The sequence below is a fragment of the Mytilus edulis genome, chromosome 5, assembly GCF_963676685.1.
Source record: "Mytilus edulis chromosome 5, xbMytEdul2.2, whole genome shotgun sequence".
Lineage (NCBI taxonomy): Eukaryota > Metazoa > Mollusca > Bivalvia > Mytilida > Mytilidae > Mytilus > Mytilus edulis.
In genome coordinates this window covers 50,443,095-50,587,273 of record NC_092348.1, presented here as the reverse complement: position 1 = coordinate 50,587,273, position 144,179 = coordinate 50,443,095, and the positions used below count along the sequence as shown (strand labels likewise).

The 144,179-nt window shown below is 32.5% G+C and overlaps 3 protein-coding genes across 7 annotated transcripts in view; 1 reads left to right on the top strand and 2 right to left on the bottom strand.

Annotated features, from left to right (window-relative positions):
- The window catches only part of LOC139525455 (persulfide dioxygenase ETHE1, mitochondrial-like), a 17,043-nt gene extending 13,145 nt beyond the window's left edge, over positions 1-3,898 (bottom strand). The window contains exon 1 of one of the 4 annotated variants that reach the window (XM_071320801.1): positions 3,566-3,898. In XM_071320801.1, coding sequence (XP_071176902.1) covers positions 3,566-3,814 — 249 coding nt within the window. In that variant the 5' untranslated portion in view covers positions 3,815-3,898. The other 3 variants (XM_071320802.1, XM_071320803.1, XM_071320804.1) reach the window with 3 other exon arrangements.
- Positions 3,899-27,652: 23,754 nt separating this feature from the next.
- Positions 27,653-46,101, bottom strand: LOC139525454 (valacyclovir hydrolase-like). Its single transcript, XM_071320800.1, has 8 exons — positions 45,902-46,101; positions 43,087-43,143; positions 42,481-42,581; positions 41,471-41,637; positions 37,671-37,824; positions 34,045-34,176; positions 32,994-33,117; positions 27,653-31,368 (listed from the first exon to the last, which is right to left on the bottom strand). Exons 1-8 carry the CDS (start codon positions 46,030-46,032, stop codon positions 31,275-31,277), a joined length of 960 nt encoding a protein of 319 aa, XP_071176901.1. The 5' UTR covers positions 46,033-46,101; the 3' UTR covers positions 27,653-31,274.
- LOC139525453 (5-oxoprolinase-like) lies at positions 46,043-140,680 on the top strand. Of its 2 annotated transcripts, none has more exons than XM_071320797.1 (35): positions 46,043-46,123; positions 51,627-51,807; positions 53,922-54,113; positions 54,705-54,830; positions 56,159-56,265; positions 56,568-56,683; positions 57,396-57,475; positions 60,683-60,735; positions 60,995-61,098; positions 61,506-61,594; positions 62,033-62,150; positions 62,856-62,998; positions 64,062-64,190; positions 66,127-66,239; positions 66,842-66,930; positions 72,734-72,815; positions 74,373-74,504; positions 75,218-75,356; positions 82,543-82,655; positions 83,177-83,240; positions 83,619-83,719; positions 85,096-85,132; positions 85,744-85,854; positions 88,196-88,297; positions 89,681-89,855; positions 90,794-90,903; positions 93,988-94,062; positions 95,678-95,824; positions 97,140-97,274; positions 97,766-97,915; positions 104,376-104,450; positions 115,841-115,923; positions 121,866-122,026; positions 123,926-124,023; positions 140,427-140,680. In XM_071320797.1, the coding sequence occupies exons 2-35, from the start codon at positions 51,637-51,639 to the stop codon at positions 140,610-140,612; spliced, it is 3,906 nt and encodes a 1,301-aa protein (XP_071176898.1). In that variant the 5' UTR covers positions 46,043-46,123; positions 51,627-51,636; the 3' UTR covers positions 140,613-140,680. The 2 variants fall into 2 exon arrangements, with proteins under 2 accessions (XP_071176898.1, XP_071176899.1); XM_071320798.1 differs by lacking the exon at positions 46,043-46,123 and adding an exon at positions 47,754-47,818.
- The last annotated feature ends 3,499 nt before the right edge of the window (positions 140,681-144,179 follow it).

Here is a 144,179-nt window from a genome sequence, read left to right as displayed (position 1 = left end):
GTGCGTTTATTTATGGGAACAGCAAATAATGTCTTTACCTATAGCAATTTGATCCAAAACAGTTGCCGTATTTGTCCTATTAGAATCGAAATAATTCATGGGGGCTTGAATATATCGTGATTTTACCACGGCCAACCCGTTGTAAAATCACAATATATTCCAGCCCCCATGAATTATTTCTTAAGTAATTGGCTATACATGAGGGTCTGGATGGGGGGGGGGGGGTCTATTATTCTGTAAACATTTAATTTTCACCCCTTTTTTCTCTAATCTTTTAAAAAATTAACCCCTTTTTTCTCTAATCTTCAAAAAATTAACCCCTTTTTTCTCTAATCTTCATTTTTTTGGCCCGTTATTCCATGTATTCTCTAATCTTCATTTTTTTAGGGCATTATTCTTTAATCATTTAACCCCATCCAAACCCTCATACATGAGCACAGCTGGATACGTCAGCAGAGGTCCAACCCAGAACAGTTTGGGCAAAAATGTACACAATATTTGCACTTGATACAGGTCTGAATTTTGATTGTTATAAATATTTGACAAATAACAGGTTTCTGACAAAGAATAACTGTAGTAAAAGATATATGAATTGTCTACATGATTTGAAAATTTCTGAAATCTGAAATAAGAAAAAATTGCCCCCCCCCCCCCCCCCCACAAAAAAAAATCATTGTTGGATGACATTCTTTTTTACACACACATCCCCCACTCTTTTTCCCAAATTTTGTTTTCACCTCCCCCCTTTTTATCTCAAAAAAAAATAATTCTTTCTATCAAGATATGGTCATAATCTCAATGGAGTTTGCAACCATAACTACATCATAAAAGTCTTAAAATAGAAAATGACATACATAATCATGGCTAAAATTAATATTCCTTTAATAGTAACTTTGAAATATAAATTGATAGCTAATCACCTCAAGACAATACAACATTTCTGTTTACATAATTTAAAAGCAGTGTTAGGGAGGTAATCCAAACATACACAACATTATACTTTAAATGTGTTTGGATTACCTCCCTTACACTGCTTTTAAATTCTCCATTTACCAAGAATTCCTAAACGGTTTGAGCCATAACCACAAAAATCACAACCATCCCTTTGCTGTATGGAAACTTTAGGCATAATTTCAGATAAATTCATACACTGTTACACAAGTTATTGTCTGGAAACTAGAAAAATGCTTATTTGGGCCCTTTTTTTGGCCCCTTTTAATTCCTAAACTGTTAAAACCATAACCTCCAAAATCAATCCCAACCTTCCTTTTTTTGGTTATTAACCTTGTGTTTAAATTTCATAGATTTCTATTTACATATACTAGTTATTGTCCAGAAACCAAATGTCTTCGGACGACACAGACAAGGACGATGTGATACCAATGTATGACATCCAATAATTTGACAGACAGACAGACAGTTGCATGTTAAGATTCAGCATTTGAACAAAAGAAAATCTATAATTCAAGTTTTGTTGAAATCAAACTTAGTTTTAAATATTATGGACTATTTGGACCTTAATATGGACCAATTTAAAAATGGGTCACAATCTAAATTCTAAATACATGTTTATCCCTAAGAATTCAAAACTTTGAATTAAACACAGTTGAAATTGACAAAAAATAAGCAATTTATACAAAGTATTATAAAAGTATATTTTTTTGACCCCATTTCCCTAAATGGTTAGGCCAACCTCCAAAATCAATCCCAACCTTCATTTTTTTGGCAAAGAACCTTGTGGCACAATTTCATATAGATCCACAGAGACCCAAAGGTTTATACTCGAGTCATCTTTGAAACATTATTCATAGAATATTCCTATGTACATAGCATTGGTCAAAACTTTCAAGCAAGTAAATAGCCCAAGGGACACTGGGAAAACAAGTTATTGTTGATTGCAACTAGAAGTTTGAAAGCCTTCCATTTCTCAGAATTGGATTCAGGGGGTGGCAAAGGGGATCTGGATTATCTTTTGGAGATGAGACAATATCTGAAAAAGTCTAATTTCCATGTTTCATCTTTCACCAGCTATTATTTTTTTATTCAGGCATCTTTTTGGAAAATTTTAAGTTTCAGTATTAACTATATAGAGTATATAATGCACCAACTATTGCCAATTTTAAAAACACTCTTTCTTATATCTCTTCTAATAAAATATTATAATTTAAATGTTCAACCACCCCTCCCCCCAAAAAAAATCTAAGTTATGATCATCATATCAAATAAATATCAACAAAATATACAGTATATAGAATGAAAAAATAGTTTTTTTACTTTTGATAACAGCAGAGAACATTGTGCAATTCTAGTAAAGTAGATGGTAACAAAAAGGAATTTATTTTAGATTTTTTCATTACCTAGGCAGATTTTTCATCATGCAAATACAGTTTCAAGGATAAATGACATTGTTTATTGTTATTTTCCAATTGTGACCAATCTGAAATGATGTATTTTTTTTAAAAACTATGAAATAAAGCAATTTTTTGAGAAAAAAATCCTTCCTGTAACCAAAGCCCCAGCTTGTCTGGCAAAACAGCTGTTGGACATCAACCAACTCTGTCCTGTTACTGTTGTCCTGTTACTCAAGATTCTTTCATGTTACTGACATATATCTGACTATATTTTTGTATATTTCTTAACCTTTTGTAATGCAAATGCTTAAATAGATAATTGGCATTTGATAAACTATTGCAGGATATACTATTAAACCACAAATAGTATCTTAAACTTAATTATTCCTTATTCCCAGGATAAACTTTTAAAAATTGATTCACTTTGGTAACAGGAAAGAACTGGATTTTTTTTACGGCATCAATTGGGGATTTGATTGTCGCAAATACCTGTTTACTGTCGACATGTTATCTCCTAATTGTTACCACATTTAACAATTGTTTGAATTACAGACAACAGTTCCTAGATTCTCAATGTGCATTCTTCGATTTGTGCTATTAATTAAAATACAGGGTCTTAAATTAAGACATTTTTGGGGTTTTTTCTTATTGCCAAAAATTAGACTTTTTCAGATATTTTCTCAGATACATATTATATTTTTTTAAATGCATAGACTGTTTACATTTTCTGCAGCATAAGGCTGCTTATAGTTACAGCTAGCCCCCATCCCCTTTCTTTTCGAATCATTGATTTATTGTCATTTTGGCAAATTTGATGTTGGATTTTTAACACTTTGATTGATAATATTCGTCAGATTATTGGCCATCAGTTGAACCACATTTGATTTACACGTATCTGAGCAAACGTGGGTTACAGTCATGGCCAATGATCTGACGGATATAGGGACGAACGTAATATTGAGGGCGAACGGATAAGGATATTTATAGGAAACGTAGTTTTTATCGTGTATCTCTTCGTTAAATCAGCATAATACAAAAAGTACAGTATACGTAAGAGCGTGAGAGCCACAGTTTCAAAGCAATAACAAAATACACGCAAAAACGTTTACCAACAGACTTGTTTACAAATAAACAAATCGAAAGTCGCCCTTGAATCTGTTGACAGAAATTTTACCTGTGACGGCTGTGTATGTCAAGTTGAGAATTTACCTCACCTGTCTGAAAACAAAATTTTGGTCCTTTCCTGCAAAGTCAGACATGGTTCTGCGGATACAAGAACAAATCCGTTTCCTTTCAAAAACTGATGATCGTTGCCAGCATTGGTTCTTCTTCGACCACGTCTCGTGCTTCTTCCCGCTAACCAGGTCTTGTACATGAGAAATTGACCTAAGGTTGGAATAGGGTTCGTTTATAACTTTGAACAACTTGTTTACTACATATCTTGTTTGTAAGAGAAATGCCATTTAATTTATAATGTTTGTCTTTCAGTAACATTCGGTGATATTGTAGTTTATGTTATGAAGAGATACGTGATCTCTTTATAAATAAATATTTACGTTTCAGCGCATGGGCATACGTTTATATCAGTCATGTTTTAAAGTTGTTTTCGACATTTCTCATGCAATTGTTGTTAGTTATTAGGACCAAGTGGAATTGTATGTCAGCATTATGATGCGAGACATCTTTGATAATGTTTGAATGATATGGGAGTTCAGATAAATTTTCCTAAAATTTCCCGTAGGTGTGTCCATTATGAGCCAATGAAATTCTTTCTAGCACCCAACTATAAAGATAATAAAGTCTTCAATATCTGGGACTTGTACAACATGTATAATACCCAGAAATAAATTTATATATTGAGCATAAATGGATGCATGACTAAATGATATTATTAAATTTTAGGCAAAGTTTATTAAAACACGTTCATCATGTACCACAGTTCGTTAGCCTTTCTTATGAAAGACTCCAACCCCACCTTCTGGATCCGCCACTGTTTTGCTACTATATTCTACTCAGATATTCAACTTATATAACTTCAAGTATCTCATATGATATAAGAATTAATCGGCATATATGTGATATATTTAAGATATCTTATATACTTTATAAGATATCGCATATGATCACTTTATAAGATATAACAATTGGAGTGCACACGCTGAAATGTCTCGCCTTCTTTACTAATCATTGAAATTGTGTTGATAACTAGTCCTAAATATAAATCTTACTACAACTATCACGTAAACTTAACATGATCCAAGAAAATGAGGCCAAGGTCAGATGAACCATGCCAGACAGACATGAACAGCTGACAATTCTTCCATACAACAAATATAGTTGACCTCAGTATTGCAATTATAGTTTAAGAAAAACAGACCAACACAAAAACTTAACACTGAGCAATGGACCGATAAAATGAGGCCAATTCAGGTCAAATAAAACCTGCGAGACTGACATGCACATCATAATATATTTCCATACACCAAATAAAGTTGACCTTTTGCATAGTGTGGTAGAAAAAAGGACTAGATCTCAAACACTTAACTTTAATTGACCACTGAACAGTGATTATGAGGTCAAGGTCAGATGACATCTGCCAGCTAGACATATTTATACCTTACAATCATTCCATACAACAAATATAGTAAACCTATTGCATAAAGTACAAGAAAAACAGACCAAAACACAAAAACTTAACTATAACCACTGAATCATAAAAATGAGGTCAGAGTCAGATGACATCTGTCAGTTTAGTCCGAGATTACTCTGACGTCCAACGGCTGTTTTGCCAGACAAGCTGGGGCCGTGGGACGTCAGAGCTCGTCCCATATCAAAAAGTGGATATTTGCCCACCCAAAATAGATGCGCTGCTTCGTCGCTTCTGGTGCCGACTGACGGCCTTGGAATTATATAAATCGGGCATCAATCTGTTCATTTTTCATTTATCTTTTCATTTATGTAAGTTTCACCTACCTGTCAACTTTTATTTTTCCATATTTTAACAGTTTTCACAGAGACCCATCGATTTCTGCATTTTGCCTTTTTGGACGTTGGACGTTGGACGTCAGAGTAATCTCGGACTACTGTCAGTTGGACATGAACACCTTACAATCATTCTATACACCAAATATACTAGACCTATTGCTTATAATATCTGCGATATGTACTTGACCACCAAAACTTAACCTTGTTCACTGATCCATATGAAATGAGGTCGAGGTCAAGTGTCTGACTGGCATGAGGACCTTGCAAGGTACGCACATACCAAATATAGTTATCTTATTACTCATAATAAGAGAAATAACATTACAAAATCAAAGTACTGAAGTACTGAACATCAGAGGACCTCATGTTGTGTTGAATTATTGATAAATGACAGGTGTTTATATTATACCTACCAGACAGATATGTTCACCATACAATATAGTACAAATATTAGATATAATATGCTATCATATCTGAGATACTGACTTGAACTAGGAAACTTAACTTTGTGAATTATCAATGATTACTTGGTCAAATGAGAACTGTTAGATTGGCATTATGACCATATAGTTGCACACATACAAAAATCGTTAGCGTATAACTTATAATAGAGAATCAACATAGCAAACAATTCTTCAAGTAGCTATATAGTCACTCACTGAACTATGAAAAAGAGGTTTAAGACAATCATATCAAAACAGATAAATTGTAATATTGTGGCTAATTAAAAAATAAAGTGGGGAAAAATATATTGTTTTGGCGAAAGAGGTGGCGAAAAAAATAATTGACCCAGGGGAAACTTTGGGGCTAAAGATACCAGATGAACAGCAAACTCATAAATGGAAAATAAACTTACAATTCCATGACTAAAACTGAAAAAGACATGCATACAAATAAAAGTACACTAGAAACAACATAGAAAACTAAAGACTGAGCAACACGAACCCCACCAAAACAGGTGATCTCAGTGCTCCGGATGGGTAAGCAGATCCTGCTCTACAAATGGCATTAATTAACAATGTTTGTACATGTAGTATCCAGGTCTTTTTTCTGAAACATTTAGCTTTATGATCAATTGCTAATTAAATGGATGTTAACACAGCAAGATTACTATCCCTTATTCTAGATTTTTGTTGCAGTCAACACAAACTCTTTAAATGTTCATAAATAGCTTCACTGAGTTACATTTGTATCTTGGTTTTATTGTAACACAGTCAATCATTTATCCATTATATATTTTTTTTAAATTAGCAGCTATACATGTACATTGTAGGTTCTGTTTTCTAATTAGGTCTTTCCACCTTTCCGTGGAAAGACCTATTGATTTTGTTCTGATTATTATTTTTTTTTTCTTCCGCCTAATTTTTTTTCTTGCGTAATTTTGTTGTTTCAAAAGATGTCGCTTAGATATTTGGAATATGATATCGTATAGTTTATACGCTTTAAAACTGACAACCGCGCAGTAAGAGTTATCTCCCCAAACACTGTTTTTCTTGTGGCCACTACTCCTTTGCAACCGTAAAAGATTACGACAAATTTATTTTACCAAATTGCTCGTTACATCTTCAGGATTCGGAGTTTAGTTTTAACCGAAGCTATCCTGATACTCCATATGAGAGTTATTCCCCCCTTATGTATTTGATATAAGTGATTTGCATTTCTAACTGGTAAACCATAAGTGATAGAGACCTAGGGTCTTTTAATTTGAGATCCTTGGTCCAAAAAAAATGAAAATTAGGTCAAGGTCAAGGGTCAAGGTCATATTCTATATTTTTTATTTTGGCTTATTTTTACTTATTTTCAAAACCTTATAACATATCTACATCTTATTTTCACTAAATTGTTAGTTGCAACATGCCGTTACTTATAAATTTTTGTTGAAAGGGTGCGTAAACAATAAATAGGAGTTTTTGCCCATCTTATATTTAAAATTATGCGTAAAGTCATATAACTCATTAACCATACATAATAAAGACCTAGGGTCTTTTGATTTGAGATCCTTGGTTTATGACCTTGAAATTGAGGTCAAGGTCATAGGTAATTTGCACGTTCTAGATTTTGACCTTTGCTTTAAATTCATATTTATATATTATATTAAGCCATAGGAACTGACATTTTAGATTGATTTTTAATATTTTGATAATAAAATAGATCTTCACTTGTGGAAAGACCTTCAATTGTTCTTTGAACAATTGGTTTTTAATTATTAAATGGTTCATTGTAAATATTACAATGTATTATATGTAGATAGCCATTTGCTAATGATGGTATTTTTGTTAATTGAATATCACAACATTTGGATAGTTTTTCAACTGTTAGGTTTTTTTTACTTTGTTCTGGATTTAATACTTTGGATACCACTGGTTTAGCAATGAGAACATTTTGCACTATACATATAGAACACAACTACCATATGAATGTGTCGGTCCTTTGTAAGAAACCTGTAAAACAGGCCTTGTAATTTTTTGGTGTATATCTTGATTTCCCGATTGTACATTGATGTGGCCATTAGTTTTCTTGTATATATTGTTTAACATTTGACATTTCATGGCTATTTCTAACTGATTTATGTATAGTTTTTTTCTGATTGTAAAAATGTTGTATGGTTATAAGCTTTATTTCTTTTTCATCATTTTGTCTAGAGCTGGTGTCTGATTTATACCAATCATACCTCCCTTTTCTTTTTTTATGAATAATGACAACAATTTGGTTTTAATTTTCATTTATGTATGCCTATGTACATGTAACAATATAAAACAGTATATATACATGTATAATCTCATTCCATCATTAATATTGGTCATTGTCGGTATATATTTATCTTTAAGTTTAACAATGTACTGTGAAAGAGCTATCTTTTAACAGATACTTAGTATATAATGGTTATTGTGAAACCACTGATTCAAAGGACAAGTTTCACTTATTGCCCAAAATAGCCTAAACTATATAAAACTACAAAAAGTTCTCAATTTGGTTCGTAATTTGGGTCTATTTCAAAAGTCTTAACACTCAATAAATCAGTTCTTTTCATAAAAGTACATTTTATGTTCCAAATTTGTCAAAATGTGATGATTTTGGGCAATTTTCAGACCTGAAAGCTTTAAGCCTTTAGGAATAAAGATTTGGCTGCTACCTACATGTACCATCCAAAATGTTTTGTAACCAAAAGAATCCAAATCTGATATATATAATTCATCAATATAAAAACGTTTTAGATCTTGGATGGCAGCCAAGTTTAATTATGCCAAAAACAATTAAAGTTTTACCATAGTTATCTGTGGTATAATTTTCACAATTATTCAATGGTTTTGTTGTGTCTGATTTTCGAATAGAAAAATAAAGATGGCAAGACTTGAACGATGCCGCCTAATTTTATTAAGTAACATATGAACAACAGAGTCAGTGTGGGGCCACTAAGCTAAACTGCCCGCTTTGCACCAGCCAATATAAATGAATGCCTAGGGTGGGAATTGAACCCACATACACCAACTCTGTTGTCCCTATATTTTTTTTAAAAATAAACAAAAAATTGTCAAGAACAAATTTAAAAATATAGCGCTCATAGGTTTGTCTCAATAAAGATTTGCTTAGTTTGCTCATGCAGTATCCCAATATTGCTCTCAATAGTATAAATAGGCTCATGTGTGCTCAAATAACCATTTAGATTAGTCTCAATATTGATATATATCTAACTCAATTGAGTAGATCTAGCTCAAATTTTACTCAACATATAACTGATCATATTTGCTCAATTTAAGATCTCATGGGTGCTCATAGATAAAGTTAACTGATTGTATTTCTCATAGATACATTTTGTATAACTAATCATATTTGCTCAATTCAAGTTTTCATATGCACATATGCATGTACAAATGTATGTGTGAACAAATGTCTAATATAAGTTACTAAAATTTGACATGGATATGGTTACACATTTAAATTAAATAATGCTGTAGAGAATGATAAGCACACTCCAAGTATGTCATCAAATTATCATATAATTTTGGCGATACATGTCATATACATGTATGGTCAAAATAATACAATACTACAAGCTAAGGAAGACTTAAAAAACAGGACAGTTAATCTATATTTATATCTCCAAAACTGTAAGGTTTCTCCCAATATATCTATAGTAATTCAGTAAATGTGATTAACCCAAATTGTGACATTTCAGTGTAAAGTAAGACTCTTGATTTTACGAGCAAGAGTCTTTATACACTCAAAAACAGGGTTGGCAAAGTATTACCCGCCCGGGAATTCCCGGGTGGGAAAACCCGGGTTTTCCCGGGCTGGGCAATACTCTCAGAAATGGGGAATCCTGGGCAATACTGGGCAATATGATTTTTTACAAAATAGTAAAGTCTTGGTGTATTTTCATAGTATTACAGCTAAATATATACTTTTTATACAGATAACCATTGACAGTCATTTCTAAAAGAATGAAAAATTCAATTTCATTCCCTTCTATATAGACAAAATACAAGATTTGCACATTTAAGGAAACCTTGTTAATTACCAAGCATTGTTTCAATATTAATCCACACTTTGAAAGAAAAAAAAATATTGCAATGTTTTAGTGAATTGTTCATTTCAAATGTTATACATTCATATTGCTAAATAAACACCCTAAGGGGTCATGCCATTAACACATATAGAATTGAAAAGGCTGATTATTGTAACATAAACAAATCTGCATTCTAATCTGAATAATTATTTACTAATTAGTGACAGTACATTTGTACATAGACATTATGTAAATATAATTTTTCTTACATGTACATTTAATTGTTAATCCTTAATAGGAGTTATATTTATTTAAAAAACACAATTTTTGCTTTATATTTACAGTTTTACCAATCCAAACAAACAAAAAAGGTTATATATATATCTTGAATGTATAACATTTGTGTTTTATCACTGAATACTCTATAAAATTCAGACCAGTATTTTATATTACCCAGTATTGCCCAGTATTACCCACTAAAACCCAGTAAAACCCGGGTTTTCCCAGTATTTCCCACTGGGCTGGGCAATACTCATAAAACCCGGGTTTTTGCCAACCCTGCTCAAAAAGAGTCCAACTCTATAGGAAGAAGAAAAAGTCTTCTCTGAATATTATATAAACAATAAATTCAACCAATAATTATATATTAGAATTACTTACATAGACATAGTCAGAGTCATTACAAATTCCGCGTATTTTCCAGTCAAGGGGACATATTGAATGCAACAAACTAAGTCGGGGAGCGAAAATCCGAAACAGTATCTTAAAAAACAGAAAATAGTTCCGTGTGTGTGTCCAAGTGATCAATCTACTTGTTATTTACGAAGAAAAGAAATTTAACTCAAAAAATTGTTGAGATCTTTATAAAAACAAATTGTTGTTATAAAAAATACACAAATAGTAACCTTATATTTAAAGGCCTTGAAGGTTCTTGTTACTCCTACCCAATCTGCTGGTATTTTCAAAATGGCTGCGGGGGACGTGACCTGATAATTTATTTTAATATTTAATATGACAGATTAAATTTTCCTGGTTTTGCTACGTTAATATTATAGACAAATATATGCTACAAACGGTTTAAAAAGGTTACTCCAAATCAAATAATTGAAATATAATTACCTTTCTGTGTATAAATGTGTGAATTGATTTCCTCTCGATTTTCTACACACTCGCTCTTGTCCTCTTGCGCACTCGTGGTATTCATCCGCAACAACAATTTTTTAATATTGAAGATCGTTTGATTAAAATACATATATTTCTAACGACAAAACATTTTCATATTATAAATTTTGCATTAAGAAAAATTTAAAAAACTGAGTATCCATTGAAAACATGAATTTAAAAGAAGTGATACGGAATTTTATTCTGCACTATATAGGTCCGCGGGTCTATAATGTCGGTTATTATTCCAAAACTAATTATATATGCATCTGTTTGATCTTTGCGCGAATTGAAAAGTAGGCGATGGCAATACACCCGAGGCCCCTCAGGGGCCTCTGATGTAAAAATACAACTTTTTTTCAAGTATTGACTGAACCATGAAAATGAGGCCAAGGACAATGAACATGTGACTGACGGAAATTTCGTAGCATGAGGCATCTATATACAAATAAGAAGCCTCCAGGTCTCCCACCTTCTAAAATATTAAGATTTAAAGTAGTAAGCTAACGCCACCTCCGCCGCCGGATCACTATCCCAATGTTGAGCTTTCTGCGACAAATTAAGTCGCAAGCTCGACAAAAAAAAAATTTATAAGATAACTTATAAAGCAGTGGCAGATTCAGAAATATACATAAGTGGGGGTCCACTGACTGCCAAGAGAGGGCCCGCTCATGTCATGCTTCAGTAATTCCCTATATATATATTATCAACAACACTGATTTTCCCCAAAAAAAGGGGGGCGGGCCCCCTCTTAATCTGCCACTGTAAAGAAAATAATATGACATATCTTGTAAAATATAAGAGATATCCGTTATAATTTATATGAGATATCAGTCTTATTAATTAGATATAAGAAGATGTGGTACGAGTGCCAATGAGACAACTCTAAATCCAAGACACAATTTGTAAAAGTAAACTGCCATTATCGGTCAAATTACTCGCATAAAAAGGTTGGTGTTTCATCCACTTGACCCCTTGCTCAATCCTTTTCATATCTTAATGAATAAGATGTGTTTAAAATCAAATCCACTTGACCCCCCTTTTTTCTGGATCCGCTACTGCGCTATAGGATTACAAGTTCGTATTTCTCTGATACCACCATCACATTATGGTTTCTTCCTTCGATTCTGGTACTGAATCAAACAATAAAATAAGATTTAGGTTCAGATGATCATGACTGTATCGATTAATCTCATCTACACACTTCAATTGAGAATGGAAATGGGGAATATGTCAATGATACAACATCCCAACAAAATCAGAACACAGCCGAAGGCCACCAGCAAGAAAGTTCCGCACACGGAGGTGGGCTTCAGATGACACATAAACAAAATTATGTTCTAGTTCAGTGAAAAAGGACGTCACATTGAACTCCAAAACATATAAATTAACTAAAATTATAAAGCAAAAACCACACAAGGTTAACAAATGCCAGAGGCTCCTGACTTAGGAAAGACGCTAAATGCGGCGGGGTTGAACATGTTTTGTGAGATCTCAACCCTACCCCTAATACACATAGTAAAACTCAGTCTAAAAGAGGTAGTCAAGATACAGTGAACTATAATTATGCTATTAATATATCGATCTAGTGAACAAAACATGTATCTTATGTTATACATTTAGGGCATGTAGATATACCCGTTATCATTAGTATCAGTTTCGACTTTGTTACTGGATATGACAAGTTGAACTCAACTGTGCTTATCAGTGGTTTAATATATAGGGTGGATAAATATTTTGTGTCTAAACATAGTTAACAAAACTTTAGACTCGACACACAAGTTTAAATTCTGGGACTGTGTTGCTCGTGTAAAAAGAAATTAAAAAAACCGGTCAATACCCTATAAAGTTTGATGATACAAATATGTGGTTTAATCAATACAACCCAGATAATATATTGTAACCTTCCATTTTATAGGAAGAAATTTATCTGTGTTTAGCCTGAAATACTGACGCCTTCCTTAAATGCACGCATGGTCTCCTACATAAACTTGAATTTAGTAAATTGTCATAATTTAAAGAGCTACTGAAATACTTAAGTAGTATTAAGGACATCCATAAATCGAATCGAATTCATAGTATCCACAAATTATTGAAAATCTATTGAAATGATTCAAGACCTCTGAATATTTTGATTTCAGGATGTCTTTAATAATTAGAAATATCCTGAAATCGAAATCGAATTATCATGGAGGTCCTCAATGATTTGTGGATATCGTGAATTCGAATTTCGAATGTCCTGAAATATTTCAGAAGCTACATAATGTTGACTCAATCCGAGCTGCATAGTTTTGGAATACTTTGGCGAAATGGGATTTTTTCTTTAAAAAATCATAACACCCCGCCCCCTCTTTTTTGAAGTTAAATGGTTGCTCCCTAAATGATTTGTGGTATTACATTTTTTTAAAATCCTTCCAGTGCACGTTTGTTTACATTCTTTCATCGCTGTTTACCCCTCGCGCTTACGCTGTGCGTTTTGCAAAATTGTAACAAGAGGTCGTATTTAAGGTCAGTGCATACAGGAACATAAGGTCAGTGCATACAGGAACATATCGGCGAATGAGTGTACGGGAAGACAATATTTCAATAGCAGTACATTTATGAAGATTCTAATAATGAGAAAGATTTTCGTAAAAGGTCAAAAACACTTGTTTTATAGTAAACATGAGCCATACAAATCATAAAACATACTAAAAAAAATTGATTATGGAATTTGAAGTTTCATATTACTCTATGAATATATATATATATATTTTCAAAAGATCATTCAAGATAAAATGTTGTGTAAAGCAATTGGAAAAACAAAAAACGCCTATATTTTTGTCTCGACTGGTACGAAAGTGGCAGTATGCGAGATATGGGTATTACAACACGTTTACAATGTAAACTAGTTGTTTAAAGCTTCATATTTCAAAAGTTAGTAGCATCCGGGTCTACTACCTTTGGCTTGTGTTCAGTGACTTTAAAATGAAAAAAAATAAAAACTTTTTTTCTTTAATAAGCTAAATGCTCGCTTATTAGGTTTATTGAATAAATGCACATTTTTACCTATATGGGTTGAAGGCATACATAAATCAACATAATAATTTTACAATACATCATAAAAAAACCCAACAAAAGAACAAAACATTATATACATATATGTATCTATCATGCAGTTGTTGAGTCCACCCTCCTCAGAGATAGTCATAAGTTAACTAAATTTGGTACAAGGGTTCCTTTCAACGTCTATATATGTCCGTGAGACAGGGTTCGCATAACCTAGACCTTATTCATGGATCAGTGATCAAAGGTTAAAGTTATCTCAGATTCCATAAGCAATATGGCAACTTCATTTTGGTGTATGGAATGATTATCAAGTGTACATCATTGGCGAAGCTGGGTCATATTTACGTGTACGCCCGAACCTTGGCGAGGGGTCTGAGGGGGTGACAAACCGCTCAATGCCACAACCCCCCTGCTGGTAGTGGGTTCGAAGGGACGGAGCCCCCGAAAGCGATCGAGTTATCGAGAATGACATACCATTCCTGTCAGTAAAAAATCATTGATAGTAACATACTTTTGAATCTAAATGGTATTTTATTATGTTTAATTTTGAGAACTTATTCATCGTGTTAATTGGAAGCTAACGGACATTGGTTTTAGAGAAAACGTTCAAACCAATATTACTTTCAAAGTGTTTAAAGTCGTGAGCACCTTTAAAGGAACATGAAAAAAATATTTCTTAGAGATGCAATATAAAAAAATTCTGGAAAACGATTTCTTTCCACAAGAAGTGAATCAATTTACCAGTCTTTTCCAGGAATTTAAAAAAAATAAAAAATTTTCTTTATTATATTTTCTTGATCTGGAATTTAACGTGTGCCAATATATCACATTTTATGAAGGTTTATAAATTGAGCATGTAAAACAATTAATTGCGCAAAGAAAAGTCCAGCTATCAGTAAAGAACAGAAAAATGAACGAAAACAGATGCTTTCAAAATGTGGCTTTAGACATTAATCATAGAAAAAACTTCTTCCAAATTTTCATAAAATTCGATGAAGGTTCGACAAGTAGTTAATGTAAATAAGAAATAAAAAAAATAAGCCCAAACTGTGACCACTTATTAATTGCAGAAAGAAATACCCTTTATCCGTAAAATGTGGAGAAAATTAAAGAAATAATTGCATTATTATATTGCACTGGATACTCTTTTGATCATAAACAGTTTTTTTAACAGAGAGTCATTCAAAAAAACTTTGTCCACATTCGGAACCTAAATATTGACGGCGCTGACGACGCTATGTCTCGCTTTTGCGACATAAGTCACATGCTCGACAACAATGCAAACCGCATATCGAATCTCAGCAGATAATGAATTGCTTTAAATATAAGAAAAGTTCGCAGAATTCACAGTAGATTCAGACTTTTACAGAAAATTGGAACAAATATATGAAATGAACTATTTGATTTAAGTAAATTTAGTCCCTTTTTATTGAAAATTACAATCCATTGAAGAGAGAAGCACAAGGCTGATGTGCTTTCGACCAGTTTTTCTTATTATATTTAGATAAAAAAAAATAAAAATTCAAAATTCAAGTGTACGCCCGGGCGTTTTGACGTAAACGTAGCTTCGCGCATGTACATTTCCGTCTCGCAGGATTCATCTGAACTCGACCACATGTTAATGGTTCATTGGTTAATGTTTAGTTTTTGTGGTTTGGTCTACTAGTATTTCTCAGATATTAAAAGCAAATGATCAATTGAATTTAGCGCATTGAACATTTTAAAGGTGTACACGTCTGTCTGACATGGTCCATATGACCCTGACCTCATGTTCATGGTATATTGATATAGTGATTTTGTCAGTTCATCAGATAAATAATAGGCCAACTACATTTGATGTGTTAAGTACTCGTTAGGTGTACATCTCTGCCTTGCAGGTTCATTTGACCTTGGTCTCATTTTCATGAATTATTGTAAGTACTGAACAGCGGATGACCGCAAGTTCTGGTTATAAGCACTTGTCTCAGAAAAAAATCACATCTCTATACCTGAAAGTTGGGTATAGACAAGTTAGACAGAAATAAAATATTACACTGAGTCAATCATCATTGGTAACTTACTGTTGCTGATTTCATCATTGGAACTTACTGTTGCTGACTTCTTCATTTGTAATTTATTGTTTCAAACTTCACCATTAGTAACTAACAATTGCTGACTTATTCAATGGTAACTTACTTTTACAGACTTCGCCATTTGGAAACTCACTAGTCCAACTTCATCGTAGGGAACTTATGCTGTTGCTGACTTCATTGTTGGTAACTTGCCATTGCTGACTTCTTCATTGGTAACTTGCCATTGCTGACTTCTTCATTGGTAATTCACTGTTGCTGACTTCCTCATTGTTGCTGACTCTATCATTGGTAACTTACTGTTGCTGACTCTATCATTGGTAACTTACTATTGCTGACTTTAACATTGGTAACTTACTATTGCTGACTCTATCATTGGTAACTTACTATTGCTGACTTTAACATTGGTAACTTACTATTGCTGACTCTATCATTGGTAACTTACTATTGCTGACTCTATCATTGGTAACTTACTGTTGCTGACTCTAACATTGGTAACTTACTATTGCTGACTTTAACATTGGTAACTTACTGTTGCTGAATATCATTGATTACTAATTGTTGCTGACTCTATCATTGATTACTAATTGTTGCTGACTCTATCATTGATTACTTATTGTTGCTGATTTCATCATTGGTAACTTACTATTGCTGATTTCTTCATTGGTAACTTACTGTTGCTGATTTCATCATTGGTAACTTACTGTTGCTGACTCTATCATTGATTACTTATTGTTGCTGATTTCATCATTGGTAACTTACTATTGCTGATTTCTTCATTGGTAACTTACTATTGCTGACTTCATCAGTGGTAACTTACAGTTGCTGACTTTATCATTGGTACCCAAATGTTGCTGATTTCATCATTAGTAACTTACTCTTGATTTTATCATTGGTAACTCACTGTTGCTGATCTGATTTCATCATTGGTAACTTACTATTGCTGATTTCATCATTGGTAACTCACTATTTCTGACTTCATCATTGGTAACTTACTATTGCTGACTTTATCATTGATTACTTATTGTTGTTGATTTCTTTATTGGTAACGTACTGTTGCTGATATCTTCATTGGTAACTTACTATAGCTGACTTTTTCTTTCGTAACTTACTGCAGCTGACTTTAATTGGTAACTTACTGCTGCTGATTTTTTCATTGGTAACTTAACTTACTATTGCTGACTTCTTCCTGGGTAACTAACTATTGCTGATTTCATCATTGGTAACTTACTATTGCTGATTTCATTATTGGTAACTTACTGTTGCTGATTTCATCATTGGTACCTTAATGTTGCTGATTTCATCATTGGTAACTTACTGTTGCTGATTTCATCATTGGTAACTTACTATTGCTGATTTCATTATTGGTAACTTACTATTGCTGATTTCATCATTGGTAACTTACTGTTGCTGATTTCATTATTGGTAACTTACTATTGCTGATTTCATCATTGGTAACTTACTGTTGCTGATTTCATTATTGGTAACTTACTGTTGCTGATTTCATCATTGGTAACTTAATGTTGCTGATTTCATCAATGGTAACTTACTGTTGCTGACTTTATCATTGGTAACTTACTATTGCTGACTTCTTCATTTGCAACTTTCTGTTGCTGACTTCTTCATTTGTAACTTACTATTGCTGACTTCTTCCTGGGTAACTAACTATTGCTGACTTCATCATTGGTAACTTACTATTGCTGATTTCATTATTGGTAACTTACTGTTGCTGATTTCATCATTGGTACCTTAATGTTGCTGATTTCATCAATGGTAACTTACTGTTGCTGACTTTATCATTGGTAACTTACTATTGCTGACTTCTTCATTTGCAACTTTCTGTTGCTGACTTCTTCATTTGTAACTTACTATTACTGACTTTATCATTGGTAACTTACTGTTGCTGACTCTATCATTAGTAACGTACTGTTGCTGATTTGTTCATTTGTAACTTACTATTACTGACTTCTTTATTGGTAACTTACTATTGCTGACTTCATCATTGGTAACTTACTATTGCTGACTTCATCAGTGGTAACTTAGTGTTGCTGACTTTATCATTGGTACCCTAATGTTGCTGACTTCATCATTAGTAACTTACTCTTGATTTCATCATTGGTAACTCACTGTTGCTGATCCGATTTCATCATTGGTAACTTACTATTGCTGATTTCATCATTGGTAACTTACTGTTGCTGATTTCATCATTGGTAACTTACTATTGCTGATTTCATCATTGGTAACTTACTATTGCTGACTTCATCAGTGGCAACTTACTGTTGCTGACTTTATCATTGGTACCCTAATGTTGCTGACTTCATCATTAGTAACTTACTCTTGATTTCATCATTGGTAACTTACTATTGCTGATTTCATCATTGGTAACTTACTGTTGCTGATTTCATCATTGGTAACTTACTGTTGCTGATTTCATCATTGGTAACTTACTATTACTGATTTCATCATTGGTAACTTACTGTTGCTGATTTCATCATTGGTAACTTACTATGGCTGATTTCATCATTGGTAACTTACTGTTGCTGATTTCATCATTGGTAACTTACTATTGCTGACTTCTTCATTGGTAACTTACTGTTGCTGATTTCATCATTGGTAACTTACTGTTGCTGATTTCATCATTGGTAACTTACTATTGCTGATTTCATCATTGGTAACTTACTTTTGCTGACTTCATCATTGGTAACTTACTATTGCTGACTTCATCAGTGGCAACTTACTGTTGCTGACTTTATCATTGGTACCCTAATGTTGCTGACTTCATCATTAGTAACTTACTCTTGATTTCATCATTGGTAACTTACTATTGCTGATTTCATCATTTGTAACTTACTGTTGCTGATTTCATCATTGGTAACTTACTATTGCTGACTTCATCATTGGTGACTTACTGTTGCTGATTTCATCATTGGTAACTTACTGTTGCTGACTTTTTCTTTGGTAACTTACTATTGCTGACTTCATCATTGGTAACTTACTATTGCTGACTTCTTCATTGGTAACTTTCTGTTGCTGACTTCTTCATTGGTAACTTACTGTTGCTGATTTCATCATTGGTAACTTACTGTTGCTGACTCTATCATTGGTACCTTATTGTTGCTGACTTAATCATTGGTAACTTACTGTTGTTGACGTCTTCATTGGTAACTTTCTATTGCTGACTTCTTTATTGGTAACTTACTGTTGCTGACTTCTTCTTTGGTAACTTACTGTTGCTGACTTCTCTTCTTGGTAAATTCCTTTTGCTGACTTCTTTATTGGTAACTTGCCATATCTGACTTCTTCATTGGTAATTAGCCATTGCTGACTTCTTCTTTGGTAATTTACTGTTGCTGACTTCATCATAGGTACCTTACTGTTGCTGACTTCGTCATTGGTAATTTATTATCGCCAACCTCTTCACTTGTAAATTGCCATTGCTGACTTTATCATTGGTAACTTACTATTGCTGACTTCATCAGTGGTAACTTACTGTTGCTGACTTTATCATTGGTACCCTAATGTTGCTGATTTCATCATTAGTAACGTACTCTTGCTTTCATCATTGGTAACTCACTGTTGCTAATCTGATTTCATCATTGGTAACTTACTATTGCTGATTTCATCATTGGTAACTTACTGTTGCTGATTTCATCATTGGTAACTTACTGTTGCTGACTCTATCATTGGTAACTTACTGTTGCTGACTTCATCATTGGTAACTTACTGTTGCTGACTTCATCATTGGTAACTTACTGTTGCTGACTCTATCATTGGTAACTTACTGTTGCTGACTTCTTCATTGGTACCTTTCTGTTGCTGATTTCATCATTGGTAACTTACTGTTGCTGATTTCATCATTGGTAACTTACTATTGCTGACTTCATCATTGGTGACTTACTGTTGCTGATTTCATCATTGGTAACTTACTGTTGCTGACTTTTTCATTGGTACCCTAATGTTGCTGACTTCATCATTAGTAACTTACTCTTGATTTCATCATTGGTAACTTACTATTGCTGATTTCATCATTTGTAACTTACTGTTGCTGATTTCATCATTGGTAACTTACTATTGCTGACTTCATCATTGGTGACTTACTGTTGCTGATTTCATCATTGGTAACTTACTGTTGCTGATTTCATTGGTAACTTACTATTGCTGACTTCATCATTGGTAACTTACTATTGCTGACTTCTTCATTGGTAACTTTCTGTTGCTGATTTCATCATTGGTACCTTAATGTTGCTGATTTCATCATTGGTAACTTACTGTTGCTGATTTCATCATTGGTAACTTACTGTTGCTGACTCTATCATTGGTACCTTATTGTTGCTGACTTAATCATTGGTAACTTACTGTTGTTGACGTCTTCATTGGTAACTTTCTATTGCTGACTTCTTTATTGGTAACTTACTGTTGCTGACTTCTTCTTTGGTAACTTACTGTTGCTGACTTCTCTTCTTGGTAAATTCCTTTTGCTGACTTCTTTATTGGTAACTTGCCATATCTGACTTCTTCATTGGTAATTAGCCATTGCTGACTTCTTCTTTGGTAATTTACTGTTGCTGACTTCATCATAGGTACCTTACTGTTGCTGACTTCGTCATTGGTAATTTATTATCGCCAACCTCTTCACTTGTAAATTGCCATTGCTGACTTTATCATTGGTAACTTACTATTGCTGACTTCATCAGTGGTAACTTACTGTTGCTGACTTTATCATTGGTACCCTAATGTTGCTGATTTCATCATTAGTAACGTACTCTTGCTTTCATCATTGGTAACTCACTGTTGCTAATCTGATTTCATCATTGGTAACTTACTATTGCTGATTTCATCATTGGTAACTTACTGTTGCTGATTTCATCATTGGTAACTTACTGTTGCTGACTCTATCATTGGTAACTTACTGTTGCTGACTTCATCATTGGTAACTTACTGTTGCTGACTTCATCATTGGTAACTTACTGTTGCTGACTCTATCATTGGTAACTTACTGTTGCTGACTTCTTCATTGGTACCTTTCTGTTGCTGATTTCATCATTGGTAACTTACTGTTGCTGATTTCATCATTGGTGACTTACTGTTGCTGACTTTTTCATTGGTAACTTACTATTGCTGACTTCATCATTGGTAACTTACTATTGCTGACTTCTTCATTGGTAACTTTCTGTTGCTGATTTCATCATTGGTACCTTAATGTTGCTGATTTCATCATTGGTAACTTACTGTTGCTGATTTCATCATTGGTAACTTACTGTTGCTGACTCTATCATTGGTAACTTACTGTTGCTGACTTAATCATTGGTAACTTACTGTTGTTGACGTCTTCATTGGTAACTTTCTATTGCTGACTTCTTTATTGGTAACTTACTGTTGCTGACTTCTTTGGTAACTTACTGTTGCTGACTTCTCTTACTGTTGCTGATCTGATTTCATCATTGGTAACTTACTATTGCTGATTTCAACATTGGTAACTTACTGTTGCTGATTTCATCATTGGTAACTTACTGTTGCTGACTTCATCATTGGTACCTTAATGTTGCTGATTCTATCATTGGTAACTTACTATTGCTGACTTTTCATTGGTAACTTACTGTTGCTGATTTCATAATTGGTAACTTACTGTTGCTGACATTATCATTGGTAACTTACTGTTGCTGACTTCATCATTGGTAACTTACTGTTGCTGACTTTATTATTGATAACTTACTATTGCTGACTATTTCATTGGCAACTCTCTGTTGCTTTTTTATCATTGGTACCTTAATGTTGCTGATTTCATCATTGGTGACTTACTGTTGCTGACTTTTTCATTGGTAACTTAATATTGCTGACTTCATCATTGGTAATTTTCTGTTGCTGATTTCATCATTGGTAACTTACTATTGCTGACTTCTTCATTGGCAAATTTCTGTTGCTGACTTATAAGTACCCAGCCACGTCCACATTGGTAACTTACTGTTACTTCTGACTTCTACATTGGTAACTTACTGTTGCTGACTTCATCATTGGTACCTTTCTGTTGCTGATTTCATCATTGGTAACTTACTGTTGCTGATTTCATCATTGGTAACTTACTGTTGCTGATTTCATCATTGATGACTTACTGTTGCTGACTTTTTCATTGGTAACTTACTATTGCTGACTTCATCATTAATAACTTACTATTGCTGACTTCTTCATTGGTAACTTTCTGTTGACTTCTCTTCTTGGTAAATTCCTTTTGCTGACTTCTTTATTGGTAACTTGCCATATCTGACTTCTTCATTGGTAATTAGCCATTGCTGACTTCTTCTTTGGTAATTTACCATTGCTGACTTCATCATAGGTACCTTACTGTTGCTGACTTCGTCATTGGTAATTTATTATCGCCAACCTCTTCACTTGTAAATTGCCATTGCTGACTTTATCATTGGTAACTTACTATTGCTGACTTCATCAGTGGTAACTTACTGTTGCTGACTTTATCATTGGTACCCTAATGTTGCTGATTTCATCATTGTAACGTACTCTTGCTTTCATCATTGGTAACTCACTGTTGCTAATCTGATTTCATCATTGGTAACTTACTGTTGCTGATTTCATCATTGGTAACTTACTATTGCTGATTTCATCATTGGTAACTTACTGTTGCTGACTCTATCATTGGTAACTTACTGTTGCTGACTTCATCATTGGTAACTTACTATTGCTGACTTCATCAGTGGTAACTTACAGTTGCTGACTTTATCATTGGTACCCAAATGTTGCTGATTTCATCATTAGTAACTTACTCTTGATTTTATCATTGGTAACTCACTGTTGCTGATCTGATTTCATCATTGGTAACTTACTATTGCTGATTTCAACATTGGTAACTTACTGTTGCTGATTTCATCATTGGTAACGTACTATTGCTGACTTCCTCATTGGTACCTTAATGTTGCTGATTCTATCATTGGTAACTTACTATTGCTGACTTTTCATTTGTAACTTACTGTTGCTGATTTCATAATTGGTAACTTAGTGTTGCTGACATTATCATTGGTAACTTACTGTTGCTGACTTCATCATTGGTAACTTACTGTTGCTGACTTTATTATTGATAACTTACCATTGCTGACTATTTCATTGGCAACTTTCTGTTGCTGATTTCATCATTGGTACCTTAATGTTGCTGATTTCATCATTGGTGACTTACTGTTGCTGACTTTTTCATTGGTAACTTAATATTGCTGACTTCATCATTGGTAATTTTCTGTTGCTGATTTCATCATTGGTAACTTACTATTGCTGACTTCTTCATTGGCAAATTTCAGTTGCTGACTTATAAGTACCCGGCCACGTCCACATTGGTAACTTACTGTTGCTTCTGACTTCTACATTGTTAAAAAGTATCACAAAAATACTGAACTTAGAGGAAGATCACTGTTGCTGACTTCTTCATTGGTACCTTACTGTTGCTGATTTCATCATTGGTACCTACATGTTGCTTACTTTATCATTGGTACCTTACTGTTGCTGACTTCATCATTGGTAACTTACTGTTGCTGACTTCATCATTGGCAACTTTCTGTTGCTGATTTAATCAATGGTAACTTACTATTGCTGATTTCATCATTGGTAACTTACTGTTGCTGACTTTATCATTGGTAACTTACTGTTGCTGACTCTATCATTGGTAACTTACTGTTGCTGACTTCATCATTGGTAACTTACTATTGCTGACTTCATCATTGGCAACTTTCTGTTGCTGATTTAATCAATGGTAACTTACTATTGCAGATTTCATCATTGGTAACTTACTGTTGCTGACTTTATCATTGGTAACTTACTGTTGTTGACGTCTTCATTGGTAACTTACTATTGCTGACTTCTTTATTGGTAACTTACTGTTGCTGACTTCTTCTTTGGTAACTTACTGTTGCTGACTTCTCTTCTTGGTAAATTCCTTTTGCTGACTTCTTTATTGGTAACTTGCCATATCTGACTTCTTCATTGGTAATTAGCCATTGCTGACTTTTTCTTTGGTAATTTACCATTGCTGACTTCATCATAGGTACCTTACTGTTGCTGACTTCGTCATTGGTAATTTATTATCGCCAACCTCTTCACTTGTAAATTGCCATTGCTGACTTTATCATTGGTAACTTACTATTGCTGACTTCATCAGTGGTAACTTACTGTTGCTGACTTTATCATTGGTACCCTAATGTTGCTGATTTCATCATTAGTAACGTACTCTTGCTTTCATCATTGGTAACTCCCTGTTGCTAATCTGATTTCATCATTGGTAACTTACTATTGCTGATTTCATCATTGGTAACTTACTGTTGCTGATTTCATCATTGGTAACTTACTATTGCTGACTTCATCAGTGGTAACTTACTGTTGCTGATTTCATCATTGGTAACTTACTATTGCTGATTTCATCATTGGTAACTTACTGTTGCTGATTTCATCATTGGTAACTTACTGTTGCTGATTTCATCATTGGTAACTTACTATTGCTGATTTCATCATTGGTAACTTACTGTTGCTGATTTCATCATTGGTAACTTACTATTGCTGATTTCATCATTGGTAACTTACTGTTGCTGATTTCATCATTGGTAACTTACTATTGCTGACTTCATCAGTGGTAACTTACTATTGCTGACTTCATCAGTGGTAACTTACAGTTGCTGACTTTATCATTGGTACCCTAATGTTGCTGATTTCATCATTAGTAACGTACTCTTGCTTTCATCATTGGTAACTCACTGTTGCTAATCTGATTTCATCATTGGTAACTTACTATTGCTGATTTCATCATTGGTAACTTACTGTTGCTGATTTCATCATTGGTAACTTACTATTGCTGATTTCATCATTGGTAACTTACTGTTGCTGATTTCAACATTGGTAACTTACTGTTGCTGATTTCATCATTGGTAACGTACTATTGCTGACTTCATCATTGGTACCTTAATGTTGCTGATTCTATCATTGGTAACTTACTATTGCTGACTTTTCATTTGTAACTTACTGTTGCTGATTTCATAATTGGTAACTTAGTGTTGCTGACATTATCATTGGTAACTTACTGTTGTTGACTTCATCATTGGTAACTTACTGTTGCTGACTTTATTATTGATAACTTACCATTGCTGACTATTTCATTGGCAACTTTCTGTTGCTGATTTCATCATTGGTACCTTAATGTTGCTGATTTCATCATTGGTGACTTACTGTTGCTGACTTTTTCATTGGTAACTTAATATTGCGGACTTCATCATTGGTAATTTTCTGTTGCTGATTTCATCATTGGTAACTTACTATTGCTGACTTCTTCATTGGCAAATTTCAGTTGCTGACTTATAAGTACCCGGCCACGTCCACATTGGTAACTTACTGTTGCTTCTGACTTCTACATTGTTAAAAAGTAAAATCACAAAAATACTGAACTTAGAGGAAGATCACTGTTGCTGACTTCTTCATTGGTACCTTACTGTTGCTGATTTCATCATTGGTACCTACATGTTGCTTACTTTATCATTGGTACCTTACTGTTGCTGACTTCATCATTGGTAACTTACTGTTGCTGACTTCATCATTGGCAACTTTCTGTTGCTGATTTAATCAATGGTAACTTACTATTGCTGATTTCATCATTGGTAACTTACTGTTGCTGACTTTATCATTGGTAACTTACTGTTGCTGACTCTATCATTGGTAACTTACTGTTGCTGACTTCATCATTGGTAACTTACTATTGCTGACTTCATCATTGGCAACTTTCTGTTGCTGATTTAATCAATGGTAACTTACTATTGCTGATTTCATCATTGGTAACTTACTGTTGCTGACTTTATCATTGGTAACTTACTGTTGTTGACGTCTTCATTGGTAACTTACTATTGCTGACTTCTTTATTGGTAACTTACTGTTGCTGACTTCTTCTTTGGTAACTTACTGTTGCTGACTTCTCTTCTTGGTAAATTCCTTTTGCTGACTTCTTTATTGGTAACTTGCCATATCTGACTTCTTCATTGGTAATTAGCCATTGCTGACTTCTTCTTTGGTAATTTACCATTGCTGACTTCATCATAGGTACCTTACTGTTGCTGACTTCGTCATTGGTAATTTATTATCGCCAACCTCTTCACTTGTAAATTGCCATTGCTGACTTTATCATTGGTAACTTACTATTGCTGACTTCATCAGTGGTAACTTACTGTTGCTGACTTTATCATTGGTACCCTAATGTTGCTGATTTCATCATTAGTAACGTACTCTTGCTTTCATCATTGGTAACTCACTGTTGCTAATCTGATTTCATCATTGGTAACTTACTATTGCTGATTTCATCATTGGTAACTTACTGTTGCTGATTTCATCATTGGTAACTTACTATTGCTGATTTCATCATTGGTAACTTACTGTTGCTGATTTCATCATTGGTAACTTACTATTGCTGACTTCATCAGTGGTAACTTACTATTGCTGACTTCATCAGTGGTAACTTACAGTTGCTGACTTTATCATTGGTACCCTAATGTTGCTGATTTCATCATTAGTAACTTACTCTTGATTTTATCATTGGTAACTCACTGTTGCTGATCTGATTTCATCATTGGTAACTTACTATTGCTGATTTCAACATTGGTAACTTACTGTTGCTGATTTCATCATTGGTAACGTACTATTGCTGACTTCATCATTGGTACCTTAATGTTGCTGATTCTATCATTGGTAACTTACTATTGCTGACTTTTCATTTGTAACTTACTATTGCTGACTTCATCAGTGGTAACTTACTGTTGCTGATTTCATAATTGGTAACTTAGTGTTGCTGACATTATCATTGGTAACTTACTGTTGCTGACTTCATCATTGGTAACTTACTGTTGCTGACTTTATTATTGATAACTTACCATTGCTGACTATTTCATTGGCAACTTTCTGTTGCTGATTTCATCATTGGTACCTTAATGTTGCTGATTTCATCATTGGTGACTTACTGTTGCTGACTTTTTCATTGGTAACTTAATATTGCTGACTTCATCATTGGTAATTTTCTGTTGCTGATTTCATCATTGGTAACTTACTATTGCTGACTTCTTCATTGGCAAATTTCTGTTGCTGACTTATAAGTACCCGGCCACGTCCACATTGGTAACTTACTGTTGCTTCTGACTTCTACATTGTTAAAAAGTAAAATCACAAAAATACTGAACTTAGAGGAAGATCACTGTTGCTGACTTCTTCATTGGTACCTTACTGTTGCTGATTTCATCATTGGTACCTTACTGTTGCTGACTTCGTCATTGGTAATTTATTGTCGCCAACCTCTTCACTTGTAAATTGCCATTGCTGACTTTATCATTGATAACTTACCATTGCTTACTTCTTTTTTTGTTTACTTATCATTGCTGGTTTCTTCTTTGATAATTATTCAGTGGAAATAAGAGTAAATATGTTTGCATATATTTGTTACTGCATTTACAGACAATGCAAAAAAATAATACATAAGTCTTACATGGCCTTTGTCACAAACAAGACAAAAATCAAAACCAAGCATTTATTTTATTTGATATGGCATTTTAACAAATGTATATCATGTTAAATGATGTCTATACAATAACAAAAAGACAGAATCCATAGGTAATAAAAAAAAAATATTGTTTTTTTCTTGATATCATTGTTCCAAAAAATTACTATTAAATGTTTGCCGAAATTTTTAGTACAGATGTAGTCTAGGGTATTTTTTATTTTAACTGTTAACACAGTCTATACATATCTGTACTTCATATTTAAATTTTTACCTGGGGAATTATATTCAAATGAAATATCCAACATACATGACATAATAAAGGCTATCTGTTCCAAACAGTTGAATAAATATTCATAAAAATAATTAACCTGTTAAATTCAATCAATGAAAGCCATATTGGATAAGATACCAGACACTTCTGTCAAATAAGATTAAATAGTCAAAAACAAGACATTTTCCAGCTTCATGAAAAAGACTTGGCAGGCTTTAATTTTTTTGCTATAATATCTTCAGTTTTGTTTTTTCTCTTTGAAACAATATCATTGTTTCCAATTTTTCATTTTTAATGTCATTGGTACATAATGGAAAAAAAAGTTTGATTGAAACAATAATTTTCAAGGAGAACTATAATACCTCAAATGATTCTGAAAATTGATAATACAAGTACAAAAATGAAATTTAACATCTATTCAGTTATATATTGATGCCTAAATTAAAGATTACACGAAACTTTCCTAAATAAATAAATAAAACAAGGATATCTGTCCACTGGACACCATTCCTTGCCAAAAAATAAGCAAGTTTGTAATATAACCACAACTTCATTGTAAACCACAACTTTAACCACAATGGGGACTAGCGGAGTAATGTACAGATCAGGAATTATCTTAAATTCGATATTTCTGTCCATTGATTATTTTCAAGGAAATGCCCTTCATTGTTTAAAACTAATTAACACTCCAAATACTTGTTTAACTGGTTGTAGTAGCATTTAATTGTAGTATATTTTATGTCGAGTGGTTATTATTTAATTGTAGAAATTAAGTTACATGTCAAAACTTGGTAAAACAATGTAAGAAATGACTTTATTATGCTTAATAGCTAACTTCATAACATAAATGTAGACCATACAGCAAATCATATTCAAAATTTTAATTCTTTTTAAAACTATTTTAGGATTACAACAAAACCTGTCAAAATGATTAGACCACCTTGATCTATTAAATCACAAAAGATATTGCCAACAAACAAAATTTTCCAAAATTCCACTACTGTATATGGGTCATGATAAAAAAACCATGCAAAACTATGTTATTGGGTCTTTTAAAGTCACAGACATGAAAATATATCAAAATAACACTTGCATATGTTAGATATGAATGTTTTGTGATTCACAATATACAGTTTACAGTATGAAATGTTATAAAAACATCCTTAATGTTTTCTTAAACCCTTGGAGATAGCCAGAATTAACGGTTATTTTTTACTATAAATCCTTTCAGACTTGAAATAGGACTATTATTCATATGATTTGTTTTTGATTTATCACTTTTTATTGCATTTTCATACATACATACATTTTTTTTAATGATTTAGGGGGTGTATGTTGGTTTTATTATAAAAATTTTCACCAAAAGGAAATGTTACATTTTTTAAGTCAATGGTGTAACCAAAGGACAAATTAGTAGGAAAGAGTTATCTTTCGCAAGATTTGGGCATTTACAACCGTTTCTCCCTTAGCAATATTACCTGTAAGCCTGTTTTGCAAAAAAAAACCAAACAATTATGTTGAAAATTTAGTGAAAAAATCTTAAAAGTAAGTAAAGCTATATCATAATTGAAAATAGTGTCCATGGTGTACCCTTATACAAATCTTTTTTTGAAAACATTTCCTGAACTTTGAATTATGAAATATATTGATTATAGAAACATGCACCAGGAACAACATATAGAATAGGGGAATGGAGCACTTATTTCGTAACTAAATCTGAAAATACACCTTAAATCATTGGTGTTACTGTCAATGGTGAGACCATTTTGATCAAATAACACCATAGACCAGTTTAGTAACACCACTGAATATATCATGACAATCAGCATTGTTTTGTGTTTCTTTCATGCTTAACAAGCAAAACATCATATTTTTACGAAAAACAATACTTATTTAACAATGTTTTAACAATATCATGTATTAAATATACAAAGTTTTCACAAACTGATGTATGCTGGTAACACCAATGACACTATTTAGTAACACTATTGACATTTTTAGTTATTGATGTTATGTTATATAATTTGAGATATTTTAGCCTAAGAATAATTTTTTAATCTTTTTCTTTTGCTCAGTGTTCTTGGCTCTGTGTTCAGAACTTAATAAAGGTAAAATTTGAAATGTGATGTCAATGGTGATACTTTTGTGTCATTGGAGTTACTGAAGGGTCAGTGGTGTTACTATATAAAAATGTGACATTTTTTTATTTTCATTCATAAATATAAGTGATTTTAGGTCGGGTACGAAGGATTAGGTATATTTTATCATTTAATCTTACACAATTCACATATATTCATTTTAAGTGCATGTTTTAGTATTTACAACGGCCATGATTAGGACAGCCAACTTTTTTACGACAATGTATTCTGAAATTATTTTTGAATAGAATGCACAGCTATATGAATAATGTCAATAAGTCGTAATTTTAACCTAAACAACAGTTTGGAACAGTTGTTTGATGTTAAACAATAATATTTAGTAGCTAAATGTATGCTTTAAATTGGTAACACCATTGACACGATTGTACCAAAGCATGACCTAAAATTGTTAAAATTGAAGGAACTCTTCAATTTTCCTATTGCATATTCCTGAATATCGTTGCTATACTATAGAATAGCGGAACACATTTAAATATTTTAAACAATGATATCATTTTTTAAAATGTTACCTCGTAGAAATTTGCACTTTTTTTTATAATGACCCATTTATAGGCCTGTAATTGATGGAAATATCAAGTGTTTTAGGATAACAACTTAACCGCTTTGAATGACCACCTAAATATGAGAATCTTAGTTGCCCCAATTTAAGATTATCAATTTCATTCTTCTTATAAACTATGTGACCTTATCCCTTGACTAACAATTACAAAAAATAGAAAGGGGTCCTTTCTTCACTCCGTTTGGTGAAGTTTAGACATATGGTTCAAAAAGTATCATCCAGAGGCAGCCTGCTTCATTGAATTGGGCATCATAAAACAAAGTATCAATTGAACATGATGTGAAAAAAATATTAACCACTTTTAGTCTATCAATAGCATCTCACCTTCAGAAAAGTGATCTAAAAATCAATTAACATCTCCTTCATCCTATGAGGCATTATCGAACAAAAGTTCTGTTAATAGCTCATAACATTTTGTGCCAACCAGAAATCTGTACGACATTGATCATATCATAAATAGATATAGGAGTGCCAACGAGACGACTATCCAAGTCACAATTTATAAAAGTAAACCATTATAGGTCAAGATACGTTCTTTAACACGGAGCCTAGTCAAAATACTGACACTGGATAAAACTGCATATAATGTCAAGAAGATATAACTATTTAAAAGACAAAAGTGAAGTTGATGTAATTAATGGAAATATTAAGTTTCCTTAAGAAAATGTTCCACCATAAAGTTAAATTCTCTGTGGTATCTAATGTGTAGGTTGTGCTTTCCTTCTGGCATGATGTAAAGTCTGTAAAATGTAAAAAATGTTTAAATAAAAAATTAAAGGCTGCTTGTTTTGAATCTACAACAAAGGTATGACTCTTCGACTAACACACTTAAAAATTCAATTATAAACAATAGCATAAAATAAGTTATTAATTAGTTTTTCCCTATACCTGTATCTTTGCATTGCACAAGGTCATGTTTTTTCTCTGACTGTTTATGACATATTTATATTTTACACTAAATCCATTTGATGTTGGATGTGTACTTATTGATAATTAAGTATTAGATGCATGGTTTTTTTTATAGTTGTTTTTGGCTTTGAACTAGCTGTCAGTAACTGTGAGCAGTCTCAGATCTGTACTTATGATCTTTTTGTTGCTGGGATGTACAAGTACCTAGCCACACCAACTTACTTTGTGTTTTTGTTAGATGTATTTCTATTTGTATCTTTCTAATGAGTTATGCCCTTTTTAACTGACTTTTATAGTTTGTTCTTTATATGTTGTACTGTTACACCACTGTCCTAGGTTAGGGGGAGGGTTAGTTTTGAAGATAATTTTATTCAACACGGTAGAAGGTCTTCAGATTGTTACACTAGATATATTCATACATCTAATGGTCAAATGTTCATTAAGGAAGTCAAAAAACAATGTGACAGACAGAAGTTTAGCTCAAGGTTTGTACTGACAAAAAGGTTCCCCATTTCACTGGGGCCGTGTGTTGCAACAGCTGTTTTGCACCTGTATTTGGTTGAATGAATAAAAATTCTACACTTAGGCTTTTATGTCTTATCCTCCACATGTACTCCTTTCTATTATTGTGGTTTGTGTACATTTGACAATAACATGTCTATTGAGGTTCCTGTACAACTAATGAGCTGCTTATATAGCTATACATAAGAAATAACTGGTATCATAACATAACCTTGACCCTGGGATGTTGTGGTATATAACATTACCTTGACCCTGGAATTTTGTGGTATATGACATTTACTTGACCCTGGGATGTTCTGGTATATAACATTACCTTGACCCTGGGCTTTTGTGGTATATACCATTACCTTGACCCTGGAATGTTGTGGTATATAACATTACCTTGTCCCTGGGATGTAGTGGTTTATAACATTACCTTGACCCTGGGATGTTGTGGTATATAATATTACCTTTACCCTGGGATGTTGAGGTATGTAACATAAACCTTGACCCAGGGATGTTGTGGTATATAACATTACCTTGACCCTGTGATTTTGTGTTATATAACATTACCTTGACCCTGGGATATTGTGGTATATAACATTACCGTGACCCTGGGATGTTGTAGTATATAATATTACCTTGACCCTGGGATGTTGTGGTATATAGCATTATCTTGACCCTGGAATGCTGTGGTACGGTATATAACATTACATTTGTCCCTGGGATGTTGTGGTATATAACATTACCTTGATCCTAAGATGTTGTGGTATATTACATAACCTTGACCCTGGTATATTGTGGTATATTACATTACCTTGACCCTAGGATGTTGAGGTATATAACATTACCTTTGTCCCTGGGATGTTGTGGTATATAACATTACCTTTGTCCCTGGGATGGTGTGGTATATAATATTACCTTGACCCTGAGATGTTGTGGTATATAACATTACCTTGACCCTGGTATGTTGTGGTGAAGATAATCTGGATGTTCTAATCCTACCAAAGGATCCTTTAAACCATGAATAATTAATGTCTTACACTTGATATTCTTCAAATCATCTTTACAAATATCTCCTTTAAAAAACAATAACTACATTACATGTATGTTACATTATAAAATGTTATTTTGATTGGCTAACAGCAATCTCACATCATTCTGAAATGTGCCTTCATTACAAAATGAATTGTAATCTTTGATGACAAGAGCTTCAAAATACAAAATTAAAAGCACAGGTAAAAAAAAGAAAAACTTGATCGAAAGGAATGTTTGCATGGTCCTAGCAAAAAAATGTAATTATAATAATATTTATGGTACCAATTTTTCTGCATCAAATCCACATTTAAACAATAAATGTCTCTTCAGTGATGCCCGAGGCCAAAATATTTAAAAATATCTAAAAGCTTATAAGAAAATACCAAGAGTACTGAATGCTTCTTTTAGTAATTTTATAGAATTGTAAAAGCGTTGAATTTGTGCACATTTTTAGAATGAAGCACTCAGTCATAAATGGTGACCTCATCTTCTCACTCCATTTCCAAAAGAGCTTCATATTTGTACTTCAGGACAATACTTTTAGACCCCATCAAATTTACTTATTAAACTAAATATTAAATTCCTAACCTGAAAGTTCCTCAGCTTTTTTTCATGTCTTAATATTTGAGTGCATGCTGCTGCTGATATAAAGATTGGATTTATTTAAATAGAATAATATTTCCAGCAATACCTGAGGTCATTAGCTCTCTATAGGTTCAGTGAAAAGTACTTCCATTTTAGGTGAATCATTTAAAAAGTACAAAAGTAAGCAGATGAGGATATTTTAAGTTTTTCCATGTCTATAATGTTGGTTAATTTGCAGGAATAAAAAAAAAAGAATTTCAAACTAGATTCCCCTAGGGTTCATTCTGCCCTTGTTTGAAGAGACAAAAATCTAACTTGAACAAAAAATTTAATATTTTACACCATATGCAATAATGTAACTTATAAATCATTGAAAGCTTTACCATTCCTTTTTGTAAAATATTTCTCTATAGCCTCTACCCATTCTTCCCATGTCTTCTGGAAATATTCTTCGCCATACAAAGTCATAAAAGGTGACCTCATCTTCTCACTCCATTTCCAAATGTCTTTTAACCCTAAAATTACAAATGCATATAAGTAAATTAACTTATCTCCATCTTATTGTGACAGTTTATTCATTACGTGCAATAGTCTAACATTGGAAGGTGTAACTCAAAACTCCTTCTATTTTTTTTATTTCATCATAAGTATATGTTTCTTGAGAACGAATTTTCTTATACTTTGCCAAAATGAAGATTTTACTATGCTCTTTTCAAAAATATAATAAAAAGGATGGGTCACTGTGCTTTTTTTAAGCTATGAGTCGTTGAAAATTGCATAAATTTGCTTAGAATGATCATGAGAAAAGACATTTTTGTTCATAAAAAAAAATCTATGAGATAGAATTTGGTAATAAATTGTGAGGAGATAGGTTTAATAATATGTTTTAAGAAAATAAAAATAAACTAGAGGCTCTAAAGAGCCTGTGTCGCTCACCTTGGTCTATGTGAATATTAAACAAAGGACGCAGATGGATTCATGACAAATTGTGTTTTGGTGATGGTGATGTGTTTGTACTGAACATTCTTGCTGCTTACAATTATCTCTATCTATAATGAACTTGACCCAGTAGTTTCAGTGGAAAATGTTAGTAAAAATTTACAAATTTTAAGAAAATTGTTAAAAATTCACTATAAAGGACCATTACTCCTTAGAAGGGCCAACTGACCATTTTGGTCATGTTGACTTATTTTTAGGTCTTACTTTGCTGTACATTATTGCTGTTTACAGTTTATCTCTATCTATAATAATATTCAAGATAATAACAAAAAACGACAAAGTTTCCTTAAAATTACCAATTCAGGGGCAGCAACCTAACAACAGGTTGTCCAATTCATCTGAAAATTTCAGGGCAGATCTTACCTGATTGTCAATTTAACCCCAGACAGATTTGCTCTAAATGCTTTGGTTTTTGAGTTATAAGCCAAAAACTGCATTTTACCCCTATGTTCTATTTTTACCCGTGGCGGCCATCTTGGTTGGATGGCAGGGTCACCGGACACATTTTTCAAACTAGAATCCCCAAAGATGATTGTGGCCAAGTTTGGATTAATTTGGCCCAGTAGTTTCAAAGGAGAAGATTTTTGTAAAAATTTACTAAGATTTACGAAAAATGGTTAAAAATTGACTATAAAGGGCAATAACTTCTAAAGAGGTCAAAGGATAATTTCGGTTATGTTGACTTATTTGTAAATCTTACTTTGCTGACCATTATTGCTGTTTACAGTTTATCTCTATCTATAATAATATTCAAGATAATAACCCAAAACAGCAAAATTTCCTTAAAATTACCAATTCAGGGGCAGCAACCCAACAACAGGTTGTCCAATTCATCTGAAAATTTCAGGGAAGATAGATCTTGACCTGATAAACAATTTTATCTTGTCAGATTTGCTCTAAATGCTTTGGTTTCAGAGTTATGAGCCAAAATCTACATTTTACCCCTATGTTCTATTTTTAGCCATGGTGGCCATCTTGGTTGGCTGGCCAGGTCAACGGACACATTTTTCAAACTAGATACCCTAATGATGATTGTGGACAAGTTTGGTTAAATTTGTCTGCCTAGTTTCAGAGGAGAAGATTTTTGTAAACGATAACAAAAATTTAAGAAAAATTGTTAAAAATTGACTCTAAAGGGCAATAACTCCTTAAGGGGTCAACTGACAATTTTGGTCATGTTGACTTATTTGTAGATCTTACTTTGCTGAACATTATTGCTGCTTACAGTTTTTCTCTATCTATAATAATATTCAAGATAATAACCAAACTAGAGGCTCTAAAGAGCCTGTGTCGCTCACCTTGGTCTATGTGAATATTAAACAAAGGACACAGATGGTTTCGTGACAAAATTGTGTTTTGGTGATGGTGATGTGTTTGTAAATCTTACTTTACTGAACATTCTTGCAGCTTACATTTATCTCTATCTATAATAAACTTGGCCAAGTAGTTACAATGGAAAAAGTTAGTAAAAATTTACAAATTTTAAGAAAATTGTTAAAAATTGACTATAAAGGGAAATAACTCCTTAGGGGGTCAATTGACTATTTTTGTCATGTTGACTTATATTTAGGTCTTACTTTGCTGTACATTATTGCTGTTAACAGTTTATCTCTAGCTATAATAATATTCAAGATAATAACCAGAAACGGCAAATTTCCTTAAAATTACCAATTCAGGGGCAGCAACCTTACAATGGGTTGTTCGATTCATCTCAAAATATAGGCCAGATACATGTTGACCTGATTAACAATTTTATCCCATGTCAGAATTGCTCTAAATGCTTTGGTTTTTGAGATATAAGCCAAAATCTTCATTTTACCCCTATGTTCTATTTTTAGCCATGGCGGCCATCTTGGTTAGTTGGCCGGGTCACCGAACAAATTTTTGAAACTAGATAACCGAATGATGGATGTGACCAAGTTTGGTTAAATTTGGCCCAGTAGTTTCAGAGGAGAAGATTTTTGGGCCTTTGGGCCAGGTGAGCTAAAAAGTTCAAGACATAAAGTTGACAGAGATTAATAATAAAAGATGAGTGGTCTAGATCAATGAGACAGCACCCAAATGACACAAAATTAGGGAAAGGCATCTGAGATCAATGCATGATCTTTAACAATAAATAAGAAACTACACTGTTTTAATACAATATAATGCCCTTAATATGGAAAATTTGTGAAACAAACCCAGAGAGTACAAGAGATTTGACATCAACACCATACTCCTTAAAGGGTGGTCTCATTTAGGGGGGGGGATCTGATCCTGGATCCCCCTTATTGTTCTGTAAGAATCTTGTTACCAACTTATCATTGTATTATAGCGAACCTAATGAAAGTTATCCACAGTGCCATCTCTATCTGACCAGAGACATATAATACAATTGTATTAAATGTCTCTGATCTGACCAAGGTATTTAAACTTTTGTAAGTTCACCTGTCCTATTGAATAAATACAATGGCTAGTGTTCTCTGTGTAGTTTTTTCACTGGGACCTTTAAATTTCTTTGAAGAGAAATCTATCACTCATTGATTAAATTACCTGAGTAAAAAAAAATCTTCTAATTGACTTAATGTATGTGCCTATGCCAAGTCAGGAGCCTGTAATTCAGTGGTTGTCGTTTGTTTATGTGTTACATATTTGTTTTTCGTTCATTTTTTGTACATGAATAAATAAGGCTGTTAGTTTTCTCATTTAAATTGTTTTACATTGTCATTTTGGGGCCTTTTATAGCTGACTATGCGGTATGGGCTTTGCACATTGTTGAAGGCCATACGGTGACCTACAGTTGTTAATTTCTGTGTCATTTTGGTCTATTGTGGAGAGTTGTCTCATTGGCAATCATATCACATCTTCTTTTTTTTACATTAAAAGAAGGCTTATCATTTAAACATACTGGAAACAAATAATGGTTTTAATTTTGTAATCTGAATCGAGAATGGCATTAAATTTTCCAATTTCAGTGCATGCAACACTCAACATAAGTTTCAAATGAAATTACACTTTTTCTATATCAAACCTCGATAAGCTTCAATATCTTTTTCTGTAACATATGCATTACCACCCCAGATAACAAGTTTATTAACAATGTCAGGATGCCGAGCAGCCATGATCATTCCAGTTATAGCACCATCACTCCATCCCAGTATTGAAAGCTTATGAATGTTTAGTTTCTATATAAAAAAAGGAAAAACTCATTACATGTCTTCCTATTTGCAATAATTCACTCAAATGATTTTTTTTTTGCGATTCTGTTTTGCTATGACAAATAAGAGTGGAAATCAGCAAAACTCTTTCAAAAATAGTTGATCCGACTGCATTGATTTTTTAACTATTCAAGAACATTGATGATATAAACCTGTAATATCAATTTCATGAAAATCTGGCAAGAATTGTACACATTAGAGCACTCATAATTCAATATTCCATATAATTATAATTTCCAAGGGGCATACCTCTTTTTACAATTATTTTCTACATGCACTGCATTTGAAATCGTTAAAAACCTATGATTTAAGTAAATAATTAAATCAAAAATCTAAAACTTAACTCTGCGTTTATAAATAGCATTAAAAGTACAACATCTAACATTAGATAAACATTGCTAGAAAAAAATGAGCCACAGCTGGAATATGTCCTTTATTAGATATAAATCTTTTCACAACAACCACGAAAAGTGGCAAAACTAAACTTCCAACACCAAGCATTAAGATTTCTAATCGTACAATATTAATGCAATTGATTTTTTTAACTGCAATGTAAAACTTATCAATTTAGACATTTTTATCCTGAATTACTTCTGCGTTTAAACTTTGATGCACTATTCAGGGGCGGATGCAGGAATTTTCGAAAGGGGGGGTGCTAACCCAGGGCACCCAGGGCAAAGGGGGGGTGCAAAACATATGTCCCGATACAAATGCATTGATCGGCAAAAATAAAGGGGGGGTGCGCACCCCCGGAACCCCCCCCTGGATCCGCCACTGCTATTTCATGGAACACTAACCCAAGAAGTTCAATGAAATATGGTAATTGATTCATGATATATTTTGGCCGTCATGAGTGACCTTTAGCAATTGGCATTTCCTGTTGATCGCTTTTAACACACTGCACAATAACAAATTAACATATATGTTTATACATGAGCTTAAGATTAATCAAGATTGCATTATGTAATGAACAAATTTTATCACTTTTTACTGTCCCCCTTAATTAATCGATGGGCATTCCTCTCCCTTTTGAAATTTCTTAATTGAATATAAAGTCACTACACATGCACAAGAAGTTTGTCTGATGTGAAAATGTGCACTAATTCTTTAAAATATTTTTACTTTTAAAACTTTGTTTTTGAAGAAAGACCTTTATTACTATATAATAAAATAAATAAACATATCTTAAGTATGTTGACATGCATGTGCTACATTTGAAAATGCCTGTACCAAGTCAGGAATATGACAGTTCTTGCAGTGGCGGATCCAGAGGGGGGGTTCCGGGGGTCCGCACCCCCCCTTTATTTTGGCCGATCAATGCATTTGAATCGGGACATATGTTTTGCACCCCCCCTGCACCCCCCCTTTGCCCTGGGCTAGCACCCCCCCTTTCGAAAATTCCTGCATCCGCCACTGTCTTGTCCATTCGTTTTTGATGTGTTTTGTCATTTGATTTTGCCATGAAGTTCAGTATTTTTGTGTTTTTATTTTTTATATTGCACAGTGATGCTTGAAACAATGTACATTATAAAATGACATTGTCATAGTTATAGGACACTGTTGTGATCTGTATCAACATCAAAGAGTATTGTACTTTATTGTCATAGTTTTGTACTTTATTGTCATAGTTTTGTACTTTATTGTCAGAGTATTGTACTTTATTGTCATATTTTGGCCTACTGTATATAAATAATGTTGATTTGGTGTGTAAATCTTCATTTTCCTTCAGTTATAAACTTATAATCCAGTAGCAGATGTTTGTTTTCTATTGCAGCTGCAATTATCTGATTTTGAGTGTATATTCTGTGATTTGGTATGGCTCCTTTTTAAGCATTGTTGTGAAATAATGCATCCCCAAAATTGGATGTACAATTATCTGTCCTTACATAGGGGCATCCAAGAGGCCCTGGGAAAAATTTGTTTAATTAAATAGGGAATCACTGAAGCATGACTGAAATATAAGTGAAATATTTTTTTTGTATTCTGTCCTGTAATAAGGATCTAAAGATAAAGTAGGTCACTGTTTTTGATAACTGATTTTTAGCAAACCTTGACATTGTAAGATCCTGAAAATTGTTAATTTCTGCATGCTCCTTTGTTATTACAAACTGTGAGAGGACTTTATAGCCAATCAAGGTCTTTATAAAACCCCATTAGTAAGCAGTGTATTTAATTGGCATTTCTATGGAATTATGGTAATGGGTGTTGTAGATTGATTTCATGTTATGCCTAGGTCACACATTCACGGATTTGATGCCGGATTAGCTACGGATACGATCCGGCATCATTTGAAGCAATCTGTATTAGTCCATAGCTATCTGAATAGTTGCCGTAGTCATACATAGAAGTACATGTATATCCTTGACAATTTTTGAACATGTGCAAACTTTTACCAAAGATCAAACAACCGTAGTAACCCTATACTAAACTGTATAAGACCGTGTACCAGTCCGTTTTAGTCCCTATCAAAACCGCATTAATCCATACTTATTCTTAGGCCAGAATGAGTTTTACGGCTAGTTTCAGAGAACTAAGTACTACTATGGTTACACCAGGTATTGGTACGGATACAATACGATTTGTTATGAATGTGTCACGGAACGGCATGATTTTATCACATGTGCAATACAGAAAGATAGGTATCAGTCAGGATTCTGAAAGTGTATTACAGTTGACTACCTTACAACACGACAAAATACGGAATACTGTGGATTCTATTATTTTCGTTGGTACCAATTTTCGTGGATTACGGAAATCTTTCATTTTCCTGGATATTTGATTTCGTGGTTCTCCCAAAGTCTGGATACAACTTTATAGAAATTTGAATTTCGTTGAACATTTCAATTCATGGTTCATCTGTACCCACAAAACCCACGAATATTGGTATCCAACGAATAATAATGAATCAACTGTATTACGTCTTAAACAACAACAAACTGACATACCGGTAAGGCTTCTGTATATACACTCCATACTTATAGGGGCCCTACTTATTCTCTGTCTTGACGTTGAGGTATACATAATGATTATCCAACAGGAATAATCAACAACTGCTGCTTGCAATTAATTGGCTGGATTTGGATATTAATTTGGCACAAAATGACAGGACAGGGTCGAGATACTTGGCGAGAGAGACTTGGAGGTAAACGGAGGCAGAATTATAGGTGGACTAGGAACTGACTTCCTTATCCATGGCCAGTTTGAGCGCCTCATGACTGAAATGTGTGCGGAAAATTCAGCTACATTTAAGAACTTTGAAAGAATAGTCCTAAATATGTTTCAAGAACTGCTACTGTACATGTTGTTGGTCCGAGGATTACGAATAACACCACATAGTACAGACAGACAGATAAATAATTTATTTAACAACAACCAGCAATAATCTATATCAGACTACAGAAACTGTATATCCGGGATCATCCGTGAGATTTAATCCGTAGTGGATCTGGTGAGGTGATCCGTGAATGTGTGACCTAGGCATTATGAGAATAACCTAACTCTTTGACATTTTAATAATGTATCAACAAATCAAATCGGTCACGAAAATATATGGGGAAAAAATTTCTTTGTTCAATTCTAATTTTTAATCCTTATTATAAATTCTTTGATTTACCCTAATAAGTTCAAAAGCATCATCAGCATCTCTCTGCAAGAACTCTAATGGCCATGTTCTATTTGGTGGTATACTTTTTCCATATCCTCTAGGGTCAAAGGCTATTAAAGTGTAATCAGACTTATTAAAATCTGTCAACTGCTTCTCAAAATCTGTTCTGCTGGATCCTAATAAAACAAAAAATATGATTAATAAAATCTAATCAAAATGCTTGTGCTGTAGTGTAGGATGAAGATTGCATTTAATTTACAGTAGGAATTAAAAATTAAACAATTTCAACTACAAGTAAGGACAAAGGAAGAAAATTTTTAAATATCACTTCATTGGTGACATCAGTTATATCTTCAGAACAAATACTGATAGTAACTATGCACAATTTATGTAATTTTCTTGGCAAGTTTCATAACACATTATATTGAAAGTTGAATATTTAAGTACATTGTAAAAATTGAATGCTTATGGAAAGACTTTAGCAGGGGCGGATCCAGCCATTTTAAAAAGGGGGGTTTCCAACCCAGAACCCAGGATAAAGGGGGGGGGGGGGGTTCCAACCATAGGTCCCCATTCAAATGCATTGATCGTCCAAAAAAGGGGGGTTCCAACCCCCCAGATCCCCCCCTGGAACTACCACTGTATAGTGCTCAATGGAGCTATTTTTTTAATAGAAAGTAGTGAAACCTGTTAAAATGAAAATGAAAGGAAGTGAGTCCAAGTGACCAACACAATTTTAGCAAGAAGCTTATTTATCCAATTCACAGAATTAAAGGATCAATCAATATACTTTAATGCTGCTGTTAAGTTTAAATCATTTTCTCTTTAAGCTTTGTAATGGCATTAAAGATAGTAAATTCAATTAAATAGAAGAATTACAAAGACTTTAAACTATGACTTATTGAGAAATATCAATATGTGTCCTTTTTGTTTCTATTGACATTATGGGTCCTTATAATAAAGAGCCTTCATCATGGTTATAAGATATATAAACAAAATCCTATGAGAGACACAATTACCTAAAGCTCCTGGTAGAAGTAAAATAATGTTAGGCCCATCTCCTGTGGTCTCAAAATGAAGTCTGGCTCGGTTCACCTCAATCTTATGGGATAGTATGCCACTAAAACATCAATGAAAAATTATGTCACACATACATGTATGATATCATGATCAGGATATAAAACAAAATTGAAAGCGTCCTAACTCAAGGCAAAAGTGTTTCTATATCAATGTTTTCATGCATAAAGCTTTGATTAAAAAAAAATAATAAACATTTAATTTCTATTTATAATTTCAATAGTTCAGATGTGAGCTATTTGAAAAGAAAACTATATTCATTCCTAATAAAGTTATATTTGTGGTTAAAATTCTGTTTAATAGCAAAATAAGGGTCAGCCAAAATTGAATAATGAATTAAAATATAAGAAGTGAATGGCATGGCCTATGTTTGATAAATGTTGATAAGTACACAACCCCTGCACATCTACTTTCCTTTGAAGTAAAAAAAATGTCTTATATTGGACAGACAAAAAGTGCATGTTTTGTAATCTTACTTTATGAAATATGGGGAGTGCATCCAGTATTGAATATAATGTCTATCATTTCAAGGAAATTGGAATTCATACCTTCGTCTCTGTTCATCTAAAAATCTGCTCTTTGCATGTTGAACCAAAGTAAAATACCTGTATGGAAAAAAAGACAGGAAATATTAAAACTGTTTAAAGTGCATAATTTAAACCTCACTTTTCATCAAACCATGAAAATAATTGAATGAATTCACAATAATTAAATGATAATGTCCACATGTGGATATCCTCGGTAAGTAGTATTGTGTACATGTATAAGTCTCATAACATTAGGATGAGGCAAACATAAGTTTGAGAACGGAAACGAAATAAAATCATCAATTTTTCTATTCGTAAAGGGGTATAACTCTAGAACAGTAAAAGTGACACCACCAAAATTCAAAAAAACTTGATTAATAAGCATTGTGTCAAAGTTTCATAACATTTGGTTGAGGCAAACTAAAGTTAGAGAACAGAAACAAAAAATTCAGCAATTTTTTACATTTGTAAAGGGGAAAAACTCTAGAACGGTTAAAGTGACGCAACCACTCTAAAACAGTTACTTTACACCACCAAAATTCTAACTTAATCTGTTTTTTGTGATATTCAGCATTTTGTATAAGTTTCATAACATTTTGTTGTGGCAAACTAAATTTAGAGAACGGAAACCAAATTTGCAACATACCAACCATAAAAATGTCGGATTATTCATATCCGACTAGACGGATTAAGACATCCATAAAAATAAGTCTCTACCCGTACTGTATGGATAGACGGATGTATATGATTTTTTTTTACTATAATAAATGTCCAATAAAAAATATTGCATGCAAATGCTATGAAACCTGGGACTATTATATATACATTAGTCCCAGATGAAACTATGAAGTTTTGTATTCTAGGACTAGTCCCAAGCTTGGACTATTATACTAATGGGACTGGAAACCATTACACAAATCAGACTGTAATAATATCTACATCACAGTGGTTAGAACGAGACTTTACCTGCGCTATTTATCGATACGCCATATTGTTGTTGTAAAATCATATTTATAGGCAATAGACAATAGACAATATTTTATTGGCACAAACACATTTACAATAAATGGTAATGACCAAATGGATAAACAATTTGCTATACATGGTAGTAAAATACAAACAATTATATATATATATGTGAATAAAGGATTAAAGGTATAATGAAAATCTATTACAATAGATTACTTCTTGCATTTAAACAATTTGTTATAAAGGAAGATAATTTATTGCTGTATAAGGTGTATTATTAAGTATAAGATTTATTTTATTTTTATCGCACAATGTGGATATACTTTTTCCTGTAATTTTGAACATTTTTAATACAAAAGTCTCTCTAATACTGGAGTAACCTCTTCAGTGTAGCAGCATGTGCTGTTCATTTTCAATTTCGCCACTTTTACAGATTTCACAAATTCTTTGATCTCTGGGCACTTTTAAATATCTTCCTCTTTCAATGGCAAGGTTATGAGCACTTACTCTTAATTTACATAATGATGATCGATCTGATCTATTTTTTAAAGCATCAACATAACCTGCCCGTTCACTCATTTTGTAAACACTTTGGAAAAATAGGTTATAGTTTGGATTTGCCAATTTTTATTGTCACTTTTTAAAGTGAAAAGTGGAAAAATATCTCTTGCTCATTACAACCGAAACCCACGGCTCAAATAAACTTAACTGTTCCTATAAAATTGCCTACTCCTTTTTATGTGTGCAATATTTCATTATAATCAAGGTTAATGTTGCTTAGTAATGGTCTTCAGGTGGCATTAGAATATGACTTCGTGAAAATATGTACACTATGTCATGTATGTTCCACAATTAGAACTACAAATATAGGCCCAAACATGCACAGCCATATCGGAATTTTGGTGTAAACACAAAGTTCACAAAAATTCAAAACAATGTGGCTATATTTTCATGAGACATGGGTGATTTTTGTTATATGAATTAGGGAGCTACCATTTGATTTTTATGGGGGGCTAGGATGAAAAAATTTGTCCTGCATTTTTTTTTAGCTGTAATCTCTGTCCTGCCTTTTTATTTTTCACTCTGTTCGGTCCTGCCTTTTTTTTTAGTTTATCCAGACTTTTTTTTACCTAAATTGTCGTCCTGACTTTTTTTCTTTTGCAAGTGTCTCATCTTGCCTTTTTTTTTTTAACTCAAAACTCCTGAGGGGGGATAGGAGGGGTCCTGATCCTGAAATCCCAGACTTAAAAAAACGAAATCCTGAGGTCCCGAAATTAATATAAAGTAAATCCCGACGTCCCGAAATCCGAAAAAAATTATTCCCGGATCCCGAAAGGGTCAATCCCGAAATCCCGAGCTTAAAAACGCCCGATCCTGAAGTCCCGATAAAGGTCCTATCCCCCCTCACTCCTGTCCTGCCTATTTTTTTTCAAATTTAATCCTAGCCCCCCCCCCCCCCCCCCCCCCCATAAAAATCAAATGGTAGCTCCCTTAATTAAGAATGAAAAATTTTCAACATTGTTTTTATTTCACAATTATAGTTTTTTATCAGGATTATTTATACCTTTGCCACGTTGTTTTCAAAGCAGTCAAGTTAAGTGCCAGTATTTCAACTATATATCTAGTTTATTTTCAACACTTATATATTGACTACTTAGTACTAATAATAACTAAAAAAAAATATAATTAATTAAATAGTTATTCTTTAATATTTCAAATCCACCAATTTTAACAGTTTTTCAGGAAAAAAAATGTCATAAATCATGCAGTTTGTGTTATCATTTTTTTTTTTTTTTTTTCATGTTTTTGTTTACAAACAACAAACTGAACAAGACGATAACGTAAATATTTCAAATTTATTTTAAACCTCGGATCAGTGTTTGATTTTATATGTGTTCTGGACGACACAATTGATGCTGGCTTAGCCTTTGATACAAGTAGTTGTGTATTTATTCTGTCAATGCATTTTTTAAAGAAAAATCCTCCAGTTCTCTGCATAGTTCTTGATCTATGTTGACTTCCGGTTTAAAATTTAGGACGTTTATCATGTTTTTAAGATTCTGAAACGCAAATATCTCAGAAGTTCAAGGTTTGTCGTTGCTTTATATAGATCAAACCAGAAACATATATGTGTATATGTTACAGTAAATAGGTGAAATTAGGAATTACATGTAATTACTAAAATTTAGGAATTACAGGTAATTCCCGATGCACTTAGTTAATACAAGTAATTCCTTAAACGGCCCAGTTATTACCAGTAATTACTAATTTTAAAATGAATTTTTACACCTATTTACTGACTGATAAAACAATGTTGTATTATGGTTAGATGATCAAAAGTTATGGTAATACTAACTAGAAGATCAGTTAGTACTCTTAAAATTTTGAATGGTTGATTTGTATAAAAAAATCTATTGAATAAATATGGACTTTCAAATATTTGGTTAAATCAGAGTAACTTTAGTTTTAATCCAAAATGGTTAAAGTTGACCATTATACATTATGTTTTACCAATTTCAGCAGACATGGAAATCAGAAATGGAAAATTCTCCCAAAGCATTATGTTTTAACTTTTTAAAGAAAACTTTGAATTTGAAAAATATTTAGACTTATTACCTTATAAAGATAAGATAAAGTTATGTCATTAGCTTCTAGATATAAAAAAAATAAATATCTTTTTTTTGTTGTTTAATCATTAATAAAAATGATATAGTGAAATTATAATTCACTTAGCAGCCAATCTGGTTCTATTTTGTTAAATTAGCTGAGAAACAAGGTTGATGAGTTGTGCACTTGCGAGTGAATATTTGGACCTCATTGAATACCTTCAATTTAACCCCTAGCTGGAGATGGGTTATTGATGTATTAAGCTATTAAAATTGTAAGGGTTTTGCAGAACAAATAGTCTTCTTTTGCTGTTTATCGCAGGCTCAACAAAAATGAGGAAAGAATATTAAAATTTTCCTCTAGATACTATCTTTTGACTAGTACTGTAAGAAGCTTCTGTCAAAATTGGGTAAAAATACAGGATGGTTTATAAATTCTAATGTTTTAAAAACTTTAACTGCAGAGTGTATGTAATGTTAACTGGGGAAAAACTATTCTTTTTATAAGTAATATACGAAAAAAAGGATTTTTTTTCAAACTTTAATTTTGGATATTATCTTATGATCATAAGCATTAAGCTTCTGTCCAAGTTTGGTAGAAATCCAGGATATTTGGAGAAAATGATTTTAAAGTTTTAAACCACAGTGCATGATGGAGATTTTAGTTTAACAAAATTATGAAAATCAATTTTGAATTGATATCATTGTCTTGCATGCATATATTTACAGAGTTTCAAAACCTATAAAACAACCATTTTCCAGTTTCAATTCTTAAAACACTAAAGAGTATGCACTTTTGATGTGTCTTATATTCCAACATCCCTAAGTAAGCTCACTCAAAATACCCTACCCTTTACTTTTTTTATTTGGTATCTTGAACCATGTTTTGAATTTTAAAACAAAAACATCAAGTTAGTAAATACATGTAGCTGTAAAAATGACTTTAAAAATCAGTGATTACCAGTAATCACTGAAACAACAAGTAAATACATGTAATTACTAAATTGGCTAGTAATTACAGGTATTTACTGAAATGTTTAGTAATTACATGTAAATCCTAAATTCACCTATTTACTGTAACATATATATGTCTCTGATCAAACAACAATAACTGGAAAAAAAATGTTTAACTTCACTCTTCACTACACTTTCGTCATGTTTAATATCCCTAGATTATGGTATAAAAACCAGCTGCATTGGCGGATCCAGGGGGACCCAGGTTTTTTTTGACGATCAATGCATTTTAATGGGAACATTTAGCTGGAAACCCCCCCCCCCCCTTTTGTCCTGGGTTGGGAACCCCCCTTTTTTAAAATGGCTGGATCCGCCCCTGAGCTGGGGATCTACAGTGTGAATTGAAATAGGACACATTTAAAAAAAATATCATTCAGTGTTATTGAAATCCTTTGACTTTGTAAAATTAGCAAATACCCAGTATTGTATTATATAATATTTTCCTTCATTTACAATTTTAAAATTTACACTTTTTGGTATATATATACGAGTCTAAATTGAAAACTACGTTAAAATCTATTGATTGTGTTGGATAAAAACAGCAATTTTTATCATGTGTGCATGTAAAACAAATTTTGTTGTAGGGTCTAAATACAGCACAAACAACATTTTCCAAAAGACCAAAAAAGTGAAGAAGTATATTTAAACAAAACGCATTTGACTAACGGGTCGAACAACTGATGTTCTTTAACCCTGCTGACTGCCATTGGCAATTGCCAAATAAAATTGATCACAGTAAAGATGTAACAAAATGGATCTTAATATAAATTTAATACTAAACAGGAAACAATTAACTTGTGGCCACGATGTTATGCCACAAACAAAAGGTGTTAATATTTTTTTGTACACCAGATCCGGATTTCGACAATAAATGTCTCTTCAGTAATGTTAGGAATGGAAACAGTAATTGGAAGGCCATATAAAATGTACCCTCATTTTTAGATAGACTCTTGAATTTTAAGAGTCAATATAGGATGAACGGATCATATAAACCGGAGTGATAATATGATACAAGCCCAAACGAAAAAACAAAAAACGAGTCTAAATTGAAAACTACGTTCAAACCTATTGATTACGTAGGATAAAAACCGCAATTTTTATTTGTGTGCATGTAAAACAAATTTAGTTGTAGAAGGGTGTAAATACAGCACAAACAACATTTTCCAAAAGACCAAAAAAGTGAAGAAGTATATTTAAACAAAACACATTTGACTAACAGGTCGAACAACTGATGTTCTTTAACCCTGCTGACAGCCATTGGCGATTGCCAAATCAAAATGATCACAGTCAAGATGTAACAAAATGGATCTTAATATAAATAAGAGTCAATATAGGATGAACGGATCATATAAACCGGAGGGAAAATATGATACAAGCCCAAACGAAAAAATATAAACGAGTCTTAACTGAAAACTACGTTCAAACGTATATATGTAGGACTCTAAAGTGCGATGGTACTCTAAAGTGCGATGGTAACGCTAAAGTGCGATGGTCTACGCTAAAGTACGACGGTGTCTCACGCTAAAGTGTGACGTTTGTTTGTTCGCTAAAGTACGATGGTATAGCACGCTAAAGCGCAATGGAACAAACGAGAAAGGTGCAAGGGCACTAATGTCACAAACAAGTCTTTTTGCAAAATCGAGTTTGCAATGATTTAACATATAATGCGATAGGCTTTTACTTTACCGGTAGTCTTATGTGACTGTTTTCTAAATTTAGAAGACTGACCTAGTAAACATTGCTAAAAAGGTTATTTAGGTGTCACAAAATACTATATTTCATTTAAATGATTTTTTAACAATTCGGGCATATTGGATTGATTGTTGGTTGCTTAACGTCCAGTGACAAATATTAAATGCATGTTCAGGACGAGGGGCGTATTGAATAATTGGTGTAGCTTGCCGTTTATGCAGCCTATTAATGTGAACATCTCCTTGTCAGTTGCAAATACAAATTCGGTCATTGTCGGAATAAATTAAATTTATTTGTACAAGCTTTAATTTAAATACGAGAGAAGGTGGTTGTTGTTCGAGCTTTCCCCTTTTTCGTAGCGAGTATGTTATACCTTAGTACAATGTACACACTGAAGTGTTAAAAAATGGACAAGTTATGATTTACGCTTGAAAACGTGTACCTTTATTTTACCGACGACTATACTCTTAAATAAAATCGACAATATTTTAACGTAAACCAAGGATTTATCCTTTGCGTAAACGAAAACATTAATATGCATCTGTTCGCTTCCATTATTTATTTTATCTACCGGCATGTTCATTTTTGGCTTGTATAAACGACTGTTAATGTCATAATCCAACTACGTTTCGTACGTCTATATTTTCCCAGACCATCGCACTTTAGCGTATGGAAGCATCAGACTTTAGCGTAGACCATCGCACTTTAGCGTGACCATCGTACTTTAGCGTCTCCATCGCACTTTAGAGTCCTACATATATATATATATACAACTCGTCTAAACATCAACCCAACAATGTTAGATCTGTAAATTTGCTTTCGCAAATTTTTGGTTCTTCCCTCGACGGGATTCGAACCCATGCTACTGAGATATCGTGACACCAAATCGCCTGCGCTGTAGCCATCCTGCCAGACCACACGACCACCTGGGCTTAAAAAAATTAAGCTTTCGGTGGCTGGGTGTTACCTTTCCACGTCAGTTTTAATCTAGCTTCGTACTACAGTACACGATATATAAGGCGTGAAGATGTTATTCTTACAAATCAGCTAAATTATCTATAGTAAAGGATCCTACAAATTAATGTAAGATACAGTCACAGAAAATAATTATATTTATAAGTACGTCTGATATATAATTATATATATAGATACATGTATCTAGCTGAGACTAAGCCTAAGAAATGGAACTTCTCAAAATATTTACAATAATGATGAGTTTATTGACACCTGGGACATAATATATTATGAAAGAATAATACCAAGGACGTATGTTAGTTTTATGTCCTTGATAACACTAATAGTCCAAGTTTACGCCATCTGCATGTACATCATGTACATCAAATTTACATGATGAATAATGGCACATATATTTGCATCATACAAGGACAGCAAATTTCATCTCAGAGATTCTCTTCAAATAAGATAGAAGAGTAAAAATCATCATATATCTGATTATTTACTCCATTTTAGTCATTTTTGCTTTGATTTCTACCTGACTGAGATTTCAATTTTAAGTACCTCAGGACATGTACATGTAACTTCAAATTGATAATCCAACTATTTATGACCAATAAGCATTTTGAACGAATATTTTGTTCTTTCTTGAATTTTTATAATTCTACAGTTTTCTTGAAAAGTTGTTTGCATGTAGAATATGGGAACAGGTAAACTGGGATTTTAATATCAATTGATTCCAAAGTAATATTACCATACATGATAGTCTTTTAAAATACATATTTTCAATCTCAATTATTTTATTTATTTTACATAATTTGAGTATGTCAGCAATGAGAAGTTCTTAAATGAGTTATGCCCCTTTGAAATATTAATTATGTGGAAAATTGTATTGTAAGCACTTTCACTTGTTTAGATCTATCCAGATTGGTATGAAACTTTTAGCATAGGTTTGAGTCAGCAATGTCTGTGACAAAATAAAGCAGTGCCAATCAACATAATTGATCATTTTAAAAAGAATTATGCCCCTTGGAAATATCATTTATATGGAAAATTGTATTGCAAGTGCTTTCGTGTGTACAATTCTTGCTTGATTTGAATTATTATCAAAGGTTTATATCAGCAATGTTTCGTACAAGTTCTAAAATCAGTGCCTATCAAGTTTTGTTAAAAGAGATATAATACTCCTGCCTTTAAGTATTTTATGTTATTGAACTTCACAAGAATGCTCAAAACTTTTTTTTAATAGAAGCAGGTCTTCAGTCATTTGACTATCTTGTTTTATAAGAACTTTATATTAGATTTAATTTCCATTTTTTTTTTCAGAAAAAAAGCAATGTCTGTTTCTGCTGGAAAGTTTACCTTTGCTATTGATAGAGGAGGAACCTTTACAGACATCTGGGCCAAATGTCCTAGTGGGAAGGTTCAAGTTACAAAACTTTTATCAGTAGACCCAAAAAACTACCCAGATGCTCCCAGAGAGGGTATCAGAAGAATTATTGAACAGGTATGGCTATGCATTTATATAAGAACCTCAGTATGAAAAAAGGTGATTATACAGAATTAAATGAATTAAATGTATTGTAAGGAATTGCAAGTTAATGCTGCATTTATCCATATAGGACAGCAGTTTAATTTTTATAAAGCAATATGTCATTATGTAGATTAAGAATGACTCATATTTAGTGTTGTCAAATCGTACACTTTTGCCTAACCGGTTACTCGGATAATCGTTTGACCGATTAACCGGTTAACCGGTAATTTAAGTTGGTGCTTGAAAGCCTTATCAATAGAACCCTACACATAGATATAAGATGTGGTATGAGTGTCAATTTGACAACCTTTCATCAAAGTCATAAATACGCTTTTAGAATTGAAGTTTTTCCTTTAGTATTATAAGGCTTTTCTGTGAGGATTCCTGGCGAAGTTTGACTTAATAATCAAATACACCTTATCAAATTTAGCGTTTGTACTTCAGATTAAAAAATCCCCAAAAAAATCTGAATCTCATAGAATTGAATATGTCAAATGTCTGAAACATATTATATTTTCCTTTTCTCTTGTTGTCTCCGAAAATAATGGGATGTGTTTCAATTTGAAATGATTAATTATAAAAAAAAAAGAAGATGTGGTATGATTGCCAATGAGACAATTCTTCACAAGAAATGACACAGAAATTAACAACCATGGGTCATTGTACATGCTGTACGACCTGTTTCTTCACTGTGTTTGCTTTTTTCTTTAAGAATGTTACTCGTACTTTCACGTATACATTGAGTGCATTCCACAATTTTTGAATTGAAAGTTAGATTAACTACGGAGGTTGCACATTTAAATGTAGGTTTACACAATATTAGATCGAAAACGAAATAATGAAGTAATTAGTAAAATTAAATCTCATTACTGATTTAAAGTTACTGTTAAAAAAACATGTTTACTAATTATGTTTCTTAAAGATCCTGCCCCGAACTCTAATTAATTTTATGTTTTTAGGATTAACAATAGCAATCAATATACTGGACAATTGATTTCTCAAACTAATTACCACCACGACAATTTTTAAATAAAACATAACTAGTTAATGATTTGATTTTCAACACAAATTTATATCAAATCTATCGAAATTGAAAAAAGTCCGGTTAACCGGTTAGCGTTTTTGGTATTCAATATTCGGTCGTTCGACCGATTAACCGGTTAACCGTTAACAACACTACTCATATTGACTAAGCTGTTTTGTATTGAGTGCACCAATGTCAATACAGAACATTAAAAGGTGTAGAGCAATAAAAGTAAATAAGCAGTCCAATTAAATATTGAATGCTTGATAAATCAACTTCCATTGCTGTATTTCATCTTAACAATGATAAGCCTTGATATGAAAATAAGAAGATGTTGTATAATTGCCTATGAGACAACTCTCCACCAGAGACCAAATGGAATAGTTTCTTTAGCAAGTATAGGTTTAACAGCCGGATATTTGTACAAAGCATGAACCAAAAAAGATATGATATACATTTGTACAGCAACAAACAGCAACCACTGAATTACATGACCCTGATTTTTATAGACGTATACAGAATGTCATTGTTGTAGGGTTAAACTAGTTTGTTGGTGCCAAACCCTCCCCCTAAACTCGGACAGTGGTGTTGTCACCAAATAGAAAAACCTTCATAACATAAGTTCAAAATGGAAAAACATTCTGGAATATTATTTCCACTGGAACAAATATTACAGTATATGTTCCTAGCGGAAAAAATGGTATAGAATATTTGTTCCAATAGGAGATGATATTATGATATTGTTTATAATAAGTTTCCAGTTTGACTTCTTGAAGAGGGAACACATATACATTGACAGTAAAACATAAGAACAAAGTTGAAAAATAAGTTGAAAAACGCTTTATCAGATCAATAGAAAGCAGAAAAATATCTAACAAAAACATGATAATGGTGGGCGACACAGGTTCTGAAGGAGCTCTAGTTTAAAATCAATATTGGTGGGTAGATCGATATATTCTTTATTTAAAAAAAATTATCTTATAGAAAAAAACTCAACTTTATTGTACATGTATTTGTTACTTGTCACTGAGTTGTCAGTGTTGTATGAAACTTTGTTTTGTAGGAATCTAAAACAAAGTTACCACCTGGTGAACTTATAGATTCTTCAGTAATTGAATGGATCAGGATGGGAACAACCGTTGCTACCAATGCATTACTTGAAAGAAAAGGTGAAAGAATGGCACTGGCTATCACAAAAGGTTACAAGGACCTGCTTCACATAGGGAACCAAGCTAGACCCAAGATATTTGATTTGGTAAATATAGGTTCCTTGGATATTTGTGATGTACATTTAGTATCCTCTGGGTAGTATAGGATCAATAGGTAAAGGGGCAAAAGTTTTGCTTAATAATTTTATCTTCTTCAGGAGGTATTTGCATAACTATTTCTAAAAACATTTTTATGCCCTGCTGTAGCAGAGGGGGCATTAAGTTGTACCCTTGTACATCCGTCCATACGTACGTTTCAAAGTTGGTTTCCGTTCTCTAACTTTATTTTATATAAAAATGAACTGGAAAGGTTTATTTTTACTATATAACATTCTTGTTAATTTTTTCTATTGTTTTTTCCAAAACAACAATGTAATAGATGGTGCTTGAAAGCTAAGAAGATATGATATTCCATCTTGGGCATCTAATGTCATTCAGAGACATTTTGCCTTAGATTAAGTACTTTATTGTCCATGTTATTACAAACATATAGATGTGTTCTTTGTTTTGAGTTTCCCTTATCTTTTACTGTCCTCTTGATTTTATTTATGTCATTTTCCATATACCAGTAACTGTTTCCATTTTTGAAGCCTAAATTGTGCATCTATTTGTCTGAATACAATGTATTTATATTTTAGGAAATATCCAGCCCAGATCAGTTGTATGAAGATGTGATAGAGATAGAAGAGAGAGTTGTATTTCATCAAGATATATGTGAGATAAAGAAACAATGTCCTACAGTTACAGGTTCTACTGGAGAAAAGGTTCACAACTTAGTATATTCCAGAGACTTCAAACAATATATCCAATGAAAGACATTCTTATATAATATAAACAACATTTTTATATAATAAATGTTATTATCACACATTTGTTACGAATACGTCTGGTTTTGCATATGCAATAACCTCAAAATTGCCCGGGGCAAAAAAGAGCATAGTGATATTGTGCCCTGATATGAAATGACGTGACATCACTGCGTCCTTAACGACACGTTTGTGATAAAATGTTTAAGATTTTACCTTTCATCTTTCATTAAATTGTTATAATTGACCTTTTTTTCTCTTTTCTGCAGAAATTAAATATGTGATAAAAAGATTATAACATGTCTTTTCCATATTGGCCCTGGTATCATCCCGAGACTCCCATATCGGCCTCGAGGCTTTTGCCGAGGGCCGATATGGGTCGAGGGATGATACCAGGGCCAATATGGAAAAGGGCATGTTATAATCTATACTTATCACATATTTGTTGTGAATACGTCGGGTTTTGCATATGTAATAACCTCAAAATTGCTCGGGGCAAAAAAGAGGTTATTGGTTATTTCGCCCTGATTCCAAATGACGGGTTGTCATTGCATCCTTAACGACACATTTGTGATAAATTGTTTAAGATTTTATCTTTTATGTTTCATTAAATTGCTAAAATTGACCTTTTTTCTCTTTTCTGCAGAACTTATTTAGATATGTGATAAAAAGATTATAACATGTCTTTTCCATATTGGCCCGGGTATTATCCCTCGACCCATATCGGAGCTCGGCTAAAGCCTCGAGGCCGATATGGGAGTCTCTGGATGATACCATGGCCAATATGGAAAAGGGCATGTTATGATCTATACTTATTACATAGCAATATAATATTTCCAACACAAAGTAACCAAAAGTTAGTGTGCAATAAATTCCAATATTGCAATAGTGTAATAAATCGTCAGAATTAATGGCGTCATCAACGACAAAATCTTAGTTTAAACTAATTTTTACTTTCAAATATTATATTGCTATACAATAAAATGGTCATTGCATGAATATTGGGAATATTGTCCCTTGTAGAACATATATTGAACTCGCAAGCTCGTGCAATATAAAATTCTACTCGAGACAATATACCCCAATATGCATGCAATAACCCTATATTATTATCTACTGGTATATCAACAATTTTCTTATGGTACTGATTGCAATATTAGTTTTAAAGGAGATATTTGTAAATGGATTTTAGTACATCAGCAAAATAAAATTCCCTTGAAACTAAAAAAGAAAAACAATGGAACATGAAAAATAGCATAAAAATATATACAAACTTTTTATTTCAGTTAGAAATATGGAAACAAGTTAACAATACCAAGTTGAAAGAAGACCTAAAAAAACTTCTTCAGAAAGGAATTAAGAGTCTTGCAGTTGTTTTACTTCACTCATATATGTGAGATATCTTTTTATATGCAAACACTCTTTATGTTTTCTAGACAATCAGCTTATCAGCATGTTTCAACAGTTTTTGGTGCTTATAGAATATACTGATGCTAGGTCTTACTGCTACAAAATTTTGAGAAATTGATCTGAACAAAAGAAATTATGAAAGACCTTCATCATATGATCAGAAAAGCTCAAACCCAAAAACTAGAAAACTAGGTAATTTTTCTCTTCTTTTCATATATTTTGCCAATAATTTTCAATGCTTTATATTTTAACACCTCATTATTCTCTATTCTTTATGTTTTGTAGGTTCTCAGATCATGAACGCGAAGTAGGTCAGGTTGCCATGGAGATGGGATTTACACATGTGTCAACATCATCTGATGTGATGCCTATGGTCAGAGTTGTTCCCAGGGGATATACAGGTACACAAAGAACTCATAGAGAATTTGTTTCAACATAGATTTAAGAAATAATCTATTGCCCTGTCTCTGTACTTGTCTGTCTTGGAAAGAAAGTATATATTTGTTTATATCAATTCAAACTGTATGCCATTTTTCTTCAGAAAGACTGTATGTCATATGAAATTTTATTTGCCCAACCCATTATAGAATATGGTTATAACTCTTTGTGTACCAGTTACTTTGAAAATCCAAATTAATTATACATAAGAAACTAAAATTAAAAAGCATACAAGACTAACAAAGGTCAGAGGCTCCTGACTTCGGACAGGCGCAAAAATGCGGCTGGATTAAACATATTTTTTTTTATACTTCAACCTTCCCTCTATACCTCTAGCCAATGTAGAAAAAGCAAACACACAACATTTCACACAGTAAAACTCAGTTTAAAAGAAGTCAGAGTCTGATGGCAGAATAGGTAACAAAAGAAACTAAAACAAAATGTCCATTTGTAAATTCTGTATTGGTAAAAACAACATATAAAATAACCATTGACATTTGATCCAATGTATTTTTTTTCAATTTGCAGCAAAAGCAAAGCGATTCATATCTCTAGAAAAGAACTATTGTAAAAAAGTCAACACAATTATTGTTTGTCTCAAACTTCATTTAAATAAGACTTATATTTCATATTGAACTTCTTTTTTTTTACCTGACCATGATGTGTATTTTTCAGCTTGTGCTGATGCTTACCTGACACCGTGCATTAAAGAATATGTTGCTGGATTTTCTTCAGGGTTCCAAAATAATATTAAGGTATATTACTAAATATTCTGAAATTCTCAATTGTAATTTAATAGCGTTTTTATTTGACCTTAAATTATAATTTAATTTTGAAAGGGGGAAATAATATATTAGTTACTAAAAGTAAAGAATAAAAGAGAATTACCTTATTTCATTACATTATTGATACTAGTAAATACAGAATTTTTATAGTAAACGATGAATACCTTATCTGGCATTGCAAGCTTTCAACATCAAATTGGACATATGACCTATCTGTTTTATCGATCTATCATCCATACATTGTAAACAACTTTATTGTGAAACAGCCATGCACATTCACCATACACTTCCCAAAAAACATTGTTAAATGCATGCATATAAAGAAATATGTGACCTTCTGAAAAATCAAGATAATACTATTATTACTTGTACATGAACATAGAGATATATCCAATGTTATTGAAAAAAAGAAAGGTTTAATTCATTAGACACAAAATCATTCTCTAGTAAGAAGATTTAGAAAATATTGCAAAGGTCAAGTTTTTACCATACTAAAATAATTATATAGCTAATTGATCCAGAATAAATGTATTGTTAAAGTCATAAGAAACGAGTGACCGGTGAAAAATAATGTTTATCCAATTCTTGAACCAATGCATGTATATAACATAAACTTAGTCTTCTGTGCACAATTTTATCATTTTTTACGCAACCATATCGTTTAATCATCATGTTTTTTCTCTCTCTGTCTGTTCTGAAGTGAAAATGTGGCAGCTACTTATATGTCGTGTTAAGAAGCCGAAGTTTACCAATTGACACCTTATAGTAAACAATCAACAATTAAACTTGGATATTGAGCATGTGTTTAACATGTACAATCAGATAATAGTTTATTTTAAGGACAGATCCATGCGTATTGCGATCACAGGATTTTTAGGAGTGGGTCACGCTGAGGTCACTTTGCATACGAAAAATATATCGGCGAATTGCTTCCTGGAAGGTCATTAAAGATTGCATATTTTGGCATTAATATTGATTCACTTATAGGTTCTTTGCATCGGAACTAAGCACATTTATTTAAAAAACAGTTGTTAGCATGACACGGTTTATTAGATATAGGAAGATGTGGTGTGAGTGCCAATGAGACAACTCTCCATCCAAATAACAATTTAGAAAAGTAAACCATTATAGGTCAATGTACGGCCTTCAACACGGAGCCTTGGCTCACACCGAACAACAAGCTATAAAGGGTCCCAAAATTACTAGTGTAAAACCATTCAAACGGGAAAACCAACGGTCTAATCTATATAAAAAAACGAGAAACACATAATTACATAAACAAACGACAACTACTGTACATCAGATTCCTGACTTGGGACAGGTGCAAACATTTGCAGCGGGATTAAACGTTTTAATGGTACCAAACCTTCTCCCTTTTTCTGAAACAATAGCATAACATCACAACATAGAAAAACACACGATAAAATATCAATTGGCAGGCTTAACTCAATCAAAAAACGTAAATTAATACACTATGAATGAATAAATTTGATCTGCGATATCTAAATGCAAATGCACAATTAATAAAATATTAGGGACAAACATTCAAGGCCAAAAAGCAAACAAACAAGTCCAAACAAAGCCATGGCAAGACACCACTGCGAAATATTTAACCCTTCGAAAATAATCACTTTTGAAAAAAAAACGGTTTTAATAATACAGGTAAATCTTGAAGTTTATACAAATATAGTAAGAAGAAGTGAAAATTAGAAGATATTCCAAATAATCAAAGCTGGTATATAGACAAGATCCATATTAATATAAAATAACAAAAAAGCATTATAGACAGTATCAACAGGTCGAATTAACAAGAAAATACGATTTGAGAGTACTCACAGTTACTGACAGCTAGTTAAAAGCCAAAAACAATTAATAATAAAAAATCATGCATCAGCGACTAAAATCAACTAAAACACATCCCAGGGATTTAGTATTTTAACGTCATGAACAGTTAGAGAAGACATGACTTGTGCAATGCCAAAAATAAATGTATCGACAGCGACTTCTATAAAGATAAAAATTACCGTGTCTGTGTCTCTATACATCCTGCCTCAAAAGAAGATACAATTTAGTTATGTTTTAATTTGCTAATGACAAAATCGATATTAGTGCCAATGTAAAGTATATTCAGAGATCTAATTACAATATTGGTACGATAACCCTTAATTATAAGTTTGTTTAAAGGTTCGATAAGTTTACACGGATCACATAGTGATTTCCTCGCTTTAAGTACAATATATGTTCTTCTCATATACAATGTATGTTATGATGGAATGATACTAAACCCCTAAGTAAAGGGAAGGATTGTGCCTGATATTCATATGATGAAGACATAATCTTTCAATCAGTTTAATTGAAGTCTGGAGCTGGCATGTCAGTTAACTGCTAGTAGTCTGTTGTTATTTATGTATTATTGTCATTTTGTTTATTTTCTTCTGACATCAGACTCAGACTTCTCTTGAACTGAATTTTAATGTGTGTATTGTTATGTGTTTACTTTTCTACATTGGCTAGAGGTTATAGGGGAGGGTTGAGATCTCATAAACATGTTTAACCCCGCCACATTTTTGCACCTGTACCAAGTCAGGAGCCTCTAGCCTTTGTTAGTCTTGTATTATTTTTAATTTTAGTTTCTTGTGTACAATTTGGAGTTTAGTGTGGAGTTCATTATCACTGAACTAGTATAAATATTTGTTTAGGGGCTAGCTGAAGGACACCTCCGGGTGTGGGAATTTCTTGCTGCATTGAAGACCTGTTGGTGACCTTCTGCTGTTGGTCGGGTTGTTGTCTCTTTGACACATTCCCCATTTCCATTCTCAATTTTATTTTCTATTAGCAGTGAAAAAATGACATTCAAGGTAGTAATGCTATACATCCCCAATATTATAAGTATCATTATTGACAAAACTAGCCCTGTTTTTATTTGGAATGTTAAACCATCTTGTAAAGGTAGAAGCATATATGAAAAAAGGAAATTTAGTGTAAATATACCAATGTAAATGCACACCCTAACATAACAGCACAGCAAACCAGAAAAATGAAATCTAGAAGGGAAAACTATATGTATACACTGCTGTCCTATGATTTTGACTACAGCTAGCTGTACTAGATTATTTGATCAAGTTGATTATTTATAAATAAAAGGTGTTTTATTATTATAATTTTTTGTTGTAACAGGACTCAAAAGTGTTGTTTATGCAGTCTGATGGGGGTTTGACGCCTATGGAACTGTAAGTCTCTGCTGTAAAATTTGTATATTTCTTTAATTTATAGTTATCTAAAAGTACTAACTTTAGCTTATTTGTTTGATAAAAATCAAAAATTCTGTTGTAGCACTTGTACAACCATCAAAAGGTTTCCAGAAATGTCATATAGTAATTCTGTTTATAATAGAAATTACATGTTGTACGTCATTATGTTTTAATTTCAATATCAATCTTTTTTATAATTTGAAACCTTTTTTTACATATCTTTGTTTTTACATTGCAGTTTTAATGGTTCTCGTGCCATATTATCAGGTCCTGCAGGAGGTGTTGTTGGCTATGCAATGACAACTTATGAAGATCATCCTGTTATAGGCTTTGACATGGGAGGTAAACATGGTTATATATTATAGATTTCAACCTCTTCCAATCAGAGGATAGGAAAGGTAAACAAGATAGATTCCTTCATGTATCTTGATGGCATTCCATTGTTATTGGTGGCAGTGATGTCATCATTTAGGTTCAGGTTAGGATTAATATTTTTTTCAGACATCAATAACTTTGTCAAAACTTCTTTGTATTTCATGAAATTTAGACAGAAGCTTTTTTATGACCAAAAATTGTAGAGCAAAATTTGGAAATTATTTTTTTCCTTGTATTTTACTGATACATGGACTAAGGTTTTTTTTACAGTCTGATGTTCAAGTTACCAGTCTAATTTGGTCATTGTCATACCCTTGTAGTAATTACATAACTATTTTGTGTGTTTAACCCTAGAATGTACTGTAATATTGTAGGTACATCAACAGATGTGAGTAGATATGCTGGTGAATATGAGCATGTATTTGAAACAACTACAGCAGGTGTTACCATACAGGCTCCACAGGTTAGTTTCATGTTATGCTTTAATAAATGATGGAAATATATATGGTTAAGTATTAAGCATTTCCTTATTGAAATTTGAAATGTTTTCCTTTACCAACTTTGAAGGCATTACTTTTATCATATAAGCAGTATTGGATTAATACAAACAATCTCTTTCCTGGATTATTGATTGTTAATTATGATCTTGGTCATTATGATGATAAGAGTTGTTATTATACCACAAAAAAGAAAAGGTCCACTGAAGATGACTGTCATGACTTGAAGAATTTAACTGATAACTAAAAGATTTTTTGTACTTTGTATCCTGCAAGATTTTGTTGAAAGTGTTGAATATCATTTTACCAATGGAGTTGTTATAATGAGATGCTGTGGTTATTTTTATGACATATATATTCAGAACTAATAAGAGTTGTATATGACTCATTATTTCTCATTTTAGCTAGATATTAACACTGTTGCTGCTGGTGGAGGGTCCATGTTGATATTCAGGGCTGGGATGTTTGTTGTTGGTCCAGAATCTGCTGGGGCTGACCCTGGTCCCACATGTTACATGAAAGGTAAGGTCTCAGCTGTTATGCCATCAACAGGGGCTGACTCTGGTCTACCATGCTTTCTGCAATGGCTACCCTGGTCCAACTAGTTACATGAAAGGTAAGGGTTAGATTTTATGCTTTTTGCAGGGGCTGCCCTGATCCAACTAGTTGTTACATAAAAAGTAAGGTCCTATCTGTTTTGCTTTCTGCGGAAGACCTGCAACAGGGTTATCATTGCAATAATTGAAACTTGCATTTCAAATTTTTTTATATGAATCAAACAGGATTTAAATTAAAATCGCATATTATTCTAAAAATCGTAATAATAAATGCACGCAATAATTTCTGTAATGAATGTAAGCTTGGTGTACATGTCTGACCTTGATCAACTCATATACATGCAAGGATAATTTTAGTCTAAACCTCTGTTGACCTATTTATATGCAGAAACATCATAATGGGACTTGTGTTGGTGATATGATGGTACCTTTTCTAAACTATCTACCCTTCCACCATCAACAATAAAACTGGAGTGTAGCTGATAAGGCAATAGCCAAACAAAAAAGATTTATAATGTTCAGTTGTATTTAGACTTCAAGATGTAATTCATACATTTCCAGTTTGTTTTCCCTGACCATGGATAGAGATACAGCTGTTGCTTTGTATCATCAAGATATATAGTGGGTTTTTTTATACATGAAGTATAATGTGAAATAAAATTGTTTCCAGGTGGTCCTCTGACTATCACTGATGCTAACTTGTGTCTGAACAGACTTTTGCCAGATCACTTCCCTAAAATATTTGGTAAAACACAGGACCAGCCTCTAGACACTAAGACCACAATGGCTGCATTTGATAAGCTGACAAAAGAGGTATTTTCTATTACATTGTATCTTTATTATACCCCACGCAAAGAAGTTGCGGAGGGTATGATGTTTTTGACCTGTCCGTCCGTCAGTACGCCCGTCCGTCCGCCCATCCGTCCGTCCGTCAGTCCGTCCATCCGTCAGTCCTGTTTCTTGTCATCGCAACTCCTCTCAAACCACACAACAGAATTTCACGAAACCTTTTCAGATAATAAGGACATACTATGTAGTTGTGCATATCAACGGGAAATTGCGATTCAATTTTTTTTCTAGGAGTTAAGCCCCTTTGAACTTATTTACTTTAATGTACTACTGCAAAAGTTTGTCATCGCAACTCCTCTCAAACCACACAACAGAATTTCACGAAACCTTTTCAGATAATAAGGACATACTATGTAGTTGTGCATATCGAAGGGAAATTGCGATTCAATTTTTTTTCTAGGAGTTACGCCCCTTTGAACTTATTTACTTTAATGTACTACTGCAACAGTTTGTCATTGTAACTCCTCTCAAACCACACAACAGAATTTCACGAAACCTTTTCAGATAATAAGGACATACTATGTAGTTGTGCATATCGACGGGAAATTGCGATTCAATTTTTTTTCTAGGAGTTATGCCCCTTTGAACTTATTTACTTCAATGTACTTCTGCAACAGTTTGTCATCTCAACTCCTCTGAAAACACACAACAGAATTTCATGAAATTTTGTAGATAATAAGGACATACTATGTAGATGTGTATATTGACAGGAAATTATTATTCAGTATTTTTTCTTATACATTTTTTTCTTATACTTATTTAATTTCTCCAATGACAATGTGGGGACATGGGGTATGTGAGCGTGCTCACTTAGGTTCTTTAATTTAGTGTTAGTCTTTTTAATTATCTTGAGAAGAATTTACCTATTTTCAAATTTACAGAAGAACCCATTTCATCTCTTTTTAAATGTGTTGTTTTTATTATTATTAAGTGATTTGATTTTTTATTGCCTTGCTTTATAAATCTGATTTTTTGTAAATGTTGTAATTTTTGTGTCAATTATATAATTTGAATTTTATTATTGTAGGTCAACGCATTCTTAGCAAGCCAGCCTGGAACAGTTCATCAAGAACCAATGTCTAATCAAGAGGTTGCCATGGGATTTGTCAGAGTAGCCAATGAAACTATGTGTAGACCTATAAGAGCACTAACACAGGTTCGCTATATTTATGCTACCCACAAACAAAGTTTTTGGGTTATATGGAATCACTTGATGTGTATGTAATAGTTTCTTAGGAGATAGTTTTTTTTCACTGTAGTTTGTATTTCTTTTAGTGTTGTCAACGGACCGAATACCGAATACCAAAAACACTAACCGGTTAACCGGACATTTTTTCAATTTTAATAGATTTGATTAAAATTTGTATTGAAATCATTAAATAGTTATGTTTTATTTTAAAATTGTCGTCGTGGTAATTAATTTGACAGATCAATTGTCCAGTCTATTGATTGCTATTGTTAATCCCAAAAACATAAAATTAATTAGAACTTGTCGCTCAGCTTGGGGCAAGATTTTAATAAAACATAATCTGTAATACGATAAAATTTTACGATTTACTTCATTATTTTATTTTTGATCTAATAGCGTGTAGACCTACTTCTAAATGTGCAACCTCCGTCGTGTAAGGCTTTGATATACTTTAAACGAAATGTTAACTAAAATATTGTGAAATGCAAACCAATGCCAATGTACTATATGTATACGTCAGATAGTACGAGTAACATGCTTAATCATTTCAAATTGAAACACTCCACATTAATTTTGGAGACAAGAGAAAAGGAAAAAATAATCGGTTCCAGACATATTCGCTTCTACGAGATCAAGAAGTTTATTTTTTTTATTTTTTGTAATCTGAAGTTGAAACAAACACTATAGTTTATACGGTGTATCTGAATATTAAAAGTCAAACTTTGCAAGGAATCCTCACAGACAAGCCTGATAATGCTTAAGGACAAACTTCAATTCAAAAGGCGTAAATTTATGACTTGGATGGAAGGTTGTCACATGACACTCATACCACATCTTATAGCTATGTGTATGGTACTAAAGATATAAGGCTTTCAAACACCAACTTAAACTACCGGTTAACGATTATCAGAGTAACCGTTTAGGCAATAGTGTACAATTTGACAACACTAATTTCTTTCTTTCATTCTAGATTTTGAAAACTTGCAGGCTGTTTCTGTATCAATAATAGCTAAAAAAAAAAGAGTTCTTAACAAACAAGAAAAAACAAAATGTGCAGAAACAGTATATTGAATTCATATACACAAAACTTTCCTGGATTGGGGGTTGGAGCCTAAGTAATCTATGTTAAAAAAAGTTTAAATTGTGAAAAATTTGACTAAACTGACATTATAAAATAAAAATGCTAAATTAAAAAATCATGATTATTTTATTTGTAATGTGATGTGCCAAAAAGAAATTTTCTTTGTACTTATAGTTATATTACAACTACATGTACTTGCGTTAAATTTGTAGAATTATGGCCAAATTATAAAAAAATAAAATCTTCAGCCACTGCTGTAAACAGGTTATCATTCAAACCTATCCTTGAATCACTGAGAGATACAAAGAGTGATAATTGGTGCTGATGATGTGTAATCATATCATGTTTCACTAATAGCTGATGAGGGTTCTTAAGGAGGTAAACCCTCTTATAATCATCAGTATATGTAAAAATACATTCATGAACTTGACTTTTGCAAAAGCATAACTGACCAAGGTAAATCGCCTTACATGAAGTAAATTAGGCTTGTAAGCTTCAAGTTTTTATGCTCTGGCATCTATAGTAGGACGCATTATGTTTCTTGTCTGTTTTTAATTCATCCAGATTCAAGCTAAAATTTTGGTTAATGTAGTTTATTGTAAAGCTGCAATCCCATTAACTTCAAACTTAGAACACATGTTGATTTTTGTCCGAACTTTTTTTAAGAACGTGCTAAATAAGGATTCCACCTAGATTTTAAAGTTCATTGAAAAGTGAAAGAGCCAGTGAGATGTCATGTCCCATGGACACATACTTTTGTTCAAGTAATTTTCTTGCAAAATATCTTTGTCATTACATATTTTTTATATAAACATATTTCAGGCCAAAGGACATGATACAGCTCGACATGTTCTAGCATGTTTTGGTGGAGCTGGAGGACAACATGCATGTGCTATAGCCAGGTCTTTAGGGATGACACAGGTCTTTGTTCACAGGTAATCAACTTAATTAAGATTTATCTTTATTGTGGACACACATCTTTCAAGTCTGATAAAATCCAGTCCCAAGACAGTCTACTTGCACAAGAAAGGCACTTATTTGCATTGCAATCCATTAGGGCCACTTCCTTCTGAAAACAAGTTTTATATGCATCAATAAAACAGGCATGCAATTGTTCAAAATCGGCAAATTAATTATATTTTTGTGGTGATTGACTTTCCTCTTCTTTTATCCAGGTTTGGGACCAGTAGTTTAAACTAGAGGTTTTATGGTAACTTCAATCACAAATATAAGTTAATTACTTGAACCAAATCTTGATAATTATAATGTAAAAGGCCAACATATTTTTTACTGCTGCATTTCTGGTTTCAAATGTATAGCTTTGAGCTTTTTGGAAGAAGGTAAATACAAAGAGGTGTTTTATAGTTGTTTTGGTTATTTGAAAACTACAAAGTGCATGTTATTTTCATTTCCTTTTCATTTATCAATACAATTAATATAAATTTAAAAGGTCTGAAGAATTTTACCATTTTGGATCAAAGCTCTTAGGAAACTTTTCTGTATGTATTAGATTGATGGAGTGTTTTTGTTGTTGTAGGTTTGCAGGAATTCTGTCAGCATATGGAATGGCATTAGCTGATGTAGTGCATGAACAACAAGAGCCTTGTGCTAAGGTTTATAAGAATGGTATGGTTCTGTTAAAGAAAAAAATGGCTTTTTTATTTTTCTTAAAGGCAGCGTACTGTATTCATGAAATAAAAATTTTGAGAATGAAAGAACAAAGTACGAATATATTTCTGTTTTATAAATGAACTAGCCTTTTTACCAGATGTGATTTTAAGGAGGCTCGAGGGTATAAAAATTTCAGAAAAAAAATAAATATTTGTTTTTCATTTCAAATTTTATTTGTTACCTTTTGTAGTTGTTACTTATCATATGGTACAAAAATCATTCAAAACAAACAATTCGTGTTGTCCCCAGATAACTTTTTAAATGTATACATCATTGAAAAAATTCCAAATTATCTCCCTTTGGTGGAAAAATGCCATTTTTTGGCTTTAAAATTGAAATATCTTTTTTAACTCATCGGTGACCTATATTTTTTAATATAATTTCCATATAAGCTGCACTTAAACTAAATTATTGTAAAATTTGAGCGATTTCTGTAATAAATTTTTTTCTTTTTTTTCGATATTACCTTTATTTCTCCTATTACTTCAACAGAAAAAAAACACCTTTACAAAAATTCATGCTTTTTTCGAATGCAGATTGTGAGCGCAAATGAACGGTGACCCCACTTTTTTATTTTATTTTTCTGTTAACTATAAGATAAAGTTCATTTATAGAAAAATATAGAGAAATCCTATATAAATGATTTAGACCCGCGAACCCCCTTAATTGGATATGATCCTCTAGGGAAAAATATTTTTATGCCCCACCTACGATAGTAGAGGGGCATTATGTTTTCTGGTCTGTGCGTCCGTCCGTCCGTCCGTTCGTTCGTCCGTCCGTCTGTCCCGCTTCAGGTTAAAGTTTTTGGTCAAGGTAGTTTTTGATGAAGTTTAAGTCCAATCGACTTCAAACTTAGTACACATGTCCCCTATGATATGATCTTTCTAATTTTAATGCCAAATTAGAGTTTTTACCCCAATTTCACGGTCCACTGAACATGGAAAATGATAGTACGAGTGGGGCATTCGTGTACTGAGGACACATTCTTGTTCCATTCAAAATTTCCTCATTAGGTTTGTTTTTGTCATCAACCTATATTTGAAGTAGACCTTGTAAGAAATTTTATGAAAAGTGTATATGTTATCATATTTTATTGTCTTGTTTTTATACGACCGCAAAATTTTTAGCTGTTGTATATTGGTATCACGTCAGCGTCGTCCGAGACGGATGGTTTCCAGATAATAACTTTAGTATAATTTAATAGAAATCAATAAAATTTTAACACAATGTTTATAACTACAAAAGGAAGCTTGGGATTGGTTTTGGGGGTTATGGTCCCTAAGGTTTAGGAATAAGGGGCCAAAAGGGACCCAAAACAATCATTTATCTAGTGTCAGTACAAAAAGTTATGTATAAGTATTTCAATTAGACGGTTGGGATATATTTTGTGGGTTATGGGGCAAACAGTCTAGGAATAAAGGGCCAAAAAGGGGTCAAAAACAAGCATTTTTATACGACCGCAAAAATTTTAATTTTTTGGTCGTATATTGCTATCACGTTGGCGTCGTCGTCGTCGTCGTCCGAATACTTTTAGTTTTCGCACTCTAACTTTAGTAAAAGTGAATAGAAATCAATGAAATTTTAACACAAGGTTTATGACCACAAAAGGAAGGTTGGGTTTGATTTTGGGAGTTTTGGTCCCAATATTTTAGGAATTAGGGGCCAAAAAGGGCCCAAATAAGCATTTTCTTGGTTTTCGCACTATAACTTTAGTTTAAGTGAATAGAAATCTATGAAATTTTGACACAAGGTTTATGACCACAAAAGGACGGTTGGGATTGATTTTGGGAGTTTTGGTTGCAACAGTTTAGGAATTAAGGGCCAAAAAAGGGCCCAAATAAGCATTATTCTTGGTTTTCGCACAATAACTTTAGTATAAGTAAATAGAAATCAATGAAATTTAAACACAAGGTTTATGACCAGAAAAGGAAGGTTGGGATTGATTTTTGGAGTTGAGGTCACAGCAGTTTATGAATTAGGGGCCAAAAAGGGGCCCAAATAAGCATTATTTTTGCACCATAACTTTAGTATAAGTAAATAGAAATCTATGAAATTTAAACACAAGGTTTATGACCATAAAAGGAAGGTTGGGTTTGATTTTGGGAGTTTTGGTCCCAACAGTTTAGGAATAAGGGGCCCAAAGGGTCCAAAATTGAACTTTGTGAGATTTCATCAAAAATTAATAATTGGGGTTCTTTGATATGCCGAATCTAACTATGTATGTAGATTCTTAATTTTTGGTCCCGTTTTCAAATTGGTCTACATTAAGGTCCAAAGGGTCCAAAATTAAACTTAGTTTGATTTTAACAAAAATTGAATCTTTGGGGTTCTTTGATATGCTGAATTTAAAAATGAACTTAGATTTTTAATTATTGGCCTAGTTTTCAAGTTGGTCCAAATGGGGGTCCAAAATTAAACTTTGTTTGATTTCATCAAAAATTGAATAAATGGGTTCTTTGATATGCCAAATCTAACTGTGTATGTAGATTCTTAATTTTTGGTCCAGTTTTCAAATTGGTCTACATTAAGGTCCAAAGGGTCCAAAATTAAACTAAGTTTGATTTTAACAAAAATTAAATTCTTGGGCTTATTTGATATGCTTTATCTAAACATGTACTTTGATTTTTGATTATGGGCCCAGTTTTCAAGTTGGTCCAAATCAGGATTCCATATCAAGTATTGTGCAATAGCAAGAAATTTTCAATTGCACAGTATTGCACAATAGCAAGAAATATCTAATTGCACAATATTGTGCAATAGCAATTAATTTTCAATTGGAGTTATCTTTCTTTGTATAGAATAGTAGTTGATAATATATGTTGGAAATTTGCCAGAGATGACTATGATGTCATTTTCTATTTTTATTTGCCAATAACTTTATGTAAATAACTTCATTGGAAATTTGCCAATATAAAATGTTGCTGATGAAGCTTTTTTTCCTTATCTTATCTAAAATGTTTTTAGATAATGTATGTTGGACATTTGCCAGACATGACTATGATGTCATTTTCTATTTTTATTTGCCAATAACTTTATGTAAATAACTTCATTGGAAATTTGCCAATATTAAATGTTGCTGATGAAGTTTTTTTTATTGTTTTATACAATAAACAATGTATATTCACTTTTACTACCAACCAATCTTTACCATTCAGTGATAACAAGCACTTTATTTTACATTTTAATATTTTATGATGTATTTAAAAGAGTAGTTATTGTTGCAAACTCCATTAGAAATTTGAATTGATATCAGTTTTGGAAAAAGGGAAACGGGGATGTGAAAAAAAAAATGGGGGGGTGGGGGTTAAATTTTTCTCATTTCAGATTTCATGAATAAAAAGAAAATTTCTTCAAACATTTTTTTTAGAGGATTAATATTCAACAGCATAGTGAATTGCTCAAAGGCAAAAAAAAATTTTTAAGTTCATTAGACCACATTCATTCTGTGTCAGAAACCTATGCTGTGTCAACTATTTAATTTTAGATTTAAATAAGTTTGAAGAAGAAATCTTTAATTGATTTGTAAAATCTTGACATTTGTTTTGTGTAAAAAAAAACCATGTAATGTCAAAAATTTGATCACAATCCAAATTCAGAGCTGTATCACGCTTGAATGTTTTGTCCATACTTGCCCCAACTGTTCAGGGTTTGACCTCTGCGGTCGTATAAAGCTGCGCCCTGCGGAGCACCTGGTTGTAGTTTCAAGACAATAAATTGGAGTTATCTTTCTTTGTCTAGAATGGTTGTTGAATCACCTAAAACTAATGCTTTATGAAATCTTCTTTGAAAAGTAGTTGAATCAACTTAAATCAATGCTATATACTAAAGCAGTCTTTACCATTCAGTGATTATAAGCACTTTGATTACCATTCTAGGGTTATGGCTGTTTACAAGTGAAAAATTGAAGTATTTTTTTGTTTCTGTTCTCTTAACTTAAGTTTGTTTCAACTAAATTTAATGAAATGTGTATATAATGCTTATTACCTCTAAACTCAGTTTAAGTTCAATTTTTGGCAGCTTCACTTTTACAGTTCTTGGGTTATGTCCCTTTATAACGTTATATGGTAGCAGGGGCATCATCTGTGTCCCTTTGGACACATTTCCCATTTATTTTTGTCGAGCCTGCAACTTTTGTTGCAGAAAGCTCGACATAGGGATAGTGATCCGGCGGCGGCGGCGGCGGCAGCGGTGTTAGCTCACTTCTTAAAAGCTTTATATTTTAGAAGGTGGAAAACCTGGATGCTTCATACTTTGTATATAGATGCCTCATGTTACGAAGTTTCCGTCAGTCACATGTCCAATGTCCTTGACCTCATTTTCATGGTTCAGTGACCACTTGAAAAAAAAGTTCAGATTTTTTGTAATGTTGAGTTCTCTCTTATTATAAGTAATAGGATAACTATATTTGGTATGTGCGTACCTTGCAAGGTCCTCTTGCCCGTCAGACAGTTTTCACTTGACCTTGACCTCATTTCATGGCTCAGTGAACAAGGTTAAGTTTTGGTGGTCAAGTCCATATCTCAGATACTATAAGCAATAGGGCTAGTATATTCGGTGTATGGAAGGACTGTAAGGTGTACATGACCAGCTGGCAGGTGTCATCTGACCTTGACCTCATTTTCATGGTTCAGTGGTTATAGTTAAGTTTTTGTGTTTTGGTCTGTTTTTCTCATACTTTATGCAATAGGTCTACTATATTTTTATGTATGGAATGATTGTAAGGTGAACATGTCTAGCGGACAGATGTCATCTGACCTTGACCTCATTTTCATGGTTCAGTGGTCAAAGTTAAGTTTTTCAGTTTTGGTCTTTTTATCTGATACTATACGCCATAGGTCAACTATATTTAGTGTATGGAAATATTTTATGATTTATATATTAGTCGCACAGGTTTTATTTGACCTTGACCTCATTTTCACTGTTAATTGCTCAGTGTTAAGTTTTTGTGTTTTAGTCTATTTTTCTTAAACTATAAGTATTAGGTCAACTATATTTGTTTTATGGAAACATTGTTAGCTGTACATGTCAGCCTGGCATGGTTCATCTGACCTTGACCTCATTTTCATGGTTCATTGGTCTTTGTTTAGTTATCTTGGTTAATGTAACGTTTATGTGACAGTTGTAATAAAACTTTATACTTAGGACTATTAACATAATATCAATGATTAGTAAAGAAGGCGAGACATTTCAGTGTGTGCACTCTTGTTTTAGAAAAAGAAAATTTATTTTTTTATTTTTGAGAGGATTAATATTCAACAGCATAGTGAACTGCTCAAAAGCAAAAAAAAAAAATTAAGTTCATTAGACCACATTCATTCTGTGTCAGAAACCTATGCTCTGTCAACTATTTAATCACAATCCCAATTCAGAGCTGTATCCAGCTTGAATGTTGTGTCCATACTAGCCCCAACCGTTCATGGTTTGACCTCTGTGGTCGTATAAAGCTGCGTCCTGCGGAGCATCTGGTTAGATATAGAACTGATATCAGTTTGATGTATAAGGTTTGTTACAGATTTATTTTGTTTATATTTAACTTAATTGTTTTGAAATTGAAGTTTATAGACACAAAATGTTCTGTGTCACAAATGACAACTTGTGTTTGAACATAACTGTTGCAACACAAATCCTGTGATCTCGTGCACCAGAAAGAAAAGCAGATCCTGCTCCAAATGTGGCACCTGTTTTGTTATATACATGTAACTTTGATAATGTTTTGTTATAAACACCATCTTACTGCAAGAGATTTATTTATTCACAGAATCATTCAAACATTTAGAAGAAAGAATTTCAGTACTCATCTCAAAGTGCAATCAAGAACTGTTAACACAAGGATTTTCAAGGTAACATTGAATTCACAATTTTGTTTAATTTTAATGCATTATAGAAACAGTGTCAATCTGTCTTTTCTTAATAGTAAGAAATATCCCATAGATATCAGTTGTTGAAATATTTTTTTTAATTTGGTATATATGCTTGAAAAAATAAATTTAGCAGAATACTTTTGAAATGATATTGTTAATTTTTTTTATAAATAATGTGGGAAAAGGCTGACTTGGACTTTTATGTGCATTGGTTTACTATAATGGTTTACTTTTATAAATTGTTATTTGGATGGAGAGTTGTCTCATTGGCACTCACACCACATTTTCCTATATCTATTGGTATTATATTTGTCTCAAATCAAAAGAAAGGAAATCAAGAATCTGCTTAAATTTTGGTAAATGACCTTTTATGAGCTATAAGTCTTATATCAAAAGATAAATAGGTGTTATGGGGCAAAATATTTTACCTTTTATTGTATGGAAAATAAAACAAGGAGTCCAAACATCTGACACAAATTCTATAATCTCACTTAAGTACATCCTTAATTTGACTTTTCAAGATAATGTGTTCTTAAAAATATGTGATTCAAGTGGAAACAATCAGTTTGAATACAATGCAAATCAACCTCTTTTGTCTATGAATTATTATTTGTACTTCCATTTTTATTTTTTATGCATCTAATTTTATCGACAAAGAAAAGAAAAAAAAACCCTGATCATTTCTATATGTTGTTGTTTGTTTTCACTAAAGAATATCTTTTCTAAAATGGATCTATATGCAATAATGAAATTTAAAACTCACTAAATGTGATTCTTATTTTATAAAATATATGATGTCTATGTACATTAAATCACAAGAATGCTAACATACGGTACTTACATTTAAGCTCTGATATCATAAACATGATTATAAGAAAAAAAGATTCAAATATGTTTAAGTAAAATCAGACATCTTCGCAAGCCAGTCCCCTCCTCTCCACCCTTGGCAGATTAAGACTGGATTGAACTCTTGGCTAGAGAAGATGTCAATCAGCAAACACTAGATGCTTAAAAAAATAAACCTTTATGCAAATTTAACTATCAGATACATCTATTTAGCTAACCTTTTCAACCTTTAAATCACCCAGATATAGCTTTTTTATGCTGCACCTTAAAGCAATCCAATCAATCAATCAATCATAAAAAATGATTTGTTTCAACACAATCAATAGAAAATAAGGCTATATAATAGGCTAGTATTTGAACTTGTAATTAGTTTTAATTATGGAATTTGCATAATTTTTTGTGCTTGACATTTTTAATAAAGTCCATGTTTATTTGGTATTATTATGTTTTCTGAGCAGTTCATACCACTTTACATATAATGTATTTTGTATACGCGGCACAGTACATTCTATTGAAAATGTACTATCTGCTTTGTAATAGAAAGTGTTGTGAGCAGCAGTGAACATTTTAGTACAGAATAAACATGGAATTTATTAAAAGTTTCAAGCACAAGAAATTATGCAAATTCCATAATTAAAAATAATTCCAAGTTCAAATAATAGTCTGTTGATTTGTATTTTTGTTTTATAGCAATCAGATTGCGCATACAGTTTTCCTTCACATGAGATATGATAGGACTGACTGTGCACTCATGGTAACATCAAAGCCTTCTCCTACCAGTGCATTTTCTCATGGAGATTTTCTGGCAGCTTTTCAAAATAGGTAATGTATGGAGATACTTTAAGGTAAAAACATTTATATTTGTTGAATGAAAGAAAGGTTTAAAAACACAATTATACATAAAATAAAATAAAACACACACACACACACACAAATATATTTGGGCAAAAGAGATCTCAACTATTATAATAAAAATGAAGGATACAATATCTATTATCATATTGCAATATTTCAATAGAGAAAGTATGGTAATAGAAATATAAATGGGATTAAGAGCTCATAGAATAACAAAGTTCTAATGATACTAGCTCTGTGAGAAAGCAGTTCATTTCAACAAAATAGAAGTTTAATGCTGTAGCATAAATTTCTTTGATAGGGTCTCCAATAACATCTTTGAAGTTGTAAGTGGTATGGGGATCATACCGCATTGTATTTTCCATATGTATATTTCTGAAAGAAAAAGAAAATATTGGCGTCCCATGCCAAAACTGAATCAATCTGACATATATTTCATTAATGAGTGCTCAGCCCAGTAAATGAGTTTTGATTTGAATAAATGAAGTCCTTGGTCGCTTGATACTTATTTTTGGAGTTTTGTAATCAGTAATTATGCATGCATCATTGGAAATTAAATTTGGGGTTTGTCATTACACACAGAAATTAATATCACATGAATAATAATGAAAGCAACAGACAGGATGATTAAAATAAATTAATTAAAGGGATACAAAAATTATGATTAGCTTTATTTTAAGGTACAACACAGAGTTTGGATTCACTTTACCAGATCGACCAATCATTGTAGATGATATAAGAATAAGAGGTGTCGGCAAAGCTATGCATGAAACTGAACAGCTGATAGAAAAGGCTGATGGTCCTCCAAAACATGAAACAGTAAGATTTAAGCATTGGTTTAATTTTATGTATTGATTAATGTCCGAGTAATCAAGGTTTATATTTTGTAGTCAATTCCAAATCTCAGATACCATTATCTATAAGTCAACTACAATTGCAAGGTGTACAAGTCAGTCATCTGATCTTGACCTCATTTTTATTGTTCATTGGTCAATATTCAGTTTTCATATTTTTGCAATTGGGTCTGTTTCTCAGATACTACAAGCAATAGACAAGCTACTTTTTTGCATGGTGTAATTATAAGGAATACTTGTCTGTTTGGCAGGGTTCTTCTGATCTTAACCTCATTTACATGAATCATTAATTACATAAAGTTTCTTGTAGTAAAACCTTTATATTACATACTTCCATGATAACTCAATTATGATAAGTAAAGCAGGGGAAACATTTTTAAAAGCACTCTTGTATTAACTATCAGTGAAAACACAAGTTTCATACATCCTCATCAGTCAGAATTCGAAATGCTGTATTTGATTGAAAAAATTAGTTGTAGTCATACTTGCCAACCTCTGACAATGAGAAATCATGTCATGACATGACATGACATGTCAAAAAGCGTGTGAAAATGTGTGACATAGATGTGGACTTTTTGATATAAATATGCATGGAAATGTTCATAATTTCACATTAATTTATACAAATATGTTAATATAAAAAAACAATATTCTACTGTAAACTTGTATATTGTATTCAACAGTGGTCTGTTATGTTGCTTTTAAAAGAACACCACTAGACACATAAACAAAACAACTGCCAATTTCAAGTTTAGTTACATTTATTTGATAACAGCACACAATATAAATGTATCGTTGTCAAGTTCTGATCAGAATTCAGTGTAAATTTCTTTATAATTGAAAATGCTCTCTCAGAATTGATATTTGATACATTGTAGTTCTCCTCTCACATGTATTGTTTATATCATTGCAACATAGGATGAACAATGCTTTACTCGTCATTCGATCATTTAAAACCCTGAACTCCCAAATGTAATTTATAAGTCTTGAATTATCTTAGTACGTTCACATCGTTTTCGCTTAACAATCGGCACTTTCGACGACAGTACAGGCCCTGAAAATGACCTCTTTCTGTTGATATTTCACCTATAAATTGAATTTGAAAGAAAGAATGTAACAAAATCATAAAAACTAATCACAAACTACTTACTTTAAGGAGGCTCGCGGGTACAAAAATTTCAGCAAAAATTAAACTTTTATTTTTTCATTACAAATTTTATTTATTACACTGTTAGTTATTACTTAATGATATGGTACAAAAATCAACCAAAAAAATCGATTCAGTTTGGCCCCAGATGACTTTTAAAATGTTTATATCATTGAAAAAGCTCCAAATTATCTCCCTTTGGTGTAAAAATGCCAAATTTGAAATATCTTTTTATACGACCGCAAAATTTGAAAAAAATTTCGTCGTATATTGCTATCACGTTGGCGTCGTCGTCGTCGTCGTCGTCGTCGTCGTCATCGTCGTCCGAATACTTATAGTTTTCGCACTCTAACTTTAGTAAAAGTAAATGGAAATCTATGAAATTTTAACACAAGGTTTATGACCACAAAAGGAAGGTTGGTATTGATTTTGGGAGTTTTGGTCTCAACATTTTAGGAATTAGGGGCCAAAAAGGGCCCAAATAAGCATTTTCTTGGTTTTCGCACTATAACTTTAGTTTAAGTTAATAGAAATCTATGAAATTTTGACACAAGGTTTATGACCACAAAAGAACGGTTGGGATTGATTTTGGGAGTTTTGGTTTCAACAGTTTAGGAATTAAGGGCCAAAAAAGGGCCCAAATAAGCATTATTCTTGGTTTTCGCACAATAACTTTAGTTTAAGTAAATAGAAATCAATGAAATTTAAACACAATGTTAATGACTACAAAAGGAAGGTTGGTATTGATTTTGGGAGTTTAGGTCCCAACAGTTTAGGAATTAGGGGCCAAAAAGGGACCCAAATAAGCATTTTTCTTGGTTTTCGCACCATAACGTTAGTATAAGTAAATAGAAATCTATGATATTTAAACACACGGTTTATGACCATAAAAGGAAGGTTGGTATTGATTTTGGGAGTTTTGGTCCCAAGAGAATAAGGGGCCCAAAGGGTCCAAAATTAAACTTTGTTTGATTTCATCAAAATTGAATAATTGGGGTTCTTTGATATGCCGAATCTAACTGTGTATGTAGATTCTTAACTTTTGGTCCCGTTTTCAAATTGGTCTACATTAAGGTCCAAAGGGTCCAAAATTAAACTTAGTTTGATTTTGACAAAAAATGAATCAGTTAGGTTCTTTGATATGCTGAATCTAAAAATGTACTTAGATTCTTGATTATTGGCCCAGTTTTCAAGTTGGTCCAAATCGGGGTCCAAAATTAAACTTTGTTTGATTTCATAAAAAATTGAATAAATGGGGTTCTTTGATATACCAAATATAACTGTGTATGTAGATTCTTCATTTTTGGTCCTGTTTTCAAATTGGTCTACACTAAAGTCCAAAGGGTCCAAAATTAAACTTAGTCTGATTTTAACAAAAATTGAAATCTTGGGGTTCTTTGATATGCTGAATCCAAAAATGTACTTAGATTTTTTATTATGGGCCCAGTTTTCAAGTTGGTCCAAATCAGGATCTAAAATTATTATATTAAGTATTGTGCAATAGCAAGTCTTTTCAATTGCACAGTATTGCGCAATGGCAAGAAATATCTAATTGCACAATATTGTGAAATAGCAAATTTTTTTTTTAATTAGAGTTATCTTTCTTTGTCCAGAATTATTAAGCAAGAAATATCTAATTGCAAAATATTGTGCAATAGCAAGATTTTTTTTTAATTGGAGTTATCTTTCTTTGTCCAGAATCAACTTAAATCTTTGTTATATACAATATACAATGTATATTCACTTTTTACTACCAACTGATAAATTCAAATAATCTTTACCATTCAGTGATAACAAGCAGTTTTTTTACATCTTAATATTTTATGATGTATTTAAATGAGTAGTTATTGTTGCAAACTCCATTAGAAATTTTAATTGAGATTAGTTTTGGAATAAGGGAAAGGGGGATGTGATTAAAAAAATTGGGTTCAATTTTTCTCATTTGAAATTTCATAAATAAAAAAGAAAATTTCTTCAAACATTTTTTTGAGAGGATTAATATTCAACAGCATAGTGAATTTCTCTAAGAGAAAACAAAAATTTTAAGTTCATTAGAACACATTCATTCTGTGTCAGAAACCTATGCTGTGTCAACTATTTAATCACAATCCAAATTTAGAGCTGAATCCAGCTTGAATGTTGTGTCCATACTTGCCCCAACCGTTCAGGGTTCAACCTCTGCGGTCGTATAAAGCTACGCCCTACGGAGCATCTGGTTTAACTCATCGGTGACCTATATTTTTTATTACTGTTTTCAAAAAAGCTGTAAATAAACTAAATAATTGTAAAATTTATGCGATTTCTGTAATTAGGTTATTTTTTAATTTCGATATTACCTCTATTTCTCCTATTAGTTCAACAGAAAAAAAGGGCCTTAACAAAAATGTATGCTTTTTTACGGAGGCAGATTGTGAGCTTAAATGAACGGTGACCCCATTTTTAGCTCACCTGGCCCGAAGGGCCAAGTGAGCTTTTCTCATCACTTGGCGTCCGTCGTCCGTCGTCGTCCGTCGTCGTCCGTCGTCGTCGTCCGTCGTCGTTAACTTTTACAAAAATCTTCTCCTCTGAAACTACTGGGCCAAATCAAACCAAACTTGGCCACAATCATCATTGGGGTATCTAGTTTAAAAAATGTGTGGCGTGACCCGGTCAACCAACCAAGATGGCCGCCACGGCTAAAAATAGAACATAGGGGTAAAATGCAGTTTTTGGCTTATAACTCAAAAACCAAAGCATTTAGAGCAAATCTGACATGGGGTAAAAATGTTTATCAGGTCAAGATCTATCTGCCCTGAAATTTTCAGATGAATCGGTCAATCGGTTGTTGGGTTGCTGCCCCTGAATTGGTAATTTTGAAGAAATTTTGCTGTTTTTGGTTATTATCTTGAATATTATTATAGTTAGAGATAAATTGTAAACAGCAATAATGTTCAGCAAAGTAAGATCTACAAATAAGTTAACATGACCAAAATGGTCAGTTGACCCGTTTAGGAGTTATTGCCCTTTATAGTCAATTTTTAACCATTTTTCGTTAATTAAAGTAATCTTTTACAAAAATCTTCTCCTCTGAAACTACTTGGCCAAATTAATCCAAACTTGGCCACAATCATCTTTGGGGTATCTAGTTTAAAAAATGTGTGGCGTGACCTGGTCAACCAACCAAGATGGCCGCCACGGCTAAAAATAGAACAAAGGGGTAAAATGCAGTTTTTGCCTAATAACTCAAAAACCAAAGCATTTTGAGGAAATCTGACATGGGATAAAAATGTTTATCAGGTCAAGATCTATCTGCCCTAAAATTTTCAGATGAATCGGTCAATCGGTTGTTGGGTTGCTGCCCCTGAATTGGTAATTTTGAGGAAATTTTGCTGTTTTTGGTTATTATCTTGAATATTATTATAGATAGAGATAAACTGTAAACAGCAATAATGTTCAGCAAAGTAAGATCTACAAATAAGTCAACATGACCAAAATGGTCAGTTGACCCGTTTAGGAGTTATTGCCCTTTATAGTCAATTTTTAACCATTTTTCGTAAATTAAAGTAATCTTTTACAAAAATCTTCTCCTCTGAAACTACTTGGCCAAATTAATCCAAACTTGGCCACAATCATCTTTGGGGTATCTAGTTTAAAAAATGTGTGGCGTGACCTGGTCAACCAACCAAGATGGCCGCCACCGCTAAAAATAGAACATAGGGGTAAAATGCAGTTTTTGGCTTATAACTCAAAAACCAAAGCATTTTGAGGAAATCTGACTGGGATAAAAATGTTTATCAGGTCAAAAACTATCTGCCCTGAAATTTTCAGATGAATCGGTCAATCGGTTGTTGGGTTGCTGCCCCTGAATTGGTAATTTTGAGGAAATTTTGCTGTTTTTGGTTATTATCTTGAATATTATTATAGATAGAGATAAATTGTAAACAGCAATAATGTTCAGCAAAGTAAGATCTACAAATAAGTCAACATGACCAAAATGGTCAGTTGACCCCTTTAGGAGTTATTGCCCCTTATAGTCAATCTTTAACCATTTTTCATAAATCTAAGTAATCTTTTACAAAATCTCCACTGAAACTACTAGGCCACAATCATCTTTGGGGTATCTAGTTTGAAAAATGTGTCCGATGACCTGGCCATTCAACCAAGATGGCCGCCACGGCTAAAAATAGAACATAGGGGTAAAATGCAGTTTTTTGCTTATAACTATGAAACCAAAGCATCTAGAGCAAATCTGACAAGAAGTTAAATTGTTAATCAAGTCAATATCTATCTGCCCTGAATTTTTCAGATGAATTGGACAACTGGTTGTTGGGTTGCTGCCCTCCAATTGGTAATTTTTAAAGAAATTTTGCCGTTTTTGGTTATCTTGAATACTATTATAGATAGCGATAAACTGTAAACAGCAATAATGTTCAGCAAAGTAAGATCTACAAATAAGTCAACATGACCTAAATGGTCAATTGACCCCTTAAGGAGTTATTGCCCTTTATAGTCAATTTTTAACAATTTTCATTAATTTGGTAAATTTATGTAAATTTTTACCAAATATAGTTCTCTGTTACTAATGGGCAAAGTTCATGATAGATATAATTGTAAGAAGCAAAATCGTTCAGTAAAGTAAGAACTTCAAACACATCACCATCACCAAAATACAATTTTGTCATGAATCCATATGTGTCCTTTGTTTAATATGCACATAGACCAAGGTGAGCGACACAGGCTCTTTAGAGCCTCTAGTTTTATTTCATTTTTCTATTTAGTATATGATAAAGTGCATTTATAAAAAAATAAAGCGAAATCCTTTACTAGAAAAAAAAATTGATTTATACCCGGGAGCCCCCTTAAGTGCTTTTTCAGTTCGCCCATATAGAAAAAATAAACAATATGACAACCAAACAAATACCTCGAACCTTTCGGTATTTATCGCCGAATAAGGAAAAAACCTGAGAATCGCGATATCACTAACGACCAAAAAAATTAAAACAATGAAAAAGCGTGTAATTACGTGTAAAGTGGTGAAAAGCGTGTACACTCCATGTCACAAAATCCTGGGGTGTAAACCATTGAAAAACCGTGTATTACACGCGAATATCATGTCACTTGGCAAGTATGGTTGTGGTATTTTTTTATGAACCTGTGGAGGGAGCATACTGTGTTACCCATGTCTTTCAATCAACCACTTTGTCCTGCTGCAATCAAGCAGTTGTCTAGACTTATTTTTTTCACAATATCTGCAGATATTTATCCAAGTTTTTGTACATTAGTGTGAAATTTTGACTTTCATAACAAGTTTATAGTTCATGGAGTTATTGTCCTTGAATTTGGAAATTTCTTAAAACTTGTAATTGTTTGGCCAATTTATAATGCCTGTACATCAAGGGCTTACATTTGGTACTGGTACATTAATGTTTAAGGTCACATCAAAATGATATCTTCTAAGTCCAAATCACTGCTCTGAATTTTACATTTACTTTTTTTTATTCCTTTGAACTTCTTTTGCATCTGGCATATTTCCAGATAAAAGTATTACATGTATCACAACATTTCCAATGTGTAATTAATTGAAATTTATAGTCAACAGCATACAGATTTGACTCATATTGGTGGGTTTAGATGACACATTGTTGGTTTTGTTTTGAAAAATTCAAAGTACTAAAAAGGCTCAATGCAATATTTCGTATGCAGACTATAGATATAAGGTTTTGTGTGTTATCTAATTGATGTATTCCTCATGTCACCTTTTAGATATGATGATAATAAGGTTGAGAAAATAAAAAAGGTTATATACAGATAAATACAGATATATCAATGTTTACTACTACATGAAGTGAGGTCATGCTGGAGACAGATTAAGAATGTCAGTCATAAAAGATGTTTTTATGAATAAAAGTTCTGAACAAAGACAAAAAATTATGAAGTAGATTTAAAAAGTGTTAAAATTGATGAGAACAGTTAAAATCATTTATCTGAAAACAATACTTTGATACTGTTTGTATTTTTGTTTTAGATAACACAATGCTACTTTGAGGGAGGATTTCAGGATACACATGTTTATATATTATCAGATCTGAGAGCAGGTCATGTAATTCCAGGTCCAGCTATTATCATGAATGATACAAGGTATATATGTAAATAATAGAATATCAACCATTCATATTGAAATTCTAATTATTTTAAGGCAGATGTTTTGTGAATGATTTTTTCGATTACAGAAAAGCCACAAAAAACAAAACTTTGCTCTTCAAAAACATAAATTCTTTTTCAAACAAAAATGAAAGAAAACAAAAGAAAACAAGGAAAAAGGGAGTAAATTGTAAATCGTAGAGACCAGAAAATGACTATTTGAATGCATCAAATGTAAACATTTAGAATAAAAAAAATGTTGTATGATTGTATGGTTCATTTCATTTTCTATAGTTTAGCCAAATGATGATTATCCTTTTTGTAACTGGAATGTATTTACAGTTATAGTAAGGTATCTGTAATACTCTAATCCTACCTACCTGGTGTATTTGTTTTTCTTCATTTGCTGAAGTATCATTTAGTTTTCATTTATTATGGGTGTTTGATATTTTTTGCAAAATGTAGCTTCATTAAATTGCTTCTAATTTTGATTAACGGTGCTATTTTATTTCTTTAAGCACTATTCTAGTTGAACCGTGTTGTCAAGCAGTGATCACCAAGCATGGAAATGTCAAAATCACGGTATGTATTACATTGTACTGGTATTTTTTTCATAGCTATCCTAGATAACATTGGTAGCAGTGTCGTTGCTGGCAGCATCCACATTTAGATTCAGTCTGTGGTTAAAGTTTTTAGACATGGTTTTGTTTTGTTGATTCTTTGTCAGCTGGATACAAGTAACATGAACACACTGTACAAGAAATTGTGAGATATGCCTCATCAAGACAACAGTTTAAAAGGGGACTTTTTTAACATTTTCTATTAAAAAAAATTATGCAATAAATGCTATCCAGTAGGGGATTTTTGCCTAAAGTAGTAATATCTTTGCACCAGAAAATATATCTTACATGACCTTATCAAATACTCTTGAGTTATTTTTAATTGTTACTCAATATTTAGGTAGGAACAGGAACAGTGCAGAAGGTTGGAACAGATTTAGATGCTATTCAGCTATCTATATTCTCACATAGATTCATGAGCATAGCTGAACAAATGGGCAGGTATTACTATTTTTGTAATTTTTCAAGTCATCATATAAATGTTATAAACATCAATATATATAGCAGTATACATGTTTTAGTGTTTATAAAAATTTTAGAGGACAAGGTCCAGTAAGATCATTTGGCCTCAAATCGAAGTATGTCGGATGGATGATTTTTTTAATGTTTTAAACACTTAAATGTCTATTTCAGTCAATTTAATAAGTTTGTGTTTAAAAGATTTGAACTGATTGGTCATTAAAACCGCTCTCTCAAGTTCAAGCTTTATGATTAATATGAAAAATCTATCAAATATGCCATGAAACATACTTTTCAGATGTTTTTTTGTCTAAAATGGAAGTGGCTGCATTTGTGTTCAGTCTTAACTTTTGTAACGTAACGGTACCCAAATTGCACCGAGTACCCAAATTGCACCTATTTAGCAAAACTAGCAGCGAAAATCTTACAAGATTTCATAGAGACTAAACAATTTGTATTTTTATGATTTGATACTAAGCACATCTTTCAACATAGGTAAAACTATTTAGATATGCACAAAACGTTCACAGTATTTATCAACAGATGAAGTATTTACTGAAAAAGCAAAATGTACTGAAACGTCGCCATGCAACGTCATCAAAACGTCATCTTTTTAAAATGAGCAAATACAATATGTTACAAGTATCCATTTAAAAAATAATGAAGAGTAAGCATGGACTAATATCAAATTGTTCAAAATATTTGAAGAAATTAAACAAAAGCTCTGTTATTAGACTTTTGACGATGTGAATTTAAGCATGGATGCAATTTGGGTCCTCCTCATTTCAGAATCATTGATGGTTTGGAGGTCAGTTTAGACCAATTTTTCTATGATTCCATATGGAATAAAAATCAAATTGGTGTACCTTTATAATTAAGAAGGATATGGCTATAAAATAAACACAGAATGGACATTTTTGTCTTTATCATAAAAAAACGTAGATGAAAAAACTGTCAAAATAGGTGCAATTTGGGTAATCATCAAAAACATGTATTTAGATATAAAGACTGAACATGAATTTTATTTGAGCAGGGCAAAATATGTCTGTCAACTCTTTTAGGATTTAGTACCCTAAATGATGATTTTTACACATGTTTGCATTTATTTGTAAACACCTTGGTGAATAAAGAAAAACTAATTAGTCAAAACAATCAGCAAAACAAGACATACAAAAGTTCAACAAAGCCTGAATTGTCAGTCAACTCCTTGCAGGAGTTTTTGCCGTCTACTATGTTGGTGAGTGGTCATTGTTGAAGATTCATATAGATCCAGGTGAGAGACACGAGCTCTTTAGATCCTCTAGATCATAATATTTACATTTTGATTCATCTAATTTAATTTAACACTTTGTTTGCAGAGTTTTACAGAGAACTTCTATATCTACCAATATTAAGGTAAGTATTTTAACTGTTCTTCGATGTGGATCTTGTCTCTAGACATATTACATAGTATACATACTAACGTAATGTACACCACCAATTTACCCACCTACATTGAAAACATATGTAACAGCATAAACAGTACCAAAAAAAACAATGAAGAACTCTATCGTCTGACTTATTTTTGATGATTCTGAGTTGATTGTTTATTAAGGCTGCAATTGGTAAACTTTGGCACAAACATTTTTTTTAAAGTTAATTAGCAGTAAAAAAAATTATTAACACTTCATTATATTTTTACTTTCTATTCCATTATATGTTACGGATTCATAATGAATATTAAAAAATAAAATACACAGAGAACTTAGTATTTATGCCAGAAATTAAGAGAAGTTTGTCAAAAATCTTGATAGTACAGATCACTGACTATTTAGCTTAAAATGAGTGAAAATGAGTCCACTAATTAACACTGGAGCTATATGACAAAAACAGATCTGTAAGAATAGCCAAATTCATTTAATGCCAACTTTGACTGAGAAAGTGTATGTACAAATGCTATCAACTTATAATAAATAAGTCATTTACGATAACATTCATGGAGCACATTCCTAACTTCTTAATTTCAGGAACGGTTAGATTTTTCTTGTGCAATGTTTGGGCCAGACGGTGGACTTGTTGCCAATGCCCCACATATACCTGTACATCTGGGTGCTATGCAGGAAACTGTACAATATCAGGTCAGTAAATTGTAGATATAATTTCAGAAGGACAAATGGAGAAGTTGTCATACGTTTATCTCATATTCCTGTTTTATCTTTGTGATAGTAGGAAAAAAAACAGCAGAGAAAACAGCTAGAACTCTTTTGCAAATCAATTCTCAAACAGTTCTTTGACCAATCAGTCTAAATTTTGACTCAAGACTACAATGCTGGTTTTTTTCCCAACAACTTCAGACATTTTTACATGTTTACCTACCAGATTCATGATAAAGTTATTTTTATTAAAAGCAAACTTTTGTGACTTGCAGCAGAACACATTTAACATTCATAGAAAGGATGTTTTACAATTCAAATTTTTTCTGTCATTGGACCTGCAAGAACTTGAGAACATGTAAAATGTATATTTTCCATTCTAAAATTACATTTGATCTAAATGATTGCATGATAATGTGATTTTGATATAAACCCTACTTTGTGCCAGAGTAGATTTTGAATGTGCTAGTTCATCAAATAACAATCCACATGAAGACATGTCACTGTGCCCAGATACATTATGCTGACTCTCAGCTGACCAGTCTTTGTTCTTACTTAGTTAAGCAACCTGCTTAGGGTAGAGACAGCACATACCAATTTTGAAATCTATGGTTTGGCCCAGCCAGAGTTCAAACTCACAGCTTGCTGACCTCAAGATGAAAAAGCCACCACAATACACAGGAGCAGATCCAGGATTTGCGGTTAGGGGGGAGCGCAATTTTTTTTAAAAGTAAAACTATTGAAATATTCTTCTAAAGGGGTGATATGTAGATATCTCGAACTATTGTGTGGTAAAATTAGCGAGAAATTAAAGTTTCAAGCTGAAACCCTATAATAGATTTGTATGACTCCAAGTGGATTCTCCGGACCAAATATCAAGTGACTGACTGACGGAAGTACAGATAGAGATAAACAATATGTCTCTGTTCCGCGGAGAACCACCGAGTTATGATGGCAAGATCTCCTACAACAATCTTCTAACTTACGCACTAAGGGATTCATATTGTATATACGAGTGAGTTTATAAAGCTACAGTTATAAATCTGCAGCCCCACAAACAGAAGCTGAAGATCATGAGAACATTTTATTTTGATTCTGTGTTCCTGTGCAAACCAATAGACACCAGCACTGGTTGTAAAATTTTCTATATAGTAATATCAGTAAATATCTTAACTAAACCTTGAAAGACAAGGTGCTGGTAGTTGTGACATAAAGAAATACAGGAACACCACAAATAAATAATTGTTTTGCACATCGGGAATATGTCTAAGCCAATTGTACATGGTTTCAATAATGTGAAATTAAATGCCTTACTTAAGAATTACTTTAACACTCCATAACACCAGCCCTGCCAAACTTGGTTAAGACAACGGAAATGTGAAGAGTTGACAAATAGACAGGCGGACTGACGGACGCAAAGTGAGAAGAGACAGATCACAATTGCTCACCTGACCAAAACTAGTTTTGCTAACAAAAATTTCTACTTTTACCAACGATTTCTAATTGTCCTTTCCTAATATCTTTTTTTTACTTTTTTGATTTTCAGAGGTCGTGCCATACTTTATACTGTGTTCGCCACAAACAACTAAAATCAGAATGAGATGCATTTACAAAGTTATGTTTATTTTCTTGGAATCCGAAGCATGTAATACGATACATAACTCGGCTAAATTTTTAGGTTGCAAGTGAGAAATATATATAAACACAGAGATACAAATTAATAAACTAACCTTTCACTTGAAACAGTATTTCTATCTTTCACTACGGATATTATGAAAGAATCTCACCTGCCGACTGTTTTCTTGACCGTGTCATGATGAAAATTGTGAAAGTGAGTAAGTCATGTTTTGGAACTTCGATTATGAAAGAAATTGATTATAAAAACCGCAAATACAAGAATCATTTGTTTTTACTTTAACTGCTGAAAACCTATTATATTTGTCATCAAACGCAGCTCCCCGTTTGACACCTTCCTTTGAAATAATTTATAGAACTTTAATAAATCGTAGGTCAGTTGATAAGTAATTTCCCAGTTAATTCTGTTAAACTGACTGTTTTATATACTTTGAATGTTAAAAAGATGGAATGGTCTCTTCTGATACTTAAATAAGTCGAAGGCAAGCCATGCTTCGCAAATTATAGGGGGGGGGGCACGCCCACCATGCCACCCCCCCCCTAAATCTGACCCTGATACATGTACCACCAAAGTAGTAGTATATATTATTAAGTAGAGATAAATAATTTAAATATGTTTTCATTTGCTTCTAACAATTACAAGAATGGAATATTGTGAATAATTTTATGATATTAACATTTTTTTTTATAGATGAGACAACTTGGCGATACAATGAGGCCAGGTGATGTTATATTATCCAATCATCCACAAGCTGGTGGCAGCCATTTACCAGATTTGACTGTGATCACTCCTGTAAGATATCATTTTTCATTTAGATTGATTATATCCAATCAAAATCAAGGTAATTGCTGCTATCAGAGTGCCAGACTTCACTGAAATGTAACTATCAAAGTTTAAATGTTATTTATACTGAATGACTTAAAATCTGCTGCTTCTCTACCAACTACGCAACATTAAGAAGTAAAGATAGTTTTGTTTGGGAGATAACATGTTTTGGTGTCTTAGTGTGTAATATGCTTTCTGTTCATATTACGTTTTATTCATGGAACAGGTTTTTATACCCCCGCTTTAAAAAAGGGGGGGTATACTGTTTTACCTCTGTCTGTCAGTCCGTCCCATGAAACTTTCGTCACATTTTTCTCAGGAAATACACATCCACCCTTTCTGTAATTTGGTATCAACATTTATATATGTCAGCCATACCGTGTGATGCGTTTTCAGATTCATCACTTCACAACTTCCTGTTTACCGAACACTTGTATGATTTTACACATGATAGCCAAGTTGAAAATTTTCGTCACATTTTTCTCAGGAACTACAATACAAGGATTTCTGAAATTTGGTTTCAGGATTTATATAAGTCAGCTATACTGTGTGATGCGTTTTCAGATTCATCACTCGACTACTTCCTGTTTACCGAACACTTGTATGATTTTACATATGATAACCAAGTTAAAAATTTTCGTCACATTTTTCTCAGGAACTACAATACAAGGATTTCTGAAATTTGGTTTCAGGATTTTTATAAGTCAGCTATACCGTGTGATGCGTTTTCAGATTCATCACTCGACAACTTCCTGTTTACCGAACACTTGCATATTTTTACACTATTAATATTATCCACTTGCGGCGGGGGTATCATCAGTGAGCAGTAGCTCGCAGTTTCACTTGTTTTTCTTTGAATTTTATAGATGGTTATCAGATATTGGTATATAATTTCATATAAAAAAGAAGATGTGGTATGATTGCCAATGAGACAACTATCCACAAAAGACCAAAATGACACAGACATTAACAACTATAGGTCACCGTACAGCCTTCAACAGTGAGCAAAGCCCATACCGCATAGTCAGCTATAATAGGCCTCGATAAGACAATGTAAAACAATTCAAACGAGAAAACTAACGGCCTTATTTATGTAAAAAAATGAACGAAAAACAAATATGTAACATATAAACAAACGACAACCACTGAATTACAGGCTCCTGACTACCTGCCAATTTTTCAAATTTCCATGTGGTATTTTTTAAAGTTCATAATTCAGGTCAACACCTCCCATGGGGATATCCCCCATCAATCGGGATAGTTAGCAGGTCTATAATTTAAGACATAAAAGGAGACCTACAAAAAAAACTTTTCTCTGGTAACAACTTCGACTATTTTTTCTAATTACAGGTTTTTTACAAGTCAGAAGAAAAAGCAGTATTTTTTGTGGCAAGTCGTGGCCATCATGCTGATATAGGTGGTATAACACCTGGGTCAATGCCACCTCATTCTAAATCAATACATGAAGAGGGAGCTGTTTTTAAATCATTTGAACTTGTGAAAAATGGAGTGTTCCAAGAAAAAGGTATAAGACTGGTACAAATGCCAGCAAACTATATTAGTTAATAGAAATAAGAATATGTGGAATGATTGCCAATGAAACAACTATTCATCAAAGTTCAAATAAATGGATGTAAACAATTATAGGCAACCATCGCAAATCAACAATGAGTAAAAACCATACTGTATAGTCTGCTATAAAAGGCCTCATCATGAAATTATGAAACAGTTCATGAAAAAACTAACAGCCTCATTACATTGATAACAAAACAATATATGAAAAACAAATATGACAGACCTTTGACAACTTATAAACAAAATTGAAAAAAAAAATTCTAACTAAAACACAGACCCGATGTGGCAGGGTATTTATACATCCCTAAAAACAAAAAAGACACAAAGACATTAGTATAGATCTAAGCCTACTCTTGTTTTGATGTATTTTATTGTGTTGATGATCCCATTATTTCACTAATTGTCATTCAATAATTTTGTTTTCCTGTAAATTGTTTGTGTTGTAGAGACAAGATTGATTGATTAGTGTTTAACACCACTTAAATTATCTATATATTGTGCTTTTTTGTGGTGGTAATTTTTATTGGTGAAAGAATCTTAAGTGTCCAGAGCCCACCAAGGATGTTTTGTAACACAACTGATTGTCCTAGTAAATTAAAATTAGAGTCAAGCCCACCTCCAATATGTGGGATTTGAACTCACAACTTCACAACCTCAGTGTTAGAATTGACAGGTCAATGATGAAGTTGTTTATATACTTAGACCACTTGGCCACCTGGGCCCTGTAGAGATAAGATATATTTAATAATCCAACCATAGTTTTTCTCTACACAACTTGAAAAGACTCATTGAATCAGTATAGAATTACTTTTATGGATCAAAGGATAGTACAAAATGTATCAGTAATCAACTTAATTTCAATAAAAACAAATATTTGTCATTACTTAGCTGTTACTGATGCATTGAATGCACCTGGAAAGATTCCTGGGAGTAGTGGAACACGTAATCTTCATGATAACTTGAGTGATCTAAAAGCACAGGTTGCAGCCAATCAAAAGGTAAGAAATCAGCAGATCATTATGCATACAAGGTTGTCCATTCTTATATTGATGGGGAAAAAAATACGAGACAGTCAAAATTTGATGTGATACGCTAATATGTCATAATCCTTTTTTAGAATACTAGATATTTTTTGTCATATATAGTCTTGGAATATTTATCTTAATAGAATTGGGGTCTTTAACCCTTTCAAGGCGAACAATGCGTTGAGGCATCCCCGTAGCTAGGCCGAACAATGTGTTGAGGCATCCCCGTAGCCAGGCCGAACAATGCTTTCAGGAAGTGACAATCACGTGATAATAATATTTTTTTGTCTTTTAACTCATTTCTCCCCGTAAAGCTACGTTTAACCAATAAATATTTAGGTTTTCCCGAAGCTTGTATATCACAGTTAAAAAATATTTATTCTGACTGAATTTGATACCTTATATATACTTCAATTCAATGAAAGATCGGTAGCGTCAACAAACAAAATAACCCGCCGCCATTTTGTACAAAACATGTGATGCGAACATGTGACCTTTTTGGTCGAGAAAAGGTTATTTGGAAGGAAAGTTAAATTTAATTTCATGAATATTTTGATTAACATTATGATAAAAATTACGAAAAACGATTTGTACAATTGCACGGGGAATAAAATCAAGTAATAATCCGACTTCCGTAGCGCGGTAATTGGATTTTTCCCACGAGTGCAAAAGGTCGCACTCCTTTTATGGAAGTTCTAAATAAAACAATCCAATCATTTTCCTCTCTCACTTGCCGATGTCAAGGACGCAAAATTATAGTAAATATTAGTAAAATGTCGTTTCATGGTCTGTATCGTGTCTGTAACATTCTGAGGCACAAAAATGTCCGATAGTTCAGAGGACGAGTTTGAGGGATTTTCGGTGGGAGAAGTAGAACTTCTTGGTCAACGGTATGAAATGCATTGACCTCAAATTGACATCGGTGATGATTTCATGATCACTCCTGAAGTGATGTTGAAAGAGAAGGGGTCAGCGAACTTTCTGACGAAAATAATGACAGCTGGCAGATGTAAATAATGCCACTGATGCCCCCCAATAATGACTGATGGCACCAAGAATTTTATATATTGAAATTTGAAAGAGGTCTTCCCCATTTATCCCAACCAAAAAGTATTATACTGGTCCATAAAACATATGAGGCCCAAAGAAGGATATTTTTTCCAAATGTTTCTATCTGACAACCTAATAATTGATAGTTATAATTAGATAAGATAAGACATTTTTATTCCAAAGATAGGATATTTTGATTCCAGAGATAAGATATTTTTATTCTAATTAAAGGGCCGTAGTCGCTCAGTCATTATCACTATCTTAGTCAATACCACTGTCCTGTGGGCAGTCCATATATCACGATAATGACCAGTTTTTCAAGAACTATTATATAATTAAACCGCAGCTAGATCAGAGACACACACATATATTAAAGTAAAAAAGCCATAACAATTATGATTTTATATTAACAGGCAATTATTCTCATATTCAATATATATGTACATTGACGGGGAAAAAAATATATTTGTATGAGCTTTAGAATTTAAGACAAAAATGTTATATTTTCTGACAATGTACATATATTGTTTTTATCCTGAAATTAAATCCCAACACTTGAAGGTTTTATCATGTTTATAGTTATTAAAAATATAAGTCATGGTCTCTAATTTTTCAAAGAAATGGATGAATTATGCAGATAATAAGGTATCTACACTTCACTGATACGGACCAGCGAGGTGAGCAAAGATGGGAGGCTAATTATGATGTATCTTACAAACTCAGATAAATTAAAGACCCCCTTAACAGACAAAAATGAGAGACCAACATGTCCCCAAACGATAGGTGATGATTCATGATACAATGTACCTTACAAAGGGAGGGATGCATTCAAGCAATTCATGCCTCCTAAAACAAAGAAATGGGCCATCAAACTTTGGGTATTGGCAGCGTCTGACACGGTGTATGTCATATTGTGAAATCTATCACGTCAAGACAGATCAAACACATGTAAGTTAACTCTGTTTGCCAGCAGACTTTGGGAAACAAGATAAGTTGTCACATATGCTGGGCTAGGGTAGCTATTAAAGGTACACAGGAAAAAAGGTTTCAAAATATGGTTGTGTTGAATGTAGAAAACCCCTCTGCCTACCCCATTGCTTCACTGTCAAAAATTACACTTCTTAAATTAACAGTTACTTTGTTACAATTTTTAAGTTGAAAGGATATTATATACATAATTTGTTAAAAAGGTTTTCACAGATAAGTTGTTGAAACAGAAAGGATATTCATAATTTATATTTGTTGTTACAGTTGACATTTTCATTTAATAATTTTTGTCATTTTTTTTAATAAGTAACATTAAATTATCTTCATCATTGAACAATACAAAACCAAAAACAGTGGAAATTCTAGCATCCCATGGAGTCAGGACACTTGTGACGGGATTGCTTCCCTTAGAAAAACTTAGTAGATACTTAGTCAGCCGTAAGCGGTTGAGCTAGGGAAGTACTTCTTTAGCTCAGTCGGTATACGCGCTGCCTTGTAACACAGAGGTACCGGGTTCGAGTCCCGGTGGAGACAAGCAATTTTGTAGAGTATTTGTTAACCAGATTCACAAAGTTAATGTAGTCTTAGTCAGAGTTTAGTTTAGCTTATCCTTATATTAAAAGGTTTGACCAAATTTGGCTTCAAAATTGCTTTGTGTTTCAAAAATGACCAGCTGTTTTAAATCAAAAACAAAAAGATAAACATAAAACAGGAGACAATTTAGAGAAAATACACAAATCACAATCTTAAACATGAACTTCATTTTAGTTTAAGGGAAAATCCCTATTTTTTTTTCTTCAATGATAGGTATTCGAAAAGGGATTTTTATAAGAATAGTTAAATTGTTTTCTTTGAATTTTAGAGGATTTTCTATTCATATGATTTATACCTGCTATAATGTGCACATGTCTGGCTGGCAGGTTTCTCATCTGACCTTGACATCTTTGAATTTTGGAAATTTGTTTATCATTACAATTTCGTGATTGTGTGACTTTCATCTACCGGTATTTGTATTTGCAGGGTATAAGACTTATCAATTCTTTGATAGATGAGTATGGGCTAAATGTAGTGCAGGCTTATATGAAGCATATTCAGGTAAGTCATTTCAGGTAGAATCCAATGAACAGTTTTTATACGCCTGGATATTAACTCAAAAATGCTTTAACCAATTTGCATAAAACTTTGGGGAATTGTTTATTTCTATTAAAGTGAGCTCCCTTTCATTTTTCATAAATTTTAGATAATATATTTCCAAGTTATGGGGTTTTATTCATTAAAATAAGGGGGATTTTCCAGTTTTTGGACAATAACTAAAAAATTCTTTCACTAATTTTCAAGAAATTTGGTGAATTGTTTATATCTATTGACATGACCTAACTTTGATTTTTAAAATTTTTAGATTTTACGTTTTCGAGTTGTGGGGTTTTATTCATTGAAAAGGGGGAGGTTTCCCAGCTTTTAGACAATAACTGAAAAATGCTTTCAGCAGTTCTCATGAAACTGGAGAATTGTTTATATCTATTGAAGTAAGCTTCCGTTCGATTTTTAAAAATTTTGGATTTTATGTTTCCGAGTTATAGTTTTTTTTATTAGTCTGGTAACATTGGATTATTGGTGTGCAGTTAAATTTGCATTAGCAGTTAACGTTTAATATACACCTCATTCTTACTAAGTTGACTTTGAGATTCTATTTACGTTTTGTAATGTTTATGTTGATGTTAGGATAATAACTAATGTTTAAGCGGACTGAATCTCCAAGTCGCACTATATATATGTTTTATTTTATAGTGCAACCTGATATTACATAATAATTCAACATATTTAAGTACATTATTTACATATCAGCCAGCCTTCAAAGACTTATTATGCACTGCTATTAAACTCTAATTACAAATGCAAAAAAGATTAAAAAAAATTAAAAAAATATATTTAACGTAATTTCTCAGTTCTATAAATTCAAATTCAAATTAATTGTTCTCTTAATTTCGTTATATCAATTATATAATTTGATACAAATTTATTGTTAGTTGTAAGTAGTAGAATGAGTATTTCCTCGTCATTTAATATTGATAAATTGATAGATGTGTAGATGTGGGAATATGAAAGTCAGCAAAAAAAGTGTTCTGTTTTGATAAGTACTGAGGGCACTGAATAAGAAAATGTTTTTCATCTTCAACTGCTGAGGAAGATTTGCATGCTTTACAAAAACGTCTGTTAGCCAGGGTTCCAAGGTATGGTCCTTTTTCAATCTCCAATGGCTATGTTCCAATTCTCATTCTAGCAATTGCAGAATGTTGTTGTCTTGACAACACTGACCTGACATACGATATGGCTTGTTGAATCTCTTTTCCAATTTTCGAAGTAATTATTCATCATCACATTTTCGGCAAAATTTAATAGCTAGACTTTGCGCTTAGTCCATCTGTTGTACTAGTATTAAACAGGTTATTTAGTTCACAATTTGGTATCAAATGTTTTAGATCGGTATACCAAGTGTTTTTATGTGTTAATCAAACTAAAAATATTGTATAATTTAATTTTTTCTGGAAAGATAATGTTTTATCTGTGTCCTCTTCATGCATTCAATCAAATTCTCTTTTTCAAGTTTGTTTCATAGCAGGGAATACTGATGGCTATTGTTGATTTTGTGACATTCTGTTGATTTTGGCCATTTGCGTAATAGATTACTTTTATTTTTGATAATTTTTAGTATAATGCTGAAATAGCTGTACAGGAAATGTTAAGAGAAATTGCAAAAAATACAAGAAGTAAAACAGGAAGTACCAGTCTTATGGCAGAAGATAGCATGGATGATGGTGCCAAAATTGCTATCAGGGTGGATATTGATGAGGAAAAGGTTTTTAAATACTGAGAATCAAGTAGATATAAAATGAATGATGTTTTATTTGTGGTTTGCATTTTGAAATTTCTTAATTTTTTTTCGCATGATGCAAATGACCATACCTGAATAGAATATTATTCAAGATTTCAAGATTAAGGAAAAATAAACATTATGTTGACATCACAACTAAAATATCTGCACTAAGATGTACAGATTATATCTATTTTATTCATTTAAGCCCTGGTCACAACGAACCCAAGACACATCTATGCAGCGCCACGACAGGAAAATTTGTCAAATCGTGGGTAATTTTTGATTATCGTATGACAGTTGTGCATTATTTTGAGCAGCCTGGCGCTGTTGTGTGTCGTGGGACGAAAATAGGACATGCACCTTTTTTGCTCTACAGTTTTTTGTCTTGTCACTGTCTGGTGGCTGTCTTGATAGTGACTTACCACAGTCGTGCGAATATCGTGCAATAAATTCATAGTCGTGGGTACAAACATAAACCATTTTAATAAAGAAAAATCGTACGACTGTTGCACAGCTGTCGTACGACAATCCTACAACTGTCGCAAGACACTGGTGATACAGCTGCACGATTGTCTCACAAATACTAAATTTCGTACAATGCTCGCACAGCATTGATTGTCTGTTGTACAACAGTGGTACTAAAGTTTCATTTAGAAGAATACAATTTGGCGAGATGAAAGTTTGAAAAAACATACCTTTGCTGTTTAAAGAGGATGGCTATTCCATCAGAACGATTACGCTTGCCCCTGCTGAATAGGCGCCTTGCCAGATTCAAGCAAAAGCAAAATATGGTCCTTTTAGCGTTGATTCAAGTCCGTGAACTGTAAAGAAACCAGTGAAACACCTGACGTTTGTGGGTTAAGCCATGGATTGAACGGTGCCTGATATTTGGGCAGTATAGTATACACTGATGCAAGAGTTGGAGCGGGAATTTACCAGTGATTTCGTTGTATTCATGCGAATGGAGCCTGGCATGTTTCAAGACAGTGGCACGACAGTCGTACAACAGTGGCACAACAGTGGCACAACAGTGGCACGACAGTGACATGACAGTAACACTCGCATCCCATGACATGAAAACCTGAATAATAGCCTGAAACAACTCACGATTGTCGTTCAACTGTCGCACAACCAACTTGCGACTTACCTAAGACTTTTTACGACCAATTACAATTCTTTTTTCTCTGTCGTGTACCCATTGTGAACATGTCGCAGATGTGACCACTCGAAATATTTTTTTGACATTTTGCATAGTTTTATCATTATTTAAATGTTCTTACATGTATGATTATTTTAGGGTACAGCAGTGGTGGATTTTACTGGCTCATCATATGAAGTTCATGGAAATTGTAATGCACCAAGAGCAGTAACTCTATCAGCATTAATATACTGTCTACGTTGTATGGTTGGTCATGATGTTCCACTTAATCAGGTAGCATAACTAGTTTAAAAAATTCTGGAGATTTGCTGTATATATTATTTTCAAATTGTTTTATTACCTACGTAAGGTTGTTTGTCCACTCTATATTGCATAAAAATAAACTCCTAACGTTATCATATATATAGTGAGTATCCCCCGGGTATATGTAGAATGGCCATTGGGGAAGTGTCACACAAAACAATAATTTCATGTATAGATTTACTTACCGGTTTTGGTTGTTTAAGAAGGTGTCCAAGTCACCCATCGGATGGGGGAATCAGTATAAAAAGAAATCAGATTATGTGTTTAATTAATGAATATGATAAATTGCCATATTAAATACAATATTAGCAAATTACAATAATTTTTTTTTTCTTTTTTACGTCCATTACGCCCTTACGTGGATCCACCCCTGGCTGGTTGACAGTACTTGTATATGCATCTGTAATTACCCAAGATAACTTTAAAATGTTGAAAAATTACATTTGATGTGTATTTTTTAGGGTTGTTTGAAACCAGTTACTACCATTATACCAAAAGGCAGTATATTAGATCCTTCAGAAAATGCTGCAGTTGTTGGAGGGAATGTGTTGACATCACAGAGGATAGTAGATGTCATCTTCAAAGCCTTCGGCACTTGCTCAGCTTCCCAGGTAATAAGTTTTACAATTCAAAAATAATAGACTCACTTTTCTTACACTTGTGATTCTGGTCACAAGTTATGAAACTTCATAAGAATGGATAATATTCTATTAGCATTCTAATTTGAGTTTGGTTCTCAGCTATTTATTTAAAGGGGAAAAAATGGACAGACTAGTCAGGAGCCTCTAATTCAGTTGCTGTTTCTTGCTGTGTATCATACTTGTTTTTCATTAAATGTTTTGTACATAAATCAGGGCATTAGTCTTCTTGTTTAAATTTTTCACTTTGTTATGTGTTCTTTTCTAGCTTGCTATGTGGTATGGGTTTGCTCATTGTTGAAGGCTGTATGTTGACCTATTGTTGCTAACTTCTACATCATTTGGTCACTGTATAATTGTCTCATTGTCAGTCCTACAAAAAAATAGGGTTTCTAGTTCTAGTTTTGAAATTACTACTTTTGCATTAGCTTATATCTAAATAAACAAAATAAGAAATAAAAAGGTAGAATTTTCTGCATGCATTCTTATTGGTAAGAACATTGTCTGCAGCCTTTTTTTATCCAATAATTGTATGATTTCACAAAAAAAATATTGCAATCAGTCTTTAATATAAAGCGATTTACTTATAAAGGTCTATATTCTATAAACAAGGAACACTTTGGAAAAATTCTATTTTGTTTGAAAGATGTGATATGTTTTCAAGAAAGTTTTTGTTTAAATATCTGGAAAAGTTAGTCATCAAATTGTATTTGTCTTTGCTTATTTATATACTACTACTAGTAATTATCAGAAATCATTTTGAGTAAACATTTGAAGAAAAAATCAAACATATTTTTCAGTACCATTTGCTCTAAAGGAAAATGATAAAAGGGGGGATAGATATAGTCTCTCTACCAGACACTAAATAACTTCGAAGTTTTTTAACACTATTTATTAATTTAACTAAAAATTTAAAGCAACACATATAGGTAACACTACAAATGTCTGAGGATTAAAAGTATCTACCTATATCTACAGCTTTTTTACATAAATAGTAATGTGTCAAACATTTCTGTGTGAGAAATACATAGTCCTTGTTAATGGCAGTAATTTTATTTTGAAGTTTAATATTTATTTTATTTTAAATTTTGATTATAGTAGTTTTATGTAAGATTCTAATAATAGTAATTTTATTTGAAACTTTAATGACAATATTTCTATTTATTATGTAAAGATTTTGACAATCATGATGATTTTGTTTGCAAGCCTTCTTGTTGAATACAATAACAAATTCCCCTTACAAACTAAATGATGTCTGACTTGTCTTTCTTTGTATATCTCAAAGCAAAATACATTCTGTCAATAGTTAAGCAGCCATTTCTTTAGTTGTTATGCCCCACCTACAATAGTAGAGGGGCATTATGTTTTCTGGTCTGTTGGTCCGTTCGTTCGTTCGTCGTCCGTCTGTCCCACTTCAGGTTAAAAGTTATTGGTCAAGTTAGTTTTTGATGAAGTTGAAGTCCAATCAACTTGAAACTTAGTATCACATGTTCCCTATGATATAATCTTTCTAATTAAATTCTTAATTAGAGTTTAAACACCAATTTCACGTTCCACTAAACATAGAAAATGATAGTGCGAGTGGGGCATCCGTGCACTATGGACACATTCTTGTTACACTCTATGTTACTGCACAGCTCTGTGTTAGTTGTTCTTTTGCCAAACATTTATGTTTTTTTGTGAAATTAAAAGTATTTTTGTATTAATTAAATAGTAGAAATGTTATTTAGTGTTGTTGATATATTATTGCTGTGTTATTTCTCAGTTTGAGAAAAGTGTTTTAGACAGTTATGAGAACAATGTTTATCATATAGTTATGTTAAAAAACTATTTTTATTTCAGTTGTCTACAAATGATTTTTTTTCTAAATTAGATAGCCATATTTTTTGTATTTAAATAGTCAGGACAAACAAAGGTTTTTGCAAATAACTTTAGCTTCACTTTGCTGTAAAGCAAATAACAGGGTTCATTCAACCTTAACCTCATTTTAATGGTATCAATCATTTATCAACAACGATTGTAATGGGTACATATTTGTCTGTCTCTGATCATATGACTTTGACCTCATTTTCATTGTTCATTGATTGATGTTTTGTTTTTTGTGAACTGTACAATTTCTCAGTTACAATAAATGATAGATCAAATATAGTTTTATGAAAAATATCCTCCAAATTAATTTTATGTAAGTTGATTTATTCACCCCAAAATGTTAGATCGAAGGTTCTTATAATGGAAGGACTCACAAGAATTAAGTGAGAAAACATATAATTAAAAGGGTACATGGCTTACCAAAATTGATTTTTTGTTGTATCTCATTGCTACGTTTGATTCTAACAAAGTCTAGTTGTTAAAGTCTAACTCCCTGCCATTTTACCTCAATTGGCTGAATGGTCCATGTGAGCTGTTACCATCACCTGACGTAGATACTTATCATCTTTTGTCATTCTACACAGCAAACCAACATGGCCATCATGGCAAAAAAAAAACATTAAAAAAATTGTATGTTATAGTTGAAGACCTGTATCTTTAAAAAAAAAATCACTTTAGGTCAGATATGAGGAAATTAGCTCAGAATGTTAAGATTTCTCTGCATTGCAATTATGTCAAAATTGCCTATCAGATATCTCTTATATAATTTATAGATCCTAAATGAATGTTTTTTCACCAATGTTAGTATTTAGAACTTTGATAGACAGAAGATGTTGACAGCAAATTATAAGCAGTAATGTTCAGTAGTACGAGATCTACAAAAAAATTGTTATGAATGAAACTATAAATTGACATTTGAAAGAAGTTGTTGCCCTCAAACATAAACAATTTTAACATTACTAATAGATAAGATGAGATAAATATAGTCACATATTGATCTACAATTAAATTAGAAAACAGTATCATAATAAGAAAAGGATCAATACCCAGCCTATAAAAACTATTGAAACAACTTTCCACCAGAGACCAAATGACATAGAAGTTAACACTATATAGATCACTGTTGACTATTTTTGACAAAACTTAGAATGTTTCCCTGTTTTCTTGATAACTAGAAAATGAACAAAAGCTGAAAATAACAAAATTAAATGTGAAAAAGTTAAAAATAAATATCAAAATAACTTTTTTTGTAAGGTTATAATTTAGACTTTTAGGAGCCATTATAGTTTTCATATTCATTTGTATAGTTATTTAAGTTGCAAATACGATTAAAGGTCATAGCATTTGCCAACTCTTTGTTTTGGGGCAGGAATATCATTTTGTGAGTATTGATGGCAGTATGGTATCTCTTATTTTATCTTTATTCTATTTTAATTTAAAATAATGACATCTCACATGTAGGCAATAGAGAAGCTGAATATTTTGAAAAATACATAAATTTGATTTTGGGAAAATCTTTCATTGCAAAAGTAGTTTATATAAATATTAAAAGGGGGGTGGAAGGAATGCGAAAGGATAGAAATATAGTATATGCCAATACACATAATTAACAGTGTCTGGTGATGTTTCAGGAAAAATTATCAAAAGGTACATATTTTACTCGAATGAATAAAATGTTATAAACTCGGTCATAAAAATGATGCTAATATCTTGTAGTGTTAACAAAATATATTCTTATGTATACAGTTCATTTTAATTACATAAGTCTGTAAAACTGATGTTGCAAGAAATACAATATGACAGAAAAGAATAGTAGAAGTCAATTAACTATGTTTTGTATAAATAGGCAGAATTATTGTAAGTTAAAACATCAAAGAAAGCTCGTTTTATGATAGCTGATAATTTGTAAAATAAAAACCATTTGTGCTACACCTGATTAAACACATCTGGTTAAAAAGAGCATCTTTATTAAAGCTATCCTATAGTTTATTATTACATACACGTGTGGCATACCTGATGATATAGGTAATATTTACCTGCATCTGTATATGTCAGGTAGGATGACTTCTGCCAATCAAATTGGGAAAATTTATGTCTGTAATCTTTCCTGTCATGCACCTGGATGTTTATTGTGGTTCAAAAACAAAAAAAGATTGCATTAGAATAAGATTAACAGTGTCACGTATGGATCTTTTTCATGAATATATACACAATATCTCTTCTTCTCCATTCTGTTTGAGGATGATAACCTAAAGCTGCTCTAACATTACAGTGTATAATGATATCAGATTGTGAAAATCATTGTAGTATCATCTCAGACTGCATTTTAGCTCATATGGCCATACAGTGTCAGCTTTAATGCCATAGCTTGATGTCCTTCCTAGTTGTCTATTGCCCGTAACTTTTTCAACACTTTTCTCTTGAAACTACTGAATCAAACTTGGCCACAGTCATCAAATAAATAATCAAAGCAATTTCAAGTGTCATCTTAATGGAGAATGCAATTATTAATCCAGGTATTTTTATTCTTTTTAATATCAACACTTTTTATCTAACCTTAATTAATTATAAGTAAGTAAGTAAGTAAATTATTTATTATAGTGACATGTGTTTTTCACAAAATATTATATAATACAGTGAGATATAAAAACAATAATTAGAACACCCGACCCTTTGGGTCTATAAGTCACTTTAAACATAAATTTCAATGGTACGACGAACAAAAATAAATAAAATGTTATCGAAAATTTTCATATAAAAAGTTTTTTCTCTTACTGAAAGCTTGCAATAGATATTTAGCAGTTTTTCTCGGATGTTGACATAGTAAATATTTAAACTGTTCTTCATTTGATAGTATACATAAATTGTCTATTTGTGAGAAATGTTTCAGTCGCAGATTGTTATAAAAGTTACAGTTTATAAGGAAATGAAATTCGTTTTCCACACAGTTATCGCTACACATTTTACACAAACGGTCACATTCGTCTTCACCTACAAAACGACCAGTTTCTAACCTGAGAGGAAGAATGCCACACCTGAGTTGCGCTATTATGGATCTTTCAGTACGGTTAAGATTAAGTTCAATGTATTGTTCACAGCAGTATTCAGATTTTATGAGCCTGTATGTTCGTAGTTTCGGAAAGTTTATTAAACCTTTCTGCCAATCTGCGCAGCATTTATCTTTGAGCAATGTTTTACACATCAGTGAATCGCATGTGTTTTTTGTAATAAAATTGCTCTCTAGTCCTATAACTGACATAATGTTTTTCACTTCGGATGACCAATTGTTCATGCATTTTTCGTAGTCCCAATTGAAGACGCGTTTACATATACGAGTGTCGTCCATTGATATAAGTTTGTTCCAATACCTTATCATATTGCACCATCGTCGTTCCTTTGAGTTCATCCAACCAACTTCACCGTTTATTGCCAATGTCGGTGCAAATTTATGGACGCCAAGAAAATAACGAATTGCTTTGTTCTGGATTTGATTCAAGCAAGCAAAGTCTTTGTATCCCCAGATCGAAGAGCTGTAGTCAAGCACTGGTACTACACAAGAGGTAAAAAGTTTCTCAAAAGTTTTAATTCCGAAGTCTTTTAGATGATGAATCTTGGAGATAACTCCTCCTAAAGCTCTACCTCCAGCTTCTGATAGTCTATTTGCATTATCTCTAAAGTCCTTTAGGTCGTGAAAAGTTACACCGAGGTATTTGTATGTGTCAGTTATTTGAAGTAGATTGTCACCGATTTTGAACTGGAATTCACTTCTTTTAGATCGAGACGGACGAAAATGCATAACTTTTGATTTCTCTGTATTTATCAAAACACGCCATCGCTTGCACCACTCATGAACTTTATCAAGCATGCATTGCATGTCAGTTTCGGATGATGCCAATAAGACTATGTCGTCCGCATATAAAAGTAATGAAAGCGTTGAGTCGCCAATATTTACACCAAGTCCGAGACTGTTTACTTCCTCTACCAGATCGTTGATAAAAATCGAAAATAACGTCGGGGATAAATTATCCCCTTGTTTAACACCAGAACTGCATACAAACCACTGTGAAAGTCTGTTGTTCACACGAACACAAGCAGAAGTACTAAGGTAAATGTTTTTAATCGAGTTGTAAATTTTCCCATCAATGTTATTTAACAAAAGCTTATATAACAGCAAATCTCGGTCAACAAAATCGAACGCTTTCTTGAGATCAATAAAAGTTGCAAATGAAGTCTTCAGGTTTCTCGATACAGCATTAAGAGTAAATACATGATCCTCACACGATCGATCGGAGCGAAAACCATTTTGTTCGTCTGCTAAAATATCGTTGGACTCTAAATATGATGATAATCGACTGTTTATGAATGCACTGTACAGTTTTGATATACAAGAAAGTAAACTAATTCCTCGGTAATTGAGAGGTACACGTGGATCTGAAGATTTGTCTTTTAGAATTGGACAAAGTATAGCCTGTCTCCAAAAAATTATAATATATATCCTGTTTATCTTTACTCTTATGGAATTCAATCATAATTTCAGCATTTAACTAAAGTGGGTTTTTTTCAGGGTTGTATGAACAACATAACCTTTGGAGATGACCGTTTTGGACATTACGAGACAGTAGCTGGTGGAGCAGGGGCTGTAAGTATGGATAAGAGCAAAATCACCTGGTCAAATCTAGACGTTAATGGATGGAAAATCATAAAATTAAAAAAAAAATTCAAATTGGTGTAATGTAATATTAAAAAATTCAATCAAATAGTTCTTTCTGCCTGTGATGAAAGTTGCACAATGCTATACATAGGGATTTCTTTTGGCTGCAGGTGTATTTAGGAATAATTGACCGTTTCAGAATCTAATATATTCTGGGTTATATTTTCAGAAGCATACATTTTAACTTTATGATTGCTTTAAAACATTCTTAAGAATAGAAATTCAACAGCTGACAACGTAATGTTATTTTTATTTTGGTGTGTGAACAGTGAGATTACTCATAGTCCTTTAGTTTCTGAAAAGACGAATTGTACGGTTTATTTATCTGTCTGGCAACATAAAATCAGTCAATCTTCTTTTGACCAAATAACAGCCCTTGGACGCAGTAACTTTTCAATATTTGTTGATTTAAATGTGTACAAGATAGTTACTGATCAGGAAAGAGTTTTTGTTATAATTGACCTTCTTTAAATCTGACTATATGTCCTTCTATTTGAAAAAAATTTGCAAAATGACAACACCATGGCAAAAGAAGAAAAAGACAAAAAGACAAAACAACAGGACATAAAACACAACATAGAAAACTAAAGACTGAGCAACCAACCCAACTAAAAACTAAAGACTGAGCAACCAACCCAACTTAAAACTAAAGACTGAGCAACCAAACCCAACTAAAAACAGACTGAGCAACCAACCCAACTAAAAACTAAAGACTGAGCAACCAACCCAACTTAAAACTAAAGACTGAGCAACCAACCCAACTTAAAAGTAAAGACTGAGCAACTAACCAAACTTAAAACTAAAGACTGAGCAACTAACCAAACTTAAAACTAAAGACTGAGCAACCAACCAAACTTAAAACTAAAGACTGAGCAACCAACCCAACTAAAAACAGACTGAGCAACCAACCAAACTTAAAACTAAAGACTGAGCAACTAACCAAACTTAAAAGTAAAGACTGAGCAACTAACCAAACTTAAAACTAAAGACTGAGCAACCAACCCAACTAAAAACTAAATATTGAGCAACCAACACTTAAAACTAAAGACTGAGCAACCAACCCAACTAAAAACAGACTGAGCAACCAACCCAACTAAAAACTAAAGACTGAGCAACCAACCCAACTTAAAACTAAAGACTGAGCAACCAACCCAACTTAAAACTAAAGACTGAGCAACTAACCAAACTTAAAACTAAAGACTGAGCAACTAACCAAACTAAAAACTAAAGACTGAGCAACCAACCAAACTAAAAACTTAAGACTGAGCAACCAACCTAACTAAAAACTAAAGACTGAGCAATCAACCCAACTTAAAACTAAAGACTGAGCAATTAACCAAACTTAAAACTAAAGACTGAGCAACTAACCAAACTTAAAACTAAAGACTGAGCAACCAACCAAACTAAAAACTTAAGACTGAGCAACCAACCCAACTAAAAACTAAAGACTGAGCAACCAACCCAACTAAAAACTAAAGAACATGGTTTTACATAAGTTGTACTCAGAAAATCGAACGTCATTGTTTTTTTCATAAGTGGTTCTCAAACCAGTGAAGAACAGTACTTTACATCAGTAGCACTCAGACAACTGAATAACATGGTTATATATTAGTGATAATAAAACTACTAAGGACATAATTTTACAATTAATGGTATTTTGCTGATTTCTGAAACTATTTTACATATGGTGTTGACCTACCACAGAACAAAATGGTTTCACAAAATTAGTACTAGAACAATGAACTAATGAACATGGTTTCATAAATGGTACTTACCACTGAAGAATATTATTCCTAGATGGTTTCTAGAAATTAATAATAGAAAGCATTGCTAATGTGTCAGATACTTTTCTATTAAAGTTGAAGAGAAATTAAATATTTTGTGAAATATTTAATATTTTTTTAATTTTCCTCAGAGTTCGGTATTTTTGTGATTTTACTTTTACTTTGAATACCCATTTGAAAATATAAGGTCCATCAATGTTTTTTGCATGTTCTTGATGTCTGTTAACAGATGAAAACTACTCTTAAGCAATCTGACTCCCACCTAAGTGTATTCAGTGTAGCTGTCAAATTTCTAAAGTAAACTAAAAGTAGGTAAGCAGGTATATAGCTTTAGCATACTGAGATGAACTACTTCTTCATTTTGGAATTTGATAAGAAAAACAGGAAAGATTGTATATGGTTTTTGGCACATTGAAGTGAAGCACTAAAACTATACAGGACATTAAGCCACTGACCTGAGCTGATTAGCTGGTGATTAATGATTGCTTATTTGTTGATCTTTTAATCAGAGACCACTGCTGTGATCTAACAGGTTAACTCTAGTCATCAGTCAAACATCAGATTGATATATCATCAAAGATCAATGTTCAGTAGTTTTTGAAAGTGACAATTATTTGATTTTTTCTATGGTGGGATGTTATCTGATTTGAAATAAAGAAAAAAAAATGAATTGAAGAGCACCATGTTCATAAATTTTTCCAAAGCGAGGGTTTCATTTTTTGTATCCTGAATATCCAATATTACCTGTTACCACCATTTGTATAAAACTTTTGAAAAGTTTAAAATGATCATTTATATTATTAAAATAGCTTTGGTGTAGTTCAAACCTTAGTTCACTTTAACATATATTCTTGAAGGATGGATATCATATTTCAGGGGTGGTCCAGCCATTTTAAAAAGGGGGGTTCCCAACACAGGATAAAGGGGGTTTTCCAACTAAATGTCCCCATTCAAATGCATTGGTTGGCCAAAAAAAGTATATGTATTATTTGAGCCATTTATATGCCCACCATTCATAGTTCATGACTTATGGAGTTCACTTTGTTAATACAGCTGTTTCTCAAAATACGCCTCTTTTGGGGAGATCTTGAATATTCATAGAAAATTAATTTTGTTTACATACTGGTTCCCAGTTATCCTCTCTGTGTTCCATCTCACAGAGACATAACTTGGAAATGTTACCAGTAAATAAACATTTGCATATTGTTTACATTCAAATCTGTGGTAACCTTTCATTCGAGGTAGGGGTAGTTAAGAAAATTAGTATTAGTTTAAACTCTGAGAAGTTCAGGGCATATAAACGTTGAAAATATGCCGCACAGCCCTATATTTTGACCTTTGAAAAAAATTGTGGTTTTATGAACTATCAATTCTAGGATAAGATTTTTTTCAAAACTTCATAGTAAAAGTGATACAGTTTTAGCCGTAAAAGGAGTTCCTATGGGAAATTGCATTGTCAATATTTACAGAAATGCAACCTTTAGCAGAATTTTCACGTTTTAACAAGCAAAATAATTCCATTAGTGCAGAAGGAACTTCTAACCAATCTAATCTACTATTTCCAACCTGGATGATATTCACAATAGCTTAATCTTGAGTTTTTTAACGTAATAGTTTTCCAATGGTGATCTCTGATTTTTTCTACTTGTGATTTTTTTATTGCTTCCTTAAAATCTTCTTTTTCTCATATTATCATCATTAATGATTAGAAAATTATTTATAGTTAAGTCACTCAGTTTATTATCATTATTATATTATAACATGTTAAAATGAATGCTTTAATATGTAATCAACAAATCATTGAGTTCAAGTAGTATGTATTCTCTGCTTAATTTTTGTTGGACATTCTTCAAAGAAATGTCAAAGTGCAATTCATCAGAATAAATACTTAATGCAGAATGACAAATGTGGTTTCTGAGAGACATTGTTTTGTAACATTACATGGAGCGTATTGTAAAAACTTGGCTATAAAAACATGCAGTACTGGCTTAACTTATAACTATGTCTTGGCAGAGTTACATAATATTGTTTAATTATAAAAGTCTGCAGAAAAAAGCCGGAACATGGATTAACTGCAATTATCAGAATAAGCAATATGACTTGTATTTGAATTCATAAAACCTATTTTCTGTGGAATGTCAATTTATATTATCGTTCATATGTGCTATAACGCCTCAATACAAAATACAACCTCCTTTAAAAATCATTGCATTAACAAAGTAGACAATCCTTTTTTTTTTTTATTTCATAACAAAATTATTTCAGCCTGGTATTTTTTTAATGTTATTTATATAGGTGTTATACATTATTTATATTTCATTGCATTATTATATGATGGTGAGTCAATTATAATATATGCTGGTATATTTGTTGATCTCTTTATGTAGTAGCATAAGCTGTAAGTCTTTCAGATACTTGATGTTCTTAGTAATTGGTATATCATACTTCCAATCTAGACGTGGGGGACTATCCTACCATCAGGCGCGTAGCTGCCTATACGCTAACACGCAGTTGCGTGCACATCGATTTGGCAAGCAAAAAAAAAAATGGCAAAATAAAAATTTATAGATTGAATGTTAAAGGAAACACCTATGTTGTCACTTTTTTAATTGATGAAATACCATTAAATAACGGCATTTGGTTTCAATAAAAGTTTCATTGGAGATTATGACAAAATCGGACAGTAACTTGTATCTTTTACTAGATTTGAATTTGTAATACTCAGTCTAAGACATGTAGTTTTTGGAGCACATATTACAGTGCACAGTTCATCAGTTTGGAATGAGATGTACCAATCGGCATTAGAATTGTCAGAACCCCTCGATATTGTTGAAAATATGCCGAGGAGATGTGGTCGACAGACTACCAGAGCCAATCACCCTGCAAACACGCTAAAACAGTATTGGAAAGTCTCATTATTTTTTGCGTTCATAGACCATATGATATGATAAGGGAACTGGAGAGTGGAGTCGCGTCTAGTATTATCAGAAAATCGCTTCTTTACGCTGTATATGCTCCATCGTGTTGTAAGAAATATAACAAACGAACAAATCTCAACATTATCTGAGACATACGAAACTGACCTGGCATATGATTTTGACGAATTCAATTGGGAGGTCGCTCGATGCCGAACACGTACGCTGGTTTATAACATCTTGCGAGTGCTACCATTGAGATCTATCAGTGTACTACGTATGTTGAAAACAAATGTACGATCAACAATGAACGACAGTTACTAGCATTACTGCATATTCATCGGGATTTCAGTGTGAATATTGACAATTAAAGTAATACAGAAGTTTGTTTCTGCCTAGACCTGAAGAGCAGATTTGGACAATTTTGAGTAAATTCTGTATCACAAATATGTGTTGTTTATGTATTACTCTATTCAGAAGATTTATTAATAGTTTTACATTCATATTTTTTTTATAAGTCCTATCTACATATAGCTCCTCTTTCAACTGTCCTATGACTGAAAACCGAAAAAAAACATTTTTCTGCTTAAAAGGGTCCCAAAAATTTTTCGCCTCACTCCCCTCGGCAGTAGTTGCTTCCACAACTTTCTTTCTAGCTACGCCCCTGACATCACCTTGTCAGTATCTTTGTTCGTCCAAAAAATAATTTTGTCACACTTTGTCCAAAAGTAATCAACAGAATATCCTGGTTCCCGGTACTACGTTTCAGGTATTAGCTATTAGGGAGCTACCATTTGATTTTTATGGGGGGGCTAGGATGAAATTTGAAAAAAATAGGCAGGACAGGAGTTTTGAGTAAAAAAAAGGCAGGATGAGACACTTTGCAAAAAAAAAAAGGCAGGATGACAATTTAGGTAAAAAAGTCAGGATAAACTAATAAAAAAAAAAAGGCAGGACCGAATAGAATGAAAAATAAAAAGGCAGGACAGAGATTACAACTAAATAAAAATGCAGGACAAAATTTTTCATCCTAGCCCCCCCATAAAAATCAAATGGTAGCTCCCTTAGCATACTCTCTCGCGATATATTGGTATATGTGTAACATACTGAATATTGCAATTGGGAACCAGTCTATCAACAGAATAACTTCATATTTAGTCAGCAGCTTGACAGATTTGACTGTTATTGTAATATGTGAACATTTTTTGGATCTGTCATTTTGGATTCGCCAGTTTCCTTCTCTTTTTTTTCCAATACTTTGAATTTTTTAATTTGTTGAATTAACTAAATATTTTTTGTCACATTTTTCTCAGGACAGTATGAATTCATACTTATTCAGCATCTCCATAGTGATGATTTGTAACATGTGTTTCAGCTTTTAGGATCTATAAGATGCTCTCAATGGGTATATTATTGTTTTATTTGGTTGGATAAGCCTTTGAAGGATCGCCAGTCAAGGATATACTTTTAAACATATCAAACAAATGAGGTCTGCCCTGCATTTGTTGTCTCGCCTCAAAAATTATGGTGTAAGCCTCATCGATAACTTTTTTGAAATTTTGGTAATGTTGTTTTAAGGGTAACGGTAAATGGTAAGTCAATGATATTTGGTAAGCAGTTTTATAAACATTGCTTCATCTCTTTTCTATGATGATTATTTGGCCTGCCCCTGTGTTATGGTCTATTGACTTCAAATCTTTTGCTGAGATTTTAAAGTTTCTAATTTGGTCAGTTTAAGGGGAACCATTACTTGTAAGTCAATGATATTTTGTACTGATTTGCTGTTGTAATAACATTTGCACATCTCATTTCCATGAAGATTATGTGGCTTTGCCCGCTTATTTATAGTCCATTGACATTGAAATTTTTGAATAGTTTACATGTTTAAGTCAGTAAAAGGGGACTTACTTATGATAAGTTGATATTTGGTATTCAGTAGTAGAGGAATTATCTCATATCTCATTTCCAGAGATAGTTTTGCCCTGTAACTTCAGTTCAGTTAATTTTTCTATTTCAATGATGCAAGACTAAATGGTATATCTTTTATGTTTGCCATTGCCATAATTTCAACATTTTCATTATATGCTGGTGGCCTATGTCTTGAATAACTGTCAAATTTAAAAGGTAATATTGATTTCTATCTGTATTTATAACCTTATGCAAAAGGCTATTTATATCATTAGACCATAAAACATAATTACCATGTACTAATATTATATCCACAGTCTCCTCTTTTCCTCCTTAACACCAGAATTTACTGAAACTTTCTTAGACTTAGCATTTTGAACCCACCAAATTAAATGTTTATATCAGGTGATCTGGAAGGGTAAGCAGATTCTGCTCTGCATGTGAAACCCATACTGTTACTCCTATAGAAATAAATTTGCTACTGGACATAAAAAAATAAAATCCATCATACATGTATATATTTATAAATGATACATGTAACAAATCCTGTCCAAAAAAAAAAATATGAAGAATGCTACAAATATGACAAAGTAAATAAAAATTATTTGAAATCATGTTTTTGAATTTTAGATGCATGTTGCAAAAAATAATAACTAATTTCCTCTGCAAAAAATGGAATCAATTAAATAAGCATGTGTCTCAGCATGTGTATCTAAAGTTTCATTTTAATGAGTTTTCCAAGATGAATAAAAGTCTATGTTCAAATCTTTTGCTGAGATTTTAAAGTTTCTAATTTGGTCAGTTTAAGGGGAATCATTACTTGTAAGTCAATGATATTTTGTACTGATTTGCTGTTGTAATAACATTTGCACATCTCATTTCCATGAAGATTATGTGGCTTTGCCCGCTTATTTATAGTCCATTGACATTGAAATTTTTGAATAGTTTACATGTTTAAGTCAGTAAAAGGGGACTTACTTATGATAAGTTGATATTTGGTATTCAGTAGTAGAGGAATTATCTCATATCTCATTTCCAGAGATAGTTTTGCCCTGTAACTTCAGTTCAGTTAATTTTTCTATTTCAATGATGCAAGACTAAATGGTATATCTTTTATGTTTGCCATTGCCATAATTTCAACATTTTCATTATATGCTGGTGGCCTATGTCTTGAATAACTGTCAAATTTAAAAGGTAATATTGATTTCTATCTGTATTTATAACCTTATGCAAAAGGCTATTTATATCATTAGACCATAAAACATAATTACCATGTACTAATATTATATCCACAGTCTCCTCTTTTCCTCCTTAACACCAGAATTTACTGAAACTTTCTTAGACTTAGCATTTTGAACCCACCAAATTAAATGTTTATATCAGGTGATCTGGAAGGGTAAGCAGATTCTGCTCTGCATGTGAAACCCATACTGTTACTCCTATAGAAATAAATTTGCTACTGGACATAAAAAAATAAAATCCATCATACATGTATATATTTATAAATGATACATGTAACAAATCCTGTCCAAAAAAAAAATATGAAGAATGCTACAAATATGACAAAGTAAATAAAAATTATTTGAAATCATGTTTTTGAATTTTAGATGCATGTTGCAAAAAATAATAACTAATTTCCTCTGCAAAAAATGGAATCAATTAAATAAGCATGTGTCTCAGCATGTGTATCTAAAGTTTTATTTTAATGAGTTTTCCAAGATGAATAAAAGTCTATGTTCAGTTGACCATTGATTGCATGAAGCAGATGTTTCAAATATGCATTATGCCTACTAAGCTGTTTTATTATCCAATAGTATTTAGGTCATGGTAACAATAAAAGTACATTTGAATCAGCTATATCAAAAGACAAAAATGTTTTTACTTGTAGCAGTACTGGTATCATTACATCTACAAGTTCTGGGTACCAGTTAATCCTGTTATAGTCTATATTATCATTACATCAACATCAGAAGGAACTGGTTAATCCTCATGTTCTGTCTAACAGATCTAACAGATCACATGGATGGATGGTCTCCATTTAGTCTGCAAAAATGTATCTCCTAATATGGAGCCAGATCTCCATTTTTAATGGAACTGACTCTTAATTAATGCATATTTTACTTGTGTTTCCATTTATTTGTTTGGAAAAGGATAGATTTTCATAAATTCTCATTATAGTTTTAATGTGATAAATCCTGATATTCAAAACTTCTTCAGTTGTCAATGGGTTACCTCAGCTTCTAAAAGAGGGACGAAAGATACCAAAGGGACAGTCAAACTCATAAATCTAAAACAAACTGACAACGCCATGGCTAAAAATGAAAAAGACAAACAAACAACAGCACACACGACACAACATAGAAAACTAAAGAATAAACAACACGAACCCCACCAAAAAACTAGGGGTGATCTCAGGTGCTCCGGAAGGGTAAGCAGATCCTGCTCCACACATTGTACTAAGGATTTGGAAATTTAAATGTGAAAAATATTTCTCAAAACAATAATAATTTGTTTTCTATGATTTTTTCTCGGATTTCTCAAACCAACTGCAGTGTATGAAGTTTTTAATTTTACCCATGTTAATGAAAGTGTATCTTACTAATAATTTTACATGCACAGGTCATTCAGTGCAATAAGATGAACAGTTGCTCAATGAGACATCTCAGGCCCACATTTTATTTTGCTAATTTTCTGGCAAAAGCCCAGTACACAAAAAATTAAAGTTGTTTTAGAATCTTTAAAGTATAAGATTGAGTCATATATATGCATCGTGTGAATTCTTTTAAAATTGATATGAAATTCAAAATAATTAAGAATTTGTTATGCACAATAATAAATTGAATTTTGATAATGTGTTTACTCTAGTTGTAAGGCAATACCTAGATTGAAGAGATTTGCCAATGAACTATTAATTTGTCTTATTTAAATTTCCTATTAAACAAAGACAAAAAGTTTGGTCCAATCTTATTTACTTCATTGAAAAAATCAAATGTTAAAATAATTTATTAATACCTACTGATAAAATGACATAAAATAAATTAGAAGTTCAGGTGTAAGTAAAATAAATCATGTAGGTGTAAACATATTTGTTGATAATTGTTGTGATATTGCATGTTATCTTGTGACATGTAACCATTTCATTCCAAAGGTGCAGATAATACATTGAAAATGTGCACCTACATTTAGTTTTATGCTTTATTTGCAGCTGTTATCAAGTATTTTGACAGTAATATGGTTATAGAATTGTAACAGATAGATTAGCTTTATAACTTACAACATAGTTTGTCAGATTCCTAAAAAGATATGAATTATCTCCCTTTTCTGATTGTCTTTTCTGACATTTTTAATTCAAATTTACTACAAAATGTTTATGAAGAACAAAACGGAACAAGATTTTAGGAAATGAATAAGATTTTGCCCTGCCATGACAGAAAATCCATAAATTGGTTTGAATATCTCTTAAGATCAGTGTGAATAGGTATGTACTTTAAGGTCAATATAAAAATAAGAAGATGTGGTTTAATTGCCAATAAGACACCTTTTCACCAGAGATTATATGTGCCAGAAGTTAAGAACTTGACCACTGTACAGCCTTCACCAATGTGCTTAATCCATACTGCATAGTCAGCTATAAAAGGTCTTATAATGACAAATGAAAAACAATTCAAAAGAGAAAAATGCCTGATTTTCGTGTTGCTTGGTCTTTAGTTTTCTATGTTGTGTCTTGTGTAGTATTAATTCTTTGTCTTTTTCATTTTTAGCCATGGTGTTATCAGTTTATTTTCAATCTATGAGTTTGACTGTCCCTTCGGTATCTTTCGTCCCTCTTTTATCCATGAAAGAACTTAGTAAAAGATTTTAGTAATTGTGGTAACGAAATCCTTAATCATTTACCAGCAATACATAGATTATGTTTAATGAAATCAAAAACATCATTAAACACTTTAGACAAGAGCATAGCTAACAAATTTGGATATATAAACACCATAAGATGCAGCCAAAGAGACATCACTGTCCAGGAAGGGAAAATTAACCATATGGAACAAAAAAGCATCCCTTTTGTCATAACTTTTTGTGTAGGGTTTCAAATTTAAAAATGAAATTTCAAAATATAGGAAATGACAGTTATTACTGTTAATATTTGATTTGTTTTAATTATGTTACTTTGAATAAATTTTGGCAGCATATTAAGAGAATACTTGAATATTTAATGAAAAATGCATAAAACCTATTGATATATCAGAATTAGGTTTCCCAGATTTTAGGTATTTTTTGCAGGATCATAGTACAGATCATCTATTTCTCCATCTGTTTCTCCACACATCCATTCGTAATACACTTATATCCAGATCTAACATAAAGTAGGTTAGTAGGGATGTTTGACATCATGAATAATAGGGAGTGGGGGGGGGGGGGATTTGCGACAGGAAGTTTTTTTACTACAGTTATTCTGTGTCCGAAACATATTATGTATCAAATATTTATTACAATCCAAATTCAGACCTGTATCAAGTGCTAATATTGTATCCATTTTCGTCCCAACTCTTCAGGGTTGGACCTCTGTAGTCATATATAATTTATTATATGACATAATTTATATATAAAAGTGACTCTTGTAAAACAATTGATGTGGCTTTGAAAATACAGTTTGTTTGGTTTTCTAACTATTATGTTCTTTTCTTGAATTCTTAGATATCTTTGATTATTATAGGGTCCTACATGGAATGGAAGAGCAGGTGTGCATACACATATGACCAACACTAGAATTACAGACCCAGAAATACTGGAAAGAAGGTAAGAAAAGTAATTGTATTCATGCTGTGTTGTTAAATAAAAACTTTATAAGAGATATGTATCCCATGGAATATTTACAGATAAGTTGACATGTATCTTGAATTCATACCATAAATGTACTTAGAAAACTTCAGTTTTTAACCTCAGAAGATGATTGTATCAGGAAAAAGGTAAACACATTGTCACTTTTTTTTATCCTCTAATGGCCATGTGAGGTACAATACCGTATTGCCATCACCTATTTGTGGTTATAAACTTTTTTTTTAATTCTATGAAACCAATGTACCAGTAGTATCAACCAAACTTTTTTTTTACAACATCTGTTTAGCTGTTATAATTCATATTGTAAAAGCAAGAAACTATAAACAGCAAAACTGATCTGCAATACACTTCTTGGTTTATAAATATCCTTTTTTTCTAAATTTTGCTTAGGAATATCTATATTTTTTGGGGAAAAAAATCTGTTGACATCTGTACAGAAACATAATGATACAGAAAATGTGACCCAGCAATAATCCTCAGTGTTTGATACTTGATTGATTACTTCATAGCATACTTATACAATACAAAGCCTCTTTCATTAATGGCCGAAAAATGTGTTAACCAATAAGTTTAATCCTATAGATAGGAACTATAAGTAGGGATAACATTCCCATTATATATCAATATAGTACTGTTCAGCATTATTTTATGTAACAACACTTTCAGTATCAATTAAATGTCTATTTATTCAAGACTCTATTCTTAAATGAACAGATTAAACAATACTGATTATGTAATAATTATTATGTTTTGATGCTTTTTGCAAAATCTGTTGAAGCAGCTATGAAATAATGTTTATTTGAATTTCAAGGAGTTATCTCCCATTACTAAGATGTAATTTTTGTTGAGCCTGCGACTTTTGTCGCAGAAAGCTCGATATAGGGATAGTGATCCGGCGGCAGCAGCGGCGTTAGCTAACTTCTTAAAAGCTTTATATTTTAGAGGGTGGAAGACTTGGATGCTTCATACTTTGTATATAGATGCCTCATGTTACGAAGTTTCCGTCAGTCACATGTCCAATGTCCTTGACCTCATTTTCATGGTTCATTGACTACTTGGAAAAAAAAAAAAGATTTTTTGTAATGTTAAACTCTCTCTTATTATAAGTAATAGGGTAACTATATTTGGTATGTGTGTACCTTGCAAGGTCCTCATGCCCGCCAGACAGTTTTCACTTGACCTCGACCTCATTTCATGGATCAGTGAACAAGGTTAAGTTTTGGGGGTCAAGTCCATATCTCAGATACTATAAGCAATAGGTCTTGTATATTCAGTGTATGGATGGACTGTAAGGTGTACATGTCCAACTGGCAGGTGTCATCTGACCTTGACCTCATTTTCATGGTTCAGTAGTTATACTTAAGTTTTTGTGTTTTGGTCTGTTTTTCTTATACTGTATGCAATAGGTCTACTATATTTGGTGTATGGAATGATTGTAAGGTGTACATGTCCAACTGGCAGGTGTTATCTGACCTTGACCTCATTTTTATGGTTCAGTGGTTATAGTTAGGTTTTTTGTGTTTTGGTTTGTTTTTCTTATACTGTATGCAATAGGTCTACTATATTTGGTGTATGGAATGATTGTAAGGTGTAAATGTCTAGCTGGCAGGTGTCACCTGACCTTGACCTCATTTTCATGGTTCAGTGGTCAAAGTTAAGTTTTTGAGTTTTGGTGGGTTTTTTTAATACTATATGGTCAACTAATTATTTGGTGTATGGAAATATTGTATGATCTATATGTCAGTCGCGCAGGTTTTATTTGACCTTGACCTCATTTTCACGGTTCATTGGTCACTGTTTAGTTTTCTTGGTCAATGTTAAGTTTAGCTGACAGTTGTAATAAAGCTTTATATTTAGGACTATCAACATAATATCAATGATTAGTAAAGAAGGCGAGACATTTCAGTGTGTGCACTAATGATCATAGAATATCTCTGATAGTCGTTTTAACTGTACAAAATAGAACAATACTTATAATTCAGATGTAGTAAAAATGTCAGTTTCCAAAATAAATGCTCCAGTGATTAGATAATTCTCTGTTGATAACTTTCAACCATAATTGTATTTCAGTATCAATGTTAAACCCGATAAAAAACCTCCAAGTGATTGATCTGTATTACTTGTGTAAATGTGGCCATTCTAGAGCAATTTAGTTATTCCCATTATTATCAGACATAATGTTCTGATATTCAAACATTAAATGAAACATACCTATATGGTATGAAACATACCTATATGGTATGAAACATACCTATATGGTATTAAATACCACTTTACCCAAATCAAAAATATATATCACTCAATAAATGAATACAGACCCCATTATATATCTTAACTGAAAATCAATTTATATTTAAACACATTATCAGGTATTTAGTTTTCACAATCTTCCAAAAAAAGATTTCATACAAAAAATTAATCTTAAAGCTCTTTCATAACAGTTTTTAGTTTTAAGTTTGCATTAACTTCGTTTATGAACAAAATAGATCCAGCAAAATTTGTCATTGTACAAAGAGTAAAGGCTAAAGGTATGAAGTTAGTAAACATCAAGTGATAATGTATAAGACTACATGGTGGTAAAGGAAGGATCATGTGTACATGAGAAAATAAGAATACAAAAGCATTTACTCATTAACAAAATGAGGAAAATAATGGAAAATATCTTTTAAATGAGATTGGCAGTGGTACTGAACAACAGACTTCAAAAATTTGAATCATTTTAGAAATGAATAACCTAGTTAAATATTTAAAATCAGCTGCTATTAAAAGACTGATTCAAATTTTACAAAAGTGACAGAATGTCCATCAGGTTGTTTTTCAGTCTGGTTATTCAGTTTTCATTCCATATAACTGCTTTGATTAAAAAATGCAATTCTGTTAGCATGAATTTGAAATTTTTCACTGCTTTAGCATAAATAAGTTATGACTTGTTATGAGGTGCTCTTTCTGAAATAAGATTGACTATCATCAAACATCCAAGAATTAATAATATTTTTCAGTGAAGCAACCTATGAATGAATTTATGGTTCTAGCTGAATTGTTTTTGGTCTAGTGACTTGATGAAAAATGAAAACAAATAGTTTATATTTTAATTTAAATAACGTAGTTTGTGCTTAATTAAAAAAATATAATAATTTAAAGCTATTAAATAACTAGTCAAATAATTTTCAGAAAAAGTCTGTATTCAATCTGAAAGTTACCAATCTAAAGATACTTTTCTACTTCTGTGCATGTGATATAACATCAATCTATTTGATCTGGCTTTGGTTAGGAGAACTCTATTCATCAATTACTACTTTTTATCTGGGTATTTTTTGTTTTAAATTGTAATGTGTCCATTATAAAACATAATGTAAAATAAAGTGATTTGTTACATTTTTCTCTTCATGCTGAAAATGTTGATTATCAGTATTCTTATCTTTTCAAGTCTATAAAAATGTTATCAGATCCTTTAATAATTCCAGAATAATAAACACAGCATACATAATTCATGATAAATTTCAAATATATTGATTTAATTTTGACATATTTGCTTGTGATGTCAAGATGTTTGCTTAAAATATAAACTGATGTTGAATGAGTTTGATCATTTTAAAGGAGGGCACAAGCTTCCTGTAGAGTGAATATCTTACTAGGAAAACTCCCAGAATAGTTATTTATTTTTGGAACTATTTCTGTGCATTCTATTGCAGTCTTTATTTCTTTTTGCACTTAATTTGCTAGTGTATACACAAATTAAAGAAGAAAAGTATTTTCTAAGAGAATGCCTTTTGAAATCTACTATCATCTTCTTTTCTTCTGATTTTATACTATTTTAAACTAAAAAAATTCTCTTGAAAATACATATAATATTTTTTAAATGATAGCCCTCTTTAAATGATTCCCATTTGATGTTGATCTGGTAGCCATCATGGTGTCATTGTTCCCTTAGAATCCCTTCGGAAAATCACATGTTCATCTTCTTTTCACAAGGAAGCTATTAAATCAAGAGTTCCAAATGGTGAAGTTGAAATCATCCCTTCGTAAATTTTACGGACGCCATCACGAGTTGGTTGACCGTTATGGAATAACCATTTCACAAATGATATCGGATATGTTCCTCACGTCGTAACTACAATCCCCTTCCCTTTCATGAATTTGACCTACCGAATTAGACTATTTACCGGATTTGTAATCACATAAGCAACACGACGGGTGCCGCATGTGGAGCAGGATCTGCTTACCCTTCCGGAGCACCTGAGATCACCCCTAGTTTTTGGTGGGGTTCGTGTTGTTTATTCTTTAGTTTTCTATGTTGTATCATGTGTACTATTGTTTTTCTGTTTGTCTTTTTCATTTTTAGCCATGGCGTTGTCAGTTTGTTTTAGATTTATGAGTTTGACTGTCCCTTTGGTATCTTTCGTCCCTCTTTTTTTATAAGACAGCTAAGCCAATATGAAATAAACTTTGCAGGAGTGATTTATCGAAGTGGTCTACTAACTATCCTCATTTGGTTTTACTGTGTTTATTCAATAACCTTTGCGGTAGTGAATTACCTATTGCCTGACCAGTTTAAAAAATTGTCAATACAATTTGTCCATTTAAATTGTACAATAGGTATTGTGAGAGCTATTATCAACAGGTGGTCATTTAACTACCTGTAGATTTACCTGGTTTGTTTTTGACAGAGATAATTTAAATGAATGATAGCTAGCTTGCTTTCCTCATGTCCAATGTCCTGAATGGACTATTCTATTTAGGTGTGGGACATTTTACATTTAATTCACTATTTGTTTTTTCTTATGAAGATATTTATTGTAAATTTATTTATTTTGCTTACAATCACAAATGAATCATTGCTGGTAAATCCCACTTTCATAATGAAGAATAAAGCACTTAAATTTCTATTCACTAAGCCATTTGTACTTTTTTTGATATATTGAAAATAAATTTTTAACAGTAATTCCAATTGAAGTAGATCCTGAATATTAAATGAAACTTAGCATCACTACTATTCCATTTCAGGAATCGTAATATAACATGAAAATATATCCCATTAGAGAACACCAAGCCACACATAATTCATCTTGTAGAATTATTCACAATTAGATGGGCTATCCAAAAAAATCCATTTCACAAACACTTAATTCCATATCAGGAATCAGAAACTTAAAATACATCCCACATTAAAAACACCATGAAGCAAACATATATATCTACTTTTTTTATAAACTAAATTCACTGATTGAAATTTCCATCTTGACTATTTAGAGACACAAAAAGAAATGGCTTAAAATGTCCCATATCTAAATAGAATAGTCTACATGAGGAAAGCAAGCTAGCTATCAGTCATTTAAATTTTACCTTTTAGGAATAGTGAAGATTTTTTACTGGGTAGTTAAATGACCACCTGTTGATGAGCTCTCACAATACCTATTGTACAATTTAAATGGACAAATTGTGTTGACAATTTTTATACTGGTCAGGCAATAGGTATTTAAATACAACAATTGTGATTGGATACTGACAGTAATAAAAAATTCCATTGCTGCCTGAGCAATCTTTCATCCTGAGTAACCATTTTAAAACCTTTTTTTTCAAATTTTAAACTACAAGTCAAAATATGTTACAATTTTATGTTTTAAAGATTGATCAAGGAGTAAATACAAGGCAAAATAAATGATAATGTATCATATTTTGTCTCTAAGTATCTAATATTTCTCAGATGATACATTGTTGTACGATAAGTAAATGAAAGCTCTGAAAGATTCTTGATGATTTTCTGCTTCCATCGAAGAATAAGTCACAATTTGAGATCAGACATTACATCATAAAACATAATGAAAATATAGTTGAGGCTTCAGTTTTTATGTCATATGTCAAATAAAAGTGTAAAAATGTTTTATATGAATGTATTACAGATACCCTGTAATATTGAACAGATTCCATTTGAACCCTGATACTGGTGGCAGAGGTCGACATCATGGAGGTGATGGGGTCATTAGAGAATATTTATGGAGAAAGTCCTTGACCTTGTCTATTTTAACTGAGAGAAGAGTCTTTCAACCTTATGGACTGTTTGGTAGGTGCATTATAAAGGCTACATAGATATGTCAGAATGAGTTTGTTTGTGCCCCTGTTGAATGAGAAGGGCATTAAGACATTAGTGTTACCCTTGACCATCTTTATGTCCTTCGGTCCACAATGTTTTTGTTTCTGCACTCTAACCAAAGTTTTCCTCATTTCCAAATTTTATGAAACTCATACACAAACATGTTAAACTAAAGCTTTCAAAATTCATTTTTTTTTCGGTGTTTTTTTTATAACTTGGAAAATTGCAAATTTGTATGTCTCTGTACTCTTACTTTAAAATAGTTTGTTCCATGTAAATTTTATCAAAACTCATACACAATGCTAAGTACTTAAATCCCAATTACAGTTTTGATTAGGGCAGTGAGTCACTTAACATTCAAGAATTATGCCACCATATAACTTGAAAAATTGCATAACAAATTTCGTTTCCACATTTACCTTAATTTGCCAAATAAGTGTATGAAACTCATACACAATACTTAGTAAAATACTCACATTTTCTTGCTTGAACTCTAACAACAAATTTAATGTTTAACCTGCCCAAAGACTATATCAACCCCAGCTTTTGGTGTTGCTCGGTCTTAAGTTTTGTATATTGTGTTTTGTGTACTATTTTCTGTCTGTTGGTCCTCTTCTTTTTTTAGCCTTATCAGTTTATTTGTGACTTATTAGTTTGAATGTCCCTCTGACAGGTATCTTTTGCCTCTCTTTGTATGACATTACAATAGAAGTCTTTAAAAAACTAGCAGTGACAGCAAATACTCTCAAAAAGTATTTTCAATATTATAAGCAAGCTTGAGCGGGGCATTTGTGTCCTCATGCTCATTCTTCTTTTATTTTCATCTATATCATTGCAAAATTTCAAATACTATTCTTAAAATAATTTCATATTTTGACTCTTCATGATTGAGAGATTTGTGTTTGAATGTGTCAGATTTGATAGTACGATACTGTTGTCTTTAGGGTGTACTTAACTTGGGTACCAGTAATCAACCCCTCCCACAGTTTTCAATCCTGATCCCTAAAACTTCACATGCAGATCGTATGTAATTGAAGTTTTGCAACTGCTACATGTATTATTTAATTGTCTGAGGGATTCTTTATGATTTTTGCATACTTTGGAACAAAAATTTGTAAAACAGGGACGAAAGATACCAGAGGGACAGTCAAACTCATAGAAGAGAGGGTACAAATTATCAACTCCTCCTACAGTTTTCAACCATGATCCCAAAGACTTCAAGGAAAGACTTATTAAGTTTTTCTATTATACACTTTTAATGTTACAAATAGCTGTGCATCAGCACTCTTCCTGAGGTTTTTCATCTTGTTAATGTAATAAGTTTATTTCAAATCAGCATATAATATAATGCTATATAGCATCAACAACATATATAATATAGTAAGCGACATAATATAAATGAAATCAGAAAGCAAAATAATAACAAAAAAACAACCTATAAAACAAATAGTACCATATATAATCTATATATAATATATCAGTTGTGACCGTAGTTTCCAGTTTTCATTTAACAAACAACAAAGTTTTAATACCAAAGTTCTTTGACATTCTTTTTAGACATTTAATGTTTTCCCCTTCATGTAATTGCAACTACATTGATTAGTCACAAATGACATATGAAACTTTGGACAAGAAAATGACAATATATTCATACAATTTTAAAAGAAAAGCAGCATTATGAATAATGTAATAAGAATTCATAATGTGTAGTAGATAATTGACATTCATTTACAAAGATAGAAAATAGTTAACAACAATAGTGAAATTGTTAATAAAATATATCAATAGAATAGAAAAAAAGATGATGTGTGTTGTTTAACTTTTGACCCTGGCTTCAACAGAATATGAGAGTAAATTTATACTTTTCAGGTGGTGAACCTGGCTGTAGAGGTGAGAATCTGATGTTTTATAAAGATGGCAGAATTGTTAGTCTGGGATCCAAGACTTCAGTCCACTGTGATGCAGGGGTATGTTATCATTCACATTTTAGACATCGACAAACAAACATGTTGCTTGTTCTATTGTAGGTTTGCTTTGATTTTGCTGTTTTAAGTAAAGTGATCTACTGGTGCTTCTTGTTGTTCTACTATCTTCTAACAGAAGCACAGAATAACTTGTCAGGACCTTGGATAGTCAAACCATAACATGTCTATAATATATATGTAAAAATCTACATAAAAGGAATTGCAGCTATGAACATACTAATGTGTCTAATATATCCAATCCAGTTTTCCTGGACTTTAACTTTTTGGCAAATGAGTTGCCTCTCGTTTGTTTGAGATCTGCCGGAGTCCCTCTGATAGCCAGGAAACAGCTGGGAGTTGACACGAAATCAGTGTCTTGAATAAAAAGTATAAGAACATGTAAATAAAATATAGCCATTTATAATTGTTCTGGCTTGTAGAACGGATTAAAAAAGAATCTTTTTGTTTTCAAAGCTTGTACAAATTATTTTCTATTGTCAGTCAAGAGACAAATACATATAATGCATTTTAAGGTTTTATTTGACTAAATTTTGTTCTCCCTGAAATAGTTCAACAACTATCACCAATCAATCAGTATAATTGGGACTTTTTCTTTATAATATATTGGTTTGAGTCAAGATTATACTGTTACTTTCAAATGAAATTACCAATCAAAATTTCACCTTGAAAGGGAAAGAGACAGTTATTGCTTCAGCACTTGTGTTTTTCACTTTGAGGGATCTTGCATGAGAATTACACAATAAATGAAATAAAAAGGAAAATGATAACTATTGATTTAAGTAGTATTTCATACACCATAAACAAAAATAATATACAAAAACATATGTAATTCATATTAAAAGCAGTCACTCAAATTCCAAAAACTACAACAGAATTTTGATGGAGTGCTCTCATTGATGATCATGGGATTAATTACTTCTACAGACTGTGCTTCTCTAGTTGGAAGCTTTTTACTTCACTTTTCTCTAATGAAACTGACTTGGGATTGGCATGATTTTCTCATTAGGATTTATGTTATGAAAATGTGCTGTCCCATGAGGCTTTGGTTCACAGAGGACACCATAGATAACTGATCTGAATTAAAGAAACATTTTTTTAACTTCATTAGTCATCTGTGATTTAAAGATAGAGAGGAAAAGCAGATAGTTATGCACTTGTTAATTAGACAAACCATTTACCAACTATCTTTGCTTTGATGGAATATTGTAGATGGGATACCAAGCATTCTGGCAATGATGAGACAAAAAGCTTCCTCCCCAGGATCTAGTATTTAAGATGCACAAATTGTAGTACTATATTGATTATATTTTTGGCAATAAACAGAATATTTGGACCTATAAAAATTGTTGTAGAACACAAGTGAACCTGTCTTGATAGAAAATCCTGTCTTAAACAGCGACTTATTAATGGAATCATTTCTTTTTGTTACAATAAAGTTTTAAAAACCAGAAATTAGAATCACAAGAAAGAATTTCAAAGCAGTTGTGTAATCCCAACATGACATGTGGAAGAACCACAAAAATAAAACATCTCTTTAAGAATTAGAAATATTGTGGCAAATATTAATTGTGAACTTTTCTTCAATCTTTTACATAGAAATGAGTACTTTTAAAAATGGAAAATTAAGTACATAATAATTAGTAATAATGTCTCACATAAAATCAGTTGAAAACTTATTCTTTATGATGAAATAGATTTTCAAAGGAGTTGTATTTTTAAACGAATTGGTTTTATACTTCTGCACTGTTGAAATTATAAACTAAATTGAACAAGAAAACAGACAATGACTGTTATGCATGTATATTTAAAGAAAATCTGACTGAAAAATAACAATAAAAGTATTCTAGGTGTATTATTCATTGCTTAGTATTTTAAAGTGAAAAAATTATGATATAATTTCTCTGTGTACACAGAACATGTTGTGGACTAACTATATTTTTTATCCACCAGACCAAAGGTTTAGAAAGGAAAAAATGTGAAGAACACATCAGATACAAATGCCCAGTGTTAGCTTTTCCAATCACTTGGTGTCTGTCATCGATCATTAACTTTTAGGAAAATTTCTCCCTTAAAACAGAGGAGCCAAAAAAATGAGTCTGATGACCCTGAATGCCAACTGACATGGCCAACATTGCTAAAAATTTAACATATAAGAAATATATAATAGCATACCCTATAAATCCTCATACAGTTTGAATGATAGGATTTTTCCCTTTGGTGACTGTTTGTACACATACTTGTATTAAAGGTGTGCATGTGTTCAAGGTTTTGATTTTTACTAATTTTTATTAAACTTTTTGTATATTCTTGCATAAGATGTGCATAGCATTTCCAGATATAAACTACTCCTAAAGTGAACCATAGAACTATTGTGCTCTCATGCTCAATTTTGTGTATTTAAAAAAAACATGTTGCATCTGTGGGGGGGCATCATTTGTGTCTCCCAGACACAATAATATTGCAAAGAAAGTCTTGACTTTGTTATGATACAGTTACTTCAGAAGTTCAGAATGGAGTGCAGGACCCTCAATTTGTCTAGTTTCAATATTGAATCAATTTTTTATGACTAAAGAGCTTCTCATTAGAACTAGACCAGATCTTTATAAGACCAATTAGTTGCCTCAGGCATTGGCTTATAAAACCATTCACAGTCTTATAGAGTCATGTGAAGAGGTTACTTAGAATCCTATCATTGTCCCTGAATTTTTAGTTAAAAAAAGTATCAGCAGTTCTTCCAAGTATATATGTGTTGAAGGCCTTTCTTTGACCTTTGATTGTTTACGTTTTACACATTGTGACTTGGATGGAGAGTTGTCTCATTGGCACTTATACCACATCTTTTTATTTCTATTTTGTTAGTGTTGTGGATTGAATTGTGTGAATGAGACTGTAACAGAAAGGTGATACCAATGAAACAAAATCATTTGACTGACAATGCCCACTGTTGAAAAGGTTAAAAAAAAAATGGATTATGGTCTGAAAAAGATGCTTTATAATTCAAAAAATGATTACTTTTCTTGATAAAAATCTTCATCTAGGTTGGTTTATTAAGTACAATTGAATGGTGCTGATAAATAATGCTTTAATGTGATTAATTTGTCTATAAATATAAATGCTGCTACTTTATAAAATGTGTATTGTAATTAAATGAAAAACTGCACCATGGGACTTTTAAATTAGTTAAATTGAACACAGACAACCAAAAAATGTTAAAATTAACTTCTCTGACAGTGTTTTGGAATACTCTCATCAAGATGTATTAAATAATTACACATTCATATGACTGAAATTTAAAACATATAACAGACATGTTGTGAATTTTATTGTATAATTATATAGTGGTACATTTTAAATATTTGCAAGAAATTTTTTTATTATAAATTTTTATTTGCGAAAAGCCATTTTCAAGCTCTTTAATACTATATAAGGAGATTTTATTAATCTTTATATGACAGTAAGATTGTCCTGACGCTAGTGTGCACAGCATTTTTTGTAATCCTATATTTTCATTATTTAGTTTGGATTGCTAGTATCTTGTTTGGAAAAGGAAAGGATTTATTTCTCAGATACTATAAGCATTATGGCAATTATCTTTAGTAAAGGGAATTATTTTAAGTGTTCTGTCTGTCTGTCTGTTACAAAAACGTAGGTATCATCTAACTTTAAAGAATTTTACCATTTTTTGGCGTTTTTGCCTACAGTGTTGAAAACTATAATAGATAAATAGAAACACTAAATAGTAAAAATGATCAGAAAGACAAGATCCACATGAACAAAGTCATTGATCAACTCTTAATTGGAGTTACAGCTTTTACATTAATGCTAGCAAGACAAATCTTTGTTTGGCTTGCTTGCTTTGTTTGTATCAATGTTTGCTCAAGCATGGTAATTAAGATAGGCGGGGCTTCAGCTTGTATACATCATACTTAAATTTTATTGGACGTTATGTTGGAGGTTAAGGACACTAAATTTTAAAACATCACATGACACATATTCTCACCTGTTTCCTTATCTGTATAAATATACAATACAGACAGGATTCTACTTCGTCGAAATTATCTGTTCGTTTTCACAATCGTAGAAACGGAAGACAATTTTTTTTCAGAGATCCAACTTAAAGACTGTCGTCAAGCACTTTTAGTAGAATAGCTATTCGAACACACCTACTCTGATGTTGTGATCCATTGTATAGGTATTTCACTTGACCCCTATATTTCATCTTTTGGTACTGTGATTTTTTTTTATGTTATAAAGTCAACCTGTAGTTTAGCTGTATAAAATGATAGAGTCTGAAGCGAGATGATGTATCAAATACTCTTGTTTTGTACATTTTCAAGACAAAATATTCATCTCAAACACACCCTAACATAAGAAAAGGTGCACTCGATTTTCTCTTTTCAATACAATTGTTTCCCATTTATTAGAATATTTTCTGGAGTTGCATAATCGAAGGACAGACATGGAAATAACTGACTGAATTAATAGATTGATATGTTATAAAAACAATATTAAGTCAATTAATGTTGAAGGCCAGTTTCTCAGCCTCATAAAAGAAAAAAGTGTATTTGTCATGTGATGTTTTAAAATTAAGTGTCCTTAACCTCAGACATAACGTCCAATAAAATCTAAGTATGATGTATACAAGCTGAAGCCCCGCCTATCTTAATTACCATGCTTGAGCAATCACTGATACAAACAAAGCAAGCAAGCCAAACAAAGATTTGTCTTGCTAGCATTAATGTAAAAGCTGTAATGCTCTTTAATTACAATTTATACCAATTTATTGCATTATTACCTAAACATCAGGTGTTAGTAGAACCATATTACTTATATTATTAGCGATTTTTACCAATATTTTTGCCTATTACCATATTATCTTGAAAACTAAATAATAGATAGGTGTTTTAATAGCAAAAATGATCAAAAAGACTATATCTTCTAATAAGTTAACTTGGACGAAATCATCAGTCGACTCCTTAGACAAATTATTGCCCTTGAATGTATTTTATTTTAGCCTACAATGTTGGAGTGTGTCCATTGCACTGGTGGATATTTATCTCATTGGCATGTTTACCTCATCTCCTATGCAGACATTGCTTGGATGTTGCTACATAGAAATGAAAAGGTCACAATTAGAAAGCTAATATAATATCTTTGTCGTAAATTTGTTCTCAACTGGCTCTCCTTGACAATTAATAGATGTTAGTCAGTAGAAATCAAGTTATCTGTTGTTTCTTAATTTCAAGTTTGATGAGATATATATTGAAGGGAACAGTAGTTATAAATAAAATTGAGAATGGAAATGGGGAATGTGTCGAAGAGACAACAACCAGACCATAGAACAGTCAACAGCAGAAGGTCACCAACAGGTCTTCAATGCAGCGAGAAACTCCCGCACCCGGAGGCGTCCTTCGGCTGGCCCCTAAACAAATATCAATATATATGTTGAGATATACTGTTTCCAGGTTGACTATGGTAATCCTTGTACTTATATGTAGTGTCAAGTTTGGCTCTGTGCAAGTGTACTCAAAATGCAAAGGTTAAACCAAATGGAATACATCTATATTTATATTAGCTTAGTAATTAGTATCCAGTCTAAGTTTTAATTATATTTAACGATCTTATCAAAGTATGCATGAGATTATCTAATAATAAGCATATAAAGATATTCTCTTGTTAATTTCCCTTTTCACTGTCGATTATCACTATCATTGGATGATTTACAAACACAATATTACCATCTAGAAACATTTGTTCCTTTTGTACAAAATAAAAAACATGAGATTCTCCAGGTGGGCCATTTTACCAGAGGTCGAGGTAAGCATTGCCTTTATAATGACATTTATTATTAAAATAGCAATCACAACTAGACAATTGTATTGTACAAGTTAATTTTGTGTTAATCACAATAGCCACTATGCAAATTTGTAGTTCAATGAATAGAATAGAATAGAATATTTTTATTTCCCAAATTACAGGGCCTATAAAGGGCATAAAATCAGATACAATTGATTTACATAATTGGTAATAACAACAATAATAGCGGCATATACATATACATTTGGAATATAAGCATTAGTCAGAATCAAGCTAAAAACCCCACATATATATATTGTGAATAAAAGAATACTAAAATTACATTATATAATATGTATTTATTCTCAAATTATTTACTTGACTTTAGTGTCAGTGTTCATACTTGATCTCCTTAATTCAAAACAGTCACAAATATAACAGTTTTCCAATAAGAGTAACATTTTCTTGGGTCAAGAGCCATAAAAATTTAGAAGATTTATTTAAATTTATAAAATTTATATAAAGTTCTCTGTATCAGAGACATGTTTCATATGCATGTTTCTGAATATATAAAACCTTGGTCATAGTATTAAATGTTTTTTTTTAAGTTTGTGAAAATACTTCAAACTCCGCTTAGTGACCATCTTTCTTAGACTTAATGAGCCAGGATTTCAGCTTCACTCGTCAACATTACAGTGGATTAGTAAAACGAAAATTATAATACTTCATCTGTATCAAACATTTCCATTCTCAATTTTATTAGTTCACTTTTCATGTGCGACATATTTCAATTATAACTCGTTTACTCAGTACCCCTTCGGTTGTGTTAATCAGCATAAACGGAAAGTCTATGGGTAGTAAATCTTTTTTAAATGAATTGATAGGCTGTTTGTCTTCAGGAACATACAAAAATCATATAAAAGAAAATTAGCTAACTAATGACATCTGTACACCAATTATAGAAAAAAAACGAAAATTATTTATTTATGTCCTGTATTTGCGTAATTTAAAATTGGACGAGAACACATCAAACGTAAACTTTTACTAATGTGACTGAAAGTGCAATCAAATAGCTTAACAATTTCTTAAATTTAATCATTTTGGTCATCTTGAGTCGTGTCCACGTGATAAAATTTCTTATAAAGACATTTTAGCGAATTGATAGCGGTCATCGTATATACGATCAGGAACATATATATTGACATTACAGATACGATATAACCATCAAAGCAGAACCCGATTTAGAGCCAATTTTTAGAACATTTTTAGTAAAATTTAAAATTATCAATGCCAATGTTAGGGTCATATATATATATATATATACTTTTATTTAGTTTTATAGTTTAAGGCGTTTTAGCATAATGCGCTCACATTATATATACATGTGTGCTGAAAGAAAAGGTTCAATGAACGTCAGTTGATTTAGTTCAGTGAAACATAGACGAATTTTTTTTTTGGTTTCTCTGATAATTTAATTTCAATGCGACAACTTATAGATAGAGGGGAGGGACCTGGTCGCGTTTATGTTTGCATTGACGAAGTTGAGGGGTAAAGGTAGTATCAACCAGTTGTCAGAAAGAAACATACGCAGTTTGAAGATGAATTTGTGTAAGAGACTGGTCATGAAATTAAGTGATAAGATCAATATTTCATCCATTATAGTAAATCACCGTACGCCCTACATTTTACGCTTCACTGGCACATTTCAGTGTTTAAAAGTGTATTTAGAACGCAGATACAAATGGTCTCATCAGTAAAGTTAGAGTATAATAGGCAGTTTATGACCTACAATTTTCACTTCGTTGGTTTATATGAAGTTTAACATCTGAATAATGAGTACCTACAACCACACAAGTCACACAACTATGTGTATGAATGATCTTTTGGCTTTTAGATATTAGCGTCACACGAAAATATGTCACTGTGACCTACATTTTTAGTGTCATGGACTTTAAAATTTTGTTTTCGAAAGATTTGAGATACTTAAAAAGTGACATATAATAATAGTTCTTGTAAAAGTGTAACGATGCTTCGGTGGCGCATAGCGTAATCTCTTTACACGAAATGCAACTTCCATATGTCACTTGTAGGTATTATATTATTTTCAAATGCATGTCTAGGTACAAGAACCAATCCGTAGAATATCAGAACTTCTTCATGACACGTTTATCGGAACCGGAACTTGTCAGTGTATCATTTTTTAATATTAGATATCTTCACTTGATCACATTAACTTTTAGATAACTATCCGTATGTGTGTTGAAAATATCTGCAATCAATTAAACAGCTTGAAAATAATAAACAGATAGACGTTATTAAACTTGACAGCTACAATTTTTGAGATGATGCCGAATTGATGTTTTTGAAGCAGCTTTTAAATTATAGTCTACTGATCTAGAATCGCGAAGCATATTTGTCAAAGTGTTACTGGCTTTTGTGGCTACTAGTATAGTATGTTGTAGATAAGAAACAATTCAGACAGCTCCACGTACACAATACACTTCACCACTAAGCAACTATTGATTGATCGAGATTACTGCTTTCACTTGAAGTTCGTATATTTCATGCATATTGAGGACCAGAACAAATTATCAATTAAAACTTTAGGATAAAGGTCGCCCTGGATGAAGGTCTGGAAATTTGTTTGGCCACTGCAAGGCTCGAAAAAGAGGGTTTAATCTGACATGGGCAGAAATTTTACCTTAACCCTAGCCACATAATGATCCTGGGTGCAATGAGTCAGTTTTTAAAATGTATATTTTTTTATGGTTACGGGTTGACAATAAAACTCCGTTGGTTAGTTTCTATTTATCATTCATTACGACACATCTACTTGTTTTGTTACGGGGTATCGGATTTAACGTCTCCATTTCGACCGGGCGTGGCTGCATATTAATATATTACATCCCACAAAGCCAAAAGGGAGTAAGAAAACGATAAATAATGTTCTAGTTCCTTTGATTGGGATTTTTGATGCTTTATCATACATGGAAAATGAAAATGAAAAATGAAAATCCAGATAAATTTTTATTTGTGAAATATATGATATATAACTGCAATGATTTTATTTAATTTAAGCAATGGATGTCTGCATAGCCATTAAAAGTATTTTTCTATGTTTTTATGTTTTGTATCGTGTATATGTTCCAGACCGTATGAGTATTTGGACCGTACGCGTACGGTCTGGACCGTATGCGTACTTTTTCGAAATACTCATACGGTCGGACCGTACGCGTACGGTCTGACATATATCAAGGAGTTGGTCAATTGTACTAGATACAAATACATATAATAGATCAACATAACTTAACTCTCAAATAAATAGAAAAAAATCAATTGTAATTAAAATAAAAACTTTACATTTTAACTATTTAAAAAATTCACGCTAATTAAATCTGTAAATCTCTAGTATTTAGCATGTACAAAATGTAGATCAGTAATATATAATACACTAATTGAATTATGACAATTATTCTCACTGAAATTGAATGCGAATAATGTGGGAGGACAATTGCTTAAGAATATTTAGCAACTTTTCAAAAAAATGCTAATCGAAAGGAACATGCATGAACTGAAAAAATGTAAATATTAAAAATATACTTTTGGTAGCGAGTGTCACCTTTGGCGAGAGTTTCAAAATAGGATTCAGATATACAATTAAACACATATCTAATTTAAATTGTTAGGTAGTTCATTTTATCCATCTTATGTAATAATAACAATTTGTAAAACTAAAAATAAAGATTGTGATAAATGTTTGTATAGATGTAACCCATATTATCCAATAACATGTATGGTCAGCTCATACTGGACCATATGCGTATACTCATACGGTCCGACCGTACGCGTATGGTCGGACCGTACGAGTATACGTATACGGTCCGGACCGTACGCGTACGGTCCAAATACTCATATGGTCTGGAACATATACATACAAGACACATGTGAAGATTCTTTAAAATCCTTACAATATGCCCACTTTTAATCTTTGTTTTAAGAATGTTCTACGAAAATTATAAAGAAAAATCTACCATGATACTGGAACATAAAATAGTATAATAGGACAGTAGTGTGATAGTCCAAGCTTGATATAATGATGGACAAGTTAAAATTGTGTCAAACTTTAAAAAAAAAACTTTCAGCCGAGGATAAAGATAAAACAATTGTTTCTTAATACATCTTCATATAACAACGTTGTGCAGCTACCTTCCAGGGATTTTCACAGAGAAAAGAAAGTGTTGTAATCATCGTTGAAGCAATAAAGACTAAAAAAACCAAAAGGTTAATTAATAACTGTAGACTCTTCACAACTTAGATCTCAAATACAACTGGTTAGAAGGATTTCAATACGAAGTTACAGTTCTAAATTCGGAAAGTACGTTTGACAGCCTTTTTGTATCGACTCATAAAATAAATATCATAGACAAAGAAATTAGATGGTAAAATAGAATTCTTTTTAATGTTTTGGGCGCCTGTATAACAGTTTTATCGATATTTAAACATTGCAGTATATCAAATAGCTGAAACGAAAATAGTGTAAATTTGTATGTAATGTTTTAAAAAATTACAAAAAATATTAGGAATGACTATAGATTATCACGATGAAACTCGATATAGGACTCGCTACACTATTGCTCTTAGGACTCGCTACACTATTGCTCTTTTAGGTTTTAAAAATGATACATTTGTGTGCAGACTGTTGTATGTTTTGATTTGGTTTTGATTTTTTGTGTTTTAACGCCACTTTTAAGCACCGCATTTAGGCTATTTCATGGCGGCCAGTTCTTATTGTTGGAGGAAGCCGGAGTTGCCGGAGAATACCACCGACCAGTCACCTTCGATAGGAAAACTGACAATCCTAGTCAATTAAGATTGGAGTCGAGTGCACCCACACGAGCGGGGTTCGAACTCACAACCTCAGTGTTGACTGGCTAGTGATTACAGTAGTAACTACTTAGAGAAGATGTCGGATTGGTTTGTTTGTAACTCTGGTGTGAAACAGGGAGACAATTGTTCGCCAACTTTGTTTTCTATATTCATTAATGACCTTGTGCAAGAAGTGAACAATTTGGATCTTGGTATAAATATCGAAGACACCAAATTGTCTATGTTGTTGTACGTACGCAGATGACATTGCACTACTAGCACACAACGAGACGGATATGCAAAAGATGTTGGATAAACTACACGACTGGTGTAAACGGTGGCGAGTTCTAATAAATACAGATAAATCCAAAGTAGTGCATTTCAGATCTGGCAGACGACAGCGTACATCTTTCCAATTCAAGATTGGAGACAATGAATTAGAGGTTACAAGTCAGTACAAATATTTGGGAGTAATATTCAACGAGAAAAAAGACTTTGCATCAAACGCAGAAAATCTAGCAAAAGGTGGTGGACGTGCTCTAGGAGCAATTATCTCAAAACTTCACAATCTGAAGAAATTTGGATTTAAGACATTTGAGAAGCTGTATAATTCTTGTGTGGTACCAGTATTAGACTACAACTCCTCAGTTTGGGGATACAAAGACTTCTCCAGAATCGATAATATACAAAACAAAGCAATTAGATATTTTCTTGGAGTACACAAATTTGCACCAAAACTAGCCATAGAGGGGGATATCGGATGGCTACCTTCTAAAGAACGACGATGGCTCAACATGATAAGTTACTGGGATAGACTGTTGTTAATGGATAATTCAAGGATTTGCAAACGTATCTTTCAATGGGACTATAGCATATGCTCAAACAACTGGTCGGCAGAAATAAAAACTATAATGACAAACATTGGAGTTAGTATGGAAACTTTTCACAATAGAAAGAGTTGTGATATAAATAATGCAAAATCAGCACTACTTGAACAGCATAGTCTTGATTGGTTAAAAAACTTAGATAGATATCCAAAACTGCGAACATTCAAAACTTTCAAAAATAATTTCTGTGCTGAATCATATGTGAACCTTAACCTACAACGCAACGAACGGTCGATGTTGGCTCAATTTAGATGCGGCATTCTACCTCTAAGAATTGAAACAGGACGGTTTAGTGGCGAACCTGAAGACAGCAGACTTTGTAAAATGTGTAGCAAAAATGAAATTGAAAGTGAAACTCATTTCCTTATTAACTGTGATTTTTATAATGAACTTCGAAATGAACTTTACTCAACCATACCAAGCAAAGAAACATTTTTATCACTGCCACACTGTGAACAATTAATACAATTTTTAATTTATTTTCCAAGAAGAACAGCTAAATATATTTTACAAGCATTTACAAAACGCAGACAATTCATTTATGTAAATAATTGAACTACATGACTCTACTATGAAATGATTTAAAGATTTATATTTTTTAAGTGACTTATAGGTCCAATGGACCGGGTGTACAAATATTGTATTGACAAATATTATTATACTGTATATATACACAATGTCACTATAATAAACAAATTCGTATTCGTATTCGTAGAGAGCTGACCACTCGGCCACCCCTTGTAAATTTTTAATGTTTTACCTTGTTACAAAATCCAGGTGAACAGGTTGATCCTATTTAACTGGCAGTCAGGTTAGGATACTTTGTATTATAAAATAGCTTCTGTGTTTGTTAGATATTTCAATAAATTCTTGTCTACCCGAGACACCATTTTATTTTCTAAGAAGGGTTATCAAGACATCCTAAACGTTAAACCAAACTTCCTTGCTTATATCCTAGTAGAAAAATATAAGGCCCTTTCTTTATCTTTATTTCGTAGAAGCTTAACATAGTTTTGTAATGTTAAACAGAAATATTTCTTTTTGTCCCCTGAGTACATTTTTATTTATACAACGTAACCATGCATTGAATGTCCCAAGTCCTGTTGATCATAGTAATATGAAGTTGGAACAACCCATACATTTTAGTTGGTTTAAAATCTTTGTGGATGAATCTGATCAATTTGGTGACCAGCTCAGTTGTAGTAGGTATACGGTATTTATAAATACAAAGTAACACTCACCAAAACACCCTTTATTACTTATTCGAACCTTTCCATTTGTTTTACATCGGATGTGACCGTGAGAGTTCATACCGGTGTTATGTTGCCGCAGAAATTTCTGTACACGTCCATTGCGCTTTCGACTAATTACCGAACGTATTTCGTATAAATACGCGGATATTATCCAGTGCAAAATAATATTTGTTCTCGCTTGTAATAAACTCATTTCATAAATGAATACTTATGAAAATGTTTTGTCATGAGAAATATATATAAATACGTAAAAAAAATAGGATGGGTCATCGCGATGTTAAAATGATAAAAATAAAAACGAAAAAAAAATGCATATAATATATTTAGTTTTCCAAATCGAAACTATCTCAACGGAATACCATGCAATTAAAGCCAGTGAAATCGAAAGAATCCCACTACAGCCCATAAACAACTGCATTTGTTACTTATTGTCTTTTACACGAATATGTTATTTTGCACCAGATTAATGACATTAATAATTCCTTTCGTTTATGAATTTACATAATCTTTACGGGTGGTCACATCAGAGATTTGTGTTGCGCAATCTGTCATCAATATGAAATGGAGATGTGATACGATGTGTCATTTTCTTTGATAGTTTTAGTGTAGACATCAGAATTTTCTTGATACTCACATTTTTACAATGACAGCACTCTTTCAGTATTTAAGTATGTTTGTTTTTTATATTCATTTCTGTCATTTTTCTAAGTAGCTATCATATATAATGAGATACAGACTGAAGAAAATGGATAACTTTCAGAATTGTTAGCATTGTAGACGCTATTGGAGTACACAACAGAAATACTGAGAAAAAGATGAATTAATAATTAATATTTCCAACTTGAGAATTCATAACTGCAATTAAGGGGTTTTTTTTTCTCATAAAAACGAAAACGTCATGCTCCGTTTGAGTGGAGGTAGAGTTTAGTTTCGTTGTTTTTTGTTTGTTTGTGTTTTTTTCCAATGCATTTTTAGTCTCTCTTGGCATTCAGTATTTGGTAGATGTTAAGGATGTACCTAGGTGAGGTTTTGGAATTCGTGTCAAATTTTCGGACTCCTTGGTGTTTTTCCATACAAAACAAGGTCAAATATTTTCCCCCATAACACCCATTTATTTTTTCATATAAGACTAAATAGCTCATGAAAGGTCATTTACCAAAATTTTAGAAGATTCTTAATTTTCCTTCTTTTGTTTTGGGACCCAAATAATACCAATGCAAACATGAGGTAAAAGTCAGAGTCAGCTTTTTCCCCGCCTTATTTTAAATCTCAAAGATCTAAAAAAAAAAAAAAAAAAAAAAAAGAGGTTAATGACCTATCAATATTTTTAGCTTATTTTTATCCTTTAAGAATGCTCTACCAGCTTATAGTATCAATTTTAAATTCTTGATTTATTAATTTTCACCTAACCTCACCTAAGTACATCCTTAATCGAGTAATCTGAAAAAGTTATTTTACACGCACAGCCCAGTTTATATTTGGTTCGTTTTTTGATCTTTTTTCAAGGAGGTTATGATTAACCTTTTTAGCTCACCTGGCCCGAAGGGCCAAGTGAGCTTTTCTCATCACTTGGCGTCCGGCGTCCGTCGTCCGGCGTCGTCCGTCGTCCGTCGTCGTTAACTTTTACAAAAATCTTCTCCTCTGAAACTACTGGGCCAAATTTAACCAAACTTGGCCACAATCATCATTGGGGTATCTAGTTTAAAAAATGTGTTCGGTTAACCGGCCAACCAACCAAGATGGCCGCCATGGCTAAAAATAGAACATAGGGGTAAAATGCAGTTTTTGGCTTATAACTCTGAAACCGAAGCATTTAGAGCAAATCTGACAGGGGTTAAATTGTTTATTAAGTCAAGATCTATCTGCCCTGAAATTTTCAGATGAATCTGACAACCTGTTGTTGGGTTGCTGCCCCTGAATTGGTAATTTTATGGAAATTTTACTGTTTTTGGTTATTATCTTGAAAATTATTATAGATAGAAATAAACTGTAAACAGCAATAATGTTCAGCAAAGTAAGATTTACAAATAAGTCAACATGACCGAAATGGTCAGTTGACCAATATAGGAGTTATTGCCCTTTATAGTCAATTTTTAACCATTTTTCGTAAATCTTAGTAATCTTTTACAAAAATCTTCTCCTCTGAAACTACTGGGCCAAATTAATCCAAACTTATCCACAATCATCTTTTGGGTATCTAGTTTAAAAAATGTGTCCGATGACCTGGCCATCCAACCAAGATGGCCGCCATGGCTAAAAATAGAACATAGGGGTAAAATGCAGTTTTTGGCTTATAACTCAAAAACCAAAGCCTTTAGAGCAAATCTGACACGGGGGTCAAATTGTTTATCAGGTCAAGATCTATCTGCCCTGAAATTTTCAGATAAATCGGACAACCCGTTGTTGGGTTCCTGCCCCTGAATTGGTAATTTTAAGGAAATTTTACTGTTTTTGGTTATTATCTTGAAAATTATTATAGATAGAAATAAACTGTAAACAGCAATAATGTTCAGCAAAGTAAGATTTACAAATAAGTCAACATGACCGAAATGGTCAGTTGACCCATATAGGAGTTATTGCCCTTTATAGTCAATTTTTAACCATTTTTCGTAAATCTTAGTAATCTTTTACAAAAATCTTCTCCTCTGAAACTGATGGGCCAAATTAATCCAAACTTATCCACAATCATCTTTGGGGTATCTAGTTTAAAAAATGTGTCCGATGACCCGGCCATCCAACCAAGATGGCCGCCATGGCTAAAAATAGAACATAGGGGTAAAATGCAGTTTTTGGCTTATAACTCAAAAACCAAAGCGTTTAGAGCAAATCTGACATGGAGTTAAATTGTTTATCAGGTCAAGATCTATCTGCCCCGAAATTTTCAAATGAATCGGACAACCCGTTGTTGGGTTGCTGCCCCTGAATTGGTAATTTTAAGGAAATTTTGCTGTTTTTGGTTATTGTCTTGAATATTATTATAGATAGAGATAAACTGTAAACAGCAATAATGTTCAGCAAAGTAAGATTTACAAATAAGTCAACATGACCGAAATGGTCAATTGACCCCCTAAGGAGTTATTGTCCTTTATAGTCAATTTTCAACAATTTTTATAAAATTTGTAAATTTTTACTAAAATTTTCCACTGAAACTACTGGGCCAAGTTCATTATAGATAGAGATAATTGTAAGCTGCAAGGATGTTCATTAAAGTAAGATGTACAAACACATCACCATCACCAAAATACAATTTTGTCATGAATCCATCTGCTTCCTTTGTTTAATAGTCACATAGACCAAGGTGAGCGACACAGGCTCTTTAGAGCCTCTAGTTTACAAGCGTTACTGAATCCTTCCCTCTCATTATGTTTCGCTAGGAGCCTATGGATTTTAGGGATCATAAAAGAGTGGAAATTTATTATATATATTTTGACAATAATATACATAATATATAATTATACATCAAATGTCTTTTTTCTAAAAAATAATCCACTCAATCCAAATGCGATAGATCCAAATACGCTGGTGCATCATTGAGAGAATATGACTATCTGACTCTGTTTTCTCTATATATTTTCTGTTTTAGGATGTGTTTTTACTAAAAACCCCAGGTGGTGGAGGCTTTGGGGCAGCTGATCCCGATGAACCAGAAGCATCCGACAGAGCAAAGCGACGAAAATTTAATACAGACGTTGAAAAAAGAAAGTTGCCTTCCTCTCATGTTGGACGTGGAAGCGTATTCGATTATAAAAGAGCACAAGAATCTGCATGAAATAACTCAACATTCGCCATGCGGTTCATCGAACATGCTCTATCTACATTTATTTTAATTAGCTTACAGCGAAAAGATGAGCTGGTCAAGTGTATTTCACCGCGAAAAAATGTTTTAAATGTATTTAATATGACGTCAAATAGAAGAATAAGTCATACAAGCGAGAGGTTAAGCTAGATATAAAACCAGGTATAATTCACCATTTTCTACATATTGAAAATATTTTTGTACCAAATAAGAAATAAGACAGTGGTTTTCCGTTCGTTTGAGCTTTTTGATTTTGCCATTTGACTTCCGGTTTAGAATTTTCCTTTGGAGTTCGGTATTTTTGATGTTTTACTTTTTGATATTCTACTTTTTGACGCTTTTTACTAAGGGGGACTTTAAAGAGGTACTTCACATATTACAAGTATTTTTAGCTCACCTGGCCCGAAGGGCCAAGTGAGCTTTTCTCATCACTTGGCGTCCGTCGTCCGTCGTCCGTCGTCGTCCGTCGTCGTTAACTTTTACAAAAATCTTCTCCTCTGAAACTACTGGGCCAAATCAAACCAAACTTGGCCACAATCATCATTGGGGTATCTAGTTTAAAAAATGTGTGGCGTGACCCGGTCAACCAACCAAGATGGCCGCCACGGCTAAAAATAGAACATAGGGGTAAAATGCAGTTTTTGGCTTATAACTCAAAAACCAAAGCATTTAGAGCAAATCTGACAGGGGTAAAAATGTTTATCAGGTCAAGATCTATCTGCCCTGAAATTTTCAGATGAATCGGTCAATCGGTTGTTGGGTTGCTGCCCCTGAATTAGTAATTTTGAAGAAATTTTGCTGTTTTTGGTTATTATCTTGAATATTATTATAGTTAGAGATAAACTGTAAGATCTACAAATAAGTCAACATGACCAAAATGGTCAGTTGACCCGTTTAGGAGTTATTGCCCTTTATAGTCAATTTTTAACCATTTTTCGTTAATTAAAGTAATCTTTTACAAAAATCTTCTCCTCTGAAACTACTTGGCCAAATTAATCCAAACTTGGCCACAATCATCTTTGGGGTATCTAGTTTAAAAAATGTGTGGCGTGACCTGGTCAACCAACCAAGATGGCCGCCACGGCTAAAAATAGAACAAAGGGGTAAAATGCAGTTTTTGGCTTATAACTCAAAAACCAAAGCATTTTGAGGAAATCTGACATGGGATAAAAATGTTTATCAGGTCAAAATCTATCTGCTCTAAAATTTTCAGATGAATCGGTCAATCGGTTGTTGGGTTGCTGCCCCTGAATTGGTAATTTTGAAGAAATTTTGCTGTTTTTGGTTATTATCTTGAATATTATTATAGATAGAGATAAACTGTAAACAGCAATAATGTTCAGCAAAGTAAGATCTACAAATAAGTCAACATGACCAAAATGGTCAGTTGACCCGTTTAGGAGTTATTGCCCTTTATAGTCAATTTTTAACCATTTTTCGTAAATTAAAGTAATCTTTTACAAAAATCTTCTCCTCTGAAACTACTTGGCCAAATTAATCCAAACTTGGCCACAATCATCTTTGGGGTATCTAGTTTAAAAAATGTGTGGCGTGACCTGGTCAACCAACCAAGATGGCCGCCACCGCTAAAAATAGAACATAGGGGTAAAATGCAGTTTTTGGCTTATAACTCAAAAACCAAAGCATTTTGAGGAAATCTGACAGGGGATAAAAATGTTTATCAGGTCAAGAACTATCTGCCCTGAAATTTTCAGATGAATCGGTCAATCGGTTGTTGGGTTGCTGCCCCTGAATTGGTAATTTTGAAGAAATTTTGCTGTTTTTGGTTATTATCTTGAATATTATTATAGTTAGAGATAAACTGTAAACAGCAATAATGTTCAGCAAAGTAAGATCTACAAATAAGTCAACATGACCTAAATGGTCAATTGACCCCTTAAGGAGTTATTGCCCTTTATAGTCAATTTTTAACAATTTTCATTAATTTGGTAAATTTATGTAAATTTTTACCAAATATAGTTCTCTGTTACTAATGGGCAAAGTTCATGATAGATATAATTGTAAGAAGCAAAATCGTTCAGTGAAGTAAGAACTTCAAACACATCACCATCACCAAAATACAATTTTGTCATGAATCCATTTGTGTCCTTTGTTTAATATGCACATAGACCAAGGTGAGCGACACAGGCTCTTTAGAGCCTCTAGTTTATCTAAAAGGTCAAAACAATTGAACAAAAATGCAAAAAAAAATATGCAATTTGGTCTACTAGACGACAGGCTCGATACACCACATGATGGTTATGATGTTTATTACTCAAATAGTGGATGATAGAATTAAAGTATAAAATATATTCAGAGACTTAAAGATTTGTTTGTAGAATATAATTTATTCTGATCTCGCATATATCTTTTATTTTATCAAGTCTTTTATAGCATCTGTTAATAAAGAGATTTTATCGATTTTCATGATTTTTTTCATCTAATAACTGTCCTTGAGAATCCTCCCGAATACAACCTCCTTCATATATTATATAATATAGTACTTCCATTATAGAATGGACTGCTGCTTAACTTTGGGTTCTTGTAAAACTACTTCCGGTTTAAATTATGGATGACTGTCCCTTACAAACAACCAACAATATAGGAGTTGTGGGGTATACGTCAATGATACAGTTTACACTTTGAAGAGAAGGTGATGTTTGATATCCTTCAATGAGACCGCACCACTGCGAATAAGAGGAGATGCGGGATATACGTCAATGTGACAGTAACACTGCTAATAAAAAAAAGTTTGAGGACGGGGGTAATACGTCAATGTGAAAGTAACACTGCAAACAAAAGAAGTTGGGGACGGGGGTAATACGTCAATGAGACAGCAACACTGCGAATAAAAGAAGTTGGGGACGGGGGTAATACGTCAATGAGACAGCAACACTGCGAATAAAAGAAGTTTGGGGACGGGGGTAATACGTCAATTAGACAGTAACATTGCAAATAAAAGAAGTTTGGGGACGGAGGTAATACGTCAATGAGACAGCAACATTGCAAATAAAAGAAGTTTGGGGACGGAGGTAATACGTCAATGAGACACAACACTGCAAACAAAAGAAGTTGGGGACGGAGGTAATACGTCAATGAGAGAGCAACATTGCAAATAAAAGAAGTTTGGGGACGGAGGTAATACGTCAATGAGACACAACACTGCAAATAAAAGAAGTTTGGGGACGGGGGTAATACGTCAATGAGACAGCAACACTACGAATAAAAGAAGTTTGGGGACGGGGTTAATACGTCAATGAGACACAACACTGCAAATAAAAGAAGTTTGGGGACGAGGGTAATACATCAATGAGACAGAAACATTGCAAACAGAAGAAGTTGGGGACGGGGGTAATACGTCAATGAGACAGCAACACTGCGAATAAAAAGAAGTTTGGGGACGGGTGTAATACGTCAATGAGACAGTAACACTGCGAATAAAAGAAGTTTGGGAACTGGGGTAATATGTCAATGTGACAGCAACACTGCAAATAAAAGAAGTTTGGAGACGGGGGTAATATGTCAATGTGACAGTAACAC

Excerpts from the sequence above, each read along its gene's own strand:
- LOC139525454 (XM_071320800.1), bottom strand. The coding sequence starts at position 46,032 with ATGCAGAGAACTGGAGGATTTTTCTTTAAAAAATGCATTGACAGAATA. Across the intron at positions 42,582-43,086 it reads TTAGATGAACAGAGACGAAG|TGGCATACTATCCCATAAGA; the intron begins GTATGAATTCCA and ends TTGATGTTTTAG. Across the intron at positions 34,177-37,670 it reads AGATATTGAAGCTTATCGAG|GGTTAAAAGACATTTGGAAA; the intron begins GTTTGATATAGA and ends TTGTAATTTTAG.
- LOC139525453 (XM_071320797.1), top strand. The coding sequence starts at position 51,637 with ATGTCTGTTTCTGCTGGAAAGTTTACCTTTGCTATTGATAGAGGAGGA. Across the intron at positions 54,831-56,158 it reads CAGGTTCTACTGGAGAAAAG|TTAGAAATATGGAAACAAGT; the intron begins GTTCACAACTTA and ends TTTTTATTTCAG. Across the intron at positions 72,816-74,372 it reads TTAACACAAGGATTTTCAAG|CAATCAGATTGCGCATACAG; the intron begins GTAACATTGAAT and ends TTTGTTTTATAG.